Raw genomic sequence first — 141,909 nt, 5'->3', positions numbered from 1 at the left:
GCTGGGAATTGAAACCATGAAGGATCTTCTGGGCAATGCTTGCGGAAACGGAAATAACATCCCCGCATAGCGGGAACGTCGAGAACTACGTTGTTTGAAGCTCCAGGATGGAATTGGTGGTTTTAACATAATTGATCACTATGTTCAAAACTACCAAAACCTCAGGGAGAATCCACACAAGTGGGACTCAACGCTCCTGACTTGCGAGGAGGTTACAGACCTACCCGCATCATACCCAAAGACCAAGCAGGAAACTCGGGAATTTCTGCAAGTGACAAGGACTTCCGCGGGAAGAATCCCCATGGAAAACCTTAAAAAACCCTTTTCAAAACCCTTTGCTTAAGTTCAAAAGTTCACCTCACTTTATTAAACACGCATGAGAAGAACATTGGACTGGGGGGACTTGAAGAGGTAGGTCCCAGCAGAGCCCAGTTGGACCCGCAAGACTCACCTTAAACAGGGACGTCTGCGCAGAAACCAACTGGATCCGCAGGACCAACCATGCTCAGAGACGTGACGTCCTTGCGCGCAGTACGCAAGCTGTTCCCGCAGGAAATGCCTCCCAATGGGGAAGGACTCCGCCTGTCCCCGCAGCCTCGGATACAAGCCATCAGGGAAGGCCACCCGCGCAGCAAGGCTACACGCACAAGGCACTTAGCTCTCAATCACTCAGTGTCACCTGAAGGAATGAGCGAAGCCGGGAACAATCCCGCACAAGGGCGGGAGGGGGAATACTCCCGCCCAAATAAGCCAGTCCGTACGATACGGGAAGATCTTCTGTACTGTACCTGACGAGGTATGGGAAAAAGATCTGACTAAAGATACGACAGCTTATTGACAACAGTATGGCGAGCAGCATGCTCCTGTACTGTATGTCACTATTAGCCGCTGCCTACTCACCAACTACTGCCATACCACGTGCATAGCCGGCAGTTGGTGGAAAAGGAATAGTACACAGCAGGCCTGGTCACTATCAGCCGCTGCCTACCCACCAACTACCAGCAGGGCACGTGCGTAGGCCACTGTTGGTGGAACAGGAACACTGTTGCTGCCGGCCACACCTCCTTGGAAACCTACCTTCGGCTATAAATACCACAAATGGTATGACCATCTCATCTTACCATATTATCATCATATTATACCTGATATCTGCTCTAGCAATCTCTTAATATACATTTATATTTAAAGAGCAATCTAGTCTGATTCTCACGCCGGAGGGTGGTCACAAGGAGGAACCCCCCCCCCCCTTCTCAGTGACAAGCTCACGGTGTCTGTTTTGCAGGTTATCAGAAGAACCATCTTCTCTGGGTCTAACCCCTCGTGGGAAACATCTATCTAACCCCCAGGTTACTCGTAATCTGTCCGGGGTCCGGTTAGTGTTTCTTCAACATTTATTCCACTCTAGATGCTTTCTTTCTTCATCAAAGAATAATAAATTATACTTTGATGAAAGTTATATATTAGAGAATTTTACTTTTACTTAAGATGACACGAATCTTATTTATTCTTGTTAATAATGATTGTGACACGTTCGACTTAGATATGTTATCCTTAAGTAATGTCGTGTATCATTTTAAAAATGTCATTTTGTGTGAATAATAATGATATAACATGACATGCTACGCTTAGAGCATCTACAACTTGGGGAAAATCCCCTTGTTTGAGGTGCTGTTTGTTTTTTAAGACAAAAATTGTCTGCAATCTGATTTCATCCGATTTAATGTCTGCAACTGAAGATGTGGTATGAAGGTCTGCAATCTGAAAATATAATACCGTTTGTTTTATAAACTGGATATCGTCTGCATAACCTGAAAATTAGTTACATATCATATATATTAAAGTAGATAAAAGTCATTTAACGTTTATAGACTGCCAAAATAATTGATAGTGGTGTATGAACTATGGAAGTGAGTGGTGGTAGGCGGTGAACGGTGGGTTGTGGTGATGGACGGTTGTGGTGGTGGGTGGTGGACCGTGATGGTGGCCGACAATGGGTGGTGGTGGTGGTGGTGGCGGCGGAAGGTGGGTGGTGGCGGTGGGGGGTGGTGGTGGATGGTGGTGGTGGTTGTGGCCGACGGGGCCGGTGGTGGTGGTGGCGGCGGCGGCCGGTGGTGGTGGCGGCGGACGGTGGATGGTGGTGGTGGTGGCGGATGGTGGGTGGTGGTGGTGTTGGACATTGGGTGTTGGTACTTGGTATGATGTTAAGAAGTGTGAATATGTGTGAAGATGGTGAAAAAAGCTTATTTTTTAAAACCATAAAAGCATTTTTCAGATCTTTTTTATTTTAAAAAACAAACAGTTTTCAAGAGTTTATGTCTGCGCGTCTGCAGACATAGACTACTTGCAGACCTTATAAGCAAAAACAAAAACAACCTGAATCTACATGGCACCACTGCAAACTAATAAAAAAGTAACTTTACCATTGTAGCAATTAAAGTTGTGAATGAAGTCCTATTCTGCAAACTTGTAAAGGACTCAAAAATGTGGCCCACTTTCTCTTTTTCTCTCACATACATATATACACACACTATATATATATATTAATATTATTTTAATTGGTTTGTAGAGGTTTGTTGTTGTGGGAAAATAATAAGGTTTTTGAGAAAATATTGAAATCCGATGTGGCGATGAGGTGTCGGTTTGTATGAGTTTGTTGTTGTGAACGCTCTTATGATAATTAAGTAGATAATAATTAAAAAGATGACACTACAAGTATATACGTCATCAATATATAATGGTTCAGTGCTTATTAACAAATCCATCTTGTTGGACCGCAAGACTCACCTTTAAGGTAGGTCCCCGCAAAGCCCAGTTGGACCCGCAAGACTCACCTTTAAGAGGTACGTCTGCGCAAAGACCAACTGGATCCGCAGGACCCACCATGCTCAGAGAGATGAAGACCTTACACGCAGTAAGCCAGCTGTTCCCGTAGGAAAGCAGTACCCTGCCTATCCCCGCAGCTGTGGGTACAAGCCAAGAAGGAAGGCTACCCGCACTAACAGTAAGGCTACACGCATAAGGCACTAACTCTTATACTTCAGCAATGTCACCTGAAGAAGGAATGAGCAGGGCGGGAATATTCCCGCCCAAAAGAGCCAGTCCGTACTCTTCCAGAAGATCTTTTGTACTATACCTACCAAGGTATGGACAAATAGACAAGATCTGACAAAAGCAGCCCATGAACCAATCACAGGGTGACAGTTCACTGACAATAGTACGAGGAGGAGCACGCTCCAGTACAAAATGTCACTATCAGCCGCTGCCTACCCACCAACTCCCATCGTGGCACGAACGTAGCCCGTAGTTGGTGGAAAAGGAATATTATACAGCTGGCCGTACCTGCTTGGAAACCTACCTTCGGCTATAAATACTCCAACACCTTGGAACGGTATCATTATCTTCTCTCTAGCTATTTCTCTCTATATACACTTATATTCAGAGCAACCTAGTCTGATTCTCACGCCGGAGGGTGGTCACAAGGAGGAACCTCCCCTTCTCAGTGACGAGCTTACGGTGTCTGTTTTGCAGGTTGAGAAGAATAACCATCTTTGCCGGACCTAACCCTCGTGGGAAACATCTACTTAACCCTAAGATTATCCTTAATCTGCTGGGGTCATTTAGTGTTTCTTCACGTCCACTCCTTGATATCCGATCAAGAGTTCTCTTCACTATCAGCTTATCTCCAAAATCGCCATGGATGGTGAGCTTTTCTTTTGATTTGATATTCTCTTGCTGATTGATCTTGAGATGTGGACTTGAAAATAGTATAATCACTCAAGAATTTGCATTGTATGTTGTTATGTTTGTATCGGGTGAGTTCAAGTACTAGAAAAATTGGTTCTATAAATAAACTTTAATAACAACAACAATTTGTCAGCCGTCATAATATCCCAACGTTGGTATTAGTCGTGTTAATCAATAACAAAGAAAGGACCAAAATATAGTATGAAACATAACTTTAGGGTTGTGAGTGTAATTACAAAATTTGGGGCAAGTATATCACTGACTAAGCTGGCTAGTTAGAAAGTTGATTTAGAAACATATGTATTTAGTTAAAAAGAGTGGTTGTGACTAAACACACATGTTTCTAAAGTCGATTATGAGCATGTGGTTGCAGATATGAATAACATGTTTCTATATTATGCTGACAAAGTGATGAAATGATCAGATAGACATTACAAACAAAAGATGAGATGGAATAAAAACGTGCGTAACCCAAACTACAAATATCTCAAATTTAAAGAGGTTGGCGGCCCAACCCGTATACTATATACAACCGAAAGTTAGCTCGTTATCTGGCTCTAATCGAAGCCACTCACTTATTAAATGAGTTAATAACCTAAAAACTAGTCATTTCCACATGATTTTGAAAAACTCAAATTAGAAGGATGTCAAATCAACCTGTCTACGGATAATACAACCAAAAGACGACTCGTTAGATAGGTCAAGTTGAATGCAACTCGTTTGTTAAATTGGTGTCTTACATAAAAAATGGTTGTTTTCATATCATGTTTTGGAATACAAAACACACCGCGTTTGATAGGAAAGTTAAAAATAATAAATGGATATAAAACCATAAGATAAGATAGATTAAGACCACACAACAAAATTCTAATCCTTGTACAATACATGTGCATAAAACATGACAGGTTTTACTTTATAAAATCAGACTGCATTAAAATCACACATCACCATGCCACTCTGCATTGCAAGTTCCAACACTTAATTTTCTTCTCATTGTTTCTGCAATAAAAAAATAAAGGACTTAAGTGAAAAAATGATTACAAAAATATTTATTATCAAGAAATAAAGCTGTTCATGTGAAGGTAACCTGCATGGGAAGGTAAAGTTTGAATTCTGGTGGCAATTCTTCCTCTGAATATAGGAGGTCTGAAAAGTAAATCCTTCTGAGACGACAATTAGCATGAACTTGAACACGGAGTGTCTCAGCATAATTTGTTCCATACGCACGTCTTGTAAGATCACTTAAATTCAGTTGAATTTGATTCCATCCTTCATCCAACCGCAGAGGCATCGTGCATATGAACGGTTTAACTCGAGTCATAGCCTTTCAAATATTTGAAAAAAAAAGTTACTTCAATGTTCAATCTTCTAAGTTCTAAGCATGAAAAGTTAGCTAACTCCAGTAAACAACCAGATTGCACTAACTGTACATGTACATGGTACAACTCTTTTATTTAGGGAAGACTTACACACTTGATAATTAGAAGCGCGGAAACGACGTCTGACGTTTTTGTCATCCAGAATCTGAATCTCGAGCGTGAAATATTTGTTCATGTTTTTCACAATCATTACTAAAAATGGCAGCTTTATACCGAGTGTAGCAGCAGGATCAGCTGGACATGTAATGTAGGTTGAGGGAATATTTGTTCCAACAATTTCAAGAACGTTTGACTGTATGTCTTCATCGTGTATGCGCTTGACCTGGCCATTAACAGCTAAAAGAAGCAAATAATAAAACATTAATAAACTTTTGGATATAAAAGAGGGGTGATAAGTAACCAACTGTGGTCCAATCTCGAATTTGGGTAACTAACTTCAACCCCTAAATCTTTCAAAAATTTCAATTCAAGGTAATCTTTGACCATGACAGCAAGTAACCAGTTTGTCAGCACCTCACCAAAAAGTCAACATGGTCAAAGCTTCTAGCACTTTATGAAAACCAAAAAAAGACTATACATAAACAAGAGGAACCAAGAAACCAGGTATTAAATAGCTTAACTGCTAAAGTGCTTAACATAGATACAATCCTACATTTAGTTCAAAGTAGATAGAATGTTATTTGCTTGCTTGAAAAGTACAAGATCAATCACCCCATCAATTTGGTACAAGACGTAATGTTACATTTTTGTGGTTAAAATTATTCCTATTTGGCTATTTGTAAGCAAACTCGGGTAAACGTGTACACATGCCCAATGGTAAAGACACCATCAAGGCTTGATTTTAAAAGTGTAAGGCAATCCGAGGAGCCGCTTAGGTCCCAAAAGCCGATTTATACAAAATTTACAATTTAATTCTAGATGGTATATACTAATTCTACATTGTTAATCTTTGAACACTGAATTTAGATGATTACAAAATTTATACAATTTATTATACTAAGAGCCTCTATGTACAATCATACAAGCCCTATGGCCAACTAAATTAGCTCAAGAAAACACGCGTACAATAAAAAAAAGCTTTATGTAAAACCCAAGAAGCTATATGCCTATATGTAGAGCCTAGAGAAACTAAAAAAACGGGGAAAAAATCAGAAGAGTGAATAAAGAAACAGTAATAAAAGAACTAACACAATGAAGTAATATAAGAAAGCATGGTGTACGATTAATAAGTACTGTGTATAACTAAACAAGCTTATCTTAATATAATTTTGTTTTAACTTCCATATATTTGTTAGCCTTTTAAGCTTGCGGAAAGATACAATCTACAATTACTTTTACTCTTTTACTCAATCTTTTCATATCATCTACTTAACGCATTCAAACCATCAATCTCTCTTTCTCCTATCTTTTTTTAATTTCTTTTTTCTCTTCATTTTAACACCACCTAATCCCAAATACACAGTCAGACTGACCAAGTTGAAATCTTAAAATTCAAAAGCAATAATGACTTATTTGACTAAGCAGATATAACCATGGTCTAAAGTAAAAGCACTTGAGCAAGCCTATTAACTCGTGGCATCTGAAAATCATTCACTTTTGAGTAGATGCTTGTACTGAAAATTAATAAATATTAAATAACACCCATTTCACATCCAAATATACCCATAAAGATGAGAAAATTTTCCCTTGTTTACTTAACAACTTACAAAGAGCATGTCCTGTATGTAAAGCAGCTAGCTGCAGGAGGCATTCATAAGACACAACATTTATTTGTAAATGCCCTCCAATAAAATGTGATAATGTTACCGGGATCTTACGAGTTAAAAAATCAGCTTTTGAAATTCACAATGCATCTCTCTATCTTATGAGTTCAAAATGCAAATTATGGATCCAATCCTTATCATTTGTAGGCTGTAGCCAACCAACTTACATACCAACAACTATAATAGTCATGTATATCATCTATAATATTTAGCTGCAATATGTCTAAGTAACTACAAGAATTTGTTAACCTTATCCATTAAGCCACTCAAACTGTTTGATATGTTAATCTATTTAACAATTCTATTAGGTCAGTCGCGTGCGTTAGCATTTTTTGCTACAAAGTATGAAGCTAATAGGATTGAGAATAACCTCTACTTAGGGCGGGCCAACAAAAAGTAATTGGGCAAAAGGTGATTCAAATACTCACTTTCTTTGTCCCATATCTGCAAAGGCTTGCTCCTACAATTACATACGTAAACAAATTAGAAGCTTCAATAGATATTCATATTCCAACAAAAGCACACACAAGACAAGAGAAAACAATTACATACCCTAGGCTGTATAGAATGGACAAGAAACCAGATTGGAAAGTGTTCTTGAACATATTATTTTATTATGCTTTCCTCACTGCATCAATTTATATTGATGAGTTAGAAGAAGATATGGCTAACAATATAAATATAATATAAAACATGAAAATTGGGGAAATTGATAAGCAAATAATTATATTTAATGAAGGTACCGGCAACGGTGTCTGAGAGAGATCTAGTCGTTCAAGTTTCGTCGGAAGTCGGAAGCCCGAAAGCGAGCGAGAACACCAGATGATAAACCCTCTAATTATATATTGCAATAACTAGTTTTGAATGATTTTATATTTTTCGTTTATAATGTTTCTAATATTTATATACTAGTTTGAGTCCCGTGTAATACACGGGAAATTGAAAAAAAAAATAAAAATGTTACACAATTAAGCAAAATACAGTAAACAACACAATAATTATCATATATTGTTAAAAGAATTACGATTTACCTTGGGCAAAATCATAAACGAAGAAATCATTATTAGATATGACATCAAGTATTGTTGCTTTATAACCAAATCTTCATGACTTATCGGTTGAAATATCACATGTATCTCCAATTATTATCACACTATAAAAAGTTCTAAAAATGTGTTACAACATCTTTAGTGATTAATCACCAACTAAGTACATTCAAATTAAAATGTTTGTCACGAAGCTGCCTCAATGTCGTGATCATGGTCATTTTCAAAATAAGGGCAATGCTCTCTACCTTCACTAAATCTGTGATTCTTTAATTGGGTTGATCGTTTAAAATGTCCATTTCGCCCTTGCCCGTAAATCCTTCCTCAGTGTACCTTTAACAACTCTTGAGTCCTCCCACACTTACTGGCAAATCATTTACTGAAAGCTTTGGCATTGGGCTGTCAGACAAGTGGCTACTTTGTATATGACAAAACTAATAGGCTTAGTTACCATCTGCGACAAAGTTTCAATCTATAATCGTTCTTTCATTGCTGGTTGAATTCCTGACTGAATCAGTGTATGAATTCTATGGTTGATAAGTCGTTCTGCTTTTAAATTTAATTGCAGCCTTTCAGCAATTGAAAGTTAATACCAACAAAAAACACAGTAAACATTCAACTACCTCATGGCAAGATAAAATTCGGAGGTCAAACATACAAGTTTTAGACAATCTTAACAATTAATTAAGCCTAAAATTTCAATAAGCAGGTTAAAGGACCTGAATGAGGACTTTTACTCCCTAATTCTTCATGAGCTCATGTAACAACCCATCAATGTTCTCTTTTTGCTGAGTTTATGGAGTGGCTCATCAAATATAGAATATCTTCTTTGCAACTTATTCAACAAATAGCTAATAGTTATTAATTTGAATTTATTTTTTTTAGCACATGGACCATTAGAAGCATTTGCTGACATATCCTCTAAACCTCCACTAGCACTTTCTTTATGCAAATGTACAACATTTTTCATTTCTTTAATATGAGAAATATGTAATTCGATGAATATAAATCAGTAATGTCCTATACCACAAATCAAGCAGGACCTTATCATTTTGTCCATTTTGCTGAGATACAAATGCAAAGTGGGTTGGACACTAATTCAGATTCATTTTGAACCAATAGACTTAGGTGAAGGCTATCTAATGTTGAGTCTAATCTCTATAAAAATTTATGATATGATTCAGCCAAAAAAAAAAAAAAAACTAAAAACATATAGTCATACATCAACAAAATACTGATTCGTGTTCATTTTTTATAGTTGAATATTTGAATTTACTAAATTAACAACAAAATCCGTGTTACAAAGCAAATAATTGAACAATTAAAAAAACCCTAATTTTGAAAGCGTGTATCAACACATTACATATCGCCACGTTATAAACATCCTAAAAGAAACAATTAAGTTGAATTATATTATTAAGTGAATACAATCAACAATCTCATGTACTAAAAACAATTTGTTTATCATACACTAAGAACCAAAACAACAAAAAATTCAACCTTATAGCATATATAAAGGAAAATAGTGAATTATTCTAAAAGTGAAGGGCCAACCCTCTTCTAATCAGCTTCAACTTTATGTTGAATTTGTTCTACATTTGCATTTAACCTAAGCAAAAAACACTTCTTTGACATCATCAGAAAAGAAAGTCGGGTATAGCTGTTAAAGATGACAATTCAGATATAAGATTTGAGTAATAAAGAGACCCACCCGTATCATGTATGTACAATGCTATGGTAAAAAAAAAACTAAAAATACAATTTCTATTAAACACCAGTAATCTTCGTAAACATGAATCAAAGGAAAAAATAAATGTTTCGACATTGCACTTTTAAACCATATATATATTAACATGGAACAAAAAATGATTTGATTTTCACTTTTGGCTAAACCTTATGATCTCGTCTATTCGTAAAACAATAAATTATATCAATTATTACCTTAATGCGTGAATGTTGAACACAAAATCACCGGTCGTGAGGTCTATTGGTTGTCCATGTTCATCTGTTCATTATCCATTCTCATCATTTGCAATTCGACAGAAGAGGGGTCCTATGGTTTGTCATTGGGGAAGGGTTAGATTGCATGTGTTGAATGAAAGCAAACCGGGTTTTACACTATATAGATCCGAAAGTCCATTATTGAGTACTTGAATCTGGTAAGGACCCAAGCCACATTTTGAAAATGGGTCTAAAAAGGTGAGGAGTGTTTTGAGATTGACAAGTAACAAAAATAGGTATTCTTTTATTAAAGTAGATAATTTAAAAAAGGATTAAGAACAATAACTTAAAATTAATAATAAATACACAATCATATTATCATTCATCTTATCATTACCTCAACAAAATGTAAAACCACTAAATACACATGCAATGGCTACCAGTGGGTGCATCTTTTCCTTCAAAATAGTCATCAGCCACAAATCAAAAAAGTCCTACCCCTCAAAGAACAACGGACGAAAAAGTCCTTTGGTATGTATCAGGTAAAACTACAAAAAACATCACTCATATAAACTTCTTCAACAACAAAATCATTACCAGTGACCAATTCACACCATACTTAACATTCGTAACAAACAAAGCCATAAGTTCAAAAATCACATCAGTAACACAACTAATAATAATAAATACAAAATCATATTATCCATCATCATATCATTACCTGGTGTAATGAAATACAAAAGATCGAAATCAATAAGTTTCATATCAGAATCGTCACTTTTGGACACGAAAAGGAACATGAGCTCACAATCTATAATCGATATCTAGAGGATGTGGTGGTGGTGGCCGTGGAGAGGGGGATAGTAGTGATGGTGGTGGCCGTGGAGAGGGACTATTTTGTTGCCGGTGGTGGAGGCCATGGAGAGGGGCGATGGTAGTGATGGAGTTGGAAGAATTTTGGATTTAAGGGTTTGATTGGAATAAAAGATTATTCTAATATTTTTTTTTCAAAAATCTCAGCTTCACAGGCCGCTAAATTGCGCGTATAGGTAACAAACTCCTGCTTCGGTCATCTTTGAGTTCGGTTCGTTATAACCAGCTGCCGAGTCACAAAATCCTTTTTCGGCTCACCGTTGCATCTCACCACCCACGCCATCTTTCTCGGAATCCTTCAATCTATATACCCTGTAAATTTCGGGCCCAACTGACGTCGGACGCGCCGCCACTTGCCGACGGAGATATCCAGATCTGCTCCTTTTTCCGGCAAGTGAAGACTCACCCCGGAACCGTTGTGATAGCCATCCTGCTCCAGCCACGGGGATACCTACCTATCCTGTCCTTGTCGTCGTCTTCGTCGTCTTTCACCTCCAGCCCCTGCCGGAAACCGTCTCCGGCCACTAGCTGCACCTGTTTCTTATTCCAACAGTTTCCAGTCACCTTTTTGACCCGTTGTTTCGCTGTATCTGCCTTCATCATCTTCACGTTATACTCGTTCCTTTCTCACTATTATTATTATTATTATCATTAGAACATACGTGATCCGGATCTTTGGAGTTTATTTTCATTTTAAGATCTCTTGACTATTATTGTTATTGCTACACACTATTATTATTATTATTATTAGTTTTTGTTACTATTATTATTATTATTATTGATTTGGTGCTCTATTGCTTGTGTTTGTGTGATTAGTTGCAACCATAGAGCGTAGGAACCATGACTATTACTTGAGACCATGTCCTGAAACGAGGGGTGTAGGAAAGAGTAAAGATAGGGAGCGTATTTTGCGTTTGGCTTCTTGGAATGTAGGAACATTAAATGGTAAGTTGCTAGAATTGGTAGATGTGCTTAAAAGACGTAGGGTTCAGATAGCATGCCTCCAGGAGACTAAGTGGAAAGGACATAGAGGGGCTGAGTGTAATGGGTATAAGTTGTGGTACTCGGGGTCTGATGGAGCTAGGAATGGAGTGGGGTTTCTAGTGGCTAAGGAAATACACACTAGTGTGGTGGAGGTGATAAGACATAATGACAGGATTATGGTGTTGAAATTAGTACTAGGAGAGGAAGTTGTGGCAGTAGTCTCCGCCGACGCGCCTCATGTAGGCCTAGGGGATCAGGAAAAGAGAGAATTTTGGGATTGCCTAGACGCAGTGGTAGGGGGCATACCTAGGGAGGAGAGGATTTGCATAGGAGGTGATTTTAATGGACACATTGGTAAGGCTAACTATGGTTTTCAAGCCGTACATGGGGGTTTCGGTTTTGGTGATAGGAATGAGACCGGAACAGATCTTCTAGAGTTCGCGGTGGCACATGACCTAGGTATTATAAATTCTTATTTTAGGAAACAAGATTCTCATTTAATCACTTTTAGCAGTGGCGGACGCGACACGCAAATTGACTACCTTTTGATGAGGCAAGGAGACCGACAATGGTGGAAGGACTGCAAAGTCATACCTGAGGAGGCAGTTGTGACTCAACATCGACTACTAGTGACAGATATAGCCTTCAGAAATAAGCTGACTGTTCGACAGAAGAAAGGTACACCGAGAATTCGATGGGGGAAATTTGAAGGACGAAAATCTCCTACTATTTAAGGATAAACTCATACTGCATACGCGGGCTCGACTAAATGGGGACTCAACTCATATATGGGAAGCTATGGAGACAAAGATCATCCAAGTAGCAAAGGAGACTCTCGGGGTCACAACAGGAAAGAAAGTGGGCATAAGGAGTCTTGGTGGTGGAATGACGCAGTGCAAGACAAGATAAGGGACAAACAAGGATGTTTTAGGGAGCTAATGAGGTGCACGAATGAGGAGGAGCGAGTGGATTTGAGGGACAACTACAAAACGGCCAAGATAGAGGCGAAGAAGGCAGTGGCGGAAGCAAAGAAGGCGGCCTTTAAACGGATGTATAAAAGTCTAGAAACAAAAGAGGGGGAACATGCTATGTTTAAGATTGCCAAAGCCAGGGAGCGTAGAAGGCAAGATCTAGGACCGGTGAAGTTCATAAAGGATACAGATGGGCATGTACTGGTCAAGGAGCAGGACATCAAGCTAAGATGGCAAACCTACTTCCACAATCTTTTTAACAATGGGAGAGCTTACCAAGAAGAACATGACAACACAAACTTTCAACGACAACAATCGAATAACTGCTACTGCCGACGGATCACACGAGAAGAGGTGAAGGATGCACTTAGGAGGATGGGAAGGTTTAAGGAGGTTGGCCCAGACAACATACCCATCGAGGTGTGGAAGTGTCTGGGGGAGGAAGGAGTCATGTGGTTAACTACTCTGTTCAATAGTATTCTCAAATCAGGTAAGATGCCAGACCAGTGGAGGAGCAGCGTTGTAGTTCCTATCTATAAGAACAAAGGAGACGCCCAATGTTGTGGTAACTACCGAGGAATCAAACTACTAAGTCATACTATGAAGCTATGGGAAAGAGTGATTGAGGTTAGACTTAGACGAGAAACTCAGGTTACGGTCAACCAATTTGGCTTCATGCCGGGGCGTTCCACCACAGAGGCAACACACCTTATAAGAAGATTAATGGAAAAGTATAGGGAGAAGAAGCGTGATCTACATATGGTGTTTATTGACATAGAAAAGGCCTACGACAGTGTGCCACGACAGGTGCTCTGGGAGTGCTTGGAGGGTAGAAGAGTGCACAGGAAATACATAGAGATAATTATGGATATGTATACCAGGAGTGAAACAAGTGTCCGTGCGCCAGTGGGGGATACTGATTTCTTTCCTGTAGAGGTAGGTCTTCACCAGGGGTCAGCGTTGAGCCTGTTCTTTTTGTAGTAGTCTTGGATGAGTTGTCAAAGTCGATTCAGGGGACTCTCCCGTGGTGCATGATGTTCGCAGACGATATTGTGCTACTTGCTGAGAAAAAACAAGATCTAAACATGAGGCTTGAGGAGTGGCGAACAACCTTAGAGACAAAAGGTTTAAAGATTAACCGATCTAAGACGGAGTACCTCCACTGTGATTTTGGTGGGATAAACGACAATGAAGACACACAGATCACAATTGAAGGGCAGGTGGTCCCGCAGGTAACGAAGTTCAAGTATTTAGGATCATTTGTACAGAGCGATGGGGAATTAGACAGTGATGTGACCCACCGAGTTCAGGTAGGATGGTGTAGATGGAAAGCAGCCACAGGTATATTGTGCGACAAGAGTTTCCTGACTAAACTAAAGGGAAAATTCTATAGGGTGGCAGTTAGACCTGCAATGCTATATGGAACAGATTGTTGGGCCATCAAGAAGGCACAAGTGCGGAAGATGGAGGTAGCAGAAATGAGAATGCTACGTTGGATGTGTGGGCACACAAGGCTAGACCGAATAAGAAACGTTGTGTTTCGAGAGAGATTAGGGGTGGCGAACATAGCAGACAAGATAAGAGAGTGGAGATTGAGATGGTTTGGACATGTAAAGAGAAGACAGACGACGAATCCTGTTAGATCCGTAGAAAACATTACTATAGAGGGGATGAGGGGTAGAGGACGACCGAAATTGACTTGGGATGAGAGGATTAGGCATGATTTGATAGACATAAACCTCTCCGAGGACATGGTTGAGGATATGAATTCGTGGAGAAGTAGAATTAAAGTTAAGGATTTTTAGAGAGATTTGAATACCTTAGGGCTTAGACTTAACTTATTTAGGTCACATACCATAATGGTATTTCTCTTACATATATTATTATTATTATTATTATTATTATAATTATTATTAGCTTATATGGCTGTTAAACTGTGATCTTATTATTAATATTATTATAATTAGTAGTAGTTTTTATATAACTGTTAAACTTTGATTTCCTTTATTTTGCTTCATACACATGTACTTAGAGCCGAGGGTCTCTCCGGAAGCCACCTCTTTATTCCTTTGGATAGAGGTACGGTGTGCCTACATCCCACCCTCCCCAGACCCTACTTATAGCTTTGCTGTCGGTGGAATTTTACTGGGCATGATTGATTGATTTGATTGATAGAGGTTTGAATAATAATAAATTGGGTGGGTAATGACCCATGTAGGATCCATATTTTAGAAAATGGGTTAAAAAGTATGAAAATGGATGAGAGTGTGACAAGTGGCATGTAGTAGTAGTTATTTATTATAATAATAAGATATTTTTTTAATTTTAATTTTAATTTTATTTATTATAAGAAGGCTAATAATATATTTAGGGTTTGATAATGAAAAGTTTTTACAAATAAATGAAATATTATAACTCGTTTAAAAGTTATGGGTTTGATAAGACTCATGACCTGCTTATTTTTTTTACTATAAGATTGTTTCTTAATATAAAGAATATATTTTTCTTAAAAAAATTGGATATTCGTTTTTAGTAGATCTCTATTTTATAAGATTTTTATATCAAATATTTGGTGAGATTAAATTTTAATTTAATGAGATGTTATAACCCGTTTAATGTTATATGGGTTTTGTGAGACCTATACCCGTGAATTCGGATCAAATGCATGAGAAGTCTACATTCACAAATAACACAATCTGTTTGCTTGAGAGAATGTAAGACGCAACCAAAGAACTTTTAAATATTTCGTTTATATATATTTTTAAAATTAAGATTCTTAGTTCTATAGTTTTTCTTTATTTTTTTCCTTTTTTTTGCGTGCAACATGTATTGTAATTTATTTACATCCTCGTATGTTGTTTTACATTATTCGTTTACAATATTTATATATTTTTTTGGATTTTTATTTTATCTATTGTAAAGAAGTATCTTGGTTTGGTATCTATACCCATGAATTCGGGTCAAATGCATGAGAAATTTTCATTTAAGAATAAAACAATCTGGTGGCTTGAGAGAATTAAGTAAGCTTTCGTTTATATATATTTAAGATAAGATAATAATAATAAAAATTATAAAAACATGAGATTATATATTTTTAAATATTTATCGGTTTAGTGTTTAGCAAGGATTTGAAAACAAACATGACCAATTGAACTGTGAACCGACCTAGCATTGGTGGTCTGATTCACCTTTTTGAACCGTTTATGAAAAAACCGACCACTTGCCAATGCTCGGCGGTTGAATTGTCGGACGTGTACAATGGTTGAACCATTGGGTATTGAATCAAGGTCTTAACTGGAGGAAGCATCATGTAGAGTGAAGTAAAAGAAAAAAAATTGGTCGGCTTGAAGCTTGTTATCTGAATCAATTGAAACGCATACCCATTATTGTATATACATGATTTAGGACTTTTACATTTACAAACTGTAAAACCTACAGTCTTTCAAGGAAATAAACATACCTATTATTGTCTTTATAAGTTATCTGATTAAGTTTTCAAGAGTACTATCGAAATACTTTAACCTGATAGTGATCATACACGATTTAAAAACGTTTAGGACCTTTACATTTTATAAAACTTACAGTCTCATCATCGCACCGACCTGTTTACTATCTATCACACCCTTTATTGCAACTCGTTAATTATACTTTAACAAATTCACTACAACCCATTTACAATCTGCCAACATGATTGATTCCTTTAAACGAATACGTTATACAAGCATATTCAAATTACACAGTTTCCAATGTGTCCGAATTAGAGCTGACAAATTTGACACTAATTAAATACAAATGTCTTGTTCAGCTCATCAATTCAAACCATCAACTCAACGAGACACCTTTTCCCACACTTGATAACCTTAGATGCTGTTCTAATTCCCTAACTTATTCCATAAATTGCTAGTTGCTAGTACATTTGAGCTTGTAACCTAATGTAATTGCCAATTTTCTAAAACCAGTAAGTTTTAACATGTTTATATCGTGTCATGTGTCACCTAATTTGTACCAAGAATGAGCAATTAACACACACTTTTCTTAAACTTAATATGTAAAATGGTGAAAAATAAACGGACGAAATCTGTAGTTTCCCATAATAATATTTTATAATTCATGGAGTTTTGATTGATCGAAGACATCACTACTAATTGCATTGCATGAATTCTTCTACCTTCAAATTCGTTTGTGCGATAATTTATTTATTACAGGTGGTTTTCGATTGATAAGTAGATCTGATGTACTTTCTCGTTGATCTCAACTATTCGATCGATCATGAATTCGATCCAAAACATCAATCAAGGTTTCATTATTACTCCTCACCTAGGGTTTTTTTTATTATTATTAATTGATTCTAAGTGCATTATTGATACTGTAATTGAAAGATCCAGAATCTCTACTGTATTTGTTGCTTCGATTGATTATACATACACTTACACAATAACACAACACAGTAGTAATAATTAGGGCTTTTCAGGTGATGGATTCACAATGTTTGTTTTGAGCGTACTTGAATTAGTTTTGTAGGTAGTTTGGAGTAGATATTATTATTATTATTATTATTATTATTATTATTATTATTATTATTATATTAAAGACGTACTACACTGCACCATTGATCAACAGACTGAATTAAAGTTAGACGTTGGAGGCTCGAAACAAAATGTAAAGATAACTAAAAATTATTAATTAACTAATAATATTGTGTACAAGGTGTCTGCTATATGCTAAGTATGTGTAAAATTATGTAAATATGCTGGCATTCAGTTAACATAAACTGTTTTATAATAAATGCCACTAAAATATGTACTAGGTCCGACACGTTCGAACACAATAGTACTTGAATTTTAAAATAGCGTATAATTTGTATATCAATAACTCACAATGCAGAAAACATCTATGCGCTTTCCTTCCTAGAATCTAGAATTGATTTTCACAATAGGTTTACGGTTGGAATTTTACTTCTTTAGAGCAGAGTTTCACTTATGGGTTGCGCATCTTACATAAAATGCTTTATGCCATTTTGACTTATGTAATTCTGATTTCAAAACGAGGTATAAAAAATAATATATGAAAACGATTTATATTTCTCTGGTAATAATATGAAGGAAGAAACAAAAAAGTTAAGAGGATCTGATGTACACATTGAAGAAAAGAAAGGGCAATGAAGAAATGGAGTCACATTGCTTTAATCTAATTGATTTCATTAAACAGTCAACGCGCTATCTGCTTTGATTTTTTCCTGTATAACATTTCGAAATACACCGATTCACTCTCTCATTTGGCTAATATGAATCTATCAATCATTGCTAATGCTAATCATAACAAAGTAAGCAGAATGAAACAAATGGTAGGAATTTTTTTTATGAATCACATAGTTGAACTACAAGAATGATGTGAATTACGTATAGTTTTGGAGTTTGAGTGCTGTTGCATCTTGATATGGCAATTGATGATCACATTTCTTGTTTTTGTTTTTTTTTTATTTTTCATTTTAGTTTCTGATTATCTGATATAGATTTCTATAATTGCAGAAACTATGCAAACGAACTGTGAGGCTCCGGCATCAAGCCTCCTGAGCAATGGACATCCACAGTATAATGAGAGTCCTATGGAAGGGTTTATAGAACACAAAAATGATACAAACTTTATAGAACTAGACCAGACTGAATTTCTAGAGTCTTCAATCGAACCCAACAAAAAACCAGCCTACCTGGGTTCATGGTCTTTGCATCCCGACATTAAAAAGGCACAACTTTGCCAGTTGAATAACATTGAAGGCCAGTTTTACCCTTTCTTGGTGAATAGCAGGGTTCGATATGCTCCATTTCCCATGTTCCCTCAATGTTACCCCTATGGTTTTCAGCATCAAGAGTTTCACTATTTTGTGGTCATTGATTTTGAGGCTACATGCGATAAGGAAAGGAATCCTCATCCCCAAGAGATAATTGAGTTCCCTTCAGTTATAGTCAGTAGTTTGACTGGTCAACTGGAAGCTTGTTTCCAAACATATGTTCGTCCAACCTGCAATCAGCTTTTAAGTGATTTTTGCAAGGATTTAACTGGTATTCAGCAAATTCAGGTATGTACAGACACTAACTCTGTTCATTTCATGAATTGTTATCATACATGCTATATCTAGTCAACATTTGAACACAATTGACCCACCCTGGTGTTGTTTTCTAGAGGTGGCAAATTACTTTTGCTCCAAAATTTAACTTCTATAGAAATAATCAATTTAGGCATATGAACAAAATTATTTGGACAACATGGATGTGTTGGGTCAAAATCAGTTGTATGGGTTGAAACGGGTCATTTTTTTAAGCTTTTTTCAATTAACTACTCATTAGATATAAATCATAACCCAAATCAACTAGTTTATAACCAGATGGGCTGAAATCGACATCTCTAATTTTAACCATTAATGTAGGGAATGAGTTAATAAAGATCTACACCAGAAAATTGTGATTTAATGGTTTAAAGATTGCTTTTAAGTAGCAAGTGAGAAACTGAAGCCTCAAATATGGATATTTAAGCATGTGCTTTTACTCAAATGATTGCAGAAAGGAATGCACAAACATTATTAATAATTAGTATTGTGATGCATGTTGTTGGTTGCTTTGTATGTCATGCATTTATTAATTATTACATAGAAAACAGGATGGAAGATTAAAATTGTGGATGTTGTTAATTTGAGGTGGACGAAGGAGTTACTCTTAGTGAAGCGCTTCTAAGACATGACAAATGGCTGGAGAGGAAAGGGATAAAAAATGCCAACTTTGCTGTGGTGACATGGTCAAATTGGGACTGTAGAGTCATGTTGGAATCAGAATGCAGATTCAAGAAAATCCGTAAGCCTCCTTATTTTAACCGGTAAGTTTTGTACTTGCCATCATTTGTTTTTAAAAACGTACAACTGTACACAAGGGCTTGTCCTGTGTAACTTACCATTAGGGGGGTAAACAAGCTGAGCTGAGCCAAGCCCGTGCTCTTTAACTTACGAGAGCTCAAGCTTGTACTCGGCTTGTTTCAAGATCTATTTCTAATGCTTGAGCTCGGCTCGTGCGTGGTTTTTCAAGTTTGTGTTCGGTTTGTTTATTACTTATCTGTTATTTTATTGATTGATTTATACACATTTATAGTTATCTTTGACATATGTTTATAATTATAATTTCTATATATAATATAAGATTTTTTTTTATTTAGTTATATTTAATTATGTATCAAAATTTTATATAAAGTAATTATCACCGAATAGATATATATTTGAAACATTAAATAAAACCATATAAACATTGGGCTTGTTTAGGCTCACGAGCCCACTCGATCTTGAGAAGTGAAATCGGGTCACAAACTTATTTTTAGGCTTGGGCTCATTTAAACTCGGGCCAATTCGAGTTTTTAGCGAGCCAATCTCAAGTAGCTCAAGAGTGGCTTGGCTTGGTTACACCAAAAGCTTAGCTTTGTTTACAAAAATGTACACATGTCAGTTTTAACCCGTGATATGGGTTGTATTAATCTCCAACGAGTCAAGTCAAAAGAAGTTTACCAAAAAGGGTAACAGTTCATCAAATGAGTGGAAGTTGTTTAAAGTATGCTGATTATAATCAAAGATTTAGATAACTAGTGCATCAGTTATGTGTTAAAGAAAAGACAAATAAGTGTTTACGGATCAACTCAATCTGACTCGGCCCATACAAAAAAGCCACCTATTTCAACTTGAACCAATCGTTTTTATGCTTACGCTTGGCACAGACTTATTTGTGGCTTTTATACAGATGGATCAACTTAAAAGTTCCATTCTGTGAGGTTTATGGCGGTGCAAAATGCAATCTGAAGGAGGCGGTCCAGATGGCAGGGCTATCATGGCAGGGTCGACCTCACTGTGGTTTAGATGACGCCAAGAACACCGCCCGTCTACTTGCTCTGATGATGCACAAGGGCTCCAAGTTCTCAATCACCAATTCCTTGATCACTGACCACCATGCTTTCACTTGGAAACCGCCACTTATACACATCCCTTTTCCACCATACCACCACCTGCCACCTCACAAACCAAAGGACCTGCATTTTGTTCCAATATTTCATCCTTGCTGCTTCTGTGGGGTGAAAAGCAGTAAAGGGATGGTTCAGAAACCGGGTCCCAAACAAGGCAGCTGCTTCTTTGGGTGTGGGAACTGGACGTATGCTAGAGGCGCTCGTTGCCAGTATTTTGAATGGGCTTGAAAAGGTTGAATAAGTTACATGACTTTTCTACCCACGTTTCATGGTCTCGGTTTAAGCTATGTGTGGTTTTTTTGTAAAAGAAAAGGAGAAAAGCGGAAAAAGAGCCGTGATGGAGTCGGGTGGTGTCGTAACGTATGGAAGGTTTCTGGTTTGTTTTGGAAAAAGTAAATATTCTATGGTTGCGGTAAGTAGGGTGCCGAAGGAGTTATCAAGTGGAGTGAGTGAAGATGTGAGAGGATTTGTTGGTGTTAATTCATGCTTGCTGCTTATGCAGCATGACTGGTTATCTAAAATAATCCATGTGCTTGGTTATGTTTTTAATGAAGCCAATTTCTGTGCCTAAACTATGCTATTGTTTCCTTCCTTTAGCCTTGAGGTATACTCTAACTCATACATAGGTTAAAGTGACATGGCACTTTAAAGATGGATTAAACCACTCCCCACTTGTGTTAAGTGTGTTAAAATGGCCCATGGGTTATGCTTTTAACGGGCTAAAAGGAACAATATGCATTAATTATGTATTAATAACTAATTGATTTGTTATATTAATTATGTGTTAAATGGGGGTTAAACCATTTCCTTTGTGACATAGAGTGAAAGAGAAAAAAATGAGTGATGTGAAGCTTATGTAGAATTAAGATGGGTTAGAGTATACCTCATGGCCTTATGTTAGTTTCTCAACACAGTTTAGTTTAATGATACATGTTGTTTTAGTTTAATGTTAGTCTTGTCACAGGTTGTTTCCCACATGAATTTAAAATAGAGAGAAAATTGATCCGTCTGTTATCAGTAAGTCAACTATTCCAATTTTGACTTCCATTACATTTTTTATCATGTTAATCATACATAAGTGTTTTGTCTTATATATAGCATATGATGATTTTAATGTGAAAAATCAACCATAGGTCCATAACACTGTTGGACCCGAGCTATGGGTCGGGAAGGTGGGGCCAGTTCGAGCTAATGAATCGATTTCATTAATTAATAATTACAATTTAAAATAATTATCTATTTCATTTGTTAGATAGAATAACGGTTTTTATTTAATAGGTAAATAGAAGTTTGTGTTCGTTTTTAATTGTAATCGGTTTTTTGTATAACCCCAAAAAAAATCATTTTAGGGTTATGAGTGATTGATCTAATTTTTAAGTTATTTTTCCTAAATCACTAATATTGGAGACTTCATTCCAAAAAGTTGAGTTTTGTGTCCTTGTGTTCAACATTTGATTATCAGTTCATAACGTGAAACACTATGACAATGGTGTTTTGTATTTATAACATAATCATAATGTTTTCGTTTGATGTATTGAGAAGTGACACTAATTACCTTTATTGTAGCACCGCTTATATGAAAGGTATGGGGAAAGTTAACGTGCAAATAAAATTAACGTGCTAATTGTGAGATTTAAGCAAAGTAATTATATATACAAGTAGAGTATTTATGTAATTACTTTATGATGTAATTATTTATGCTTGTTTTTAAAACAAAATAATATTATGTAGGGAAAAAACATACAGTTTTGTCACATTACTTATTTTAAGCAATTACAATAATTGAAAACGTCCTCAACTATGGAAAGTTCAACTTATTACTCATGTGGATTTTGTTTGATGTGGATGGATGTTGAAAATGTCATGTTAGATAAAGATGTTTAGATATTAAAAGGATTTTGATGGATTTTGAACAAACACATATTTTAGTTTCAATATGTCATTGTGTTTATATAGTTTTATGTTCTTTGTTTTAATTCTACTAAAAAAATTTCAAATTCGATCAAAACAGAGCATCTTATGCTCCTTTATGAATTAAGAATTGAGAATTTAAAATAGTTATGTTCATTGTTTTAGTTGTACTACAATTCTACAAATCAAAACTCAACCAAAACAAATTTGAATTACCACGTGTTATGATGTTATCATCTGAATCAAATTCTAACAATTTATAAAATATATAAAATCAAAGTAAACAATTTAAATTCCTTACTATACTCAAACAATAACATGATAAACATAAATATTCAAATAACCAATCCCAATTTAAACACAATACTTATTCACCATCACTTATAAATACATCCTATTTTATTATTTTCACCATCATTCATCATTCATCATATTCATCTCCCTCCAACAAAACAATTTACAAATATGAAAACCATCGACCGGAATATCTTCTTACCACTACTACTCCTCCACCTCTTCATCACCGGAATATTCCCAATGACTTCCATGCACCACCATACTCACCATTGCACCACCATCACCACCACCACCCCACTCCACCGTTGTCTGCCACCGTTCCCGCCACTACCACCAAACCACCCACAACAAGAAGAAATCGATCCAAGATACAGCGTTGCGAAACGATTAGTCCCAACCGGACCAAACCCAATTCATCATTGAACCGATGATCAAATCTACGATATCGGTTTTTGTTAAAACTTGAAATCTTGGATGCCCGTATCGTTTATTCGATCAAACTCATTTGGATTCCGTCAATTCGTTTCAAGTTCAAGATCATCTGTTTCTTTCTTTTTGCAATTAGTAGCAAAAACAATAATGGAAATAGTGAAGAAAAATAGTAGTACTTTTTGTTTTTTTTTTCTTTTATTAATATGTTTATAGAAGTATAGGTTTATAATTTGAAAATAGGATTGGTGATTCTGTTCTTATTTTTTTTTTTTTTTCAAAATAACAGTATATGCATTTATATTATTCGTTAACAAGCTTTAACTTAACGGTGTTCAACGAATCAATTTTAGAGTTAGTCGAGTAGAGTTATTAATCTAACAAAAAGTGCTATTAATCTTATGAATACACTTAATACAAAAATTAACACCAATAAAAAAAGAACCTGATATATTCTACTCTACTCTCCCACACATAAAAACAATAGTCACTCAACTTCATTTTCTTTCTTTCACAAGGAGTTGTCAATAATATCCCACATCATTTGAAGTGGGATGAGCCCCTCGGTCATGATTGCGTCTTTGCTTGGATCAGGACTAATAAAATACAATGTCGGTAGGCCCCTTACCTGTAAATCATGTAACAACCATATTCGTAATCATACTACAAGAATAGAAATACATATGTTCCGTTCTTAAACGAAGGAGCGCGTTCTAAACGTAATTATAATAGTCTGAAATAATCACAAACTGAAACAACCCGTCATTTAAAACTAATAAAAAAGGGTATTTTAATTCTGTTGTTTATTCTTATTGATTTCTCCTTCATGTAGGCCTGTAAACGAACCGAAAATTGTTCGTGAAACGTTCGGCAGGAAGTTCGTTAATGTTTTTTTATTAAATAAGCGAACGGACATGTTTTAAAATTTTGTGTTCATTTAATTAAATGAACGAACATGAACTTCGTTCGCTTATTTATGTTAGTGAATGTTTGTTTATATAGAAAACAATTAAATATTATTTGTATTTTAAAACTTATATGGCCCTAATATGTTTTATTTGTTCGTTTACGTATGTTCATAGATGTTCACTTATGTTTGTTTATCTTAGTTCAATTATGATAGTTTATGTTCGTGAATTGTTCGTTAAGATTTTAAATGAACGAACATAAACGAACACGAGCATGTTCATTTTTTAAACGAACAAACACGAACATAAATATTTGTCCAATTAAGTGTTTGTGTTCGTTCGATTCATTTACAAGCCTACCTTCACGAGTTCACGGGTCTTAATTTGTAATGAAAAACAAAGTAACTTATAATAAGCAAAAGGCGAATGAAAGATAATGTAGATAACTAAGTAAGTAAAGATGAGGAAGTTGCCTGCATGTCACGTGCAAATTCATACTCATCATCCGTGTTCACCTTCACTATCATGGCATTACTTTCATACTCAACCGCAAGCTGTGGAAAAAAGAATAAATTCATGGAAACTATTAGTGTAGTTAATATAACCACAAACCTCAATGTACAGTTCTTGAACCAGTGTATTACAACGAAAATAAAAAAATATATGATGTTATGCAATTACAACACATTTATGTCTTTGCAACCTATATGAAAACGAAATTACATATATGTAGATTTACGCAACTCATAAGCATTATACCATTTCAAGCTCTTGAGCCATCAATATACAAGCCCACACCATGTTGCATAGAAATCTATTATCAATGGCACATTTCTTTCGCCTTTTATCAAATCTTGAATCTCTTTAGCATAATACTTTATCTGCAACACAAAACCATCAAACCAACAAAATAACCTCAAAAAAAAATCAAGATAAACTACCAACATAGTTAAAAAAAGTATCAGTTTCCAAATTATTTTCTCCTTTGTGTGCCAAGAAAATGGATTTAAATGAAACAAAAGAACACCCAGAAATTGAAATGCACCAATTATCAAAATTTGTTAGAAAAGATAGAAAATTTCTTAAGCGGAACCCCTACATCACACGGGTACTTGGAGTTAAATGCCTAAGCTTGAACGAGCAACACTTCTATGCTATGTCGCGTATTTGGACTTAAACCATCGGAACTACAGACAGTGGTCTGCCACCTTTTATGTTACCATTTAGACCGTTGGGGCTCTTGATATGAAGGTTTACTGGGATTTTTAACTTAGCAATGAAATGCTACCATCTTCATGCATTATTGTAACTACCCTTTCATTTTATTTCAAAGTTAGGGTATACTCACATTTGAGTAATGTGATAGTGTTATTATCATTCTTGCATAAGTTGCAAGTCTTATTATGCATGAAAGTGTGGCACGTATTATATCCTCTTTTATCTATCTCTCACCTTTCTTTTGTTATGTCCGTGCTTCTCTCTCTAACACGTCTCTATCTTCACTCCTTTTCAGGCGAGTCTACCTCTGCCGTGGATATATGATGTTTGTAACGAGAGAAACAAAGACAGAGAGGTAGCAACGTTGATTTAAGAGAGAGAGAGAAACATATTGCCATTGGCCTGAAGACTATAGTAGACATATAAAGTTATAATAATATAGTGCTAATAGGGTCTTTATAAACCGCTAAAGAAGATCAAAGGTGTAAGCTAAAGTAAATTGGGTGGCTTAGAAGGTTTAGATATAAGGATCCGGTTCACGTTTTGAATAGTCGAAGTTAATGATTGATGTATGGGATGTATGGTGTATAATTTGAAAAATAGGATTGGTGATTTGGTTCTTAGAACTTGAAACCGGCCGTCAACCATTACTTTCTTTCAAAATAACAGTTTATGTATTTATATTATTTGTTAACAAGCTTTAACTTAAGGAGTTAATGGTGTTCAGTGAATCTAATTTAGAGTTAATCGAGTAGAGTTATTCGAATAGTAAAATTTTGAATTGAATCCGAATTCAATTTGGAAAAACATATTTGAATTATGTTCAAGTTTAGGCTAATTTGAATTATGTTCAAAACTAGAACTTGTACGAGTAATAATTAAATGACCAAACTCTATACATAGATGGTTCTTATGGTTTGAACAAAGTAAAATGTTTGTGTACTAAATAATAAGATAACAAGTTTGGGTTTTGTGATTTCAATTTAACGACATATATACAGGTTCAAATTTATAACACTATGAACAACCCTTCTCAAATGTTGACGTTGTCTTTCTCTCTTCCACGTCAACTTTTTCCTCTTGGGTTTTTGATCACATCGCTACAGGGATGTGTGCAGTCTAATGGGTTTAGATTATTTAAACAACTATATAATTAAGAAAAATTGGATTTTAATAATCTCAACTTAATGCAATTGGTTGATAATAATTCCAACTTTGAAAGTAGCTGTCACTGGTCATAACTTTCAAACTATTTATTTTCATTGGACCTCCGTTAAAAAAAACTTAACGACGTTATGTTTTTTTCCAAATTCCAAACTGATATTTTAGGGCTTTTGATCGGAATGCGAATACGAGTCGATTGATGTAAAACTTACTTCCAAACGGTGGTCCAAACGACTAAAGGAAGCTTCAATTTCGGTGTTTAAACTTTTAATTAACAAAAATCAAGCTGTTTGAAGTGTCGTTTCGAGTTGAGTTTTACATCAATCGACTCGTATTCTCATTCCGATCAAAAGCCCTAAAATATCAGTTTGAAATTTGGAAAAAAACATAACGTCGTTAAGTTTTTTTTTAACGGAGGTCCAATGAAAATAAATAGTGTGAAAGTTGGGATCAGTGACAGCTACTTTCAAAGTTGGGATTATTATCAGCCAACTGCATTAAGTTGGGATTATTAAAATACAATTTTCCTATAATTAAAGACCATTCATTTATTTATTTTTTTCATCATTTTCTAAATCAATTAAGTATATATTTGTATATATTTCAATTCATATTCCATATAGACTCGATAAGTAGGGCCGTCTTCGAGAATTTAAATACCTCGGCCAATCAAAAATAAAAAGGTACGTATGTCTTAACGAAAATTTATATTCGCTAGCGTACATGGATAAAACTTTTATCGACTGGTTTATTATAAGCAGAAACCATTATGAGCATGTACTTATCTCATTAATCATTGCAAATAACCTTATTATTAACACCAAAAAATATGTATATGTAATATGTATAAAAAAAGTTTGTGCCCCCGCCGATGGTGCGGCTCGCACACCCTCCGAGCCTCCCCTGTCAATAAGTAAATAAAGTAATATCAAATTAACAGTTGTACCCTGAATTTTAAGTATGATGTATCCTATATCCTTGACAGCTGTTGGATCACGTATTCTGGAGGAGAGGTTATTCGATATTGGATCCTTAATGAAGTGACAATGTCAATTATAATCCATCGAAGTTGATTGGTTCTACCACGTTCATTCGCGTAGCTGACCTGGTGGCCTGGAGAATCGTGAATATAGTTGGTCTTCAGCTGTAACGATTGGATGAGTGGAGATAGTGGTTCTGATTTATAAGGCTATTAGTTAGTTTTTATTTGACTTAGTTGATTTTTCCTAGTTAATATATAGAAAGCTTGACAGATAGAAAAACACATTGTAACATTCACTCACGAGCACTATAGCAAAATACTTGTAATCTGCTCAAGCTTCCCACCATTTGTAATCAATTTTCTTCACTAATATAACCGGTGATAGGCGATTGTCATCACCCGAGGTTTTTATGCCGGCGATCCTCTAAAGATAAAGGGCTTTTCCTCGTATAAATCTCTGTGTTAATCTATATATTACGTATACAATTACAAACACCAAGTCCCACAATTACTACTTTGGTTACTTGATCATTTAGACGATTTTTGACCAAAACATTAACGATGTCTTTATCAAATTCGGACAAAGTATTTTGAGAAATTGAATTTATATTTGTCAAAAAGTTAATATTTGAATGAATCTTAGTTTAGGTGATGTTTTTGGAAGACTATTAAAGTTATGAAAGACAAATTCAAATAATGTAACTAAAGTTAATAGAGTCGTACACCATAAAACAAAATGTTACTCAAATAGTAGCTTAAGTAGCCATAGCACTGCATTATAATATTATATAGTTGATATCAGAAATGTTGATGACATGGCCGTTGGTAAACCTATTTTATTAATACAACCATCAACTTATTATTATTAAAAACAAGAAAAAAAAGTATGTATGCTTGTGTGTAAAACAAAATAATATTATGTAGGGGAAAGACATACGATTTTGTCACATTACTTATTTTAAGCAATTATAATAATTGAAAAAGTCACATGGTCTCTTCAACTAAGGAAAGTTATGTGGATTTTGTTTGATGATGGATGTTGAAAATGTCATGTTAAATAAAGATGATTAAATATTAAAAGGATTTTGAACAATACGTATTTTAGTTTCAGTATGTCAATGGGTGTTATATAGATATGTTCTTTGTTTTAGTTGTACTAAAAAAATCCAAATTCAACTAAAAGAGAGTATCTTATTATATTGTTTATATATACTCCGTATAATGAATTAAGAAGTTAAGATAGCTATGTTCTGTTTTAGTTGTACTACAATTCTACAAATCAAAACTCAGCCAAAACAAATTTTAATTACCAATTTAAATTCCTTACTATACTCAAACAATAACATGATAAACATAAATATTCAAATAACCAATCCCAATTTAAACCCAATACATATTCACCATCACTTATAAATACCTCCTATTTTATTATTTTCACCATCATTCATCATATTCATCTCCCTCCAACAAAACAACTTACAAATATGAAAACCATCAACCGGAATATCCTCTTACCACTACTCCTCCTCCACCTCTTCATCACCGGAATACTCCCATGACTTCCATCCACCACCATACTCACCATTGCACCACCATCACCACCACCACCCCACTCCACCGTTGCCTGCCACCGTTCCCGCCACTACCACCAAACCACCCACCACCAAAAGAAGAAATCGATTCAAGATATGGCGTTGCGAAGCGATTAGTCCCAACCGGACCAAACCCAATTCATCATTGAGCCAATGATCAAATCTACGATATGGGTTTTTGTTCAAACTTGAAATCTTGGATGCCCATATCGTTTATTCGATCAAACTCATTTGAATTCCGTCAATTCGTTTCAGTTTCAAGATCCTCTGTTTCTTTCTTTTTACAAGTAGTAGCAAAAACAAGAATGGAGATAGTGAAGAATAATAGTAGTACTTTTTATTTTTTTTTCTTTTATTAATATGTTTATAGAAGTACAGGTTTATAATTTGAAAATAGGATTGGTGATTCTGTTCTTGTTTTTTTTTTTCAAAATAGCAGTATATGCGTTTAATTATTCGTTCACAAGCTTTAACTTAAGGGTGCTCAACGAATCGATTTTAGAGTTATTTGAATATTAAAATTTTGAATTGAATCCGAATTCAATTTGGAAAACACATATTTGAATTATGTTCAAGTTCAGGTTGATTCGGTTCCATCCTAAATCAGTCAAGGAAACAATTTAATTCATTATATGATTTAACAACTAACCAGTCAAATAAAATAGCTCCCACTACTAGATGAAACCATTATCACAAAACCACTGGGCCACTTGAAACCCAACTCAATCTAACAAAAAGTGCTATTAATCTTATCAATACACTTAATACAACATTCGTATGATTTAACACCAATAAAAAAAGAACCTGATATATTCTACTCTACTTTCCCACACATAAAACCAATAATCACTCACCTTAATTTTCTTACTTTCTTTCACAAGGAGTTGTCAATAATATCCCGCATCATTTGAAGCGGAATGAGCCCTTCAGTCCTGATTGCGTCTTTGCTTGGATCAGGGCTAATAAAAATACAATGTCGGTAGACCCCTTACCTGTCAATCATGTAACAACCATATCCGTAATCATACTACAAAAATAGATATACATATGTTCCGTTCTTAAACAAAGGAGGCCTGTAAACGAACCGAAAACTGTTTGTATTCATTCAATTAAACGAACGAACATGAACTTCGTTCGTTTATTTATGTCCGTGAATGTTTGTTTATATAGAAAACTATTAAATATTATTTGTATTTTAAAACTTATATGACCCTAATATGTTTTATATTTGTTGGTTTACGTATATATGTTCACCTATGTTTGTTTATCTTAGTTCAATTATGATAGTTTATGTTCATGAATTGTTCGTTTAGATTTTTAAATGAAATAACATTAGCGAACACGAGCATGTTCATTTTTTAAACGAACAAGCATGAACATAAATATTTGTCCGATTAAGTGCTTGTGTTCGTTCGATTCGCTTACAAGCCTACCTTCATGAGTCATAATTTGTAATGAAAAATAAAGTAACTTATAATAAGCAAAAGGCGAATGAAAGGTAATGTAGACAACTAAATAAGTAAAGATGAGGAAGTTGCCTGCATGTCACGTGCAAATTCATACTCATCATCCGTGTCCACCTTCACTATCATGGCATTACTTTCATACTCAACCGCAAGCTACGGGAAAAAAAACGAGACCATGGAAACAATTAGTGTAGTTTAATATAACTATATCATTGTATAGTTCTTGAAACAATGAGTTACAAAATAATATATATGTAACATATTTAGTATGTGATGCAATTATAACACATTTACGCCATTGCAACCTATACAAAACCGAAATTACATATATGTAGTTTTAAGCAACTCATAAGCATTATACCATTTCAAGCTCTTGAGCCATCAGTATACAAGGGCCACACCATGTTGCATAGAAATCTATTATCAACGGCACATTTCTTTCGCCTTTTATCAAATCTTGAATCTCTTTAGCAGAATACTTTTTCTGCAACACAAATTCAAAAACACAAAACCATCAAACAAATCAAGATAAAACTACCAACATAGTTAAAAAAATCTCAATTTTGCATCAATTTCCAAATTATTTTCTCCTTAGTGTGCCAAGAAAATGGTTTTTTAAAGAAACAAAAGAACACCCAGAAATTGAAATGCACCAATTATCAAAATTTCTTAAAAAAGATACTAGAAAATTTGACTTTAAAAGTCAAAATTGCCACAATATCCATACGAATTTAGAGTAACTAGAGATGGGTTTTTGCCCTGTTGTTTATCAATTATCATATCTCAAATTTAAAATCAAACCCATAAAAAAGATAGCAACTTTATGCACAAATATGCAGTAAAAAGAGAATTTTGAAGTGGGTATAGAGTATAACATACAACAAGATAATCTTCTCTGAGAAATTTGCCGGGAGGCGGTGTAGCGAGCAACCTTCTTGGTGGCGATTGAAGCGGGGTAATTGGGGATTTGGTGGGTGGTGGAGAATATGATAGCAACATCTGTTCGTTTGAAGGGATTTGCAGGTGAAATAAGGAGCTGCTGCTTTGGTGGAGCACAGAAGGAAGAAAAGGGTGTGGATGCGAGTAACATTTTGATACAACTCGGTTGCTAATGTTGAAGATGGAGGTGAGGTTTTGGGACAGGGTTTTGCTTGCACTCTTGCAAGATGATAATGTTTTTGCCAAATTCTCATGTTTGTAAAAAAATAATAAAATAATGAAAAATTGGATTTTAATAATCCCTATTAAAGTGTATTAGCCGATAATAATCTCTATTCAATTTATTCCCGGTGACGTTCCCAAATTTAATAAGTTTGGTCCTCAATGGTCCGTCGTTAAAAAACTTAACGGGGTTAGTTTTATGCTGACGTGTAACCTGACTAGGACATGATGTGGATTTTAATTTCTTTTTTACATTTCTTTTAACATGTTTAATTGATTACCTGGATATTACCACAATAAAACCCCCTCTTTTATTACTTCATCTTTCAACATCGATTGAAACCCTAACACTTTAGATTGAGAGCCAACAAAAAATCCCCTGTTTACTTCACCTTTACCAATTGGAACCCTAACTCCATAGATTGAGAGCCCACATGAGTTCTTCATCATCATCATCTACCCTCATTAAATACCATACACCCAAAATCTTTAGACTTGGGACCGATGGCAATGTTTATTGTAATCATGACATGGTTGCAGGCACGAGAGTTGCTGGAAATCAAAGTACACGACAAGGACAAGAGTTTTACGGTTGCCCTCTTTGGCCTGTAAGTGAATTTGTTCATTTGTATGTAGTAGTTGGACTTTGGAAAGTTATATTCTGTGTACTGAAAATTAATCTCTTGATGTGTAAATGTGTTAGAGGTCGGATTGTAAGTTTTTCATGTGGAAACAAGAAGTTGATGCTACTGGATGCAGTTGTAACCTACTTGAAATGAAAAACAAGGCACTAAAGATGAAGAATTTGAAGCTGGAAGCAGAGAATATGAGGCTTGAATAAGAGAACAAAAGTTTGAAAAATAAGATGACTTTTTGGGATTTAATGCCAAAGAAAGCATATGTTTTTACAGTTGTAAGCCTATTATGTGCAATATTTTTGGAATTGTATTTGGTATTAAAACGATTTTTGTTCCTTTTAATAACAATTCTACCAATTCTTTATGTGATAACTCTTTTTCCTTTATGGCAGCAACAGATGCTCTCCACTCTTCATCATCAATGTCTGAACCAGAACCATTCAAATCAGATACTTTCCACTCTTCATCATCACTATCTGCTTCATCAGATGACTCATATCTAGAACCCTTATTAGCAACTTCTTTGTGGGGTAAAGGTATTAATTTGGTTTGTTTAGGAAGTCTCCTGGCAGTACACTTAGTAAATCTATATATGGGTAGTTCTTTGGTGGGTGAGGATATTACTTTAGTAGGTGTAGGAAGTCTCCTAGCAGTAGTTCTGGTGAATTTAGTTTTCTGTTGAGGTGATTGTTTAAGGTTCAAAGGGGCTTCTGCTACATGGGCTTGAATGTTACTGGGTTGGGCTTTGTTTTGGTTCACTTAGGCTTCAACTACAGAAGACTTACCTTGTACATATAGATGAAGAATATGCTTTACATCATCACCTAACGCTGACATCATCTTGTTCACATCTTCATCATTCTTCAACTGAACAAGTCCTACTTCAAAGTTCATCCCAGGAATTAAGTAAAACATATCAAAATCTTTAGTTTTGTATGACTTACTATCCATCACAAAACCCATTAGCTCAAAGTAAGACATTTTTTCTACATCAACCTCAAACATGTAAGTATCACCCCCCTCATAGTGTAATTTAGGTTTGGGGTTAAGATTCCTACCATGCCAAACTTTTACACTAATCGTATCATCCATATCCCTGTATTATTACAAGTAAAATTGATTCACTAATATGTAACTTAGTAGGATTTAAGGGTGTTAAAATCGAAGTTTACTATCGTACCTGATGGATGATGATGGCTGAAGAATTTTGAGATGAAGAACTTTGTTGATGAAAACTTAGGGTTTTTTTTAATTGTAATCGGGTGTTGAAAGATGAAGTAAAAAAAGAGGGGTTTTTATTGTGGTAATATCCAGGTAATCAATTAAACATGTTAAAAGAAATGTAAAAAAGAAATTAAATTCCACATCATGTCCTAGTCAGGTTACACGTCAGCATAAAACTAACCCCGTTAAGTTTTTTTTACGATGGAACATTGAGGACCAAACTTATTAAATTTGGAACCGTCACCGGGAATAAATTGAATAGGGATTATTATCGGCCAATACACTTTAATAGGGACTAGTATGTGTGCCCGCGCGTTGCGGCGGTGACGCAATCGGTATTCGGTCGGTATGAGTTTGGTTTGCGGTGATGCAACGAGGATTCGATTTAGATTCATAAGAAGCGGTTATTACCATAACAGTTAACTAATTGTCTACGTTTTGTATCGATTAAATAAAAGCTAACCATTTTGTCTAAATACCAGCTGATGTTAGATTCACATTTGTTGTGTTTTACCCGTCAACACATTCCTGGTTTTAAACATGTTTTACTATCCATTCAAAAATAGCCATTGTAGTTTGTATGATGCGTATGAGTGTATGCCTAATACGTTAATTCCATCCATTGTTGAGGGTGTTAGCGATGCCATATTTGTTATATGGTATATCCATAGGAGTATAGGACCATGTGGATCAGTCAAGCCATATTAAAGAATTGGATAATTGACAAATGTTTATTTATCATTTAGTATACAAGTAAATATTGTTGACTTAGATAATACCATAAACTTTATTTATAGTAAAACTAATTGAAAGTATCACCCTCCACATGTTGCTACGGAGTACATAAAATGCATTACATGATCGGATATTTTTTCAAATACAAACCTAAAAGCACGAGCATTACTTTCCATGTCTTCTTCATATACGAAACTAATTACCATACAGCTAGCACAACTAATATGTAAAGAAGACCAACATCCGTTGCACCCAAAAACCTTGTCTTTAAATGTGCATCGCTCGTAGCGGGAGTTTGGTGGCATTGGTCTGGGTCGCTATAGTACTGTCTTTGCTCAGATAGCGAGTAACAGAAACCAGTGTTATAATGAATCCGAAGTAAGCTTACTGTCAAAATGAAGGAAAGCGTGAAGGAAACTTTAATAAAGTAGTTACGCACATTGCCAAGGTGGTAAAATTGGATGTTTGGTGTTTTATAGCAGCCTCTATAACATGTTGCATCAATCTCTGTTACCTGTGTACCCAAATGAAACAACCACAGTCGGTACATGGAAGGTCGTTCCATTTAAAAGATGGCAAAACTTTACCAACAACCTAAATAAACAAATTAAAACATTAGATCAAAGTAGGGTTGCAAAATTGAGTCCAAAAATATACAACAGGGTCCGTAATCGGCACTTTTTACATGGTTTTATTTACCTTAAGAGCTATGGTATTGTTGGGAATGATATTGAAAGAAGAAGCCCTTCCACATCTCCAGTCCGTCATTGATGAACCATCAACAATCTTTTGAGTCGCTGCAATGTTTATGAAGAGCTTAAATTTAATAATGTTTTATCACGCTTTAAATCAATAAAATAAGTAGTTTAGGATATGTGTCTCCTTAGCGTAAAATAAATAAAATAGAGTGAAAGCAATCTGTCAACTCGGCATGCGTACAATGAGCAGGTCTTAAATGTTTGTTTAATAAAGTTACAAACAAAGATATGTGTACGATTTGAATGTATGATTATTAACATTAATAAAAAAAGAGACGATGCATATATATCAAAAGACACACCTTTTGTATACTATTTTTCAGTGTTGTCTCATAGATAACTTTCGTGACTGTTGAATGTCTTAATCTTCTTCAATTGTTCCATCTGCAACCACAACATCCTCGTAAGTCAAAAATGGTGGAAAAAATAGTACCTCAGGTCATAGGTCAAACGGGTTAGGTAAAAAAACTTCTTTGGCAAAATCAAAGGATCGAAACAAAAAACATTTTGCACTAAAATTTTAATCCATTTAGGTGTCTTATGTAAATATGATGAAACAAATTCAAATTTTAAATAAATATCCTAACTTTTTAAATAAAGTGATACGAAATTATATGCGTTAAAAAATGCTCTCAACTCGTTTCCTTTTTAACTATATTGAGCTGTATGTTCTCTCCTGTAACTTCCTCACAATTTCATACATGTGCTTTGATTTCGTTAACCGCTATTTAAAATTTCAGTTCGAAAGCATTAAAGTATCAATAAAATTAAATTTATGTAATTACCAGGAAAAAAACACCTGCAAAGCCATCAGCCTTTTTGATTAGCAATCATCACATTCAGACCAAGTCGTCTAACTGTTTCAACTCGCCATGCCTTGACGAGTCAAACTGTGGTAGGAGACCAACAAACACCAAGTTCCGCGTATTATTGGTTATCTTCTGCATATCACTACAACAAAGATGATACAAATATTAACGAGAAAAACCTTAAATAACCTGTCTTAAATTCAAGATCGAAACTCTTCCAGAATCTGCTTCGCAGATGGTATGTAATTTTAAAACGAATTCTTAATGAGTCCTCACATGAAGTAGTGACAATTTAGGTTTATTGAAACAGGTTAAACCAAATTTACAACTTTGCTTTGAGCACATTCTAAATTCACAGTCGTTAGCTAAAGCTTAAGAAAATGTCACAAGCTATAAAATATTAAGAAAATGTCATAAGCAAACAGATCTCAAACAATCACTCTTTGCAACTTTACACGCGATCCATGCAATTGATGTAAGGTAGAGTTAAGATTAGTCTCGAGATTCTTTTGTTTTTTGCAATTTAAATCATTTTTTAAAGCATAGAAAACAGGATTGACAAGATTATGTGTGTGCAACTTTCCAGCACCATATCTGTCTTGTTCCTACATATAATAATACATTAAAATTACAAACTATATACATAAAAAAGATTGGACAAAAGGTTTTGACGTACCGACCTAACCTTACCAAAATATCATCAAGAAAAAAATATTACAAGATCCTTAAATATCATCAAAATATGCACATATGCAGATCCTTACAAAAGGTAGGAGTGTAGGACACATGCGTTTTGACCCAGTTGCAAAACTCAAGGATGAATATAAGCGTTTACGAACAATAATCAAGGCCAATAGGTTCAACAACACATTAGATGTCTTTTCCAACTAATTTATTTTCAACCAATTTTCATGTTAAATCTCTAACTTGTAGAAAGTGAGCCAAAAAAACATCTAACAGAAAGAAGAAACACACTAACCTCGTTATAAATAGTTCTTCCCTTGCTTTCCACCTTCTCATACACTATGAAAATCAAGGTCAAAATAAACATTAATCAAACACTAAAAGCAGAAACAATAAAAAAAAGTGTCACAAAGCATTTTCCTATTTTAGAAAAAAAAGAAAAACATAATGCAAAAAAAGAATTGTCACAGGCATTACATCAAACACCTAATGTGCATTCTACACTATCAGTTTTTTTCTTAGTATTAAGCAGTATTAGTCTAAGAACTAACAAATGAATAAGCTCTGCTACTGGGAAAGAAGCATGATAATCAACAGCACATTTATGTAATTGCATTCGAGGGGCTTACCCTGCCACGCAAAAAAGCATGTAGAGAATATGATTAAGGCCAAGAGACGAAATTACCTAGCTGGGTGGGAGAATTATTATTATTATTAGAAGAAGAATTAAAAAGTGATTGAAGCTAAGATTCAATTTGTGAAACTGATGATGGAAGTGACAGATTATTATATACAAACATACATCGTTTCAATCATCTGCATTCAATATATCAAGTCTCGTAAAGTAGTTGAAGCATCGTGTGTAATTAGCAGTTAGGGCACGGCGATTCCAAATCGTGTGTATGGATGAGCAGTTAACGCACAACGCGATATTATTATTGGTTTGCAACCGATTATAATTGAAACCGATCATATATTGAAAAATTGATTGGTTGTTGAATGAGAAATTGATGATTGATTGAAGTGGCCATCGGAGTTGGAAGGAGGATGAGGTTAGGGTAATTAATATTCAGGCGTTTATCTGTATCTGTATTATAATGTTTTAAAATCCAATTTTTCTAAAATAATATAGTAATGATTATAAAGAAAATTTAAGATGTTGTTTAAGATACTACTAAACTGGCAAATTATCTTGTAGTGTAGATAATATATATAGATTACATTTTTTTCGCATAAAGTACAAGTAACAATATTTGGTGTAACGTGTTTCCTCTTGCTTATGTTCATCTTTGTAGGCCACCATTGACAAATATGTTTCCTCTCTTTGCCTTTTTTCATATTTGTAGACCATTGTCGTCAGCATTGTTTTGTGTTACCTAAAGTTAGGTCATCGAATATTGAATCACTTTCATGCATCTTTAATTCAAAACCTACCGGTTTCACCATTTACATAGGTGCTATAAGTTATTACATTAACATAAGACTTCTCGAACTTTATTTTGATATTGATCTCAACCAACACACGATGCAACCATGTCCAATCGAAAGCCACTAATAAATTTTTTGGGATGGTGAGATGTATACAAATAATATTGTGCCACGTGTTTTAACCCGTAACAACCAAAATCGTAAAAGGTATAGCACACCTAACTCATTTTCTAAGACTCGCTCAACTTTTAGCCTTACTCCCCTCTGAGTACTACAACCCGGAAATGAAACTTGCATCCATTACTCTAATAATGCACGACAATGTGCTAACCTTATTTGTGAGCTTGGAGTCAGCTAAGACGATTAGAGTGCCCCACCCACCCTAAATGATGCAAACTAAACATAATAAATCCAATTATAAGTGGTAAATTTGTGTAAAATTACACTATGACTGGAATTTATTAAAAATAGAAGTAGCTGCCAGTAGAGGTGTCCAAACGGGTTTAAAACTCAAAATCGGTTTGGTCAACAAAAGTCAAAACATGTTTATGATCGGTTCTGATTCAGGTTGAAATTGGTTTCTTTACTAGGTTATGATCGGTTTTAGTCTGGTTAATCGGTCTTGGTGGAGACCGAAGAAAACTACAAACCGGTTCTAAACCTTCGATCCAAACCAGTTTCTATATTATCGATTTCAGTTCGATTTTCAGGTATTTCGGGGCAAATCTCATTTCCATATCCATTTCTATTTCCATCATTCTCAAACCTTAACAATAGAAGTAGCTGCCTGTAGAGGTGCCCAAACATGTTTTAAACTCAAAGCCGGGTTGGCCAACAAAAGTCAAAACAAGTTTATGACCGATTTCGATTCAGGTTGACACTAGTTCTTTTACCAGGTTACGATCAATTTTTGTTCGGGTCTGAACAAGTTTCAGTTCGGTTAACCGGTTTTAGTAGAGACCGGTGAAAACTACAAACCAGTTTTAAACCTTCGGTTTCAATCAGTTTCAAACCAGTTCCTATATAATCGATTCAAGTTTGATTTTCGGGTATTTCAGGGCAAATCTCATTTCCATTTCCATTTCCATTTCGATCATTCTCAAACCCTCACACTCACACTCAGTCACAGTCAACAATGGCGAATGCCGGAGTTGCCAAAGGCTCCACCGTAGAAGTAAGCAGCGAGGAGCCCGGCTTCCACGGCGCATGGTACGTAGCCACTCTACTCGACGACCAACTCACACGTTCCACCGGCAAAACCAAATCATCCTCCAATAAAAAAAACAAACACAAAGAAATCAAATACTTAGTCAGGTACGACACACTCCTCAAAGACGACTCATTAGACGAGCCGTTAACAGAGATCGTAAACCCTACCTGTGTACGCCCTCTGCCTCCTCGTAATCTTCGCCGGAACAATGTTAATTACGCGATGGTTGACGGTACCGGTGGTGATGAGTTTGAGGTGTATGATGTTGTGGATGCGTACCATAGGGAGGGGATAAGGTGGTTAATGTTGCTGGAAACAGGAAGTATGTTGTATCGTTTGAGAATCCGCCCGAGGAAGTTGAGTTTGGAAGGTCTCAGCTCCGGCTGCACGCCGATTGGGTTGACGGACGCTGGCAGTTCCCACCGAAGAAGGTGTGTGTTGATTTTGATTGAGGATGTGAGTAGTTGATTAGGGTTTTGATGTGTGTCTTAACAGGTTTAACTGGTTAAAAACGACGCGCTTAACAATAGTATCGAACATGAATACGACTTGTTTAACTACTCTATATGTCATGACTATATGACAGTTTTAAGTTTCATGTACCAATAAAGGAATACGATGGAGTCTAGCCTACTAATTTCAGTTATCTAAGAAAATGAAAAAAATCACATACCGCACTTTTTTGCTTAACAGTTCTTATCGTGTCTTAAACAGATACCCAATTGCCAGCCCTAGTTTTTGTGAATTAGGGTTTTTGTATTGTTTATGCAAATTAGGGTTTAAGGTTATATGTGTTTTTGAGATAATTGACTATTTGATTTAGGGGAAGTTACCGCCGAAGAAGGTGTGTGTTTATTTAAATCGCAGAAGTGAGTAATTGGTTAGGGTTCTGGTATGATTTCTGCAAATTATGGTTTATGTATGTTTTTGAGATGGCATTGTTTTGTTGATTCAGGGGAAGTAATGTATGTACTTTCCAGTGTGATACTTTTTGACTATAAAAGTCAACTATACTGTAATTATATATTTGTAAGTTTGAACATTATTTGTAGACACCAGAGGATAAGTTAGCTGAAAGAAACGCCAAACGTGCATCAGAGGCCGACAATGATGCTCATGCAGGCTTAACTACGCCATCTAAAGGTGCCCGAACAACGGATGGAGATAGTGCAAATGCGGGCTCGCAACCGTCTTCTGTAGTGAAGACTCGTTCAAGGAAAACTACTGTGAGTTGCTTTAGTGTATGTATACTCCTAAATGATTGTAGATTTTCTGATTTACCCTTGACGTATGCAGGAGAAGAGTTCTGAGATGGTGGTTGGTGCTGTGAAAGAGTCAGATTCTTCTAGAAGGAACAGGGGTAGCAAGGGAAATATGAAAGACAAGGCGTCTGTGATGGAAAAACGCGGATCTAATGATGTTCATGAAGATTCACCTGTCAACGAACCTGAAACGAATAAGACCACAACAGTAAGCAGATTTAGCACTTGAAAACGTGATTAATGAATTTACAACTTGGTTTAATAAAGAAAACTTATGTTTGTTTGTCATTCTGGGATAATCTAGTAAAGAAAGTGGGACCTTTAAAGGAGCCCACTTCTAAATCTTGAAAATTCTTTGGACTATTTTGCCCTGCCCATGATTACATAATGTCATATCGGATAACAAAGCAATTATTTATCCATTTTTTAGAGGAAGGTAAAATATACTATAATGCTCAATTTTGAAATATAATTCTTTTGGACAAATATAAATAACTTAGATATTTTCCAACAAAAGTTAGCTTAATTTTTGATTTCCCATTATATAAGAATCTACTTTTAGATGGCGCCTCATTCTTGCCTTTAGATTCTTAACTGAATTTGTTTTAACTACCTAGAAAAATGTGTGTGTGTTGAAGTAAAGTTATAAGGTTATGGGCTGTTTGACTGTAAAAGTCAACACAACTCTGTAATTATATGCTTAACATTATTTGATCCTTAATGTAATGCAGACACCTGATGTAGACATTCCAGCTGTCGCTCCTCAACGGTCTTCTGTAATTAAGAGTCGCTCAAGGAAAAATAGTGTGAGTTGCTTTAGTTCATGGATGCTTTTTAGTAATTTGAGATATTCTAATTTACCCCTAACACATGCAGGAAAGGAGTTCTCAGGCGGTTGTAAAAGCTTCAGATCCCTCACCAGGTGTGGAATAAAAATCATTTTGAGGTTTTAAGGTTTAAAGTTTTGCTTTGGGCTAATTTTTTCCGGATCTAGTTATCTCATTTTTGTTTATGCTAATGTATTTGATTTACATGTTTGACCTGTTAGATGAGCCGTAAGTAAACAGTTATAGTTTACTACTTCAGATCACATAATTGCAATTGCTTGTTTAACACCATTTTAGGTAGGAAATGGAAGAAACAAAATCTGATAATGTCATGTGGTTCGTGGTACAGGTAGCAAGGGAAGTACAAAAGCCAAGGAAAGCAAATCTGATGCCGTTCATCAAGATTCACCTCTCATGGAACATGAAGCGAATCAAACCACCACAGTAAGCTGTTTTAGCTCTCGAAAACGTTACTCATGATCCATGAATATAATGAAACACACGATCAGTTTGTTGTTACTAGTAAACCGTTATTCTTGCAAAGATTTGATCCTTACTATTGTGCTATTTTGAAAATATAGGGGCAAGTAAGATTGTTTTGTTTATTTCTACAAACTGGTACTTAGTTTTTATATCTATGCAAGAGCAATGGTTTGTTTGCATCAAAAACCAACTTGAATGGTTTAACAAAGAGAATGATGCTTGTTTGACATTCTGGGACAAACTAGTAAAGAAGGTGCGTCACTAAAACAAACCAGCTTAACTTTTCTAACCATTTTGTCCCGCTTGTGCGTATATAATGTCATACTGTATAACAAAACTATTATTTATCCAATTTTTGGAGGAAGGTGGAATCTAGTATAGTGTTCAATTTTTTAAAAGTTTTCCAGCAAAAGCAGCTTAGTGTTTTGAGTTCTCATTATACTTTTTTCATAACAGGGAACCTGTGAAGCAGAGAATAGCCAGAGCCCTCAGAAAAAAAGGAAAATAAATCCACCAAAGTTACTTGCTAAAGAACCAATTAGTTCACAGCAAGGTACTGAAACATAACTAAAAATATCTTTATTGAAACTTGAATTCAGATAGTATTAGGTTTATATATTTAAATAAGCGAGCATGTCTTTATAGGTGGACCTGAAATTACCGTTGATCTTGATGACCCAACTCTATCCCAACTGGCAGGTTTAAAGAGTAAGTTCAAATTTGTGTCACAAAAATCACATGATTTCTGATTTTATTATCTTTTTCCCTTAATTTTGTTTCTTGCTTGTTGTCTACTCAGGAAGTTCTTCTTCTCGTCCCAACCACAATGATGAACAAGCGAGTCAACCACTCTAACCAGTCCTGGTCCCAAGCCCGACCACCAAGATGAACCACCGAGTCAACCCACTGTCACCAATCCTGGTCCCGATCCTGACGACTATCAACAAAATTGGCCATTTACTAAGATGTCTCCTATGTGGGCCACCATTGCAGCTTTAGAATTTTACCAAAGACCTCAACAAAGACTGCATTTTGCACCGTTGAAGAAAATCAAAGCGGATCATCGAGAGGGTTTAGCCATTGCTCACGTGGTGACATTTGGAAACCTGGTTGAGACGCTTTCAACCTTACAGATGACTGACCCTGTTGATGTAATCAACAACAGTTTGGAGATTTTAGCCGACTTGGAAACTCATGGGTTCAATGTGGGTGCGTTTCGAAGTCATTTAAACAAGTTGCTTTCTTTGAAATCTAAAGCGAGTCAGCACATGATCAAGCTGAAAAAGATGGAAGAAGATCTTGAAAAGTGCATCGGTGAGAAGTGTGTTGTGGAGGCGGAGGTTAGGGAAGCTGAAATGAAGATTAAGGAGCTGCAGGAGAAGTTGGCGCAGAAGGTGACGATGAAGGTGAGAGATGAGGAAATGATGGGGTTGCAATCAAACATGAAATTTGCTTATGAACAAATCTCTGATTGCGAACTTGCTTTTAGCAAACTTACATCCACCCCTTTGTAAACTTTCTTTGGGGCCTAATTGTTATGTAACCGCCATAAACAGTATTAGCTGTGAAGTTTAAATGATATGAAGTGTTGTATATGTTTATCACTAAACATGTTATTAAAAGTTTGAGGTGGTTAATAAAGCTTTTATAATGTTTGAAGTTGAAGTGAAAATAGTTAAACCTTAGGCAATGGATGTAATATTATTTGGTGTTAAGCAAGGATATTGGCAATTAGATAGACTATAGTCGGCAAAGTTTTAAAAGTCGGTATCGATTTTTGTTGATTAAACCGAACCAGTTTCAACTCAAACCAATTTTAGATTTTAAACTGGATTCTGCACCTCTAGTGTTAAAGTTGATTTGAAGTTACTAAATTATATAAATAAAGAGAAAAACTAAGATATGAAAGTAAAATATAGTATAATTAATGATATTTTTAATAGTTTTACCACACACAAGTAGCTTTATCATTATCAATTATACTATATATTAAAGTACAAGTTTGGTGTCGCAAATCACCGATTGGTCTACATGGCAATAAACGATCTACATGGCAATAAACGATTGTGCCATATCATTGTCTTTTAATGTTGTTTTCATGACACTGACAAATTGTCGTAACGCTTGGAAATTTAGGTTTTACCAAAATCCGTGTTTTACCGACTCTATTGTTTTAGTTCCGGTATAGTATCATACGCAATCCAAACCGACCGAATTCGCATTGACTAATTTTTTGTTTTAGTTTCACTACCGTAATGGTCCAATGGACATAACGAAAACCGACCGGATCCCAAATTTGTTTTTGTTTTAGTTCCGATACCGTAATGAAGGTGACGAAAATCCGAATTCTCGCACTTTGTTTTAGTTCCAGTACCGTAATGAACGTAACAAAAACTTTCCTTATACCAATTTTTTAATTTAGTTTCGGTATTGTAAGAGCGTGATGGAGACCAGTCGAATTCGCGTAGACTCAAGCTTCAACGCTCAGGATCAACAACACTAAGGGGCTGTTTGGCAAGTGCTGAGCCATTAAGTGCTGAATTATTAAGATGTCTGAATGGTTAAGAGGCTCTGAGCCGATAAGTGCTAAACCAGTTAAGTCTGTTTGGTTGGATCTCTGAATAACTGTGTAAAATGACAAACTTACCCCTCTAAACTATTGCATGTTGAATGAAACTTGCCTATTTGTTTACGTAACAGAATGACAAATGATTATATAAAGAAACCACAAATCACCATAGAGAATCCAAATTACACATTATTCCTTTAAAATCCATAAAAATACACTATAATCCATATATACATTAATAGTTTGCGTACAATTTGAATTTTACCCGTGAAAACATACTATCCAAATGGAAAATAATATAAACTATCATAGCCTTTATCCACCATTCGAAGGGCCAATTACTCCTTTAGTAATTTACCAAAAGTTGTGCTTTCGCTGGTCGTCGCCACAATAATTTTTTAGACACATATTGGCTATTGTCTTCTAATCAATCACCAAAAGCGTTTGCATCCTTTTTTCAGTCGAAAGTCATCAATCGTTTCATTCTTGTGCTGCCATCGCATGCACCTGTATAAGTAAACTCGGTCTTTATTAGATGAATGTTATGGGTCACATATTTTCTTTCAAATTGGCAATAAGAACAATGGAGTGACAGAATTAAGAATCGCAAAGTAACTATTAGGTCATTCAAATAATATCACAAACAAAGCAAGCATCAAGCACACATGTCAAATAAATGGCCCAAATGATGACTGCTAGCACATTCACAAACCAACAGAGCAATCACGTTTACATTTTAACAAATAGCAATTACATGAAAACTAGTAAATTCCCGGCGCATTACGCCGTAGCTGTTTTGGTTTGATTCATAAACCAGACTTTTTATACTCCCCTACGAACGAGTCTATGCGGTTGGTGTTTCGTATATAGCTTAAAATACGCTATACTATGCATGGCAGATTGGCAGCACCCAAGGTAGGACTACAAATGTCCCTTCAAAATTCAAGTATGTGTTAAACTATATCTAACAAAATTTTATAGTTAAAAAAAGAACATGAAGGCTGCCTTAATAAACTAATATACAAACAAAACAAACATACACAAACAAAACAAACATGTTCAGGTTTATTAAAAACATAACTTAAGGCTCCACCACATATTAACTAAACTAAAATGGTTGCCTCGAACATTCAATTAACAACTCAATAATCACTGGAGCAAGCAGAGCAATCACGATTGAGACCAAAAGAACCCGGCAACAAAATAAGAGCAAAATATCAAAGGTAAAAGTGCGAAGAGAAGTTAAAATTAAAGCCCCAAATATTAAACAATTGTGATCACTAATTATGGCTTAATGTTGATAATTTCACTACTTGGGCTTGATTCTTGAAGTTGGGATTGTGTATTTGCAGAAACATATATGACATGACTAAACTTAATAAGAACTATTCATTAAATTACCTAGTTCTAGATATGACATCGCTAGCCTCGTGACCATAAGATTCCAGTTATCTATATCTGTTTCAAGCATTTCATCAAACACCTTCTAAGCAAGACCTTTTAGTACAAAGTACAAGCAATTGATAAAAGGTCAAAACTGAAGCCCAAATTCAGAGTGGATAAAGTAAAACACCAAGAAAAACCTAATTTGTGGACTCGTGTTCTAATGTAGGTGTTAAAGTTGGGACCGATTATCAGTCCAGGGTTCATCATATTTGTGTTCTTGTTCACTAAATGCAATTGAAGGTCCCTAAACTCATAAACAGTAATCAATCATATTATAATTGCAAATTCGACTGAACCTTTTTCGTGTTTATGTAGAAAACAAAAATGAAATTGATAACCCAATTGAAACCAATGTACGTAGTAACCTAAACCCCAAAATGGAAAATACTAAATGTTTAACAAATCGATTCTAAACTATAAAATCAAAACTGAAAGACATAGAAACTAAACCACGTAACCAAAATTACAATAAACTCACCTTAATCGTTGGGTCTTCAATCGACGATAGTTCAACGACGGACGGCGTTGGTGAGAGGATGAGGAAGTGGTGGTATCTGAAGTTTAGGGATGAGGAAGGCAACAGCAAGGGTAATTAGGTCTGAATGCATTCAGCGTCAATTCATGTCTTAGCGAATCAGAGGTTAAAATATTCATTCAGATGCATAGCCATACACTCTGAATGATCGTTACATCTGAGCGAATCAGATCTATAGCTGCCATTAAGTGGGAAACAAACAAACTAAGGTTTTAACAACGCCCGAGTTTTCCGATCGACGCACCCATTGGTCTACCTTAAAATTGAATTCGCCTGAATTCGCTTCATTTTACCACCTCATTAACTCTAGGACCAACAACACACGCAACAAAAACCGATTGAATTCGCTTCATTTTACCACCTCATTAACTCTAGGACCAACAACACTTGGTTTTTATCAACGCGCCATATAACACATTAGTTATTTGTAAAAATAGATATGGGTTAGTCTGGGGTGTGTTAAAAAGTATATGAATTGATTTGTATTTAATTTAATTAAACTTAAAAGTGTGGGTGAAACTCACAAGTCACAACGTCATGAAAGCGGGTCAACAATATTAATATTAAAGAAACGGGTAGGGTTATTCATCATCATCATCGTCGTGGTGGTGGATGAGTATGAAACTGAAATGAATTCCGATCAGCAGTCGTCATAACTCCAGGTTTGACCTCACAATCAAATTGCAACCAAATACTAGTTAGTTGTACATTCTGCACTATAACTTGTAACCAATTTCATACGCTATTATGCATTAAAGCTTGTACATTGTGCTGTCTAATTTGGTACTTTCTACTGATACATATTCATCAGAATTATTATTAGGGCTTTACTGAGCGGAATTTCTTGTTCGTGTTCGTTTATTAAGGAAATGAACAAACACAAGCAATGTTTTATTTGGTTTGACTAACCGGGATGACCAGTTCAATGGTTCGATTCAATTACCAAATTTGTGTTGGTGTTTCTTTTAACATTCATATGTTAACTTTACATATATATAATCACATAATACTCGTATATTATATTATTAAACGAACACATTATCGAATTTTCACGAATACAATTGTTCGAACCTAGCTTATGTTCATGTTCGTTCATTTATTAAACAAACGAACAGACATAACCGAGCTTTACGGCAAATGTTCGGTTTGTTTACTTGTACATTATGCATTAGCACCTATGTCTTGAACTTTTGCATTCTGATATATGGTATGCTTTTAACTTATTTGTTTATTATATTTTACATGCCTTTTGTTAGTTGGTCAAGACTCGAGGTAAATATGTCAAACAGCACTGGCTCTGAACAACATAGTATAGGTGAGGAACATGAGGATGGAGTAAGTTCGAGTAAACTAGCTTCTCGTGTTTGGGACTACTTTGGACCCTTTTCGGTTGGACCCGATGGGGCTAAGATAGTTAGTTGTAATGCGTGTCCACGGAAGTTTAAGACTCGATCAAAATGGGGAACGTCTAACATGATACGACATATCCATAAGTGTTTTGATCTTGATGGGCCCGTTCCACCAAAAGAACTCCCTCAGAAAAAGAACAGGGGAAGATCACCAAAATTACCAGCTGAAGAACCGATCACTTTACAACAAGGTAGTACTGAAACATGATTAAAAATGTCTTTATTGAGATTTAAATTCAGATAATATTAGGTTTATATATTTAAACAAGTGCGCATGTTTTTTTAGGTGGACCTGAAGTCATTGTTGATTCTGATGACCAAACTCTATCTCAACTGACAGGTTTAAAGAGTAAGTTGTTCTAATTTGTCTCAATATCATGTTTTTTGATTTCATATTCTTTTCGGTTAATTCTGCTTATTAATGATTGTACTTAGGAAGTGTCTCTTCTTGTCCCGACCACCATGATGAACCACCGAGTCAATCCACTGCCACTAGTCCTGGTCTTGACCACCATGATGAATCACCGAGTCAACTCACTGTCACTGGTCCTGGTCCCGCTCCCAATCAGCTTGATGAACCACAGAGTGAACCCACTGTCACTGGTCCTAGTCCCGCTCCTGGTCCTGACCACCATGATGAACCACCGAATCAACCCACTGGTCCTGGTCCCGCTCCCGACGATCATGATGAACTAGTTGGAACCACGATCGACTACCAACAAGATTGGCCTTTTATCAAGCGGTCACCTATTTGGGCCACCATTGAATCACTAGAAATATACCAAACATCACCACAAAGACCACACTTTTCACCATTGAAGAAAGTCAAAGCGGATCGTCGTGAGGGCTTAGCCATTGCCCACATGGTGACATTTATGAATATGGTTCAGATGCTTTCAACCTTACAGTTGACTGACCCTGTTGACCCAATCAACAACGGTTTGGAAATCTTAACCGACTTGGAGACTCATGGGTTTGATGTGGATGTGATTCGAGGTCGTTTCAACAAGATCCTGTCTTTAAAACCGAAAGCAAGTCAGCAGACGATTAAGCTGAAGGAGGTTGAAGAAGAGCTTGAAAAGTGCAATGCTGAGAAGTGTGTAGAGGAGAAGAAGATTAATGAACTTGAAATGAAGATTAAGGAGTTGCACGAGAGGATGGCGCAGAAGGTGGCATTGAATAAGGTGAGAGATGAGGAGATGATGGCGTTGCAATCGAACATGAAACTTGTTTCTAAACAAATTGCTGATTGTGAGCTTGCTTTTAAGGAACTTGCAGCCACCCCCTTCTAGGATCTTGAACCTTGTTTAATATTATCCACATGTGGTAAACTGCTTCATGTTTAATGCAGTTCTAATGTAACTAGTAGGAGTTAAGTTTAAGTCATATGAAGTTTTATATATGCTGATCCAGATGGAAATCTCTGATACACAAGGGGACTTGTGATTATTGAACGAAAAGTGTTTCACTACGGGAAATTGAGTATGAGAACGAAGCACAATGGGTAATGTGATTCGATTTGTGTACAAGAATGAGTATCTTGTGGCGAAAAGTGGTTCACTACTATAAGTATACAACACAAGATTTGTCAAACCAACATAAACTGCTACACCGAAACTACAACATGATTTCATATAAAACAACTCATATCTTTAGTAACCTCTAAAAACTACCTAGTCTACAACTCTAAGTTACAATCGCGATATCATTCTTGATTCGCTATACATTAAGCTCTTAACCTCAACAACACGAGTCGAATCATGTAATTTTTAGCTGTCATCAGTAAAAACTTTAAACATAAAATCTTTAAACCGTTTAGAATACAGTCTAGGGTCAACAGCCGAGATGGAAGTAGCATCATATTGGAATGATTTATATGCATGTTCAAGCTTCTTACTTATATCATAATCTTGCAATATATCTATTATACCAAAGAAGAGTATGACATCACTAAATTCTTGGGTTGGTTCTCCAACTAACTGAGTTTCATGACTTCTGACCGTCAATTCAACCCGAGCTGGCATGTTGATACCAAGCCGTACGGATGCCCGGCTGCAAAGCTATATTATATCAATAAAACTCTTATTTCTGGATGAAATGACTTAAGAAGTTATACGCATTAAACTTACCGTGCGGGATTAAGAACAGTATCTGTGTCAGTTATAATTCTAGTAGCTGTTCCTGGGCTATCAAGTTCAGCTCCCCCTGAAACGAGAAACCTAGAATAACTGTACCATCCATTTAATATGCGTGTGTGCGCGTGCGTGTATAGAGAGGGAGAAGGGGGGGGGGGTTCTGATACAAACACTTTTTAACGTGATAGGTGTCAGAAGCACTAGAGTTGAACAAGAGTAATAGTAATTATTCTAGTGTTAGCATAATTACTCTAATGCTTCTTACACTTCTCATGTTTTGTATTTGATTCTAACACTATATATATATATATATATATATAGAGAGAGAGAGAGAGAGAGAGATGTTTTTACCCACACCTGTTTCCTTACTGTTTTCTTGAAAGCTAATACCAACCAAGAGACTGTAATCCATGATTCTCTCTTGCTCAAGAAAGTCACAATCCTTGTTTACTTGACTGAAGTAACAATGTGAGTATATAAGTTTGTTAAAATCAAGTGATATTATAAGAAATAAATGGAATATTCACCTAATAGTAACCAAGTTTATTCAGTGTTCTACTAAAGTCACGCACACGCTTTTCAAACAACAAAAACCACTCAAGTTTTAATATTGATAGTTGTTACATAGATAAATGAAGCAGATATGAAACTTGGTTACATAGTCAAAGTGAAGAAAACAAAGATCACTATATAATAACCAAGTTTCATAATTGTTCTATTTATGTCCTTCATTTAATCAATTATGAAAAAATTACACAACAGCAGAACAATAATGAAAGTTTTTTTATAGTTAGAAAAAAAGTATGAGCGACTTTATAGAACAATATTGAAACCTGGTTATTATTTCGTGATAACCCTATAAGAAAACACAAAATTTACCTGCAGAATTCATCAAACCAATCTTTTCGCAACCGGAAGATAAATTTTAGATCAAGGTCCTTGAGAGTAGTGTTCGCATCGATTTCCGACTCCGGTTTATCTGTGATTCGCCCGTGTGAAGACCCTTTCAAATCATACCGTTTGTGAATAGGTACCTCGGTACACAATAAATTTCCCATGATAACAAACCGAACCTGCCACAATAGTCAAAAAAATATAACTGAATTGACCATTGACAATTGACCAGTTGAAGCAAAATCTGTAAATGCTTACCTTCTTTTGTATAGGTCCACTCAACTTCACGCAATGAAGACCAAAAAATTTTGTAACGAGTGTGTTTTCAAAGGATTTAACATGGTCATAATACGCTGGAAGCATTCTTTTTAGAACCTGAAGTAGTATTCATTATTCATAAACATAATGAAACTGAAATCAAGAACTTTGGATTGAAGTTGACTCACTTTGACTTCTGATTTCTTCATTGTTTTAATCATGTACTTATCGTCATGGGTCAAATAGAAGAAACTACCACTTTTTCCAGGTGAAGAGAGCTCCCGAAGAGCATCGTTTCCACATATAGATATCATGTAATCAGCTGGATCCACATTAAATAGTTTTCTAAGAGTCCTGAAATCATTAGAAATATGACTCCAAAAGTCAAAACATTTTCTTGAGGGTAAAGTTCTCTAGGCTTGTAAATGAACCGAACACTCAATGAACATTTCATGAACCGTTTGAAGGGAAGTTTGTTTATTTAATATATAAACGAAGATGGACAAAAAAAACTTTGTTCATTTAGTTAAACGAACGAACATGAACGCGTCTTGTTTGTTCATTTATGTTCGTTAGTTTACGTTTATCTATGTTCGAGTGTGAGTTGGTTAATATATTCATTTAAAACTTTTTAGTCTAGTTTTAGTAACTATTTAGACCGAATGCATTGTTCGTCACGTTACCTTTATCTGGTTTTAGCTTAGTTATATTCGCTCGTGAACTGTTCATTTATACTGTTAACGAACGAACACAACAAACACAAACAAGAAAACACAGTTCGTTTAAGTGTTCGCGCTCAATCGTTTGTTCAGTTAAAGTTAAGTTCAACGAAAGAACACAAACATGCTCCGTTCTTTAGATTTCATATAACAACATGCTAACCTGAAAACCAGCGGGCAGTAATCTTTCCATTTAAATTCACACGATTGGTGAGGTGGAGTATTCTTCGATCCTTCGGGAGGAAACTTTGTCCATAACTTTTGTCGCGTATCAAAAGCCGTCGGCTTCAGTCTAAGAGATTTATTTGGAGCGGGCCGTCCTACCGCATGTCTGGATTTGCACCAACAGTTAATAACAAACTCACACTTGCACACACACACACACATTTATATAGAAGCACCCTATGAAAACATTACCTTATACCAAGTTGTAGGTTAAGCATAAGTTCATAATTCTTATGCCCTTTGCATATCGTCACACCTTGTCGTTTTCCAGGATGCAACGGGGTCTTAAGTGACCTACCAAACAACACATTCCTAGTATTCACATCCTTAAGAGCATCACCGTTACTGATTCTTCCATCAACCGACACTCTAGTACTCGTACTCTTCCTAGGCGGCGCTTTTTCTTTACTACTACCCCATGAAAACACCTTATCCGAAAGGAACGTTTCAATACTCTCACCCTTAAAAATCACACACTCGGCCATGTCAACCGTAAACAACTGATTCGGGTCCCAGTCATCATGCGGATTGATAGAATTTGCAGGATAAAACTTCCCGCTTTGCTCCTTTTGATCACGACTCCATACACCCGCGTAGAAACTCCCGTCTTGCCAATGAAACGTGCCATTCCCTTTCGGTAACCCGTCTTCCCAACACCCGTCAAACCGATTCCCGTTAGCCCAAATCAATGTTCCATTCCCATTCATCTTCCCATTCTTCCATTCGCCGACATACTGATGCCCGTTATTCCAAAGATACTTCCCTTGCCCTTCATGAAACCCTCTTTTCCAATCCCCATCATACTTATCCCCGTTCGCATAACTCATGTTCCCCTTTCCTTGCTTCCGGTTCATAACCCAAGACCCACGATACGTATCCGTTAAAGGACACATATACGTTCCCTCACCGTTCATATACCCGTTCTTGAACTGACCCTCGTAACTCGCACCCGACGTCCAGCTGAATTTACCCTTCCCGTCAATCTTACCATCATTCCATTCCCCGAAATACATACAACCGTCTGACCATAAATACTTTCCATTCCCATGAGGGTTGTCGGTGGCCCACTGACCGATATATATGTCACCGTTGGAGAACACCTTCTCGGTGTGGCTACCGTCTCCGTTATCGTCATCCACGTGGGCGACAGACATTGTTCGTAAAATGCTGACTGCCCTCTTCTTTGCAAAGCTTGGAGATTTCCTAATATTAGCTTCAGCTGCCTTCAAAATGCCCACCAATGCTTTGCTCATTATCTCACAATCTAATCTAAATCACACAAATGGAAAGTCTTTATTATTATTAATATTATTAACCCAGATCAAGATCACCCTGTATCATCAATGTTACTCTCAGAGGCAATTCAACAAACATGTGGTGTGCAACCTGCAAACCCTAATTCAAATGAAGGTGTTGGATCGGACAAGACAATGTTTGCTGGTTTCCGGAATTAGTTCCTTAAATGACTATGAAATCCAACAGTTGTTGGGTGGATGAGAAGTCTAAGGTTACCTGCATTAACGGGCATTCATACCTGTTATGTTGTGTTGTCCAATAATATTATTGTTCACATACTCACTGTCATAACTGAAAATGACTTTTGACATTATATGTTTTGGTTTTGTATGCCTAATTTGAGCATAACGTGTTACATATCAATGTCACTATGTTTATTGTTTAAGGACTAGGCTACACACGTGTCCACGTCGCTGACATGTTATACGGGTTATGTAACGTTTTTCACGTAGCGTATACATCAAGTAAGGTTATTTGACACGTATGATATGCGGAAAAGGTTTATAAATTATACGAGCCTATATGAGAAACAACAAAAGCCATGACACAAGATTGTTGCACATATTTACCAATGCTAACGAATGTATTATTGAGCTATTGGGTCAGTGAATCTAATGTTAGCAACTTAGCATAGTTAGATGTTGAGGTATGAAGTGATTTGGTTAACAAATTTGTCACATTATCACTTGAGCAAAACTTGTAGACAATATAATTATCACTCTTTTACGAGTCATATTTTATTCATAGTTTGTCATTACTTTTCATGGTTAAGTGAAGTGACCGATACGTGCTTTGCAAAGCCTACAACTTGTTTATAAATGTTTTGATAACTATAGTTAAAAGTGTACAACTAGAAAACACAACATTAAACCATTAGTTAAAAATGTATAATCTTTACAAACTAATATTACTTGGAATGTCTTCTACTACTCGTATAATTTATCATATTTCATCAAACCATCCAACTTATAGACTTATAGAGTATTTTATCCTTTAAAACGATGTATCACTTTCTCATAATATTTTCATAAAATTTTCCTTTTCATAGTCACAAACTTACTTGCTTCGCTGCTAACTTTCAAACATTCATGTATGCTAACTTCTCAACTTTTGTCACAATACTTTAGCCTTGTAAGTTGTAATTATACCACAAAAATACACTTTTAAAACTTATAAACTCTCACAAAACTTTTACCATAACAAAACGATCCGATACCAATCGAGTTCGTATTGTAGCTTTCAAACATATAACACGTCCCGCCGCAACGCATAGTTAAAAATAAATAAAAAATTACATTTGTTTTTAAAAACTAATAAAATATCACCTAGACATCTTATCCTCGTCTCAGATATCTTCTCCTTCCACTCTCACTCACCACTGCCGGACTTTGAGTTGCAGTAACACCACCACCATCACCTCCGTCCTCCGCCACCTCCGATAATGGTGGTATGATTACCAACCACCAATTACCCACCATGAAACTAACTGAACTCCCATTCCGCAACACACGATTCATCTTTCCATTCCCATCATCAATTAAACCCTCATTCATCAAACACTTATCTTCAATTCACTCCACACCCAATAATAATAATAATAATAATAATAATAATAATAATAATAATAATAATAATAATAATAATAATAATAATAATAATAATAATACTTACACCACCACCACCACTACAACTACCAATCCTTCTTCTTCTTCATCTTCCCCGTGGCTCAACAATTGGTCTACCCTACCACCACCACCACCAAACCCTAATATCAAACCCGAACCCACCAAAAGATCCAAACTTTCCCACTCTTCCGACCCACCCGCCCCGACCCGGACCACCGCCATCGACAGAATCGTCCTCCGCCTGCGTAATTTGGGGTTAAATTCCGACGACGACGAAGAACAAGAAGACCAAGAAATTGGAATTGGAATTGAAATTGAAAACCCTAGTTCCCAAATTGGAGATGAGAAATTGGGCGATTTGTTAAAAAGAGACTGGGTTCGTCCCGATAAGCTGTTAACAGATGATGAAGATGAAGATACTGTTTTGCCATGGGAGAGATATCAGGAAGGTAATGTGGATGATAATAGGGAGTTAGAAGGGGTGAAGAAGAGGACTAAAGCTCCAACATTGGCGGAATTGACGCTAGAGGATTCGGAGTTGAGGCGGTTGAGGACTTTGGGTAATACGATAAGAGAAAGGATTAGTATCCCGAAAGCTGGGATTACTGCGTCTGTTCTTGAAAAGATTCATGATCAGTGGCGGAAGTCGGAACTCGTTCGGCTTAAGTTTCATGAGGTGTTGGCTAGAGATATGAAAACTGCTCATGAGATTGTCCAGGTTGGAAATACTGGTCTTTTGATAAATTAAAATAATTATATAAAAACATATTTGTGAGAAAAAAATTGAAGCTTTATATTAATTGGTTGTAAATGTCTTGATTTTGGTAAAAAAATTGAAGCTTTTTATGAATTGGAGCAAGAGTCTCAAAATGAGTTTAAAAATTGAAGCTTTATAAATTATATGAACTGGGAATAAAAATCTCAAATTAGGTTAAAAAATTGAAGCTTTTTATAAATTTGGAGTAAAAGTCTCAAATTAGGTTAAAAGATTGAAGCTTTATATAAATTTGGAGTAAAAGTATCAAATTAGGTTAAAAAATTGAAGCTTTTTTATGAATTGGGATTAACTGTCTCAAGTTAGGTTTAAAAAATTGTAACTTTTTTGTTGTAGCTATGAATTTAAAGAGATTGATTGTGTATCTTCCTAAATCCAGCGCCGAACAGGTGGATTAGTGATATGGCAATCTGGAAGTGTGATGATGCTATACAGAGGAGTTAATTATGCAGGCCCGTCTTCGAGACCTCAATCCACTAGTGACACTCTTTTCGTTCCAGACGTTTCGTCTACCAACAATATTAATAATAACAATAATAATAGTAATGATAAAGCGATAACAAGAACCGGTGATGCAAGAACACCACATGTTATCAAAAACATGACCGAAGAGGAAGTTGAATTTGATAGTATATTAGATGGGTTAGGTCCACGGTTTCAAGAATGGTGGGGCACCGGGATACTTCCAGTCGATGCTGATTTACTTCCTCAAACGGTTCCTGGGTTCAAAACCCCGTTTAGACTTCTACCTACCAGAATGAGGGGACACCTGACGAATGCAGAGATGACTAATTTGAGGAAACTTGCCAAATCACTACCCTGTCATTTTGCTCTTGGTACTACTTCATCAAATCAGTTATTTCATTCCTTAGAGGTGGTTAAATGGATCCTTTTTGGTACCGGTTGGGTTAAAATGACCCAACACTTTCTTGTCCAAATTTTAAATCGTTTTCTTAAATGTATATTGGTGTGTTGTTGTGACAACAAGATTAATCACAGAACACTAAATTAGTAAATTATTGTAAGAACGTGACGAACAAACCTAAATTGTTTAATTGTTTTTCAATGGTTCATTTTTATAACATTTACTTTTTTCATGCAAATGCCTACGTTATTTATATAAAAAAACTATTAAACTAATTTGTTCATATGTTTTTTTTTAGACGTTTACCTACAGTCCTACACATTTGTAAGTTCTGTATATAAACAAATTTTGTTTATATATTTTTTAGATTATTAGCATAGATAATAAGCATTGCATTCCAACCAATTTTTGATATTTAAACCTTTTCAAGATCGAAAAATGAATGATTTACTTTGTTCTTGCAATAAACTGTGTTTTGCCTGGAACCCTCCTCACAAGATTATATAATCTGAATAATGAGTCATTTGAATAAAATGATAAGAGGTGTGCATTCAGTTTAGATTACTTTCAACAAACATGTTTAAATTGACTCGTTTATTTTTAACTTGGTAAAATAGGGAGAAACAGGAATCATCAAGGATTGGCAGCTGCTATAATCAAACTTTGGGAGAAAAGTTTGGTTGCTAAAATCGCTGTTAAACGCGGTATTCAAAATACCAATAATTTGCTAATGGCGGATGAGTTAAAGGTACATTGAATATAGCTACGAACATTAATGTTATATTATCTTAAAACATTGTATTTAAGGTCGTTATTTAATTTCAGAAACTAACAGGAGGCATTCTACTACTTAGAAACAAATATTATATTGTAATTTATCGTGGGAAAGATTTTGTTCCTGCAAGTGTGGCTGACGCTTTAGCAGAAAGACAAGAACTTACAAAAGAGATACAAGATGCAGAAGAGAAGGTGAGGGGTGGAGTAGTAGAACTCGTGCCCGTGCCTGTACCCACACCTGGACCCACAAGTGTTGAAAATGGACAGGTGGCGGTTGCAGGAAGTCTAGCCGAGTTTTATGAAGCTCAAGCACAATGGGGACGAGAAAAAACAACCGAAGAACACGAGAACATGTTATTAGAAGCTTCCAAAACAAAGATCACTAGAGTTGTTAAGAAACTTGAGCATAAATTGTTTATTGTAAGCGTTCTTTTATATAAACATTTTTATGTTAATTGGAGCTTATTATTAAACTTTTGTTTATTTTTATGAAGGCCCAATCCAAAAGGAGTAAAGCCGATAAAGAATTAGCTAAGATACGGGAAACATGGCTGCCAGCAGGCCCTCCAGAAGACCAAGAAACAATAACGGATGAGGAACGTGCTATGTTTAGAAAAGTTGGATTAAGAATGAAACCTTACTTACCACTCGGTAAATCCCAGTGACTATTTTTTTCATTTTTTTTTGGGATGGAGACAATATTTTTTCTGAAAGTTTAATGTTTATGTTTGATTTACAGGTGTTCGTGGTGTTTTGATGGTGTTGTTGAGAACATGCATTTGCATTGGAAACATAGAGAACTTGTAAAACTTATATCGAAGCACAAAGACGCTGAGTTTGTTGAAGAAACAGCAAGGTTTTTGGAGTATGAAAGTGGTGGGATATTAATAGATATTGTAAGAGTGCCGAAAGGTTATGCAATTATTTATTATCGTGGGAAGAATTATCAGAGGCCCATTAGTATTAGGCCTAGAAGCCTTCCTTCAAAAGCTCGGGCTTTGAAACGTTGGAAGGCCTTACAGAGATACGAGGTCTGTTTACCTTTTTAATTACTATATGAATATATGATATGTAAATAGTTGTAAGTTGTAACTTATATTGGATTTTAATGTAAACTATGCAGGCTCTAACAGAACATGTGACTGAATTGGAAAAGACCATAAATCAAACGAAAGCACAAAATGTAAGCTTTCATACTATCTTCAGATTTTTATATTTTTTTAGAATTTCTAGATTAATAGTTAAAATACAACTCCTTGATGTGTGTAGGATGGTTTTGATGATATTAAGGATACAAGTACTCATAGTTCAGATGAAATGGAGCTGAATGATCTTTTTGTGGAATCTTGTCAGGTTTGTTTAATTATCTGCACATGTATCTTGATTATAGTCATAACAACCAGTTCTGAATGTTTGAATAAACAAATACATTCGTGTCTGTTATGCAATATGCAGGGCGAAGATGAAAGTTCATGGACAAATTCTGAAGATGATGACGACGACGACTTCGATGAAGACGAGGATCTTGAAGATGAAGATGAAAGATTCTAATTGTTAGTCATGAGATTGTCAACTTATTGTTCACATTTTAGAGGATGTTTTTAGTTGGTGAAGACAGACAAATTTTGTAATATGTTTATTCATATATAAATACCTTCAAATTGGATAAGAAATGTCTGATTATAAAGAAATTTATGTACAAAAATTTTCTACAGTTAAGTTCTGTAAGAGTAATAGATAATTATTCCTGAATCTTAAGTCTATTTTTGTGCTTGGATGAAAGTATGATATTGTCTTATAAAAGTATGATAAAATAACAACTAATATAAATCTTTTTGTCATATGCTTATAGTAATAATTCTGAAAGTTGGTCTTGAAACAGGTTTTGTTTCTAGTAAAGTGTCAAAAAGTTTTTTTTTTAATGGTTTTCATTATTGAGATCTTAATAACCATGCTTTTGCCATTGACAATCTATGTGAGTCTCAAATTAAGTTTTAACATTTAGCAATAACCAAATTTTAGAAACATGAGCCAATCTCGAGCTTAAAAAACTTGGGCTTACTCGAGCCAAAACACACATTTTGAACATAAGACCAAACAATGAATCACTACTAGTAATATTGAACAATCTTTGCAAACATCAACTTACCAGACTTTTGGTACAGAAAACAAGAAAGAACATGTTTTTAATATCCAACAACATTCAGAGAAGGATGTTATTCATACAGGCAAAGCAAGAACCCTGTCCAATAACATATTTATTGGCGAAACGGTAGGCGGGACCAACCAAAAACATTTCAGAAGTAGTTGCTTTTGTAGAAATTTTTAAGAAAGTTGGAGACATTCTCATCCTTGTTAGCAGCATCTTGAACAAGACCTTGATTACCGACCACATACTGCCCGATAATATGGTGTCGTTGCTTTGCATGCTCTGTTATGTTGCTCAGCTCTTCCATTGCCTTGAAGAGCAGCATATCAATCACCTGCAATGATTATTCAGATATTAAGAAATTATTTGAGGTCAAGTTAAAAAGAAGCCTATGACTTTTTAAAGTGAAAAACATCCCCTAAACTTTACAATAAAATGCCTTAAAGCTTAAGCTTCAAAACTACTGGTTTCTAGATACAAACTAGTAACATGACTCCAATTTGCTATAGTTTTTAGTTAACTAATAACAAATGACTGAAACCTCCAAATGTTTTCATCTAACTATTCATATCTTACATCTTAAACTCGTGCTCTGTAAATATGCCCAACAACCACTTCTTTGGGACTCAAGTGTACACATTATGATGATACTCACTGACCAAAAAACTCACTTATCTTTATCCTATCGATTTTTATTGTTGATTAGTTGCAATAAAGCCCAATAAGTGCTCTTAAGGTGCTAAGAAAAAGAAGGGAATTACTGATATGGTTTTTGTCAAATTTTCATTATTTAACTTCTCAACTTCAAAAGAATAAGAAAGATGGGTGATTTAATTTCTCAAAGTAGGTTGGGATGTATTTAAGACGTGTAAGATTATCAAAAAAAGAAGTTGGTAGATCAAAATACTAATCTCAAAATGGTTTTCATAGTCTGCAGCCCTAAAACATACATAAATGACAGGTAGCATATTATCAATTTCTTGTCTACATTCATATCCCAAAACACGAATGCCCATATCATTCATTATCTTAAGTTGATACAAACCTAATCGCAAATACCATCCACCAAATAGCAGCTGTCTATGTTTGAACACCTATCAAGAACAATCAGCTTCACAACAATATAAACGAATCCGCCCCTAAAAGTGCAGCCAAACCAATACACAACACGAAAAACGTGACATCTTACGTGTTAAGTTTTTGCGCGTGATGGCGTCACAAATTTATATTTCAACTAATTTATCTCAACATCTAAATCCCCAAAATCCATCAATCTACAATTCAATCAACAACAGTATATAAAATCAACAAACCCCCAAATTTAACAACCTAATTCTAAAAAAAAACAGAAATGAAATTAGGGTTACCTTAGGGTTAGTGATATGGGCATTCTTACGGATTTCAGCGGCGATGGTGGATCGAAGCTGAGATGGGTTAACAACATCGTAGAGATTGTAGATATCCATGATTGAAGGAATGGATCTGCAAGCTGCACGGAAGAAATCGAAGGTTCGATGTCTGGCTTCCTGCAAATTGGCTGAGTTCGGTGGTACCTTCACTCTCATTGCAAACGCCATTTCGTTGACTCTGTGTTTGACCGGCGATTCGTCACTCCGGCGACAGATAATAATATGTAGGCGGAAGAGGATTATGTGATGTGGCCGATTTGCTTCCGATTGATATTATGTATTTTACCTATACGACCCTTGTGGTCTCATTGTTTTACAGTTTTGCTTACCGGATTAAAAATTGATACAACTGGGTTATACCGGGAAGTTCAACCAGTTGAATAGTTTACCTTATAATTTTTTATAAATGTAACTTCAATCCAAAAATAACTCAAATCTAAATTATTCCTATAACAACAAATAATCCAAAAGTTAATCCATATTAAAAGAATAATGTAAAAGCACTCAATTTTAAAAAAAAAATAGTCTTAGAGTTTACACGTTTGAATGTTAATTGTTGGGTTAAAAGTAATTTTGAAAAAATATGGGCCGCAAATTTCAAAAATTTCTCAAACTTCAAACCAGTTTGCTGTTAAAAACCGGTATTTTAGACAAAAATCGCCGGTACGATGTTCCAGCAAACCGGCCAAAAATACAGGACTCAAAATATCGTCCTACTGTGCGAAAGCCGGTTTAACCGGTTCAACCGACCGGTATGAACTGGTTTTTAAAACACTGCTTTCAGGACATGATTAGGAATGATGTTTCGGTTATTGGTAGTTAATTCTATATTATTAGTATCCTTTTCATGTGTATATCATTTTTGTTGTTTAGATTTATGCTAGATGTGTGCGTTATATGTGTTTAGTATACTTGTCATTTTCACATACCATGTTTGGAGTCAGGGTTTTTTTCTTGAATTAACTTATTTATCCACTAGTAGAGGTGCACAAACCATGTATTTTGTAGGAATTGGAATCGGGTAGAACCGGTTTCGGGTATGGTTAACAAAAGTAAAAAACTGGCAGGGTAGAAACGGTTTCGGGTGTAGTCAGGTATTTGACCGGGTTTTTCCTAGGTAGAGTCGGACCTGGATTTGACTAGGTAAGTTGGAACCAGTCTCGTCGGGTTTGGTTCCTGGAACAGGTCCGGGGAGAAATCCAATTCGAGGTCGTACACGCGGGTCAGGTACGGATAGAAACCGGTTCCAGGTTAGGTATAACGAGTCATGTTCAGAACCTGGTATTTTGTGCACCTCTATCCACTAGGATAGAGGTATGGTAATCTTACATCTCATCCTCTCCAGACCCTACTAATAGTTTTGTTAAATGTTACATGTAAGATTTTACTAGGTATGGTGGTCGTTGCTGCATTAGTTACTGTTTAGATGTGATTTTAAAAAATATTTGTAACTCAATATCCTAATTAGTGGTGTTTTAGTGCAGTAAAGTTGATTTTGATGTATGATTTTTATCGTTGCGCACTTGTTAGTTGGTTCGTTGTATGTCTACATATCTCGCTGTACGCCGATGCTACTTCGAAGAGCCAATAACAAGAATCAACTTACCATACATCTTGAGTAACAACTATACCTTTAAAAATACCATGTGTGTCTAACAAGCTATTGTCATGTTTATGGTGAACCATTAAGAAAAAGTGGCGCCTTTGGTTTTAGGGTGTGGTGCCTGAAGTAGGTTACTAAAGATTGGTAGCCACTTCATGGATGGATAACATGCACATGTGTGTTGTACGCATTTGTGATAGATAGCGTATTGAACATGATGGTAAAAAAGACAGATAACACCAGTTTATCATCAACCATAAGTAAAAAAAGTGAAAGAAACATCAAAGGGATATTAGCAGTTAGCATCCCGTCCCGATCCCTAGCTTCAAACTGACAATGTTTTGATAATACCAATTACCGGAAGTCAATATCTCAAACCAAGAAACAAAGTAGCCAAGAGGATACAACACCCATAAGGCTCGTTAGCAATGTTGCATGACTATATGTTTTTTTAGGCTTTGCAAATCATGGATCGCGATTATATCAAACAGATAGATAACGTTAAATCTCCTTATCATATAGATGCAAACACAAGCGTGTTCATGATCACATCTCACCACATTCAGCAATAATGCAGGGCAGTTTAGGGCGGTTGTTCGGTCCAGTGGCCACATTCTCAATCTTCCTCACCACCAAAAGCCCATCACCAAGAACTCTCTGCATCAATACCAGTCACATTAGAATAAAACAAATCCATAATATTCAACTTTAAAAGAAATAAACTTCTGATATAAACGTACTCCAAATACCACGTGCTTATTATCAAGCCAATCACACTTGGCACAAGTGATAAAAAACTGCAACAAAAAACAAAACATATTATTTTATTTTACAAGAAACACGATAACATATTCTGTTATTAACGAGTAACAAAAATGCAAGTACCTGACACCCGTTGGTATTTTGTCCGCTGTTGGCCTGCAAAGATTAAAAACGTGTAAACCTCAAACCGGATAACTTAAACACTATTGTTAATATTATTATCAAGTGAAAGTTACAATATGCATACCATTGACAAAAGACCGGGTCCAGTATGCTTAGCAACGAAATTTTCATCCTCAAACTTACTTCCATATATGGATACACATCCACTACCATCTCCCTGTCAAGAAAAATATAGTGAGAGTTGATTAACAAAATGGAAAAAGCGTGATCGAATGAAAAGAAACACACCTTGAGAAAATCACCAGCTTGTATCATGAAATCCTTGATTATCCTATGGAACTGACATCCTTTGTATCCAACAGGTAGTCCAGCTTTTCTGCAGAAAATCAGATAAATAAACAAAATAAAAAATCAGCAGAACAGATAAGAGCTGTACCGTATACAATACACTAACTACAAATGCTATAAATTACATGTGTTATAACAATGAGACCTAATCCCTAACACAAAAGAAGTGAATAACATGAATTGAATTAACAAATTGAAACCCTAACATAACAGTTATAGGAACCTACCTGTACTCTCCGGTACAGAACTGACGGAAGTTCTCGGCGGTTTTGGGAGCGATGTCGGCGAAGAGCTCCATCTTAATACGGCCGGCGGGGATGGTGCCGATGGTGACGTCGAAGAAGACGATAGGGTTCTTAGGATTAGGAGGCCTCTGGTGCCACTCTACCATTCCACTTGCCATCTCTCGATCTCTAAACTGTAAACCCTATCGATGTCTATCCAAGGGTTTTTAGAGGGTGAGATTATTATATGTTTTTTTAATGATTTTTTTTATAGAAAAGGTCGGTTTAAACGTCGATAAGGAGGTCATGTGATACTTGTCAGTCTACCTTTGGTTATTGTGGTTTCTTGAGAGATGACTTATTATCTTGGTCAAATGTCTAGCCATATCTCGTTCCAGTGCCTCTACTATTTGGTGGGATAATGTAGGCACTGTCTACACGTCCACTAACACGATGCGGCATCGACGCACCAATATATTGAGATTAACATTCATTTTGTTCAAGTAGGTTAAGTTTTAAAATATCTAGTGTTGTGTGATGTAAGCCATGATATAATTTGCTAGTGTAATGTAAACAATGATGTCATGGACACCCTTCCTTAACCTATAAAAGCAGCTTTGTGTTTTTCATGTTCCATCACGTTCTCAATATACTAATTCACCAACAGGTTGCCGTCATCTATATTTATAGAGTTTCACACCAATTTGAATTTCCGCCTTCCTCTTGTTTCAAACTTCGAGGATGTATTAGATTGTACGTTATGGTTAAGCAAGCCCTTAACATTAAGGGTTAAGCCCTCTAGGACATTGTATAATGGTCTTCTTTATGTCTCCGTATACACATGTGCATTGTTCCTATAGAGACTAGGGATGGTATCGGTGATGGTATCGTACCAAACCAGTATCGTACCGCCTAGTACTGATATTGAGTTTCCCAATACCATACTGTATAAGCACATTCTATTTTGGTACTGGTTCGATTAGTAACGTATCTGAACTTTTACCTAAAATCAATAAACAAATGAGATTCATCAAATGAAACAACAAACTGATTGAGAACAAGTAATGCGCGAGGAAACTGACATCAAGTTCATCTTTATAGACAATCCCGACCCAGTTTTATAAACTAAATCAAAAGTAAGAACCAACGTCGATGCAAAAACAATCAAAATATTGCACCCTAACATACATATCATAATACCAAAACAAATACACAATAATATAAGAAAGCATCATGTACAACCAAACATAAGCATACAAAAAGTGAGACTAAACAAATAATGTCAACAAAAAAAAAAGGCAACTACTAAAACTGTGCATACAATGCTGAAAGCTAAAAACCTCCCTACAAACATCAGTCAATAATTATGCAGCAACATCCATATAAATATCCCAAACTAAACTTTATCTCTAAAATACCAAAAACAAAGCCTGTTTGCAAATGAAACTACTATTCAGACATTAGCATTTGACAGAAACACAAGAATTCTAAATTAAATCACGATTTGACACATGCCCCCCTTTTATTATCTTTGACAGTTGCAGCATACTCATGGATCGATTCACGTTATGCTGCTTCATTGAACTCCCTGAAAAAAAAAGTTTAGTTATTAATGGGTTGATTCACGTTATGCTGCTTCATTTCAAGCGGGTCAAATAACCAAAAATTTGTGCATAAAACTTGCTAAACCGTAATTTTAAGAGTTAATTACACAAGTCGGTGTGGTTTGGCAAAAGTTACACCTTTGACCCTTATCTTTAAAAAGTTGCATGCTTGTGTGGCATTCAATTTGTAACAGATTTGGGTTCCAACTTCCATTAAAAGTTTTTTGTTAAGTTTATATAAAATGACTAATTTACCCTTCTAGTTAACGCGTTTTAAAGTCTGCTACTGTTTAAGCTAAAGGGTAAAATAGTCATTTTTCATCAATTTAACAGAAGTTATGCGACTTTTTTTATAACTAGGCCAAGAGATGTAACTTTTGCCAAACCAAAACGACTGTTTATGCAATCAACTCTTTGTATGGTTAATAACTTAATAGACAAATCTTCATAAAAATAATTAAGTCAAAAATTAAAGAAAACACCTACTTGCAAGACCTTTTATTGTGACCAAGCCCTTTACACTTGCCACATTGGAGTTGTCTTTTGAGAAAGTCAGACGGTCCGATTCGACCGGCTGACACCTTCCTAATCTTGGTCCTACCAGGTGTGCGCATAGTGGGTGGCGGGGTCACAAGAACGGCACCGTCTTCCAGCTCACTATCCATTAAACGTTCAACATTCGGTATCGGGTGAATCGAGTCAGCATAGGTCAAATGGTACATCTCAACATGAAAGTACCTAGAACAATGGTCAAACGGGCTCCTCCCATATGATTCCAAAACCGCAATAGCGTGACAACAAGGCAGCCCCGTAAGCAACCACCCTTTGCAACTACAATCCCAATTCTCAATATCGACTATATCAATCATTTCACCGTATCTAACCTCGAATTTGCTCCCATGTGACCTCAGTATTTGAACCGATCGGGCTTTTAATATTTCGTTCTTCAGCTTTTCTTCCATGGAGGGTGTTAACCGAGTCATCCACTGACTCGACTCAACTCGCCTTGTGTATATCAATTGCATCATCTTTCCCCTCAACTCATCAATCATCTGGGTTATAGGCAACTCGTTTGCTTCCGAGACCCATGAGTAAAAAAGCTGACCGAAATTAGACGTCATATGGTTATACCTTGTAAAAGAAAAAGAAATAGGAATTAATATAGAAAACCCTAAATCCAAATATTAACCAGTAACTAATCTTAATAAGCATACCTCAACCCGCCAAAGAAAGCATTAGCCCAGTGTTCGGGCTCACTCCTGATAACCCAATTGTAAGCTTCGGGCGAGATGGCTTTAATGTCTTCAGTACACTTCTCGAATGCCTCGAGTTTTGGCGCGTTTGCAGCTGCATAAAGATCTTCAACCATGAGGCGTCTAGCATCGTGTGAAAACTGACCCTTCAAATCTTTATTAAGCTTTTCAGCTAAATACCCAAGGCAATACGCATGATAACACTCCCCACCAAATATTTCCCGTAACGACTCCCGTATACCCTTTTGAAAATCCGCCACAAACGTGATTTGACCAGGGGACCCTGGAGGAGAGACCATTGGTTTAAGTTGTGTCAGAAACCAATGCCAGTTATCATCATTCTCTTCATCAACAACTGCAAAAGCAACTGGAAACGCCCCGTCATCACCATCAGCCGCAGTTGCAGTCAGCAACATGCCTTGGTACCGCGAGTTTAATGGTGTACCGTCGAGAAACAGAAGTGGTCGACACCCATGTAAAAAACCAGATACCGAAGCGTGAAAACAGACGAACAAACGGTGAAAGCTCGAATCCTCTTTAGTATTAAAACTAGCAAGACTTCCGGGATTCGTTTCCATTATTTTTTCGCAAAAGAACGGTAATTCGCTATATGCATCTTTATACGAACCCAAAAGTTGCTCTCTTGCGTACTCTTTAGCCCGCCTCGCTTGTGAATAATTCAAATCAATTCCATAATCACGTTTAAGCTCGGTAGCAATGTCTTTAGGCTTAATCTTGGGAGATTCTTTAACTTTTTCTTTAATTAAGTTCCCAACCCAACTTCGTTTAGCTCGAAAGGGGGTTTTAGATGTAACTTCTTGGCAGTTATGAAGGGGCCTCATAGTTTTAATACAAACTAACTGAGTGGTGGAGAGCTTTGAAGCATGGATACGCCACGGACACCCTTCGGCTTTACACTTAACGGTTACGCGTTGATTCTCGTTTTTCTTGTACACGAAATTAAACGCGTGTGCAATTGAGTACTTCCTTAACGCCTCACGAAATTCAGCTAAAGAATGAAATCTTTGTCCCACGCCTGTAATAATATTCTCCCATTGTTTTGCAGCTAGGCGTTCGTCATTATCAGCTACAACCATCGGGAACGGGTTTGATGATATTGGAACCGGAGCAGGAGTGATCTCGTTTGTTGACTCGATGTCAACGTGCGGTTCGGCTAGAGCCATTGCATTAGTTAGAGTAGGTGCAGCTTGTACAACTGCAGCTGGCGTTTCCACAGTTGGTGTTGTCTTTTGGGGCCTGCACAATAGCAAACAATCTCCATATTATTTTTGAATACAGATATTAGTTTTCTAGTATTGCATAATTAGAGTTTGTCTATAGCACGCAGGTCTGAGTTTTTCTTTAGGGTTTGTTTCTGGTTTATTTCCTGTATCAATTGAGGGTAGGCCTTTAAATGAGCCGAATGCTAAGTGAACCGTTCGTTTATGTCTGTTTACTTAATAATAAACAAACATAAACACATGCCTCGTCTGTCCGTTTATGCTCATTTAAGATCGTTTGTTAATATTTTTTTAAAAAAATTTAGGCCCATTACAATTTAGTCTAGTTTTAAAAAAATTTAAGCCCAACACATTGTTAACTTGTTCACATTTACTTTTAATTGGTTTTAGCTCAATTATGTTAGTTCATTTACGTTCATGAACTGTTCGTTTATACTGTTAACGAACTGAACATAAAAAAAACACGAACACATTCAATTTCTTAACCAAACAACACGAACAAGAAAACCAAATCGTTTAATTGTTTGTGTTTGATAAAGTTATACGAATGAACACGAACATGCTAAGTTCAGTTTGTTTACAGGCCTGCTTGAGGTTCCCCCTCTAGTCTAATTACACGCAAATCAGTTAAAATGTAATTGCTTTCACAATTATCAACTTCAGAAGGCTATAATCTAATCACGTGACTAAATTTTACCTACGAGCAGGCTGCTTTTTCTTGGTGTTTTTACCAGGGGGGGCTTCTTTCATAATAAAGACCTCGAGCTGATCAGCTTCCTTATAATAATTCACCATTCGTTGAAAGTCCTTATCTTTAGACACAGTAATGAGATTCTTTTTGTTCCCAGGCAAGAAGTATTTGATAATCATCGCGTCTACAGTCAAATCAATAGTTTCAGCAATTTCTTGTTTGAATCCACTCAGCTGCATATTCTCGTCGAGATCAACAGCATACGCTTCACCACCACTATAGTTCAAAGACCCGTCATCATGGGTCTCAAAATCGCCACCGTGTTGGCAAATCGCTATCATCTTCTTTGATGAAACCATTGCCATCTCTGTAACACCATAAAAATCAAACCTTTATAGAAAAATACAAAAAAATTGTTAGATGGAACCATTCCCATCTCTGTAACAGCATAAAAATCAAACCTTTATAGAAAAACACAAGATTTATAAACCAGTTCCATAAGTATAATTCAACTTTCACAAATCTTTTTCTCGAAAGATTAAAACTAACCCTACAACAAATCTGTAATATGTGACTCATTTTCAGTCTTGAATTTGATGAATAAAAACAAAATGGTCAGAATCAACAGGTAAAGCTGCTGCTTTTATTATTATTATTATTATTATTATTATTATTATTATTATTATTATTATTATTATTATCAAATCCAAGCTGAACAAACCATCTGACCAAAATTAAAATTAACCACATCAATTGAAACGAATCAAATCTGAAAACCCTTTTACAGATAATCAATTACACGACAAAAAAAAGTCAAACCCTAGAAATCAACAACAACCCAGAAAAAACCCAAATCAGAAACATGGAAATTGAACGAATTGAACCGATCGAGGATGAAATTGAGCTCAAAGGGTGTCATAAAAACCAGGCAATTGGGTGTTTTGAGGGTTTTGATTTGAGGGTTAAAGATGATGATAATAATAAAAGATAGAAGAAGAGGAAGTAAAGAGACATACCTGGTAAAGATTAGGGTAGAAATAGGAAAGTGTAATTGCAGGGGTTGAGAAGAAGAAGCGATAAAGAATTGGGGGAGAGAGAGAAAAGGGTTAGAGAAAGAGGGAGGAAGGTGGGCTCATATGTTGAAGCTTAGGGGCTGCTGCAATACAATACATATATTATCATCTATTAGGTCACATGATTGTTTTATCTATCTCATTCTTTTTTAAATTTTAATATTTGTAAACTAAGAGTGTTTATCTGTTTGGCAGTGTTGTATAAATCTCGACTAGACATCGATTGATCGCTAGTTCTCACTTCACTGATTAATTTGGGACTAGTCGGCTAATTAATCGGTCAACAGTCAAATCCGGCTAAAATCGGTGGTTTCCGGCGAGATTCTAACTAAAATCAGCAATTTTCGGCGAGATTCTAGCAAAAACTATCGGTTCCAGCGAGATTCTAGCTATAGCTAATTTCCAACCGAAATATGTTTGTGTATGTATAAAACTGAAAGTTACATATAAAAATGGGTATGTGTATATATAGAACTGAAAAATATACATAAAAGTTCGATCCGATTAATCTCGATTAATCCCGAGTAATCGCTAGTCCTCATCGCCTGACTACCGATTAGCGATTTTTACAACATTGTTATTCGGCTTATTCGGGTTGAAATTATTTATTGAACTTTGTCGGGATGATTAAGATTAAGCCTAAATTGTAATTAGAATGAATTAGATTACAGCTTAGAATGATTCGGCTTTAAATGATTTGATTCGATTTTAAATGGTTTCGATCTAATTTTTAGTTTAGTTAGCTTGAATGGAATAATGAAGATTTGTATTCTAGAACATGTATTATTTGGAGCGCATAAGACGAGTATAAGTTTCCTACTAGCTAATAATTTCTCGTAACATATTTTAGTTGAGGGGTTGCGTCACATAAATATTCTATTTATATGTATTATGGCTATTTTTTTTACATTTTTTTAATTTAATACATTGTTAAATGAAAATAAAGATAAAACTACCATTTATGTTTACTTTATCGATGAAAAAGTTCAGATGATTCATCTATATTAACTTTTATATATTGGAACTAAAATTTAGCTGAAAAAGTTTATATGGCTAATTTGACTTGACGTATAACATTTTAACATTTAAAAAGTTTATAAGTACAATTAGAGGTTATTGTCACAACTTTCATAGTCCAACTAGTTGTACTTATAAATAGTAAGTATTTCTCTCTTGTTAAGGAGAAGTATTCACTCAATTTTAACACTTTAGCATAACTCCTATTTTTTATCGAGGCTAACTTTGATATTAAAACAACACATATTACTCATCCATCTTTGTTTTGTTATGTGGTTTTGCAAAAGAGACGTTCGTTGATTTCACTTAGGACTATATGGATATGTTCAAGGAAGATTAGCACGTCCCTATCAAGAGACAAAAACTACAGTAAAATACACTGCATCCTCTAAAGCTCAACTTTAATCAACAACGTCATAGTTTGCACTAGCGCTTGTGGTTCGTAATAAACCAAGAGATCAAAAACCAACATTAGTAAGTTCTATAAGCACTAATGAGAATGAGCAACAGGAAGAAATTATAGAAGGGATAGTTTAGAGTCTATGGCTAAGTTGGTGCTCTTTTGGTAAGAAAGTTAATATTGATAAAAGAGAAGGGCATGTTTAACAAAAGAACCAAATATCAAAAGCCATGGGCATAAAGATTTAAATCTTAGTCAACTTGAGCCGTCTACTTTTGAGTTTTGAGCACTATAATTGCAACAAGATTGGACATGTAACATGTAACATCCTAACTTGTGATGTAATATTATATTGACATGGTCATTGTCAATTGTGAATATACTGGATGAAATTCCTATTTAGTTTTTTTGGGTGGGCTTTTTTTCTTATAAACTCTTATGTTAACAAGTGATTGAAAAAGTCAACAAGTCAAATGATGCACGGGACTCAAGCACGATACGAGTAGCGGGCTTGGGACATGTAATCGTTTTCCTTTATTTTCCCTCTCTCTATAATTATATAACCAAACACGTCACTCCATCAAACACCATAATCACATTCAATAAAGAATTGTGTAGGAGGCGTATGTTGACTTCGGAATCATTCAAGTGGAAAACTTAAGCTAAATTCCGGAATTGATGAAAGGCAATTAATTTTAGGTTTAATTCCCAATTTCTTAGGGTTAGGAGTGATCATCGACTTCTCAATCTAATTATCCATGATACTTAGCGTCATACTTGAGTTTAAGTGGGTAATGTTGTTAAGACACTTAAAATCGATTCTTGAACCTATATATGGAATTCATTATATAAATCTCGTGTGTGATAAATAAGTTACTTGAAACTATTTTTAAATGAAAAGCTTATTCTACTATAAAATACATCTCCTATATAATGAAACGATTCTTACGCATAAACGGTATTTAATAGCTCATAAATGTAAATCAAACTAGGGATGAACAAATGGTACCAAGTACTGGTACCGAACCAGACACTTTCAGTACCAATTCAGTATCCACTTTCACAAGCTTCAGTATTGGTACAGTACGGTCATACCGGTAAATTGCCGATTTTTTGGGCCTTAGGTACCGGTACAACGGTACCCATTTTTAGCGATTTTCGGTATCGGTATTTTCATTATATCTATTATCATGAATGAAAGAGTTTTGAAAACTAATTCAGGGTTTTTTCAAACTTTCATCTTTGAAGGAACTATGCCCGGTGTTATAATAATGATCATCATGATAATGATATTTATACATATATAAGGGCTCATTTTTACTAGTCGCACGTGTCATTCATATTTACACGATCATATCTTGAGTGAATCTAACTTAAATAAATGACTTGATAACACTAAAATCAACAAGACGGACAACTTCCATGAGGAATATGTCCGTCGGTGCCATCTTGTTGTTCATGACTTCTCGCAGACAGCCCTCCATCCTAGATGTTCTTAAACTTGTAAAAGAAGTTTTGTTTACATAAATTTTACTAAACATTGAAATATCACACAAAATAAGTATAAAGCACCATATAAATGCTTTCATGATGAACATAATTATGAGATTATATTGTTTTCCATGTGATTGAAAGCAGCAGTAGCAAGTAGAAATCTAACAGTGTCATGATGTTTTTCTAGAGCTCAACAAGAGCGCAAAGCAAAAGAAATGACAAAACAAACGAATAACGAATAGAAGTCTTGAAGTTCAAACGATGAGTTTTACCAATATCTTTTATGAAAAGTTGTACAACCATGATTGTTCAAATATAACATATCCATCAACTTCATGTAACCATATCTTCTAACTTGAACATCTTATGATGGCAATGCTAGCAAGATTGATCCTTAGTAACCCTCTGTGCTTGTTCATCTTCAACCGAACGTGCTTCCACCTCATCACTAGCCTTATCATTACTATTATTATTATTATTGTTATCATTATTATTATCGTTGCCAGTATCATTATCATTGGACGCTGCATTGGAGTTGTCTTCTGAAACACATTCTTCCTCCTCAGTTGTCTTCCTCTCGTTCTTCGACAAATAAGGTTTCAGCTTGTCAACATCTGACAATCGAACCGGTTTGAGGAAAAACTCTTCAGCACCTTCTTCTAAGCATCTGACAAAAAACCAAGTTCGTTATGAGTGTCAAAATGACTAAAATACCCTTTCACAACGATATGAAAATAGTTTGTGTGTAGTCTTTATTCACCTATTTATCCTTGCTGGGATATTATCAGAAGACATGATCACAACTGGTATGTCTTTCAATGATTTTGATTCCTGCAAGTATTATAAACATTTATCCGTTAGTTCATGTTCAAAGGTTGACCAAAACCGGAGTCAGGTCAACCCTCCCAAAAACCGAGCCTTGGTGCATTTAGATCAGTCATGAAATGACAAGATTTACTCAAATGGAAACATGATCTACATCATCTACAAAAGATCTTTGAATTATACAAACTTTTTACACAAACAGTAACTACACAAGATAGAATCTCACCTTGATCTTCCTTAAAAGTTCAAAACCAGTCATCCCAGGCATACAATAATCTGTAATGACCAAGTTCACCTCCACTTCCTGGATTAATTCAAGAACATGAAAAAAATAATATAAGGCCCATGTAACAGATTCAAAACTGAAAAAATCAGAAAAAGAGTTCATTTTGACTTTTGAAGTCAACCCTAGACTTCAAATTCAAACATGATGCAGATCCTTTTTATGGTTTTTTTTTACCAAATTTCAATATCCCTAAATGAGATTAACAAGTTTTCCAAAACAAGAAACTAATTCTTAAAGGTTTTCCAGATCAATGAACCATAATCATTTGAACATTAAAATTAAAAGTCACATATTGACTCGATTAATTCTAGATTGAAGGTAAAGAGTCATATGACTCATGTACAAGAACATGAAACTATGATCATGAACTTCAACAAAAACAGGGAAAAAAAAAAAGATTTAAAATCAACAAAAAATCAGAAAAAATAATATAGTTTGACTTTTGGGAGACAACCCTAGGCTTCAAATTCAAACATAATAAACAGTTCTTTTAGCTTTCTTTTACCAAATTTTCATATTCCTAAGTAACTATCAATTTTCCAACACAAAAACTAAATCTTGCAGATTTTCAAGATCAATGAACTACAATAATTAAAACATTAAAAGCCACATGTTGACTTGACTTCTTCACTTATTCAAGATCAAAATTCAAGATTCAAACAATTCATACACAAGAACATGAAAAAAAGTTAAAAAGATGATATCATGTACAAGAACATGAAACTAAGACGATGAGCTTCAACAAAAACAGAAAAAAGAAGATAAAAATCAAGAAAAAATCAGAAAAAAATCATTTTGACTTTTGGAGTCAACCCTAGGCGTCAAATTCAAACATAATAAACAAATCTTTTAGTTTTCTTTTACCAAATTTTCATATTCCTAAGTAACTATCAATTTTCCAACACATATAAATCAAATCTTGCAGATTTTCAAGATCAATGAACTACAATAATTAAAAAACTAAAAGTCACATGTTGACTTGACTTAGTAACTTGTTCATGATCAAAATTCAAGATTCAAACAATTCATACACAAGAACATGAAAAAAACATAAAAAGATGATAACTTTCATCAAAAAACATAAACCAAAGACCAATCATACCGGATTTGGTGAAAAAGATGGAAGCTTTTCACAATCTTGCAGACCCAAAAACTCCAAAGCCTTAGTTCCAGAATCAACAGCAGTAACTGCACCAACAAAATCACAAAAATGAACAATCTTTAACAATACCCACATCATAAAGATAAGATCTCACCATTATAAGACAAGGTTTTGAGCAGACGCTCAATCAACTTCCTGTCAATATTGCTGTCATCAACAGCAAGAACATGAAGAGGGGTTTCTGAGATAGCAATCACACCCATGTTTGAAATTGAAATTGAGGATGAATATGAAGAATTGGGTGAATATAAAAAGGACCCATTTGATTTCTTGGAGGTGTGATTCGGAGATTTTGACAGTTTGGAAAAGAAGATCCGACCGGATATGATTTTCCGAATCCTTTAGGATCTTTTTTTATTTTTATTTTCTTATTTTATTACAGCATGGAGAACAGCAATCAACTTTCAATTGTTTTTATATTATTTCCTTCTGTTTTTAGTCAAATTTCATGTATCTGCATCAAATCAACTATTTTTTTTATAAAAAATTTTGAACATAATCTTCAAGTTTATTATAAACATGAAATATGAAAATATGAAATATTTATCGACTAAGAGAAAATCATGGTCGTTTACGGTCTGATTCGTCTGTTCGGATGAAAACTTTCATCAAGTTATTAAACATGGTGTGCCCGTTGAGACGGTTGGGTTGACAAGGGTTTCGTTTGACTAAAAATAGTAATGTTAATTTTTAAAATTTAAAATTTATACAGTTGGGTTGGTTTACGGTTGATTTAAGGATACAAATATTTAATCATATGATAAAACGAATGGTGTGAATATCATGATGAAAGAACTAGCCTAGGTATATTGGTTTGAATGATTTGATGAGTTTTAACTGAATTTGGAGGAAATCTTGATCCTTTTCTAGTTGATCCTTAAAAGAAGAATAAAATATCATGATCAATCAATAAAGATACATTTAGGATTTGTGAAATATCTTTTGTATTTTCTGTTATATTGTTTTGGAAGTATATAGTATGTACTCACCTTAAGTTATCCTACTTTTGCCTTTTGTATTAGTGTGCTAAATGTGTGATTTTATTGAGTTCCATTATTTATGTTTTTGAAATTACCTTCAAATTGGTGAGAGCATTCACAACCGGGCACCTCTTCTTTTCTTTATCGTGACAAAAAAACTTCGGAAATTACCAAAAATAAATCCCCCCCATGGTATCTCTTTCACATTGGCCGCCTTGTTCTCTACATTGACGTATGTGGGTATCGACAGACCCTTATTGCGGATGATCTAAAGTTATTGTTTGACAGATGAATGTCAAACCAACTAAAGCATGTCCCTCACTCGCTACGTTGCTTTAAAAGATGAATATGCAAACATAATAATTAGTGACATGTGACAATAGTAGTATAACATAAGATTTGTGAGTACAATGTCTATTACATGATATGCTTGCTCAATACGTGTGTTTGTTTTGTAAAATCAAACGTAGAAAGTCTAATTACTTTATCAATTCAATTAGTTATAATTATCAAAATAATTGATGTGATGGAACAAAAAAATTGAAGAATTCATACACTAAAATAGAAATATACTAAAAGTCTAAAATACACCATCAAAAGATTGATTTGTACAAATCAAAAAATCAACAGTAATTCAACCACCAATTAAATTGGTAAAACAACTAACAAGCTAAAAAGTCATGGATGCAAATCTTGTTTTTTTTATTTAAGACCAAAACATTTGAATATAATTCTTGTAATTTAATGTTCATGATATAGATGGATATAAGCAGTGTGGTTGACATGATCTTTCCAAGCATTTGAAAACTTTAATATAATTTCTAAAAAAAGGGTATTTGACCCAAAGTTGGGAAATTTGATTCTCTATTAAAATTAACACTTCCACTAAGATTTTAAAATGTTATAATATAATATACTTCCACAAGTATTTTTCAAACTATAATTTATTGTTGAAGGTAATATCATCTGGTGCTTTGGTGATAATCATTTTGTATATAAAAGACAATAATAATATTCAAATAAGCCACCATGAATCAAAAGAGTCATGTTGTATCTGTTTTTGAATGTGATAACTAGTTAATTACATGTTATAGTGTCACACTAACAAAATGTTTAGTCATCTTAGAGATTTTTGACTTGTACAATTGATGCTGTGACATTCTAACTTTGTCATTAAATGATTCACTTAATGTTTATTGATATTCAATAATTGGATGTGTGGGGTGGGAGGAAGGGGGTGTTTGGGTAACAAGATAAGGTACATGAGGAGTCCATTGCCAGATTTGTCACCCTGAAAATAGATTAAAAGGTCTCTTTATTGACTACCAAATCACATGAGAATGTCTTTTTGTTATTATTGCAGGGGCTCCATTGGACAGTGGGGAGAAATTGAGAAAAGAATGGTCATGATGATGATATATAACATCTTTTATATATAACATCTTTTCGAAACCGGGAGAGTCCGACGTCTCAAAGAGGGACGTCTGCGCAGTTGGACCCGCAAGACTCACCTTCAACAGGGACGTCTGTGCAAAGACCAAACTCGCAAGACTCACCTTGAAGAAGGACGTCTGCGCAAAGACCAACTGGATCCGCAGGACCCACCATGCTCAGAGACGCGACGTCCTTACGCGCGGTACGCAAGCTGTTCCCGCAGGAAAAGCCTCCCAATGGTGACGTACTCCGCCTGTTCCCGCAGCTACGGATACTAGCCATCAGGGAAGGCTACCCGCACAGCAAGGCTACACGCACAAGGCACTAACTCTCAAATAATTCAGTAATGTCACCTGAAGAAGGAATGAGCAAGCCGGGAATACTCCCGCCCAAAGCCGGGAAAACTCCCGCCCAAATGAGCCAGTCCGTACGCTACTGGAGGATCTTTTGTACTATACCTGCCAAGGTATGGACAAAAGATCAGACCAAAGCTGCGACAGCTCACTGACAACAGTACGACGAGCAGCACGCTCTAATACTTAATGTCACTATCAGCCGCTGCCTACTCACCAACCTTTGTCGTGGCACGTACATAGCCTGCAGTTGGTGGAAAAGGAATAGTACACAGCCGGCCATGTCACTATCAGCCGCTGCCTACCCACCAACCACTAGCACGGCACGTGCGTAGCCCACAGTTGGTAGAAAAGGAATATTATACAGCCGGCTGTACCTTCTTGGACACCTACCTTCGGCTATAAATACTCCAACACCTTGGAACGGTATCATCATCTTATATCCTATCATCACATCTTATATCTTCATATATTATCTGATATCTGCTCTAGTCATTTTTCTTAATATACACTTATATTCAAGAGCAATCTAGTCTGATTCTCACGTCGGAGGGTGGTCACAAGGAGGTACCCCCCCCCCCCTTCTCAGTGACAAGCTCACGGTGTCTGTTTTGCAGGTCATCAGAAGAACAACCATCTTTGCCGGACCTAACCCTCGTGGGAAACATCTATTTAACCCCCAGATTATCCGTAATCTGCCGGGGTCGATTAGTGTTTCTTCATTGGCGTCATCCGTGCATAAAAGCTAGAACTTATTCTTTTTCAGTTTTTTCAAAACTTCTGGAAAGATGGTTAACGTTACTCCGGTCCCAAGGCCAGCGAGTGACCAAGAAACCTCGGTAATCACAACCCCAGCTACTGGGAGGAACACCGGCGAGTACACAGATTTTACGAACACTACCCCAGTTACTCAAGCCGGGGCAAGTGCAGTAAATTTTACGAACACTACCACGGTTACCCAAGCCGGGGCAAGTGCAGTAAACAATCATCCCCTGGGATTCATTAATACCCAGGCGGAAAGACAACAGACGAGGCTCCCCCGCCAAACACTTGATCAAGTTAAAGCGTGGGCGGAAGCACGTTAGAAGGAATTCCAAGCTGAGTTGGACGAACGCTTACGTTCACTCCAACAGGCTGACGAATTCGGAAGCACTCGACAACGGCTCAACATGAGCAATGAGTGCGAGTCCTCGGACGATGATCGGGAGGAATCCGACAGTGACGAAACCCTCGCCGTAGGGCGAAAGGGAAACGTAACGAAACGGACTTCCAACCGAGGAATTTTGGAGAAACCTTCAAACAAAGGAACGCGGGGGGAAACCCACGTGACTTCTCCAAAACCTTTAGACCAACTGCTGCAAATGCGGGAACATCCAAGTTTGCAAGGGACATTGCGGAAGCAATCGCCCCGAAGAGTGCCAAGCAGATGCCCAACATCGGCACTTATGATGGTATATCCGACCCAGACGATCACTTGAACAGATTCATAGCGGGGGCAACCGTCAGCAACTGGACGGAACCCACGTGGTGTTATATGTTCCAGATGACGTTGGTTGGAGCGGCTAGAGCGTGGTTTGACCGTCTACCGGTCCACCACATCTACGATTGGGCAAACTTCCAACATAAGTTCAGCCAACACTTCAGTCAACAGAGGAAATATACTGAAGAGCAGTGGACGATCCTCAACTGCGTTAGAAAGGAGGATGAATCTTTACTAGACTTCATCACTCGCTTCAACTCGAAAAAGCTGAGTCTGGGCACTATAAGCGAAGATCTTGTTCGCGCCGCTTTCATCCAGGGCGCCGAATACCCAGAGCTTATCCGCACGTTGACGGGTAAATACGGTATGCCATCCACATGGGATGCCATCATGACGGCGGCCAAGCGCTTTGCCGAAACAGAGAAGCAACTGGGTGGGGATCTACCCCAGAGTACAAACCTCTACGCGCAGAGGATTAGAGAAAACAACGTCCGGACCGCCCGACAAAACAAAAAGAGGAAGCTAGGCATTTGGCAGTCAAGGGTAAACTTTGACACCTCATCCAGCTCTCGCTCTTTAGTAGGAGGAAGGGATAACACGCACCCATCAAGCCGATACCCCCGGTGGACGCCGCTCACCAAAAGCGTCACGGAGATATTTGCCACTGAGAAACTCCCATGGCCAAAAGCTCCAACGGTCCGGCACCGACCTGACGCGGATCAGAGCAAATCCTGTGACTTCCACGGGACAAAGGGTCACACCACTGAGAAGTGTATATCCTTGAGGGATATTGTTGAAACATTCGTCAAGGATGGAAAACTTACACACCTTGTGGCATCAATCAAGAATGGAGGGAAGAATGACAACCGATACAAAAGCAACGGACGAAAGCCCGTTGACATCAGCATCCACATGGTTCATAGTAACATCAGAGGAAGAAAAAGACGGACGACAGAACCATGCGCATTGAAGAAAGCTGAGGTGCGCTTCCCGCGAGTGCCAGGAGGACCCAGCAAAGAGGGCCCTATCGTCATCAAAAGCCAGCTGGGGCATTACATAACTTCCCGCACTCTTGTTGACAACGGCGCCTCGTCAACGGTTATGTACAGGCAGTTCTTCGACAAGCTAGACGACGAAGACAAGGAACGCCTGGAAACGGTCTACGCCTCGATAGAAGGGTTTGACGGCAGCACAAACACCCCCTGGGTATCCTATCCTTCCCCGTCATTCTCACAGACGGGAAACACTCCCGCACAGAAGACGTGGACTTTGTCGTAATGAGGAAGCCACACCACACATACGACATTCTCTTCGGGAGAGACGGGATGGCAAGATTCATCTTCAGTCCACGGCATGATGGGATGGCCGACAGCTGAGGGCGTAGCGATGGTCACCAGTATTCCCCAGGTATACATCGCATCTGTCTCAACACCCAAACCAAAGATGGCTAAACCAACCATCACCGAACCAGAAGAATGGGCCTTCAATGGCAAATACCCCGACCAGGCGGTTACCATTGGCCCAACAGTCACTGATCCTACGCGCACCTTACTCAAACGCTTACTACAGAAAAACGCGGATATCTTCGCGTGGACACCAGCTGACATGACTGGTGTACCTCGAAGTAAGGCAGAGCATAAGCTCAAGTGTGACCCGGCTTTCACGCCAGTCATACAAAAGCGCAGAGTAATGGGGGCGGAACAAGCTAACGCGTGTAGAACCCAAGTCAAGGAACTCCTTGACGCGGGCATCGTACGCGTTAGCAGATATCAAACATGGGTTGCAAATCCCGTCATGGTACCGAAGTCTAATAAGCAATGGCGCATGTGCATAGATTTCAAAGACTTAACAAAGCATGCCCCAAAGATTGTTACCCGTTACCCGAAATTGATCTTAAGGTAGATTCGTTAGCACCGTTTCGCCTTAAATGCTTCCTTGATGCGTATAAAGGGTACCATCAAATCCACATGGCCGTTGACGATCAGGACAAAACCGCATTTCGGACGCCCGATGGCACATTTTGTTATCTAATGATGCCATTCGGACTTAAGAATGCCGGGTCCACATACCAACGCCTGATGGACAAAGAGTTTCATACCCAAATTGGGAGGAACTTGGAAGTCTACATGGTTGACTTGGTCATCAAAAGCCTTGACCCAAAAACAATGTTGAAAGACATCGAAGAAACTTTCAACACGCTCAAAAAGATAAACATGAAGCTCAACCCGAGCAAGTGTTCCTTTGGGATGGAAGAAGGGAAGTTCTTAGGAGTCATTGTTACTAAAGATGGCTTCAGAGCGAACCCTGAAAAGGTCGAAGCCATTATCAAAATGGAATCACCTACTACCATCAAGCAAGCTCAGACACTGAATGGACGCCTAGTTGCACTTAACCGCTTCTTGGCAAACCATGCGGATAGGTCGTTCCCATTCGTGTCGACGCTAAGAAACTGTTTAAAGAAAACGCACTTCCGCTGGACACCAGAAGCGGAAGCAGCTTTTCAGGAAATTCGGTCACGCTTGATCGAACTCCCAACGCTCACAGCACCAGAAGCGGGGGAGGAATTAATCCTATACCTCTCCGCCACAGATAGAGCAACCGGGGCCGTCCTGCTAGTCGAGTGAAAAGGCATCCAGATGCCAATCTACTATGTTAGCCGTGTCCTAACAGACGTAGAAACCGTGTACTCTACCCTGGAAAAATTAGTCTTAGCACTTGTACAGGCTTCACGCAGGCTAAGACGATACTTCTAAGGTCACCCAATCACCATTCTCACCAACTTCAAACTCGCAAACGTTCTAGGCAAACCCGAATTGTCGGGACGCCTAGCCAAATGGGCAATAGAATTGGGAGAATACGCGATAAAGTACAAGCCGCGACCAGCCATAAAAGGCCAGATCTTGGCCGACTTTATTGTAGAAGTCCCCGCCTCGCGGGAGAAAGAGTGCCAGGAAGAGGCTCAACCCTCTCCAGCACAGGACATCGATGATGTCTGGCGACTCTACATTGATGGAGCAGCCAGCAACGAGGGCTCAGGCGCAGGATTGAAACTAATCAACCCAGCGGGCCAAGAATACACTTACGCTATTCGACTGGATTTTCCAAGCACAAATAACGAAGCAGAGTATGAAGCATTCTTGGCCGGGCTGAGAATTGCGCGTAAGATGGGAGTGAAGAACTTGGAAGCCCACGTGGATTCCATGTTAGTAGCCAACCAAATAAACGGGACGTACACGGCCGTGAACGACATAATGGCGCTGTACCTCGCACAAGCAAAAACCCTCATGTGCGATTTTAACGATTGTAAGGTCATACACGTCAAGCGTAGCGAAAACAAATCTGCGGATGCGTTAAGCAAGCTTGCGTCATTGGCCTTCACCTACTTGGGAAAGGATATCCGCATTGAACTCCTTGGCGCACCATCAGTCCCGCACAAGGAAATCTGTGTCATCCAAACCGGCACAGAAACATGGATGACACCAATAATAAATTACCTTGCGACGGGTATACTACCAGAGTCAAAAACACAGGCAAGAAAACTACGCTGTAAAGCACTGAACTATCAACTCATCGATAACATCCTTTACAGACGTAACTTTCTTGGCCCACTCCTCAGATGCGTTGACGACCAAGATGCCGACTACCTCCTAAGGGAAGTACACGAAGGCATCTGTGGGATACACGCAGGTCCACGCACAGTTGTAGCTAAGCTAAACAACGCGGGATACTTTTGGCCGGGGATGCATACGGATGCACTGGCATACATCAGAAAGTGTAGGTCTTGCCAACTCTACGCACCCAACACGCATCGCCCGAAGAATGAACTTGTTCCAGTCACCTCTTCATGGCCATTTCAGAAGTGGGCCATCGATGTGACAGGCCCATTTCCCACAGCAGCAGGGAACGTTCAGTATCTAGTGGTAGCCATCGACTACTTCACCAAGTGGATAGAAGCAAAACCCTTAGCCCAAACAACCGCAAAACATATCAAAAAATTTATTTGGGAATTTATTATTTGTCGTTTTGGACTTCCACAGAATTTGGTGAGCGATAACGGCACCAACTTTGCTGACAAGAAGCTACAACAGTGGCTGAAAGAACTTCAAATCACCCACACCTTTACCTCAGTGGCGCACCCGCAAGGTAATGGTGAGGTGGAAAGAGCAAATAAGAACATCGTCGACGGCATTAAGAAAAGACTCCTGGAACACAGATCTGGCTGGGTGGATGAAGTTCCACACGTCCTTTGGGCACACAGAACGATGAAAAAGGCAAGTACGGGAGAAACCCCGTTCAGCCTCACTTATGGCACTGAAGCCATGGTCCCGGTCGAAATTGGTCTACCCTCACCAAGGGTCTTGATTCAACCAGAGGACAATGATATGGAAAGACGGTTAGACCTTATGCTAACCGAGGAACGCAGAGACTTAGCCGCAGCGCGTGAAGAGAACTACAAGCGACAAATGCAAAAGTACTACAACACGCGGGTAAAACTCTGCAACTTCAATGTCGGAGACTACATACTGCGTAACAACGAGGCTTCGAACCAAGAACGCCCAGGAAAGCTGGCCCCGGTCTGGGAAGGGCCATACATTATCAAAGAAGTTTTGGGAAAGGGCGCATACCGGCTCGAAAGGCTCGATGGCACCCCCATCCCAAGAACATGGAATGGAGCTCAATTACGCAAATGTTACATGTAGATCAATTCCAAACTTATAAAGAAACGGCCTAGAGCCACTTCTAATGGAAATGATTCTCCTTTATCACATCGTGTTGATCGCTTTACATTTATACTTATGAACTTTCCGGACGGATATGCCGGTATTCACCGCATAAATATGGAAAGAAGTCGTTGCGTGTGGACGGCGGCAAAACCCGCATAAACACAAAAAACGGCAAAAGTTTCTAAGGAAAAGATGAGGAAAACCTTCACGCAGGTCAGTTATAGGTAAAGTTTGGTCATCCCACTAAATGAAAGTGACGGTCCTACCCTCACAACCATGATAGAGGAAACTGAACATTAACCTATTGACAACCGCGCGTCGAAAGGTTAACTTATTCAAAACACTTAGAAAATTGCTAAGTTAAACTAAAATATGCATGGGCAAGTCATATAACGTTTACAACGCAAGTCAAAAAGATTCAAAAGTAAGCGGGAATACACCCCCTTACCTTGGCAACCAAGTAACTATAAGACGGGTGCGGGTACAGTGTCAAGGCAAAACCCTTCACATACTTAGCACCCACAGGGAATTGAAGCCAAGAATACCTTGGGAAGTAAAGTAACTATAAGACGAGTGCGGGTACAGTGTCAAGGCAAAACCCTTCACATACTTAGCACACGCAGGGAATTGAAACCAAGAATGATCTTCTGGGCCATGCTTGCGGAAAGGGATATAACATCCCCGCATAGCGGGAACGATGAGAACTAGATTGTTTGAAGCTCCAAGATGGAATTGGTTGTTTAAACATAATTGATCACTATGTCTAAAACTACCAAAACCTCGTGGAGAATCTATACAAGTGAAACTCAATGCTCCTGACTTGCGAGGAGGTTACACACCTACCCGCATCATACCCAAAGATCAAGCAGAACAGTGGGAAATTCTGCACGTGACATTAGGAAACCCACGGGAAGAATCCCCGCGGAGAACCTTAAAACTAAACCCTTTTCAAAACCCCTTGCTTAAGTCCAAAAGTTCACCTCACTTATTAACAATTCATGAGAAGAACATTGGACTGGGGGGACTTGAAGAGGTAGGTCCCAGCAGAGCCCAGTTGGACCCGCAAGACTCACCTCAAAGAGGGACGTCTGCGCAGTTGGACCCGCAAGACTCACCTTCAAGAGGGACGTCTGCGCAAAGACCAAACTCGCAAGACTCACCTTGAAGAGGGACGTCTTCGCAAAGACCAACTGGATCCACAGGACCCACCATGCTCAGAGACGCGACGTCCTTACGCGCAGTACGCAAGCTGTTCCCGCATGAAAAGCCTCCCAATGGTGATGTACTCCGCCTGTTCCCCGCAGCTACGGATACTAGCCATCAGGGAAGGCTACCCGCACAGCAAGGCTACACACACACGGCACTAACTCTCAAATAATTCAGTAATGTCACCTGAAGAAGGAATGAGCAAGCCGGGAATACTCCCGCCCAAAGCCGGGAAAACTCCCGCCCAAATGAGCCAGTCCGTACGCTACTGGAGGATCTTTTGTACTATACCTACCAAGGTATGGACAAAAGATCTGACCAAAGCTGCGACAGCTCACTGACAACAGTACGACGAGCAGCACGCTCTAATACTTAATGTCACTATCAGCCGCTGCCTACTCACCAACCCTTGTCGTGGCACGTACATAGCCTGCAGTTGGTGGAAAAGGAATAGTACACAGCCGGCCATGTCACTATCAGCCGCTGCCTACCCACCAACCACCAGCACGGCACGTGCGTAGCCCACAGTTGGTAGAAAAGGAATATTATACAGCCGGCTGTACCTTCTTGGACACCTACCTTCGGCTATAAATACTCCAACACCTTGGAACGGTATCATCATCTTATATCTTATCATCACATCTTATATCTTCATATATTATCTGATATCTGCTCTAGTCATTTCTCTTAATATACACTTATATTCAAGAGCAATCTAGTCTGATTCTCACGCCGGAGGGTGGTCACAAGGAGGTACCCCCCCCCCCCTTCTCAGTGACGAGCTCACGGTGTCTGTTTTGCAGGTCATCAGAAGAACAACCATCTTTGCCGGACCTAACCCTCGTGGGAAACATCTATTTAACCCCCAGATTATTCGTAATCTGCCGGGGTTGATTAGTGTTTCTTCACATTGCCAGATTTGTCACCCTGAAAATAGATTAAAAGGTCACTTTATTGACTTCCAATGCTTCTCACATGAGAATGTCTTTTTGTTATTATTGCAGGGGCTCCATTGGACAGTGGGGAGAAATTGAGAAAAGAATGGTCATGATGATGATATATAACATCTTTTATACATCTTTTCGAAACCGGGAGAGTCCGACGTGAAATAAAACTCGTTTAGTTATCGAGTCCATTAGCCAGAGCTCGAGTCTCGTATAGGAAGCTGTTTTAGACTCGTCGAACCTTGTTCAAGTTTAAGTTTGAACTCTTTTGAACGTCTATATAATTTCACACTGCACAACCAAGCTTTGGCTTGTATAAAGGTACTACACAAGCTCTAGCCCAACTTATGCTCGCTGAAGGTCTTTCTACAAATATATAAAAATAATTAAATACGTATATAAAAGAGCTTGAAACAACCTGAGATCGAGCTCAAGCTCCCGTAAGTCTAAACTAGCCAAGCACGAGATCAGCATGGATCATTTACACCCCTATTCATGCTTTTATTTCTTATTAGACATGTAAAACTAAATAATAGCAACTCTGCAGGTATCAATTAATATCAAGAATGAACTAGTGAGAAAACAAAAGATACCACCAAAAAAGTGTAAAAGCTAACAACTAATAGACCAAGAGCCCTTGCAACATAAAAGCAAAATGGTGGAGATAACAAAAGCAGGTGATAATTATCATATAAAACAGCAGATCCATCGTGCAAGTGCTTTCAAAAATATATCAACATTGTCATCAACCAGAGTAGGGTAAGCCAATAGTGTCCCCATGACGAGTATTTCTACAATTAAGCCACTGAGTCACGGGTTATTTACAGTTATTCAACCTCCTGCAAAAAACAATTTTAAAGCCAAGTAAGAAACTTTTTCCAGGAAAATAGTTTTGGTTGAATTCAAATCCAAAACACGTCTTGTCAAATGAGAATCTAGTTGCTTGAATTCATGAAAATTTGTGTATCATAAAAAAATCATTTCAAAACACTAGTGTTTTTATTATGTAGGAAATAAATGAAATCAGAAAAACAAACAGTACCTTAACTTATACTACATTTTCGCACAAAACCAAGTTGAGCTAAATAATTGCTTTCAGCAAAATCATGCAATGTCCGTCTAGCTCGAGCACCCTCATGTGCATACTCTTCCTTCAGAAACTCTCCACATTCAGCAGTGTCCTGCAACCAATACACCATTTCTTTTAAAAAATGCACACTGCAAACCATAAGCAACACAAACTTTATTTAAATTTTAAACATCTGTACCTGCAAGAATTTCAACATCTGTTCTTCGATTGTACCATGCATAGCCAAGGTTTCAACATGAATAGGACGTGTAGCACCCATCCTGTGTGCCCGACTGATCACCTGCTCCTCCATACTGGCAAATTCCAAAATAATCATTTTAGATGACTTTCAACCCTGATGGTTTGTTAACTTCAGATAAAACACTACCTTTTATCCCAAATGGGCTCCATCAGAAAGACATGTGTCACGAAACTCAGATCAAGACCAAGTGCTGCACTTCCATCCATCAAAAGAGCCAAACAATCCTCGTCATGCTGGAATGTAGCCAGTGATTTCACCTATATAAGCACAACTCACTTAAACAATGTATTCGATAAATAACTAAATTATGGATGGATCAATTATGGACTTGGGTTGTGTTCACAAACAGCTCAAATATATAACTAGATTATTACCTTGTTAACAGAATGCATTGGACTGTACATTCCCACAAACTTGATGCCAGCAACCGTCAACTGGAGAACGACATATAAGTATCACATTGTTTACAAGAATTAGAATCAGAAAGTCTGTGCAGACTGTGCTTCAATGAAGTTAAGAATTACCTGCTGTTCAATGACATGTATGTGCTCAAGAAACTGAGAAAATATTAAAACTTTCTCTACAGACTCGTTGATAGATCTAGCAGAAGCCTTGTTTGTCTTAACGGGAGAATAAAGTTCATTGATCTCACTTGTATCATGACCCTCATTGATGCGGTTCTTAATTGCTTTATTAGCTTCCTGCAAGTCTTTTAACTTCTCCACTAGATATGATACTTTACTGCTCGATGTTGACTGCCAATCAGGATTCCAATCGTCCTAAACTTACAGTTAAACTTACAAAAATCAGAACAGACGGTAAAAACAACGGCAACAACGATAATAACAATAATGATAATGGAACTTGTGAATAATGGAAGCTTGCCTGTTTATATGAAGGCTGTAACTCAATCAGATCCTTTGGAACGGGCCACTTTGGATTAGGGTTCTCGGGCCGGGCTAACGTTTCAGGACTTTGCATCTCGTATAAAAAGTCACAGCCAGGGAGTGTACACTTTTCACTGTTTAAAGCCACACAATCCAGACACAATAGATGCCTACATGGCGTTATGACAGGTAGGCGACACCACTCGTTACATCTGTAAAGAACAGCCAATCAAGATAAATATAATCAGACTGAAACTTGATCAAAATTCAAAACATATAATGAAATTATCTTACCTCATACAATTTCCACCGAACAAAATGTTATATCTTATAAAAGAATATTCCTCAGAAGCGGGATCCAAACCGTTTTCCACCAAGATATCCATTGTTTCTTGAATATCTTGTCCAGCTTCAGTTACTTTTATATGTCCAGCAACACAACACGATAACCTCACGTTTCTGATTGTTGTGCTTCTAAACTTCCATTGTTTTGGATTCAACAAACTCTCAACATGAGACGGATCGTTCCAGTCAGCCATTAGAATATTCCTACGCACTGTCACCACTAACTCGTTATAACTCTTCGCGTGCTCTTCGTTAAAGTTAATAAAAGTAACCTTTTTAATGCAGGGAGGAATCATTTTTAAATCTTTTTTTCGAGCACTTATCATGCACCGACTGAGTAACCGTAGCAATCGAGCCTGGCCCTCTTCCATTTTCGCCTCAAACGGCCTTAAAATACCCGATTCCCATGAACTTTGATCCAACCCGTATGCCTCCTCGCGAAGAAACTTAAGCATGGGTTGAAGATTTGACAGTTGACTGTTTGGGGTGTTGGGAGTAGGTGTCCCGGTCAACAACCAACGATTCGAAGCGGTTAAAGAAACTGATAACTGTAATTTGTTGGTCAAATTCAAACTAGACCCGAGAGTGTGCCCTTCATCAAACATAACCCTAAGCCAGTGAACTTGCATCAAGACACTTCTCTTTTTCGGGCTCCACTCGACGCTCAAACGACTGAAAGTCGTGATGACAACATCATAATCCCATGCAATATTATGCACCAAAGGCTTCTTATGATCGGCCCATACATACACACGCAACTGACCAGGTTTCACGTGCCTTTGGATTTGATTCTTCCAATGATCAACAAGATTTGCAGGAACTACAATTAGGGTTGCCCGGGATAAATAGAATCTGACCGAATCAAGAGGCTCACAGAGAGCCGTTTTGAGGGCAGGTAAGTCAAGATCCAAGTTGACCAAATTTCTAGGGTAGTGCCACTTAATTGTTCCTTGGTCAACCTTTTTGACTAAACCGAAAGCCTTAAAGATTTTATGAAAGCCACGGACTTCTCCTGTGGCTAACACTCGGGTTCCGTTTAACGGTTGGACTAACCCAGCTGTTTCCATTTTCAAAAGTTTATCTTGTGTTAGATTAGCTAACCAAAGTAAAGCCTTTTTAGTTTCTGAATTAATCAATGCATAGTGCTCTTTAAGCACACTAGCAAAAAAGGAAACATTTTCTTCCTTCTCTTGTGGAGTACCTTTGGTGTAAAATCCAGGTAAGTATGTTACCTTGTGACGAGTGTCGAATGACTCTTCGGGTACCTTACAGCTTTGGTGATAAGGGTCACTATTCATGCTACAAAACCATGCAGCCGAAGAATCTGCAAATTGTGAATCCACAAGCTTCCGCCATTTTCGACACGCGTCACACTGGACCCACATTTCAGTAAGCTGAACATAACCTCCAGTGGACTTTTTACGCCTCTTTCGTGTGTTTCTTGATGGTACATGTGGTGAATCATCACCATCATCATCAGCATCGTCATCGTCATCGTCATCGTCATCATCATCAGCATCATCATCATCACTATCATCCTCCCTCCTTTCTTCATACTCATTCAAAAGATTTCTCTTAACTTTGGTCCAGCTTCGTGTGCACTGAACCGTACTAGCTTCAGGTGAATTGACCTTTGAGTCCTCCATACATCTAAGCCCTCTTCGACTAGAACGAATCCCGGAAGTCTTTTTAGTGGTGAGCACACTATTAGAAGTAATGCTATCACCATCAAGCTCATAATATCCACATTTCTGTTCATCTTTTTGTTTACACCAGATTATTTCCACCCCCTGTGGAGGGTCTGCAAGTGTTCCTAGGGTTTTCAAAATCAGTGACAAGGCAGTAATAGTCTTGCCTAACCCGGGTTCATCACAAAACATACCTCCACGAAAGTCTTGAATCATAGGTACCGCGCCCGTTAACACTTGTCCAGAAACGGTGTTTATATTAAAAGCATCCCCGTCTTTGGTTTCAAATTTCATGTACATCGGATTTGGGAAAACTTCCGGGTCCCGCTCTCGTTTCAACATCCACTCAACTGCAGACTGTTGATGGGGATAAAGTTTAAGCTTCATAGATGGCATTATCGATGACGCCAATAATCTTAAATGCCTGCAAGTCGAGGAAACCCTAAGAAGTTCAAGAGGATCAAGTATCGTTAAAACATTGATCAAAACATCATCTGGAAACAGCCAAAAACCAGTTGTGGAACCGTCATCTGCAGGGTTTACACTGGAACTGACGAAACTGCCCTGCATTGAAACGCTAGGTAAACTACTAAAGATTTCATGGAGCTCAAAAAGCTTTTTTCGGCTCGCATCAGGTGCGTTACAATGCTGGTTGCATCCAAGAACATGACAATCGGAAATGTTCCATATAGACTCAACATCAATATCAGATTTACCAGCATTCAGCATCTTATCCCTTGCTTGCCAATCACAACTGCACAAGTCAATCACTCTCAATTATTCAATTATTCATCAATTCTAATTCAATCATACAACAAAGACAAAACAAAACAACTAATAAGCAATGAATTCGACCTTAAATGTCGAAAAAGAGCTGCAGCCGTTGACTTCGACCTCGGAAACTGCCAGCCGGACCACACGGAAACCGGCAAATACACATCAACAAGCACGACAACCCTAGCCTCACATTCTTCGTCTCGCCGTTCAATTCTCACCACTCGAGACACAATCTTCAAACACTTATTGTTAACAAGCAATTGTAACTGATGCACTACACTGGCACTGCCCTGCACTAACCCTATCTTACTCAACTTCTTATTCGAACGTTTACTCGTACCTTCGCCATTGGTAGGGTTACCCGAACCCGAATTGATCACCGAGAGAACAAGATCCGGTTCGTCTATTGAAACATCACGGCCGGTTTTGAGATTTAGGGTTTTGGTAATTGAAGTATCGACGGTTTGATTTTGGGGATTGGAATTGGAAATTGAGAGAACGAGGCATAAGTAGCCGCATAGCTTGTGATCTGGAATAGAGTAATGGTTAATTGTGTCTTCTTCCATTAAATAATTGAATTGAATTGGGGGTTAATTGAAATTAGGGTTGAATGAATTGAGAGATTGAAGGCTAAAAGGATAAATCATGATCGGAGCATGGCGCGAAGGATTAAGCTCCGTGGGTTATTGTTATTATTATTGTTATCGGAAAGAAGAGAAATTTGGCAATTCGTAGGATTTATATATTGAAAAGATTGTTGCCGTAAATAAATGTACATAAAGGGTCCTTCTACTTTGATTTTCTTATCAATCTAGTCCGTCTCTTCGTTTTCGTCTATAATAGTACAATACTATGATACTAATATACTACAAAGAGTGGACTGCGGTTTTCGTTAATGTGTTTAGTCCAATAGTTTTAAATTTTTGATTTTCATTCTTGTGGTTTTATTTCATTTGCAATTAAATTTGACCTTATGAAACGCGTTAAGTATGGTCGTTAAACCCATCGACGTGCCCGTCACGTGACGGGCAGTTTTGTTCTTTTTTTCCCCAAATACAACCCAGCTCCACACATGAGGGGGCATGCTAATTACAACTTGGATTTATTTGGGGAGAAAAGGGGCGAAACTATGTTGATGGGTTTAACAATCAGGTTTAACAAGGTTAGTGGAGTCGGGTTTAATTGCAAGTAAAATGAAATCACAGTGACTAAAATTACAAATTTAAAACTGTTGGACCAAAATCACATATTTAAACAAAACATAAGAACGAAAACTTACTCTAAGATAAAACTATACTCTTTTATGAGTGAAACTTTTTATATACAATCTAGTATTTTGAGAAACTTCTTTAAACTTTGGTTTGATTCAAGCACGAATGGCTATTAATTAATTGTATTACACGTTTGTCATTGGTAAGATTTTCGTTTGGTGATTTTTCATTTATAACTAGGCTTTGTTACATAGTGTTCTATGTAGTTTTTTTTTAAACGACAAGTCACACACGTTTTAATAATATTTTAAAATTACATTTTTTTATGATAATCATGGGTCTCAAACCCACGCCCCTAATGAAGACGAAATAATATTTAACCCATTAGATACCTGTTAGGCAGCAACTCTCTTTGGTTAATGTAGCTTTTCTATACATAAATAGTATTATTTGTTTAAAGATAGATTATAAATGTTTCCATCATAAAATAACTTGTATAAAAATGATGAAAATCAAGTTGAGAACAAAAAGCATTTTCATAATTTATCAAAACTAATATAAAAATAAATAATCAAATAGTTGCAATATAAAATATTTAAGAACACTAAAATATACTAAAAATTTTATGGCCTGGTCCGGTTGTACACGGTTTGAAAAATTTGAAGCCGACTGACCAAAAGTGAATACAAAAAACCGACCGTTAAACCAGAACCAACGACCGGTTTAGATGGTTTCATGGTTTCATACCAAACCACAAACACCCCGAATATGAATAAACATATAAATTTAAAATAGTTGTTACTGTATTGAAATGCACGTAGACTCCTTGATTTGAGATATGATTTGAGATAATTTATCATTTTTAAGCGGATGATTTGCAAGGGCAATATGGGCATTTCAGAGTTCAAGTAACATATAATTTTAAAATTCTAACAACATATAATATAACTGTAGTGTTTAGATCAGAATTCGGGTCAATATTTAGTTATTTGGCTGCATCAGTTTACTGTATAAATTCAATCTGCAAAATTAGTGCGTATCAATGCATTACGGTTTAGTTGAAACTTCAAGTTTGACTAACTTTTAGTTAAGTAGTCAAAACTGGACTCTGCCTAATTTAATTTGTATTGTACCAGGGGTAGTTTTGGAAATATCAAACAACTTTTGGGGATTATACGATAGAATAAAATTGTTCAAGTAAACGGGTCGAAGCTGTCACACCCCAACCTACAGCGGAAATGTTGGGGCGTGAATTGTTTGCTCACAGCTCTCAAAGTACTATCATTCAATATTAAAAAATTTTTATATCAATTTGGTTCTAATATTTTATATAACACAAAGCGAGCTACATCTGGATAATGGGTAAGCGAGCAACAAGCTGCGCCGCTATCCCCTTTTGAATCGCAAAGCCTATCCTACTAAATATAAATCCTCGGTTCCTCGGGCTCTGCGAGTCACTGTGGACCACCTTCTGCACTCGCTCCAAGAAGCGAACCGCCTCGGGAGCTAGGATCCAAATGTGTCGAAGGCAAAGGGAATGAACACGTGTTGATTCTCCAAACACATTGCCTCATGCTTAGCAACCTTCCGAGATTCCGCTCTCAAAACCGCCTGTCCCGGTATGAAGCCACTGTCTCTCAGCCCCACCAACGGGGACACCCCAGTGAGATCAACACACGCATGCTTACCCCCTGCCCAGCCAAACACAAGAACGTCCGCAGTACGCAAAGTAGATCTTCCCTCTCGCGGATCAGACAGAAAGTTAACAGGTGTCTCTTTCTTGGCTGAGATCCCGGCACGCCTAAGCACATCCCATAAGACATCTCTAACTCAGTCATGACGATACTTGAATCCTGGCAATTCCTTACAGTGGAGGGCATGCTCACCAAATCTATCCAAACAAGCTTTTTTACAAATGGGGCATGATTCATCTGGAGGGAAAAGATAATATCTATTATTCCAATTCAAATAATCCAACAATTTCAAATAAACAAAGTACATAAATCCATAATTAAACAAGTAAAACAAAAATCCAAAATTTAATTCTTGTATCTTCTTCTATAGCATGCAACTCTCAGTTTCTTCAAACAAATCCTAATAATCATATCATACGGTGACATGCATATGCATTAAAAATACAATAATTTGTCAACATGAGGTTGAGTGAGTAAAACACCAGATAAATGAATATACAATAATTATAGAAAAGTGCAAACTGTATCAAGTGAGATAAGCAATTTAACCAAATGAGCAAGTGAACAAGTTGTCGGTAAGCATGATGTCAGATGAACTGGACGATGGCTACTACGACGGTCATATGATCATACTATTATGAGATTATGATGGACCTCTCCGAATGCGTATCAAGCAAAACATATAAGCATATAACAGGCATAAAACAAGCTGAAATACGAAGAAAAACGGAGATAAACAGTAAAAACTAACAAGACACGCCTCATAATGAATCAAGACATGAGTATGCCTAGAACATACGAAGAAAAGATAAAAATTACGAAATCAATACATGTAAGCTTGACACTTCGTACATGTAAGCACGTTTTTAAATATAAATCTAGTAAAAATATAAGAGTTAATATGATTTTCATCCAATTCTTTTTAACGGCTTTAATCACACAAACTTTATTTATTTTATTTATTTATTTTTATCATGCATGGTATTTTAACACTTACCATATGAAAAAGACAACACTTTGATATCAATATCAATTTGGTTTGACTAGATTCTCGTAGTTATATTTACGTGCAAGTTTATGTTTTCAAACTTACCAACTATTATTAAAAGCATTTTTTCGAGCGGATGAAGTGTTTTAAGACTTTTACCGGCCAATGTTTGTTCGATAGGATATATGGTAAAAACTGATTTTGAAATTCTCCACATGTTATTATTTCTAGTTCTCCTTTCTATTAATGTCAGTGTTCAAACCGGAGGCGAGTAAACCGAAACCAAACCCAAACTTTTAACCGGAATTAACCATAACTCACAAAGCCGATCGGTCATGGTTAAGTGAGCCTGCAAATGAAGCGATCATTCGGTTGTGTTACAATTGAAACTCGACCGGACCTTGTATGTTTATGAATTTTGAGGTTTTATACGTCCATCTTCAGCTTCGAACATTTGTGGGCCCACTTATAGAATACATTCATGTAAGGGTGTTCACGGTCTAATTTAACTAAAAATTTGGGTCGTATCGCTAACTTCACCTATGGAGAATGATAAACCAAATCATTAGATGGGTCTAAACGACTTCATATGTTTCGTAGTTTGTAAATGATAAAAGAGGAGATCGAAAATGGGTAAAGGTTTTTCTGATAGTTGAATATATATATATATAAACTTTTTTACGTTGTAAATACCAATTAAAAAGTCATTTTCAATGTGGTGTTATGGTAGGAAACCTGGGTGTCTCATGGAGACCCGTGTTTAATCCGCACAGACAACATTTTAGGAGGGACATGGGTGGCTCAATAAAGAAAGACTAAGATCTTTAGTTCGATCCTGAGGCGGGGTGTACGGGTTGTATCATTAGCGGGCCTTCGTGCGGGTAGGTTTTCCCCCGAACTGGAGGTGCTTTAAGTCTTCGTACACCTGGGTTGAGCCAGCTGACAATGACTTTTTTATATTCCGTTACGGAGTATCTATACGCAATTTGTTAAACAAAAAAAGGGATACCAATTAAAAAAGATTCCTTGGACGTACAACACGGGAAATGTAAAATAACACGTGTCAGGCCGTAATTTGTTCAGTGCGTGTTCTCACCATCACCTTCATGAGCAGCAAACTGCAGGTATGGAAACACAACTTCCTTCTCACGTATATACATCTAACGGCGTAAGTAGTTAACGACATCATCTAACCGGTTCATCAACGACAACGCAACGACTTCCTCTTTCGCAAGCTACCGTAACCCAACCAGACCTCATTTAATAACCATGGTTAAGCCACACTATATATATATATATATATATATATATATAGCCTCAACGCCTTCTGTCTTTCATTTTTTTCCTCACTCACACACCTTCAAACTCTTACTGAAAATGAAAATGGTAAGCTTACACGCATCTTCGTCTGTCTCTAACATTTTGCAGTAGCCGATAACTTATCTTAATTATAATTAGGGTTCGATTTGCAGGTTGTTGTGCAGAAACAGAAGAAACCGGAGATCACTGAGCAAGATTCGCGTCATCTGGAAATGTATTTGCTTCGTATTTTACTTGTAGTCATTACGTTTCCATTGAATCAACAATGTTAGCTGATACATCTCGTGATTTATGCTGCTCGTATTGCATTATTCTGCTCGTTCGTGCATATTTTGTTTAATGAAGTTCATATACTCATCATGAAGCGATGGTGTTGAATCGGTAGTTGTTTTGTTCTCAAATTCGTTGATTAGGTCTTTCTGGCGGTTTTAGTTATAATACTTAATGATTTTGTTTCCATCTAATCAAAGTTTCTGATACGTCCCGTGATGATTTATGCTATTAAATGAGAGTTGAGTTGTTTTGTTTTGAGTTAGACAGGCTTCAATTACCATAATCATATTGCATTGATCTTTTCTCGCTCGTTTATATTTCATTTATTCAAGTTCTGATATTAAATATGTAGTCGTTTTTGTTGATTATGTGATTTCCGGTTGTTGTAGCTGTAATGTTGCTAGATCTGATATCCGTAAACTAAACGACGACTTAACCTGTAAATAGATAGTGAAATAGACTCACTACAAGTATATTTGATGTGCGATTAGTTAAGGATGATTTAGTTCTACTTTCAGCTCAGCTTAAAGTTACGAACCACCTGAGATTTAAGTATATAGTAATTGTATCCTTGTGTTACTTGCTTTCATGAGCTGGTTTGAAAATTTTGGTACGTAGGTGTTGGGTTTCAACGGTGGTCAGTCAACAGTTTAACAATTTAAACCCGATTTTAAGATTTGTTTCAAAGTTATTAATCATATTAATAAGTAAACAAAACGTAGCGGAAAACAAAACGAGTAACCATCAAAATGGAACCGAGCAGGATACAGTTACAATAATACGAGCACGAGTCAAACATCCAAACAAAGATAAACATTAAATGACGGCATTTAAGTTTACTGTAACACCCCGACCAAAGGCGGATTATACATCGGGGCGCCACATATTGTTTCATTACTCGTGACACTATTGGGTGTCAATATTTAATAAATACATTCATTCGCGCACGCGCAAAGTATAAATAAGATAACATAAATCATCATAAATTATAAATCATAATATTCGAACAGCAATAACTTGTCTTGATACATTTTAATCTAGGTCCAAAATAAAGAAAACTTCCTACGTGTCCACAAGCTCCAAAACAGCTACTGCAAACCTGAACATGTGTTAAAATAAACGTCAAACACTTGCGTGTTGGTGAGAAATCAAGTTTAATACAATACATAGATAACAATAAATCTGCGCGCAACATGTGTATGTCTGGGTTTCAACAAGGGTGTAATCAGATCGGGACCAACTCTAAGAGACAAGACTGCCAGTGCTCACAATTGAGCTCACAAACAAGACTAACTTGTGCAAGTGTAACAAAAGAGAAAATCATAAACGATAGTTCTCCCGTGTTCATCTAATGGTACCATGAAAACTGCGGAATAGACCGACAAGACGGTTAATGATCCACACATACAAATAACAGCCAAGTCTACGTCCTCAACACATGGGATACTGCGCGACTAAAGTTCATAAACAAGTTTAAGACTCTAAGTTTGTATGAACACATGAACATCCCAAAACATTAAAAGCAAAAAGGGATTAGGTACGAGATTACTCACTTGATAAACGATGCGGTGTAAGATAAAGCAAGAACCAACTTTAAACAAGCACAAGTTAACCTATAAATAAGATTATTGTTTTAACGATCGGTTTTAAGTCTTGATTATAAGTTAGCATAATTAATAAGTAAATTATTATATATATATATTACCGGAAAAGCAGGGCAGAACAGGGAGGAAGACGGAGGCAAGAGAGGAGGGAGGCGGCTGAAGAACAACGGCAGAGAGCAAAAAGGGAGGAAGAGAATAAGTGTAGTGTGTGAAGTGTTAAGAAAATAGTACTATATATAGGCAAACCCTAGGGGACACAAACCCTAGAAAAGATCTCCAAAAGTAAAAGAAAAGATATCAACAGTAAAAAGTTCTGAAAAGTAAAGATATCAAAAGATATGGTAGCAGGGAAAAAGAGAAAGGCTGACAGGATTCAGAAAAAGGCATGGGAGAGGACAGATAAAGTTACTGGTTAAAACATGGCAAAAGCAGATCTCAAAAGATAATGTCAGTCACTTTTTCTACCAACCAATGGGGTTGGTACGCATGCTGCGCCGAAAGTAACTATTCAGACATTAGATAGGTTAGGTCAACAGCTCAGAAGAAAAGACATTTACAAAAGCAAACGGCTAGAATAAACAGAAGGTACAAGGGTTAAGCGCGGGAAGGCTGAGTGCGCGAGCGCGAAGGCTGGCACAACAATCCTTAGCGCACTGCGGGAAGAATCACAAATCCTTAGCGTGCTGCGTGAAGAACTAGAATTCTAAGCGCATCGCGGGAAGAACATGCATTCTTAGCGCATTGCGGGAAGAACATGCATTCTTAGCGCGCTGCGAGAAGAGTTCTCTTCACGCATCGCAGGAACAAGATGTCTTCACGCAGGCTTCCATGAAAGGAGTCTGGCGCGTGGAGCTGCAGACATCCTTAGGCGGGAAGAACCAAAGGACAAGCAAAGAAGAAAAAGAGGGAAACAAGGCGTAAGGGCGGGACGGCGACAAGAAAGAGAGAGAAAGAGGCGGGAAGGAAATATATATTATTATTATTAAAAATAAAATATAAGTATAAATATTAAATAATAAAAGAAAGAGATCGGGTCAGAGAAACGGGTACCTAGGTCGGGTCGGATCGGGCAGATGTCACAGTCTCCCCTACTTTAAGAAATTTCGTCCCGAAATTTATCTCGAAGTAGGTTGCGCAGAGAACAGGTGCGGGTACTTGATCTTCATTTGATCTTCCCTTTCCCATGTAAACTCGGCTCCGCGCTTGGACTCCCAGCGAACTTTCACGATAGGGATACGACTGCGCTTGGTTTGCTTAACCTCGCGATCCATAATCTCAACAGGCTTCTCAACGAAATGCATAGATTCATCAATTTGAACTTCATCAAGTGGAATGTGAAGGTTCTCGTCAGCTAAACACTTCTTGAGATTGGATACATGGAACGTTGGATGCACATTACTGAGCGCGGGCGGCAGGTCAAGTCTGTAGGCAACTTTTCCCACACGCGCGAGAATCTTGAATGGACCAACATAACGAGGAGCAAGCTTACCTTTCTTCCCAAAACGGACAACACCTTTCCAAGGCGACACTTTGAGGAGAACAAGATCACCAACTTGAAATTCGAGAGGCTTTCGCCTACGATCTGCGTAACTCTTCTGTCGGCTTCTGGCAGTCAGCAGATGATCACGGATCTTGGCGATTTTATCGGTTGTCTCTTGAACAAGTTCGGGTCCTGTGATTTGAGCTTCACCCACTTCGCTCCAACAAATCGGGGAGCGGCACTTACGACCGTAAAGTGCTTCAAATGGGGCCATACCAATACTGGAATGATAGCTGTTATTATAAGAGAACTCGATCAAAGGCAGGTGCGAATCCCAATTACCTCCAAAATCAAGAACACAAGATCGGAGCATATCCTCAAGAGTTTGAATAGTTCGCTCAGACTGACCGTCAGTCTGGGGATGATATGCCGTACTCATGTCCAAGCGAGTTCCTAGCGCAGATTGGAGAGATTTCCAAAAGCGAGATATAAAACGGCCATCACGATCGGATATGATGCTCAAAGGAGTACCATGGCGGCAGACAATTTCCTTGACATAAAGCTGCGCGAGATGCTCAACACGGTAGTTTTCACGAATGGGCAGAAAGTGAGCAGACTTAGTCAATCGATCCACTATCACCCAAATGCTATCATGTTTGCTTGCTGTCAAAGGTAACTTGGTAATAAAGTCCATCGCTACACATTCCCATTTCCACGTAGGAATTTCTGGTTGTTCGAGCAAACCAGATGGGCGTTGGTGTTCAGCTTTTACTTTAGAACAAGTCAGGCATTTAGCTACGAACACAGCAATATCCTTTTTCATACCGGGCCACCAATAAGTTATGCGCAAATCCTTGTACATCTTATCAGCGCCAGGATGAATAGAATACCGAGATTTGTGCGCTTCACTCAGGATATCAGCGCGAAGATTCTCATCAAAGGGAATCCAGATGCGATTGAGATAGCAGAGAATTCCACTCAGATTAGGGACAAAGAGTGCTTCCGCGCCACACGCTAACTCGGCGCGAAGGTTACCATTACTGATGGATGCGCGCTGCGCGTCGCGAATGCGTGATTCAAGATTGCTCTGAATCGGCGCAAAGTGAAGCTGCGTGCGCGGCAAAATACAGTTAAGCTGGCAGGGTTTTCGGCTGAGCGCATCGGCTACCACATTAGCCTTACCAGGATGATACCGGATCTCACATTCGTAATCGCTGATGAGTTCGTTCCATCGGCGTTGCCTCATGTTAAGTTCCTTTTGATCAAAGATATGCTGAAGGCTTTTATGGTCAGTGTAGAGGATACACTTAGTACCATAAAGGTAGTGTCTCCAGATCTTCAAGGCAAAAACAACTGCACCAAGTTCGAGGTCGTGAGTTGTATAATTCTTTTCATGAACCTTAAGTTGCCTTGATGCGTAAGCGATAACCTTGCCTCGTTGCATAAGAACACAACCGAGACCTTGGTTGGATGCATCGCAATACACGACAAAATCATCATTACCCTCAGGTAGCGCAAGAACAGGAGCTTCACACAACAAACGCTTGAGCGTTAGAAAGGCTTCTTCTTGCTTCGAGCCCCAAATATATGGTTTACCTTTGTGCGTTAGAGCTGTTAAAGGCAAAGCGATCTTCGAGAAGTTCGAAATGAATCGCCGGTAGTAACCAGCTAAGCCCAGAAAGGAACGGATCTCAGAATGAGAGGATGGCGTAATCCAGTTCTTGATTGCTTCAATCTTGGATGGGTCGACATGAATACCCATCTTGTTGACAACATGGCCAAGAAACTGTACTTCATCCGACCAGAATTCACACTTGGAAAGCTTAGCATAGAGCTGCTCGGTTCGAAGCTTTTGCAACACCAACCGAAGATGTTGCTCATGCTCGGCCTTGGTCTTAGAATACACCAGAACATCATCGATAAACACAATCACGAATTTATCCAAGAAAGGCCTACACACCCGATTCATTAGATCCATGAAAACGGCGGGTGCATTGGTTAGACCGAAGGACATGACCAAGAATTCAAAATGGCCATAACGAGTTCGAAAAGCAGTCTTCGGAACATCTTCATCGCGGATGCGCAACTGGTGATAACCAGAGCGGAGATCAATCTTCGAGAAACAAGAGGCACCTTGGAGTTGATCAAAGAGGTCGTCAATACGCGGTAAGGGATACCGGTTTTTAATGGTGAGTTTGTTCAACTCGCGGTAATCAATACACATGCGAAACGATCCATCTTTCTTTTTAACGAACAACACCGGAGCACCCCAGGGCGAAGAGCTAGGGCGAATGAATCCTTTAGCAGTCAACTCTTGAAGTTGGCTTGCCAATTCTTGCATCTCAGCGGGCGCAAGACGGTAAGGAGATTTAGCCACGGGGGAAGCACCAGGGACAAGATCAATACGAAACTCGACTTCACGAGCGGGAGGGATACCAGGAAGATCATCAGGAAAAACTTCAGGGAAATCACGCACAACAGGGATATCGCGAAGCTTCTTTTCTTCAGCAGGTTTAACCACATGGGCTAGAAATGCAACACACTTCTTCCGCATGAGTCTTCGGGCTTCGGCGCAAGACATAAGCTTAAGACCGCGGGAGGGTTTCTCGCCGTAGATGTGAAGATCACCATTTTCTCGAGGAATGCGAATCAACTTCTTGGCGCAAATAACTTCGGCGCGATTATGCGAAAGCCAGTCCATACCAATGATAACATCAAAGCTTCCAAGAGGCATAGGGATGAGGTCAATCAGAAAATCGTTTTCGTTAAGGTTAAGCGTGCAATCTTTAATCACTGAGTTTATTAAAACAGTTTCACCGTTAGCCAATTCAACTGAAAAATCTTCTTTTAAATCGTTGCGCGGTCGCGCAAGCTTCTGCTCGAAGGCGCGAGAGATAAAACTTCGATCGGCGCCAGTATCAAAAAGTACAGAAGCATAAAATCCGTTAAGTAAAAATGTACCATTAACTACGTCATTATTCGCTTGCGCTTGGTGCGCGGTTATGTTAAAAGCTCGTCCACGCGTTACTTGGTTTGAAATCTGGTTCACCGGATTCGCTTGTGTGATTTGCACTTGCAGTCTCGGGCACGCGTTCCGGAAATGACTGGGATCACCGCAGTTAAAGCACGATCTGGGTCGTGGGTTTTGGTAGGTTGGTTGTGGGTTCTGCGGGTAGACTGGTGGTGTTGGCGCAATTGGATTGGCGGGAAGGACTCTACAGTTCTCAGCAGTGTGACCAGTACGGCCACATCGGTTACAAAGTCGACACGGGGTTTGGGTTGGGTGGTGAAATCTACAGGTTGGGCAAAAGGGGTGGTTTCCTGTGTAAGGTTTCTTAGTTGGCGGGGCAGGGAGTGCTGGATTGGTTAAGGCATAGTTGTGGACTATAGGGGGAGTTGGGTAGGCTGACAGAGGGTTAGGCGCGTAAACTGGGGGTTGGTATGCGGGTTGCTGGACAATGGGCGGGTTGGTAAGCGCATAGGCTTTGCGCCTGCGCTTAAGGTTGTTACGGTTTGAGGGTTCTGGTTTGGTTTCTGTTGGTTCAGGGACAGTCTTGGTGAGTGTGGTCTTTTCTGTTCCCCGCAGGAACAGGGTTCCTGCTCTGACATGGTTGTCGCTGAGCACAGCGGCCAACTCGATGGCGTCAGAGAGGGTAACTGGGTTTCTGGCCCATACAGAATCTTGAATTTCCATGGGGAGACCCCCAAGAAATTTCTCTATGGCTCGGCGGGAAGGGGTAACAAGGTGAGGGACAAGCAGGCTTAGTTCATGGAAGCGCGTCGCGTACTCGCGCGCTTCTCCGCTGTATTGCTTCAAGTTCCAGAATTCTTCCTCCAGGCGCTTAACTTCGTTGGGAGGGCAGAATTCTCGCGTAAGAATTTCCTTGAATTCCTCCCATGTCATGCTAGAAGCAGCCTCTGCGCCACGCGCATGAGCTACTCCATTCCACCATGTAAGCGCTCTGGATTCCAGGACACTGGAAGCATATAGGGTTCGTCTGTCTGAGGGGCATTGGGTATGGAGGAAAGTGTTTTCAATCTTTTCGAGCCATTGGAGCATCACGGTGGCTCCTTCAAGACCTGTGAACTTTGGAGGGTTACCCGCGTTAAAGGACTTAATGTTGTAACTGGAGGTATTGTTTTGGCTCAAGGCTTGGGCTATCACGGCGGCCATTTCCTGGGAACGTTGCTGTCTACGCATGCGCGAGGCTCCTCTTCTCTGAAATCGGCGAGATAGCGGAGGCATTCTATAAAAGTTTTAATTTTAGTTAATATCTTGGTTTTATCGCAAAGTATAACTTTATAAAGCTTGGTTTCGCAGAGTTAGATACTATCAAAAGTTAAAGTAAAATAAATGACCCTAAATGCAGACTTAATAAAGGTAACAAATTCGAATCAAGAATCGACAATTCATGTATCACCATGACTTTCCGAATTCCCAATTTAAAATATACGAGCAAACGAGTATTGGAGATTGACGATTCATGTATCACCATGACTTTTCAATCTTCAATATAAAATACACAAGAAAATGAGTATTGGAGGTTGACAATTCATGTATCACCATGACTTTTCAAGTCTCCAACCTCAGAACATAATCGTAAATGGAAATTGAAAATCAACTATTCATGTATCACCATGACTTTTCGGATTTTCAAACCCAACAAACGAATATGTAAGAAAAATCAATAAAAATCGAAATTCACAAAAATCGAAATATCGCGGAATAAAACATAAAATCATATACTGCGCAAGCGCGAGCATATTCATAAATAACGAGTAATTAACAATAAGCGCGCAAACATGAGATTTCTCTCATGCGCGAGAAGGGACTCTTAGGTATTCTAGGCCGTTACGTCTAACCACCTATCCTAAAGTCAACGAGCTCTGATACCAATCTGTAACACCCCGACCAAAGGCGGATTATACATCGGGGCGCCACATATTGTTTCATTACTCGTGACACTATTGGGTGTCAATATTTAATAAATACATTCATTCGCGCACGCGCAAAGTATAAATAAGATAACATAAATCATCATAAATTATAAATCATAATATTCGAACAGCAATAACTTGTCTTGATACATTTTAATCTAGGTCCAAAATAAAGAAAACTTCCTACGTGTCCACAAGCTCCAAAACAGCTACTGCAAACCTGAACATGTGTTAAAATAAACGTCAAACACTTGCGTGTTGGTGAGAAATCAAGTTTAATACAATACATAGATAACAATAAATCTGCGCGCAACATGTGTATGTCTGGGTTTCAACAAGGGTGAAATCAGATCGGGACCAACTCTAAGAGACAAGACTGCCAGTGCTCACAATTGAGCTCACAAACAAGACTAACTTGTGCAAGTGTAACAAAAGAGAAAATCATAAACGATAGTTCTCCCGTGTTCATCTAATGGTACCATGAAAACTGCGGAATAGACCGACAAGACGGTTAATGATCCACACATACAAATAACAGCCAAGTCTACGTCCTCAACACATGGGATACTGCGCGACTAAAGTTCATAAACAAGTTTAAGACTCTAAGTTTGTATGAACACATGAACATCCCAAAACATTAAAAGCAAAAAGGGATTAGGTACGAGATTACTCACTTGATAAACGATGCGGTGTAAGATAAAGCAAGAACCAACTTTAAACAAGCACAAGTTAACCTATAAATAAGATTATTGTTTTAACGATCGGTTTTAAGTCTTGATTATAAGTTAGCATAATTAATAAGTAAATTATTATATATATATATATTACCGGAAAAGCAGGGCAGAACAGGGAGGAAGACGGAGGCAAGAGAGGAGGGAGGCAGCTGAAGAACAACGGCAGAGAGCAAAAAGGGAGGAAGAGAATAAGTGTAGTGTGTGAAGTGTTAAGAAAATAGTACTATATATAGGCAAACCCTAGGGGACACAAACCCTTGAAAAGATCTCCAAAAGTAAAAGAAAAGATATCAACAGTAAAAAGTTCTGAAAAGTAAAGATATCAAAAGATATGGTAGCAGGGAAAAAGAGAAAGGCTGACAGGATTCAGAAAAAGGCATGGGAGAGGACAGATAAAGTTACTGGTTAAAACATGGCAAAAGCAGATCTCAAAAGATAATGTCAGTCACTTTTTCTACCAACCAATGGGGTTGGTACGCATGCTGCGCCGAAAGTAACTATTCAGACATTAGATAGGTTAGGTCAACAGCTCAGAAGAAAAGACATTTACAAAAGCAAACGGCTAGAATAAACAGAAGGTACAAGGGTTAAGCGCGGGAAGGCTGAGTGCGCGAGCGCGAAGGCTGGCACAACAATCCTTAGCGCACTGCGGGAAGAATCACAAATCCTTAGCGTGCTGCGTGAAGAACTAGAATTCTAAGCGCATCGCGGGAAGAACATGCATTCTTAGCGCATTGCGGGAAGAACATGCATTCTTAGCGCGCTGCGAGAAGAGTTCTCTTCACGCATCGCAGGAACAAGATGTCTTCACGCAGGCTTCCATGAAAGGAGTCTGGCGCGTGGAGCTGCAGACATCCTTAGGCGGGAAGAACCAAAGGACAAGCAAAGAAGAAAAAGAGGGAAACAAGGCGTAAGGGCGGGACGGCGACAAGAAAGAGAGAGAAAGAGGCGGGAAGGAAATATATATTATTATTATTAAAAATAAAATATAAGTATAAATATTAAATAATAAAAGAAAGAGATCGGGTCAGAGAAACGGGTACCTAGGTCGGGTCGGATCGGGCAGATGTCACATTTACCTCGGTTAATAAATAACCGGTTGAGACACGTTGTACACAAGCTAGGTACAACGTTTGTGGTTTAAGACCCAAGTATAAAACATTTAGTTTAGATAAGTTGAAATGTCACCCCCAAAATAAAAAATAGAAAACGGGTTATGAGGTTACTCACTTTCAAGTAATAAACTTGAAAGATTGATTATTTGGAGATTTGCCGGAACGACGAGTTTAACGTATGAAGCCTAAATAAAAGAAAGTCTTGGATTTAGAAAGGTTGTCTTGAAGATCTATAAATAAAATAATTGTTGCAAAAACTAATCAATTAAAGTTCAAGGTTTAAAATGTAACTATTTAAGAATTTATAACAATAACCCTTTTAAGAATTTATAACATAGCTTGTCGGTCCAAGCTATGTTATGAAATCAAGTTGGATCCAACTATTCCAAGTACTTAAGAAAAATAATATATATTTTATATATTTTAAATGACAAGATCCAATATTTTATATATTTGAAATGTTCGGGTTACAAACGGGTCGGGTTTCATAATAAAAGTGACCCGAAATTGACGAATGTCACAGTATTCCCTACTTTAGGAAATTTCGTCCCGAAATTAAGATGAAGACGACGATGCAAACAAATGTGGATACTTCTCCTTCATTGCGTCTTCTCGCTCCCAAGTAAACTCCGCGCCACACCGTGATTCCCAACGAACTTTTACTAACCGAATACGACTACGTTTGGTTTTCTTCTCGTTGCGATCCATAATCTCAACGGGTCGTTCAACCATAATCATAGACTCATCAACATGAACTTCATCGAGGGGTATATGAAGATTACCCTCGGCTAGGCACTTTTTGAAATTCGAAACATGAAATGTCGGATGAACACCGGCAAGTTCTTGCTGTAGTTCAAGTTGATACGCTACTTTCCCAACACGCTCAAGAATTTTAAAAGGACCAACGAAACGAGGAGCTAGTTTACCCTTCTTTCCAAAACGGACTACCCCCTTCCAAGGAGATACTTTTAGAAGGACAAGATCGTCAACATTAAATTCGATCGGTTTTCGTCGTTTGTCGGCGTAACTCTTTTGACGATTTCTAGCGGTTAGGAGATTTTTACGGATTTGATCAATGACGTCGGTGGCTTCTTGGACCATTTCGGGTCCCGTGATTTGAGCTTCACTGATTTCGTTCCAACAAATCGGGGAACGACATTTACGACCGTAAAGAGCTTGAAAAGGAGCCACATCAATGCTAGAGTGGTAGCTATTGTTGTAGGAGAATTCGATGAACGGAAGATGAGAATCCCAATTCCCACCGAAATCAAGAACACATGCTCGTAGCATATCCTCGAGTGTTTGGATTGTACGTTCGGATTGACCGTCCGTTTGAGGATGATAAGCGGTGCTAAGATCGAGACGTGTTCCCAAAGCTTCTTGAAGTGAACGCCAAAAATGAGAGGTAAAACGGGCATCGCGGTCGTAGATGATAGACAACGGCAAACCGTGTCGGCACACGATTTCCCGAACATAGATTTGAGCAAGCTGCTCGACAGAATACTTCTCGCGGATCGGAATGAAATGAGCAGATTTGGTTAATCGATCGATGATCACCCAAATGCTATCGTTGCCTTTTTGGGTTTTGGGTAATTTGGTGATAAAGTCCATAGCAATGTCTTCCCATTTCCAAACGGGAATCGGTGGTTGCTCGAGTAGACCAAAAGGTCTTTGATGTTCGGCTTTGACTTTCGAGCAAGTAAGACATTTAGATACAAACAACGCTACGTCCTTTTTCATACCCGGCCACCAAAAGGTAGCACGAAGATCGAAGTACATCTTATTCGCACCGGGATGAACGGAATAGTGCGAATTATGAGCTTCGTCGAGAATACAAGTACGAAGGTCATCGCGATTGGGAACCCACAAACGATTGAGAAAATACAAAAGACCATCGGGTTTGGTTTCGAGTTGAAGTTCGGCTCCACATGACATTTCGTCATACATGTTACCTTCCTCAACGGAGGTGCGTTGAGCTTGTAGGATACGAATTTGAAGATCGGTTTGAACAATACCGCTTAGAAGCAGAACGGATTTAACATTAACCTTTCGACTTAAGGCGTCGGCGACAACATTCGCTTTACCGGGGTGGTAGCGAATCTCGCAGTCGTAATCACTAAGTAATTCTGCCCATCGTCGTTGTCTTATGTTGAGATCTTTTTGGTCAAAAATGTGTTGAAGGCTTTTATGATCGGTAAAAACCACACATTTTGTTCCATAAAGGTAATGTCTCCATATTTTGAGAGCGAAAACGACGGCACCAAGTTCGAGATCGTGAGTTGTATAGTTCTTCTCGTTGACCTTAAGTTGCCTTGATGCGTATGCGATGACTTGACCTCGTTGCATGAGAACACAACCAAGTCCTTGATGGGATGCATCACAAAATACAACAAAATCGTCATTTCCATCGGGAAGAGTTAGAATAGGAGCATTGCAAAGCATGTCCTTGAGAGTACAAAAGGCTTCCTCTTGCTTCGAACCCCAATCGAAGGGTTGTCCCTTATGGGTGAGAGAGGTAAGAGGCAAAGAGATCTTGGAAAAATTCCGAATGAAACGCCGATAATATCCGGCCAAACCGAGGAAGGATCGAATTTCCGTGGGAGTCGTTGGAGTTTTCCAATCCTTAACAGCCTCAATTTTAGCAGGATCAACATGAACACCTTTGTCGTTTACGATATGTCTCAAAAATTGAACTTCCTCGAGCCAAAATTCACATTTGGAGAATTTGGCATAGAGTTGTTCGTTTCTAAGGAGCTCGAGAATGGAACGCAAATGATGTTCATGTTCGGCTTTGGATTTAGAGAAGATAAGGATGTCATCAATAAAGACAATAACGAATTTATCAAGGAATGGTTTACAAACGCGGTTCATGAGGTCTATAAACACCGTGGGTGCATTTGTTAACCCGGAGGGCATAACCAAAAATTCGAAATGTCCATATCGAGTACGGAAAGCGGTTTTTGGAATGTCTTCTTCGCGAACACGCAATTGATGATAACCCGATCGAAGATCAATTTTGGAGAAACAAGTTGCGCCTTGAAGTTGGTCGAATAAGTCGTCGATACGTGACAATGGATAACGATTTTTAATAGTAAGTTTGTTGAGTTCTCGATAATCGATGCACATACGAAACGAACCATCCTTCTTTTTCACGAAGAGAACAGGAGCGCCCCAAGGAGAAGAGCTTGGACGAATGAAGCCTTTATCGGAAAGTTCTTCGAGTTGGTTTGATAGTTCTTGCATTTCCGACGGGGCTAGACGATAAGGAGCCTTGGCCACGGGCATCGCGCCGGGCACAAGATCGATTTGGAATTCAATCGGACGAACGGGAGGAAGACCGGTAACATCATCGGGAAAGACATGAAGGAAATCACGAACAATAGGAATATCTTGGATCTTCCTTTCCTTTTTGTCTTTTGTCACCGAGAGAGCTAAAAACGGAACGTACTTTTGGCGTAAGTACTTTTGCGATTGAGAACACGACATGAGATTTAGCCTTCGAGACGTTGTGTTTCCAAAGACCTTAAGAACCTTGCCGTTGACAAGCGTAATGCGAATGAATTTATCAAAACAAACGACTTCGGCACGGTGCAAAGACAACCAATCCATGCCTACTATGACATCGAAGCTACCCATTTGCATTGGGATGAGATCGATGGAGAATTTATGCTTAGAAAGAATAAGAGAGCAATCGCGGACGACGGAATTGATGGTAATAGAATTGCCATTGGCGACTTCAACAGAGAACGGTCGGGAAAGCTTAGTTCGAGGCATCGCAAGTTTCGACTCAAATTTCAAAGAAATAAAACTTCTATCGGCACCGGTATCAAATAAAATAGAAGCCAAATGATAGTTCACCAAAAACATACCGTTCACAACATCGTTTGCCACTTGAGCTTGATTTGCATTCATCATAAACGCCCGCCCTTGATTACCATGGTTGACTTGATGTGCTTGTTGTGGAGGTGGAGGTGGTGCTTGGATTGTTTGGATGGGTTGGATGAGTGGTGCATTGAGTTGGGGAATTTGGGGTTGGTAAGTTTGAACTTGGTAAGCTTGTGTTTGGTAGTATGGTACGGTTACGGTTTGAGCTTGGTTGGCAAAAGCTAAACGTGGGCAATTTTGGCGGAAATGGTTGGAATCACCACAATTAGAGCAAGCTCGGGGTTGTTGGGGTTGGTTTGATGGGTATGGTGCATAGCGGTTTTGGGCATTTTAGGGAAAGTTTCTTGGTTGGGTTGGTGGGTTACGTTGGTTGGGTTGGTTTCGTTGGGTGGATCGGCATGTGTTGGAGAAGTGACCAAATCGGTTACAAATTGTATAATGGCGACCCGGCGAGTTCGTTGGGTGGTGAAGTTGGCAAGTGTTACATAGTGGGGAGTTACCAATATAAGGTTTTCGGCTTTGGGGAAAAGTTTGGGCTTGTTGTGGTGGTTGAGGTTGGGTGACGGCAAAGTTTCGGTAATTAGTCTTGGGTTTCTTCTTGTTGTTGTTGTTGTGTCGGGAGGAGTTGGAGTAGTTTATAGCTTGTGGTGCGGGTTCAATCTTGGCTTGGGGAGCGGGCTCGGTTTTGGCTTTCTCGATTGTTTTCTTGAGGGTTAGGGTACCCTCCTTCACGTGATTTTCCGATAGCCAACCGGCTAACGTGATGGCTTCCTCAAGGTTCGCAGGTTTGCTACTCATGACTGAGTCCCGGATTTTCGTCGGTAAACCCCCAATATATTTGTCAATTTCACGTTCGGTTGGGGTGACCAAGTGAGGTACAAGAACGATTAGCTCGTGGAAACGGATCGAGTAAGCGGCGTTATCACCACCTTCTTGTTTTAGGTCCCAAAATTCTACCTCAAGCTTTTGGAGCTCGTGTTTAGGACATAATTTCTTCTTCATCAGCGCCTTGAGCTCGGCTCATGGAAGAGCCATGGCCACATCCGTACCTTGGAGGTGCATGACACTACCCCACCATGTTAGGGCGGTTCCCCTAAACATGCTTGAAGCGAAGTTTGTCTTTTTCGCTTCGGGGCATTCGCTGTGTAAAAACACATTCTCCACAGATTCGAACCACTGCAACAACGTAGTCGCACAGTTGGTTCCATAGAATTCGGACGGGTTGGCACTAGTAAATTGTTTAAGCAGGTAGGATGCGGGTTTGGGCTCAATAGGTGCAACAACGGGTGCGGGTTGGTTTGCTTGTATTTGGGTTATTAGTTCGGGAATCACAGCGGCCATTTGCTTGGCGATGATGGCGGCCATACGTCGAGTGGAGTTCTTGCGCGGTTGGCGTCTTAGCGGAGGCATGCTAAAAAATTATAAAGAAAATGGGATAAGTTTTTGGGTAAAAAGGAAATGAATATAAAGGTGTATAAAATAAAATAAGATTTCGATTTTTGATTTGTGAATCCTAGAGTTAGTATGGAGAAGATGTTAGTGTTAGATAAAATATAAAACTTTGTTTATAAATAACAAAACCGAAAACAATAGTAAATGGTTTTTTTTTTTTGAGAATTTAAAGCTTAAAAATTTGAGATTTTGAGATTTATAGAGTTGGAAAAATCGTGCATGAACCACCATGACTTGATATTCTAACACTAAAAAGTTTTATAAAACAACATATTGGAGTCTAAACATGTGTACGAACCACCGAAACTTTTTCATGTTTTCGACTCAAATAACGATAATAACAAAATAAATTGAGATACAACGTCATGTCAAAACACTAGTCCACGAAATCACCGTAGTTCTATTGTTTTAACACCGAAAATTAGGATGGCGACCGGAACGCTCGCATTCGACTACTTAAAGCATTGACATTTATAACACGATTTATGGCCTAGAAAACGAGGATTATAACTCAACCATCCCAGGTAAGTAAATCACCTTTGATTCTTGGAATCTTTTTGTCAAATGGTCATTTTATAATTTCTCGTTTCCTATGATGGCTACAAACCCGAAATAAACGCAACCTTTAAGGGATTTGAAACAACGGGATCCAAGTTAATCTTGTAATCCATAAAACACAACGAAAATCTACTTTTTGCGTTTTAAGGTAAGGATACCTTGGAAATACTATGAAAGTGTGTGTATGTGATCATTTAGGATATTGGTGAATTTTAAACAAGTTAATAAATAAACATGCGATATGAACAATTAGATAGAGTAAACACGTATGAACACACGTATATGACCCTAAGCATAACAATTCTAGGTCGTTACGTCTAACCACCTATCTTAATTGTCATGGCTCTGATACCAATCTGTCACACCCCGACCAAAGGCGACGGAACATGCCGGGGTGCAACGATTGCTCATAAGCGCATGACACTATTTAAAGCGACAATATTTAACAAACTCATTTCATTTCACATCATCGAAAATGTCACATAACCAAATATTCATAACAAAAATACAACAAAATATAGCAAATCAAATATTGTTCAGTTTTGCTAATATCCTAACGGTATTTGTGACGTTTTCTTCACCGAACTCCATAATCAACCTAGATGCAAACCTGTAACATTTCATAAAATAAAGTTTATCAACACAAAGGTTGGTGAGCAATTCATAAGTTTGAACAATAGATATATAGTATGAAAAGCCACAAAACTAGTGTACAAAACCATAAATAATAGCTATAAACTTGGATAAATAGTTATCGCTAACAAGTTAGCGACACCCAACTATAAGGGGTTGCCAAATAGTTTAGGATTTTATAGTTATCGTTAATTGCATTACGTTAACGACACCTTGCCATGAGGGGTTGCCAAATGGTCTAGGATTTATAGTTCCACCATCCAAAAGCGATAAACACATAGTCAAATAAGCATAGAACACCAAATCGAGCAATTATTCAAGTAAGGTATACAACAACGTTTGTGGTTTAAGACCCAAGTATAAAACATTTGGTTTAGATAAGTTGAAATGTCACCCCCAAAATAAAAGATAGAAAACGGGGTATGAAGTTACTCACGTTCAAGTAATAAACTTGAAAGATTGATTATTTAGAGATTTGCCGGAACGACGAGTTTAACGTATGAAGCCTAAATAAAAGAAAGTATTGGATTTAGAAAGGTTGTCTTGAAGATCTTTAAATAAAATAATTGTTGCAAAAACTAATCAATTAAAGTTCAAGGTTTAAAATGTAACTATTTAAGAATTTATAATAATAACCCTTTTAAAAAATGTAAGTTTGCTCAAAACCGGGTTAAAGTATCTAACCTTAATATTTACCTAACCAATGTTAAGTTATAAGGTGGGGAAAATGCTAAAATGCAAGTTCCATTAGGCTAAAGATACTAAAACAGGTTTTTAACGAGTGTTCGGGTTGTCGGTTCGGGTCTTGACAAATGGTCAAACCCAAAGTCAACTTTCCAAAATATTAATTGTTATGCGATAACTCATTAAAACATACTAACACTTAACCAAGTATGTAGATCTATTGTTTAGAACTAACAACGCACGTTAAGCGAGTGTTCGGTTTTGTAGGTCCAAGCTATGTTATGAGATCAAGTTGGATCCAACTATTCCAAGTACTTAAGAAAATAATTAAAATCAGTTTGTAAACTATTTTTTTAAAGAAATATACAAGTCTTGATAACTAAAAACACACTTGTGTGTCTTAAGCGAGTAAAAGTCGGTATAGTTCGGTCTCCATCTCACAAATAGTTCATAGATGGTTTCTACATGCCCAAATATCATAGAACTTGTATATTGGTTTATAAATGAAGAAAACTTAAATTTTACAACAAAAAAAGTTAACTACAAGTCTTTTAAGCAAAAGTTTCGGTTTAGTTCGGTTTCCATCTCCCAACGAGTTCATAGATGGATTCCATATGCTTAATATCAAAGAACTTGTAAAAATGATTTTTGAAACTCAAATCTAGCAATAAACATGTTTAAACAACTATTTTAACAAAACTAGTAAACAAAAGTTCGGTTTCCGGTTTGGACTAGTTTCGGTTAAACCGAGGTTAGTCTTATACGAACCCACACCATGGAACTTGTAAATAAGATGAACAAACTAAAGGGTTAGAAGTTAGTCATAAGTGATATGTATAAAAAGTTATGTGTGTGTAAATATATATCAAGAACACGAAGTCCTCCATGAAGCCTTGCCTTATGACATTCGAAACTTAACCAACCAAAGTCGGTGAAGTAACAAATAAAGGAAACAAGGGGTATGTATTATATATATGTTGTACCACCATATTCAAGAGTTAGTAATGTTAGATGAACAAGTTAGAATGAAAGACTATAGTTAGTTTGACTTGAGATGTAACATCCTAAAAATTTTAATGATGAATAAAGGAAGTTATGTTTAGTGATTTCGCGTAATTAATTAGTATCGGGTAGGGAGCGGGTCTTGGACGTGGATTAATTGAGATGGGTTAAATAAGAATGGGATTTCAGGGATATAAATACCCCCAAAATCCCAAAAATATCTTCATTTACATCTATTTCTTCACACACTCAAAACACACACATTCTAACCGATCAAGATTCGAAGCCGAGACCCGAGATTTTGTTGATAGTTCTGAGTTGGTAAGGTAAGAACAAATCCAACAAAGCTAATATTACTGAAAATGGTTAGGATTGGATGGGTTAACCGGACCCGAAACCCAAACTGCCCAAATCGGACCCCTAAAACGTCGATTTTAGGCCGATTTGTTGGTTGGGATTTGTAGGCGCCGATCATACGATTCCGTGGGTACCAAAATCGAGTTATTTGGCTAAGAAACGAAGGATTTATGGGCAAACAGATCTGCAGCGCGATAACTTCGCCTGCAAGATTAAGTTCGCCTGATGAACTTCGCCTTCAAGCGTAACTTCGCCTTCAAGCGTAACTTCGCCTAAGGATAACTTCGCCTACGGCCAAGTTCGCCTAAGGATAACTTCGCCTGAAGCCAAGTTCGCCTAAGGATAACTTCGCCTGAAGCCAAGTTCGCCTGAGGATAACTTCGCCTGAAGCCAAGTTCGCCTAAGGTTTAACTTCGCCTGAAGCCAAGTTCGCCTAAGGATAACTTCGCCTGAAGCCAAGTTCGCCCGAGGTTTAACTTCGCCTGAAGTGAAGTTCGTTTAGAAAATAAATTAAAAACCTAATGGAAAATGTGTTAAGGCAGTTATCGAAAATAAAATTTTTCCAAGCTGACCTGGCAGCTTAACCCCAGCCAGGGGCTCCGCCCCTTGGACCCTGCTAGGGGCTGCCGCCCCTAGACCCCGCTGCCAGGGGCGCTGCCCCCGGACCCCCGTTCGTTGTGGGTAGTAATTAAGACTAGAAAGATGTTATAAGTAGTGATAGTTAAATTGATATGTATACTTGTTATACAGTCAGCCGTGCACAACTGAAGAAAGGGATTACGATCAACGGAGAACGTAACCGTGTTCAGGTGAGTTTCTAGCCCCATTTATGTGTTATGTTTTCGGGGCTGTGTGCATACTCAACATGTTTGTTAATACACTTATCCTAAGAGATAAGTGTATGCCTTATGTGGATAATGTGAAATGTATGAATGATTGCTTGATGGTACGTGAACGATCTTCGGATATTGCACGTACTGTCAGGTTGTAACGCTATGTATAAGGTAAGTATGTTATGTATGTTTATGTGTATGAACATGATAGAGATAATAGAAGAAAGAAATGATAATGTATGGTTGTATGGTTACGAAAAGGGTACCGAGCCCTAATAATACTCGAGGTATGATGTATGGTTGTATGGTAACGAAGAGGGAATCGAACGTTACTAATATTCAAGAACTAGGGAACCGAACCCTACTAATATTCGAGGAAAGAGGGTACCGAGCCCTAATAATACTCGAGGAAAGAGGGTACCGAGCCCTAATAATACTCGAGGAAAGAGGGTACCGAGCCCTAATAATACTCGAGGAAAGAGGGTACCGAGCCCTAATAATACTCGAGGAAAGAGGGTACCGAGCCCTAATAATACTCGAGGAATGTAGGGCGTAATGCTCTTTATAACATAAGATATGAAAGTAAGTTAATACAAAAGAAAGTAAGAAAGTATGAAAGTAAGAAAGTATGAATGTAAGAAAGTATGAAATTATGAAAGTATAAAAGTATGAATGAAAGAATATAATGTTATGTGAATGGTATGATTATGTGATTATCTAGAACTCACTCAGCGTAGCTGACTTTTAGTATGCACGCAGGTGAGTAGGTTGAGGCAGCTCGCTTGAGGAGACAAGTGGCACTGAACAAGAATCTGGCATCTGAAGACTTATGATGTTTTAATTTAATGCTTTAATGTTGAAAGACAAAGGATGTTTTGAGACAAGTTATGAATTATGTAAAGTTTTATGAAAGTTTTATGTTCAGCGTATATGTTTTAATTAACTCTGATATTTAGAACTGTGTTTATGAGTAAATCCAACACGAAAGTAGGGTTACCGGTAACGGGGCCTTACATGAGAAGTCAAAACTTCAAGAATACATAAGAAATAACAACCTTGAATCTATGGAGTTTGAGAGAGTTTTTGGAGATGTAGCAAGAGTAAAATGAAGAAGATGGGTGTGTATATATAGGGAAGGAGTGAAGGGTTGGGTATAAAGATTCTTTTATGGTTTGCATAAAAATGGGTATGTTTAAATGGTCAAACAATGTATAATATAAAAAAAATATATTTTATATATTTTAAATGACAAGATCCAATATTTTATATATTTGAAATGTTCGGGTTACAAACGGGTCGGGTTCACATAACAAAAGTGACCCGAAATTGACGAATGTCACAGATTGGACGGTGACAGTGGCTGACTTGACGATGGTGGTGCTGGACCTGTGGTGCCATGGTGGCGCTGAACCTGTGATGGCTGACGAGTGGCGACGGTGGACCTGTGGTGCCATGGTGATGCTGTGATGGCTGGCGAGTGGCGATGGTGAACCGGTGGTGCTGGAACTGTGGTGCCATGGTGGTGTTAAGACCTGTGATGGCTGGCAAGTAGCGACGGTGGACTGGTGGTGCTGGACCCGCTGGTGCCGCCGTGAATCTTCTTGTGATATGACGGCCGCCGGCGAGGGTTAGTGTGGTGTGAGAGACGAAGCGCTTTGCTTGTTGCCTTATTGTATGAGTTATGTTAAATGTGATCTAGGGTTGGTTTTGTTATTATATATAATATAAAAATAAAATTAAAAATATTAAAATTAAAACACCGGATGTCACACCCCGACCAAAGGAGGCGGAACATGCCGGGGTGCAATGATTGCTCATAAGCGCATGACACTATTTAAAGCGACAATATTTAACAAACTCATTTCATTTCACAACATCGAAAATGTCACATAACCAAATATTCATAACTCAAATACAACAAAATATTACAAAATATAGCAAATCAAATATTGTTAATTTTTTCTAATATCCTAACGGTATTTGTGACGTTTTCTTCACCGAACTCCATAATCAACCTAGATGCAAACCTGTAACATTTCATAAAATAAAGTTTATCAACACAAAGGTTGGTGAGCAATTCATAAGTTTGAACAATATATATATAGCATGAAAAGCCACAAAACTAGTATACAAAACCATAAATAATAGCTATAAACTTGGATAAATAGTTATCGCTAACAAGTTAGCGACACCCAACTATAAGGGGTTGCCAAATAGTTTAGGATTTTATAGTTATCGTTAATTGCATTACGTTAACGACACCTTGCCATGAGGGGTTGCCAAATGGTCTAGGATTTATAGTTCCACCATCCAAAAGCGATAAACACATAGTCAAATAAGCATAGAACACCAAATCGAGCAATTATTCAAGTAAGGTATACAACAACGTTTGTGGTTTAAGACCCAAGTATAAAACATTTGGTTTAGATAAGTTGAAATGTCACCCCCAAAATAAAAGATAGAAAACGGGGTATGAAGTTACTCACGTTCAAGTAATAAACTTGAAAGATTGATTATTTAGAGATTTGCCGGAACGACGAGTTTAACGTATGAAGCCTAAATAAAAGAAAGTCTTGGATTTAGAAAGGTTGTCTTGAAGATCTTTAAATAAAATAATTGTTGCAAAAACTAATCAATTAAAGTTCAAGGTTTAAAATTTAACTATTTAAGAATTTATAATAATAACCCTTTTAAAAAATGTAAGTTTGCTCAAAACCGGGTTAAAGTATCTAACCTTAATATTTACTTAACCAATGTTAAGTAATAAGGTGGGGAAAATGCTAAAATGCAAGTTCCATTAGGCTAAAGATACTAAAACGGGTTTTTAACGAGTGTTCGGGTTGTCGGTTCTGGTCTTGACAAATGGTCAAACCCAAAGTTAACTTTCCAAAATATTAATTGTTTTGAGATAACTCATTAAAACATACTAACACTTAACCAAGTATGTAGATCTATTGTTTAGAACTAACAACGCACCTTAAGCGAGTGTTCTGTTTTGTCGGTCCAAACTATGTTATGAGATCAAGTTGGATCCAACTATTCCAAGTACTTAAGAAAATAATTAAAACCAGTTTGTAAACTATTTTTTAAAGAAATATACAAGTCTTGATAGCTAAAAACACACTTGTGTGTCTTAAGCGAGTAAAAGTCGGTATAGTTCGGTTTGGTTCGGTCTCCATCTCACAAATAGTTCATAGATGGTTTCTACATGCACAAATATCATAGAACTTGTATATTGGTTTATAAATGAAGAAAACTTAAATTTTACAACAAAAAAAGTTAACTACAAGTCTTTTAAGAAAAAGTTTCGGTTTAGTTCGGTTTCCATCTCCCAACGAGTTCATAGATGGATTCCATATGCTTAATATCAAAGAACTTGTAAAAATGATTTTTGAAACTCAAATTTAGCAATAAACATGTTTAAACAACTATTTTAACAAAACTAGTAAACAAAAGTTCGGTTTCCGGTTTGGACTAGTTTCGGTTAAACCGAGGTTAGTCTTATACAAACCCACACCATGGAACTTGTAAATAAGATGAACAAACTAAAGGGTTAGAAGTTAGTCATAAGTGATATGTATAATAAGTTATGTGTGTGTAAATATATATCAAGAACACGAAGTCTTTCATGAAGCCTTGCCTTATGACATTCGAAACTTAACCAACCAAAGTCGGTGAAGTAACAAATAAAGGAAACAAGGGGTGTATATTATATATATGTTGTACCACCATATTTAAGAGTTAGTAATGTTAGATGAACAAGTTAGAATGAAAGACTATAGTTAGTTTGACTTGAGAAGTCAAAACTTCAAGAATGCATAAGAAATAACAACCTTGAATCTATGGAGTTTTGAGAGAGTTTTTGAAGATGTAGCAAGAGTAAAATGAAGAAGATGTGTGTGTATATATAGGGAAGGAGTGAAGGGTTGGGTATAAAGATTCTTTTATGGTTTGCATAAAAATGGGTATGTTTAAATGGTCAAAAAATGCATAATATAAAAAAAACAATATTTTATATATTTTAAATGACAAGATCCAATATTTTATATATTTGAAATGTTCGGGTTACAAACGGGTCGGGTTTACATAACAAAAGTGACCCGAAATTGACGAATGTCACACCGGATAATTTGGATAATTCGGATATCCGAAAAATCTGAAAACTGCTATCCGAATCCGAATTTTCGAATATCCGAAAATTCGGATAGTTCGGATACGGATTGTCGGATAATTCGGATACGGATTCGGATTCGAATAGTTTTGAACACCCCTATATGCTGATCATGTTTGTCCTGAGTCATCGGCTTAGTGAAAGGGTATGCAAGGTTTTGATCTGTGTCTACTTTGCATATTATAATGTCACCTCGTTCCAATATTTCTCGAATAAGGTGGAACTTCCTTAGGATGTGCTTAGCTTTGTGGTGAGACCTGGGCTCTTTGGCCTGAGCAATAGCACCTGTGTTATCACAGAACACCTCGATTGGTTTGTTGATACTCGGGATCACATCAAGGTCGGTGATGAACTTCTTCATCCAAGCAGCCTCCTTAGCAGCATCTGATGCAGCTATATATTCGGATTCGGTGGTTGAATCCGCCACTACACTCTGTTTGGAACTCTTCCAATAAATAACTCCTCCATTGAGAGTGAAAACGAATCCTGATTGTGAGCGAGAATCATCGTGATTGTAACACCTTACAGTGAGCTCCTTTTTCACTCCTCCAAACACCAAGAACATATCCTTCGTCCTATTCAAGTACCTCTAAATGTTCTTTACTGCAGTCCAATGGGCAATGCCAGGACTTTGCTGAAAACGACTGGTTTAGTACATAACATAGCAAACATGATCATGCTCAAGGCATACGAGACGTCTGGTCTAGTACATAACATAGCAAACATGATGGAACCAACCGCAGAAGCATATGGAATTGCTTGCATATGCTTAGCTTCAATGTCCGTTGTCGGAGATTGCGATTTCTTCAACACGGTTCCTTTAGTCATTGGAACAGCTCATTTCTTGGAGTTTTCCATTGAGAACGGTGCCATTACTTTGTCTATTAGGCCTATTAGGCCACTTGGCGGCACCGTATTGGTCGTTGAATTTTGTTTTTTTTTGTTTCTTGTTTTAGTTCCGGTACAGTGACAAATATAACAGAAACAATACAAATTCGCATAGAGTCACTGCATTTTGTTTTAATTTTTGTAACGTAACCAAGGTGTTGGAAATCAACCGAATTTGCATAGACTTGCCACCTCAACTTCTGGAATCGGTAATGCTCGGATCTTCTGAATGCTCGAGTATTTCCGACTGTCGCCACTCAATTGATCCACCTCAAATTTTATATGTTTTTTGTTTTATTTTTGGTTTATAGTTCCGGTATCATAGCGCACCTAACCGAAACCAACAGAATATGCGTCGACCTAAAGCCTCAACGCCCGGGATCGACAACGTTTGGGTTTATCATCGCCTGAGTTTTACCAACCTGTCCGGCGCAACGCGCTGGATATAACACTAGTTTAATATAAATGAGAAATAAAATAAAGAATCTGTTCAACCATTTCCTTCTTGATTTCTTTCCTTTTTCATGAACAACCAAACCACTGTATGATTTCGAGATCCTTTCCAAATCATAAAGCTTTGTCAATTGTCATATGTAAAAACACCTCTACCTTCACACAATCTTGGTTTATAAAGTTGTGTTCCACTCACAAATATTTATGACTTCGTATATGATTTGATGTTTAATAGAATGGAAACGGAATATGGGGTTATTAAGCATGTATATGGGAAACAATCCAAATTAATTTGTAGATTTGAGATAAATTTTTATATCTGTATTAGTATTCATATTCGTATTAACTTTTTTAGATTGCATTGTTTTTATATTTGTATTAGTTTTTATAGTTGTACTAATCTTTTTTTACTTGTATTCAGTTATAGATTTTTAATAATTGTCTAGGAAATATAATTAAATTTTTAATTATATTCTATTGGAAGTAGTTTACCAACGTCATTATTAATGTTGACTGTGTATGCTACACGCGGAAGAGTGTCCATTGGATACAACATGATCAACAATAACTCAATAAGAGTTTTTAAGACGTCGTATTGAGTTATGAACCATTTGAGAGTCTATAGACTTGTCTTAAATTTCTATTGGGGCCTAAGTTGTTCCTATACTATTGTTTGCCATCACCTTAGACATGTGCATTTGCTCGAGTAGCCTCGTCTAGTCGAGTAGAGGACGACTAGAGGTGTAGTTTATAACTTTTCATGTTTGCTCGAGTAGCCTCGTCCAGTCGAAGTAGAGGACTAGAGGCCATCGTTCTTTTTCTCATTTCAGCATATACCTTAGCCGTAGTTTACAACTTTTATAAGTTATCAAATACATAGTTGCCTCTTCTGATTAATTGTTATGTATTTTTTAAAAACTTTATTTTAAGTAATCTTATATGGTTGCCTCTGATTATTTGTTATGCTAAAAAAAATAAAAAAAAGGTTTTCCCAGCGGAAGGGGGGGGGGGGGGGGTCTCAGAGGGAGAGACCTCTATGCTCTTGAATAGCGTTTGCCCTATCACCCCCCATGCCCTACAAATAACTACTGTTATAAGTGAAATTATACTAAGTACGTATGTTATTGTATTTACTTTACATCAATAACTACTGAGGTCTCAGAGGGAGAGACCTCTATCCTCTAGAATAGCGTTTGCCCCATCACTCCCCAGACCCTACAAACAACTACCGTTATGAGTGAAATTATACCGAGTACGTATGTTATTGTATTAACATTACATCAATAGTAACCAGTGAACAGCCGATGGATGATGCTGCCAAATGAATGCTGCATTGCCGTCTATCAAAGATGCAAAAACTAAGAGTGTGTTTACTTTTTTTTTTTTTTTTTTTTAAAAAAAAGTTAATTGAAATTCTATAAATTGATGACCTTACAGTGTGTTTACTTTATAACTAAAAATTCTCAACAGAGATTCAAACACAAAACCTGGGCAAAGAATATAGAAAGCTTAACCACCATTCCTACTAGGAGGCATATTACTTTTATATCTGAAAGTGTAAATGTTATTATACCACAGCTCAATAATATTCATAACAAATTTAACCATCACCAACTACAAAGATTCAAGATCAAACTCGAACATATTATTGCGTTCACTAAATGAAACAAACAAAAGAACAAATACACTAACTTTTCAAACTTAATAGATACATTACACACACTAACAATAATAACATTAACTTGATTGAAACGTGCATCATTTCATTAAAATAATTAGCCTTAATCCATAAGACCAACACAATACATCTCTCCTATGTGAAGAGTGCACCTACATACCAGTGCAACATATTACAAACACGCGTTATCCAACTATACATTATAACAAGAACCTATATGGTTATATACACATCATGTAGCAGGGCATTATTTCAACCTTGTTCATAAAGAAAAATGAACACAACAAACCAAGACTCTATCCAAGAACACAGAGCACCAATCCCCGGTTCCAACTCGCAAACATTAACAATCATAACATAACATAATTAATTAACAAGAACAATTAGGGCACCGAACCAAACCGTTCTCATTGCAATCAGGGCAACGTATCAACAAATCCTCATCTTCATCAAACACCTTCTTGCTACCACTACAATTCGCACACGGCACAAACCTAACGTCCCCACACGCGTCGCACACCTGCCACGCGTTACTCAACCGAACCGAAACCCCTTTCAGCGCCTTCGCAAGCTGACCCGTCTCATGAAGCTGCTTGATGACATCAGCACCACCAACATACTTCCCTTTAATAAACACCTGAGGCAAACTAACATGTTTCTGACCCAATACTGTTACCAGCTCATTTCAATAAGCCGAGTCCATCGAGATATCGCGTTCGTCGATAAAAACCCGAAAGAATTTCAAAATCGTTCTGACGGAGTAGCAATCCTCGTATGTTCTACAGATTCCACGTAAGCTGGTGAAGTAGATGACGACCCGGTCCTCTGTACCGGGTAATTGAATTAGGGTTTTTTCGAATTTGTCTGATTTGAGCTTGGATTGGAAGTGGGTTTCGTCTGATGAGGGTTTTGGTTTAGGGTTTCTGCGAGATTCGAATATGCTGCAAAGATGCTTGACTTTGCCTTTGATTGAATCGGAGGGTTTCTTGACGGATTCGGAGCGGTTAAGGGTGGAATTGGATGAGGGTTTAAGTGGGTAATCGATGGCTGAGGTTGAATTGATGGTGTAATGAAGAGGTAGGTCCCAGCAGAGCCCAGTTGGACCCGCAAGACTCACCTAAAATAGGGACGTCTGCGCAGAGACCAACTGGATCCGCAGGACCAACCATGCTCAGAGACGTGACGTCCTTACGCGCAGTACGCAAGCTGGTCCCGCAGGAAATGCCTCCCAATGGTGAAGGACTCCGCCTGTCCCCGCAGCCTCGGATACAAGCCATTAGGGAAGGCCACCCGCGCAGCATGGCTACACGCACAAGGCACTTAGCTCTCGATCATTCAGTGTCACCTGAAGGAATGAGCCAAGCCGGGAGCAATCCCGCACAGAGGCGGGAGGGGGAATACTCCCGCCCAAATAAGCCAGTCTGTATACTGAAGGACCTTTTACTGTACCTGACGAGGTATGGGCGAAAGATCTGATCAGAGATACGACAGCTCACTGATACAGTATGGCGAACAACATGCTCCTGTACTGTATCACTATTGGCCGCTGCCTACTCACCAACTACTGTCATACCACGTGCGTAGCCGGCAGTTGGTAGAAAGGGAATAGTATACAGCAGGCCTGGTCACTAGCAGCCGCTGCCTACCCACCAACTACCAGCAGGGCACGTACGTAGGCTACTGTTGATGAACAGGAACACTGTTGCAGCCGGCCATACCTCCTTGGAAACCTACCTTCGGCTATAAATACCCCAAATGGTATGATCATCTAAACACATTACATTATCATACCTTACTACATTATCATCATATTATACCTGATATCTGCTCTAGCAATCTCTTAATATACTTTTATATTTAAAGAGCAATCTAGTCTGATTCTCACGCCGGAGGGTGGTCATAAGGAGGAACCCCCCCCCCCCTTCTCAGTGACGAGCTCACGGTGTCTGTTTTGCAGGTTATCAGAAGAACCATCTTCCAAGGGTCTAACCCCTCGTGGGAAACATCTCTCCAACCCCCAGGTTACCAGTAATCTGTCCGGGGTCCGGTTAGTGTTTCTTCATTGGCGCCATCCGTGTATAAAGCTAGAACTTTATTTTTCTCCAGTTTTTTCAAACTTCTACAAAGATGGTTAGAGAAATTCCGGTAACCATAACCCCTGCTACTAGGGGGAATACCGGCAACACAGTTTTTACGAACACTACCCCGGTTACCGAAGCCGGGGCAAGTGAAGTAAATTTTACGAACACTACCCCACTTACCAAAGCTGGGGCAAGTGCAGTAAATGATCGCCTACTGGGATCCACCGATACCCAGTTTGAGAAACGAAGACTCCCCCGCCAGACTCTCGATGAAGTTAAGGCATGGGCGGAGGCACGACAAAAGGAATTCCAGGCTGAGTTGGACGAACGCTTGCGTTCCGTACAACAGGCCGACGAATTCGAATACTGGGAGGATGACTCGGAGGAATCCGACTCCGACGCGAACCCTCGCCATAGGGCAAAAGGGAAGCGTAAGGAAACGGAATCCCAACCGAAAAGGCATTTTGGACAAGCCTTCAAACCAAAAAGCACAGGTGGAAGTCCACGAGACTTCTCTAAAACGTTCAGACCAAACGTTGCAAATGCAGGAACGTCCAAATTTGCAAGGGACATTGCTGAAGCAATCGCCCCAAAGAGTGCCAAACAAATGCCCAACATAGGCACATATGACGGTATATCTGATCCAGACGATCATTTGAACAGGTTCATAGCAGGGGCAACCGTCAGCAATTGGACGGAACCCACGTGGTGTTACATGTTCCAAATGACGCTGGTTGGGGCTGCTAGAGCATGGTTCGATCGTCTACCGGTCAACCACATCTACGACTGGGCAGACTTCCAACAGAAGTTTAGCCAACACTTCAGCCAGCAACGGAAGTATACCGAGGAGCAATGGACAATCCTCAAATGCATACGAGAGGAAGACGAATCTCTGCCAAACTTCATCACTCGCTTCAACTCAAAGAAGCTAAGTTTGGGCAATATCAGCGAAGATCTTGTTCGCGCTGCCTTCATCCAGGGCGCACATGACCCAGAGCTCATCCGCACCCTAACGGGTAAAGATGGCATGCCATCCACATGGGATGGCATCATGACAGCAGCAAAACGCTACGCGGAAACAGAGAAGCAACTGGGTAGAGATCTCCCACAGAGCACAAACCTCTACACCCAGAGGACGAGAGAAGACAACGTCCTCACCGCCCGACTAAATAAAAAACGAAAGCTAGGCATTTGGCAGTCAAGGGTAAACTTTGACACCTCATCCGGCTTGCAACATCGGTTGGGCGGAAGGGATAATGTACAGTCGCACCGGAACTCCAGATGGACGCCACTCACCAAAAGCGTCACTGAGATATTCGCCACTGAAGAGCTCCCATGGCCAAAGCCTCCAATAATCCGACATCGTCACGATGCTGATCGGAGCAAGTACTGTGACTTTCACAAGACAAAGGGCCACAACACTGAAGAATGCATAGATGTAAAAGATATGGTCGAAACATTTGTCAGAGATGGGACGCTCGCGCACCTCGTGGCGCAATAAAGGCTGAGCAGGCGGGTGCGTATAGAACCCCAGCTGGGGAAAACACGAATCAATTCCAGCTTCAAAATCGAGACTACATGCTGCGTAAAGAACGAGATCCCGAACCAGGTGCGTATCGGCTCGATGGCACTCCCATCCCAACAAGGAAGGGAGCTCATTTACACAGTTTGCATGTAAATCAATTCCAATTTGTAAAGAAAAAGCCAAGAGCCACTTCTAATGGAAATGATTCTCTTTAAGAATATCGAAGCTGATGATTTTACATTTATACTTTTCTGAACACTAATATGCCGGTTTTCACCGCATAATTACGTGAAGTCATTGCATGGGAAGGCGGTCCTACCCGCACGAACCCAATAACGTGACAAACCTTCACGCAGGTCAGTTGAAGGGGAAAAAGTTCAGCACCCAAAAATGAAAGTGCCGGTCTATCCGCATGAATCATTAAGGAAACTGAATAATAACCTATCAACAACCGCGCGTCGAACGGTTAAAACTATCCAACACTGGTGACGGCATTCACATTACGTGAAGTCGTTGCGTGGGAAGGCGGTCTTACCCGCACGAACCCAATAACGTGGCAAACCTTCACGCAGGTCAGTTGAAGGAGAAGAGTTCAATTATCCCATTAAATGAAAGTGCCGGTCTATCCGCATGAATCATGAAAGGAAAATGAACACTAACCTATCGACAACCGTGCGTCGAACGGTTCAAAACAAAATTCTTAAAAAGGTAAGAAAAACCTACACGCAGGTCAGATAAGGGTAAAGTTTTGCCATCCTACTAAGTGCAAGTGACGGTTCTACCCGCACAATCACGAAAGAGGAAGCAAAACTTCACCTATTATCAACCACGTTCAAAGGTTAACTTATCCTCAAAAGGTAAGAAAAACCTACACGCAGGTCAGATAAGGGTAAAGTTTTGCCATCCTACTAAGTGCAAGTGACGGTTCTACCCGCACAATCACGAAAGAGGAAGCAAAACTTCACCTATTATCAACCACGTTCAAAGGTTAACTTATCCTCAAAGGATGAGGAAAACCTACACGCAGGTCAGATAAGGGTAAAGTTTTGCCATCCTACTAAGTGCAAGTGACGGTTCAACCCGCACAATCACGAAAGAGGAAGCAAAACTTCCTGTTAACCACGTTCAAAGGTTAACTTATCCTCAAAAGGTGAGGAAAACCTACACGCAGGTCAGATATAGGTTTAAAGTTAAAGCCATCCTACTAAGTGCAAGTGACGGTTCTACCCGCACAATCACGAAAGAGGAAGCGAAAACTTTAGTCCATTATCAACCACGTTCAAAGGTTTAACTTATCTTAATGCCTTAGAAATTTCGAAAAGGAAAACCTACACGCAGGTCAGATGAAGGTTAAAAGTTTAGCCATCCTACCAAGTGTAAGTGACGGTTCTACCCGCACAATCACGAAGGAGGAAGCGAAACTTTAACCCATCATCAACCACGTTCAAAGGTTCTTATTCTAAACACTTTGGAAAATTGCTAATTTAAACTAAGTAAGCAAGTCATAAGTTTATAAAGCAAGGAACCCAAAGAAGGAAATAACCATCTTATACGCAAAAAGATTAATATTTCAAGAATATATTACAAGAATGGCCGGGTAACTACCCGCCTAAAAGAATAAAACTATACAAGTCTATCTTAGAAATGGGAAGGGATCTTCAGGATCAAGCTTCAGGGCCGCTTCCACTTGGACCCGCTCCGTCAGAAGAACGGGGTGGTTCAAGGAACGCTTTGAGGACAGCTAACCCATCATCAGCAGCAGCTACTTCGTCCACCTTCTCCACCACTGGATGCGGGAAGGCGGCGTATTGGTTCAATGCTTGGTCATAAATGGCTTCGGTATCCACATTGAACAAAGGGAAGTTGGAAGGCGGGACGCCTTTCTCAACAAACCCTAGACCAAGCAAGAAGCCGGCCTTTTCCCCATCCTCATGAGAAGCGTTGAGGGCTGCGGTCATAGCATCATCGTAAGAGGTCTCTGAAAAGACCCGACGCACAACCTACAAAGAAAACACAAGTATTAGAACCTTTTCTTACAAAAGAAAAGCGTGAGGATAAATCTAAACATACCTGAGGCAACGCTTCTCGAAGAAGCCATTGGAGGGCAGCTTAAGCTTCGTTATGGGCGCGTTCGGCTTCGCTCTTGTTAAGGTTGGCAAGTAAAACTTCCTTTGCGGCAGCCTCTTCGACGCCCTTAAGCTTCCGCTGGGTCTGGTCAAGCACCCCCCTCTGGTCCAGGATTTCCTGGAGTTTCTTGGCATCTTCCATTGCCAAGGCATCATGAGTGCGTTGGAGAGCCTCTAATTTGGCCTTGAGCTCCTCATTCTCCACACGCAAAGGCTCAGCAACGGCTTCAGCCTTGGCAGCCCTCTCGGTTGCGTTTCGCGCAGTCTCCCTGGCCAGCCGAAGCTGTTCATTCACAGCTTGGGCAGCCTTGGAGCGGGCCTCGAGTCGCGCCTGAACTTCAACCTCGAGGGCCTTGAAGGCCTTCTCCTTGTCGGCGGCAGCTGCCGCCAGCTGTTGGTTCTCCTCCCGAAGAGCACGCGCCTCAAATATGTCCTTGGCGTGAGCTGCTTTCAACTTGTCGTTTTCACGACAAAGCAGCTCGACGCGCGGCTGCATCCGGGCCTGGAGAACCCGAAGCTCATTAGTTAGCCTACCCTCCTGGTAGCTAACCATGGCTTCCCCCAACGCACCCGGAGGAGCAGCGTGGCGAGCCCAGTCCACGCACTCCACAGGTGTGCGAAGGGTTGTTCCTCGGCGTATGTTCCATCGAGGAACATACACTTCATTGGAATCCGACACTGCAAAAGAAACAGTTAGAAAATTAACTAATATCAGCAAAAAAGACAAGACATACCATAAGGAATAGAGTTCAAACCGTATTCAAGAAGGATGGGAAACCGGGACGCGTCCTTCCATACCCGGCTCATCCCCAGCAGCACCATCCCGGACTCCGCAAACCGGTAAACCGGAGATTGGACCCGGGATATCTTCGCGAACCATTCCGCCTCCTGGTAACTGGAAGCATGAAGGCTCGGAAGCGCTTGACCCTTCTTGAACTTCATAGCAATGGGGATGGCGCGGGCAGAGATGTAGAAGAACTCCCGCTTCCACGATCGGAGACTGCGCTCGGTCACGCAGATCTTCAAACCCTTAATACGGGTTGTCAGGGTGTACCACCCCTGGACGCACCTCCAAGTATAGAAGGTCATCAGGCGGTCCACGTAGGGCTCAATACCCAGAATCCGGCACACCCACTCGAAGTGCCGGACCTTGGCAATCGCCATCGGATGCACCTCGGTCAGGTGCACACCGTGCCTCTCCAGGACACGGTACATAAACTTTGTCAATGGAAACCTAAGGTTCCCATAAACAAAGAATGCAGCATATACCCCGATCTTGCCACTGGGGGCATCGTACACAGTCTGGTGGGATTCAGGAAACTCAGGCTCGAGAGACTCGAGCATGAACTTCCTGACGATGTACTGTTACTGATCGACAGGTAGAGCACACTGGCACTCGCCAGCAGTACTCCTATTGTCGGCTACAGCTTCAGCATCATGAGAAGACATTTTTGCAGAAAGAAGAGTGATTTCGGGAAAATGCTTGCCTGAAAAAGGGGAGTATTTGCCGGAAATCACTAAGAAGAAGAAGAGAGGTGAAAGTGTGGATTACAAAGAGACCTCTCCCCCTTTATATACTAATCGCAATTAATGCGGTGAATTTAATGCGGAGGAGAGAGAAATTGACGGTGCAATGAAACTATGACACGTGGCAAAAAGCAGGCTGGCAACAGCTGTTGACAGGACGTGTGCCAGTAATTTCGCGGCCACGCGCCCGAAAAATCGTGCCCACGCGCCAGGAAAAGCGTCTGGAATGACCATGTTCTGTCACGTCACCATAACTTCCTGCACGTCCTGACACAGTCAGAAGAAACCGTCGCACGACGTTTCAGAGGTTTGGACTGTTCTTATCTTTTCACCAACTCTTCGAATTTCAAAATTCAAAAAAATTTGAAAATATTAAAAAGTAAGCGGGAAAATACCCCTTACCCCTTGGCAAACAAGTAACCGTAAGACGGATGCGGGTACAGTGTAAAGGCAAAACCCTTCACATACCTAGCACCCGCAGGGAATTGAAGCCAAATAAACCTTGGCAAACAAGTAACCGTAAGACGGATGCGGGTACAGTGTAAAGGCAAAACCCTTCACATACCTAGCACCCGCAGGGAATTGACGCCAGGAATACCTTGGAAGTAAAGTAACCGTAAGACGAGCGCAGGTACAGTGTTAAGGCAAAACCCTTCACATACCTAGCGCTCCGCTGGGAATTGAAACCAAGAAGGATCTTCTGGGCAATGCTTGCGGAAACGGAAATAACATCCCCGCAGAGCGGGAACGTCGAGAACTACGTTGTTTGAAGCTCCAGGATGGAATTGGTGGTCTTAACATAATTGATCACTATGTTCAAAACTACCAAAACCTCATGGAAAATCCATACAACTAGGACTCAATGCTCCTGACTTGCGAGGAGGTTACAGACCTACCCGCATCATACCCAAAGACCAAGCAGGAAACTCGGGCATTTCTGCAAGTGACAAGGACTTCCGCGGAAAGAATCCCCATGGAAAACCTTACAAAACCCTTTTCAAAACCCTTTGCTCAAGTCCAAAAGTTCACCTCACTTTATTAAACACTCATGAGAAGAACATTGGACTGGGGGGACTTGAAGAGGTAGGTCCCAGCAGAGCCCAGTTGGACCCGCAAGACTCACCTAAAATAGGGACGTCTGCGCAGAGACCAACTGGATCCGCAGGACCAACCATGCTCAGAGACGTGACGTCCTTACGCGCAGTACGCAAGCTGGTCCCGCAGGAAATGCCTCCCAATGGTGAAGGACTCCGCCTGTCCCCGCAGCCTCGGATACAAGCCATTAGGGAAGGCCACCCGCGCAGCATGGCTACACGCACAAGGCACTTAGCTCTCGATCATTCAGTGTCACCTGAAGGAATGAGCCAAGCCGGGAGCAATCCCGCACAGAGGCGGGAGGGGGAATACTCCCGCCCAAATAAGCCAGTCTGTATACTGAATGACCTTTTACTGTACCTGACGAGGTATGGGCGAAAGATCTGATCAGAGATACGACAGCTCACTGATACAGTATGGCGAGCAACATGCTCCTGTACTGTATCACTATTGGCCGCTGCCTACTCACCAACTACTGTCATACCACGTGCGTAGCCGGCAGTTGGTAGAAAGGGAATAGTATACAGCAGGCCTGGTCACTAGCAGCCGCTGCCTACCCACCAACTACCAGCAGGGCACGTACGTAGGCTACTGTTGATGAACAGGAACACTGTTGCAGCCGGCCATACCTCCTTGGAAACCTACCTTCGGCTATAAATACCCCAAATGGTATGATCATCTAAACACATTACATTATCATACCTTACTACATTATCATCATATTATACCTGATATCTGCTCTAGCAATCTCTTAATATACTTTTATATTTAAAGAGCAATCTAGTCTGATTCTCACGCCGGAGGGTGGTCATAAGGAGGAACCCCCCCCCCCCTTCTCAGTGACGAGCTCACGGTGTCTGTTTTGCAGGTTATCAGAAGAACCATCTTCCAAGGGTCTAACCCCTCGTGGGAAACATCTCTCCAACCCCCAGGTTACCAGTAATCTGTCCGGGGTCCGGTTAGTGTTTCTTCATGTAAGATCGGTTGTAAATTGAGGGTTGTTGTTGTTGTTTCTGGTGATCGGAACCGATCATTTTTAGGGTTTTGGATTGAATTGATGATGAAGATGATGATGGTTTGATTTTGTGGCAGAGATTGAAGGTGTTAACGTGTATTCAAAGGTAGTGTAGAGAGAGAGAGAGAAAGAGAAAGAAGAGAGAGATGGTGTGTAGCTTGCTTTTCGAAAAGTTGAAGTTGGAATGTATGTATCTATTTTGGGATTATTTTACATGTGGGTTTGGTTAGGAGTCAATTTTGAGTGGCTATATGCGTTTTTATGTTTTTTTTCTATTAGTTTTTTTATTTTTGAAACGTTAAAATATACCATTTCCGTTCTATTTTAAATGTCAATTTTTTTTTTATTTTTGGTTGTTTCAATTTAAATATCATTTCTATACATATAAATTCAATTTTCAATTGTGTCCTTACTATTACATATAATAGAGCCAAAAAGTAGTGGATTTTTTAACCAAGGAAGAAAAATGATTTTTAGCCATAATAACTTATTATTGTAATTTTACAGCTCATAAAATAAAATGATTAAACATTTCTTAATTTGTATGTTTTGAGTCCCATGATATTTAAAATGAGACGGAAGGAGTAATAAATTAACGTATTTGTTATGATAGTGGACTGTGGCGAATTTGGTCGGTGTCGACGATACTATCGTTAAACCTTCAAAATAATTAGTAACCATAAAAATAAACCTATATTTTCATAAAATAATATAACAAACACATATATATAATAACATATTTAAAATAAAAATGAAAATAAAATATGCTCGTGTAACATCATCACAACCTTCCGGTCTGTTACGTAGCCTAATTAAACATGGATGGTTCTTTTATAAAACAGACCATGCATTATGATTTTATATGTAGTTATTCAATTTTGAAACATAATCACGAGAGTTTGACTATTTTCTCATGCTTTATCAAAAGATTTTTTTTCTTCTAATTTTCGCCTTTTTCGTGGTTAATTAGCATAAAGTATATAACTCTAACCACCACATGATTATGATGGATGGGTTGATGAGTAAAAGTTATTTTCTTAATCATGTATGATAACTTTATCTTCTTACCTAATTGAAGCGAGTTACTAGTTTCTTTCTTCAATGGGTTCATTAGAAGAGCGGCCCTCAAGATCCGAAAAATGCAACTATTTCTAGGAGACACGCCCTAAATAAATTGTTGAGACACTCACTAAAGGTAACTAAAATTTTTATTGATTTGACGCGATCTTCACACGCTTGACATGTTACATTCTCATACCATCAAAACAACATGCACATCTTCGTTTATAGTTGTTCATCCACGACAGCACCCCAAATAAATATTTCAGTTTGGCATTGTTCATCAAAACAACATTCACGTCCTCGTGTATCGTCCTCAAGAACCCATTGAAATTTTAATTCTTAATAGAGATTTTATAGAAAAGATTATAGAGATTATGTAAAAAAAGGTTTATAGTGAATTCATTATGGGACATGGGTAATAACCATAACCATACAATTGGGTCAGGAGCAATAATGGGTGAAAGATTGGTTAACTACATCCAATGGGGTCTGGATCTCAACCCGGTTGGAAGATCAGCCCATGTTCATGTGGTCACTCATGAAAAACCCACGTCTAGACTACACATGCAATTGTTTTAACTTTTTATTTTGTTTCATTTTGCCATCTAAATTCTAGTTAAGTTAATTTTTATTTAACTGTTTTAGTAGTTTATTTTTCCTAAAAGTAGTACGAGGATTATGTTTCGGTGTCTTTTCATTCTATGTAATCAATTCGATAAATGAGAATACACGAGTGATTTTTGTGATAAAAGATTGATTGTCTATATATGCTAGCTCAAAAAGTGGTGGTCTTAGGCCCGATCCTCTAACCTTATTGGTGTATTTGTATATTCGGCTAAAAACTTAAAATCACATCCCTACCATTTGTTTGTGTGGTGCATCCGTATCACGAACAACCCGTGGAACTATTTGTATATACCCTTTTCTACTATTTCAAGTATTTATTTCTCGTTTGAAACTCTGATTTACAACAATGGGTTTTTCCTTAAAGAAATTCTTTATATACATAGGTGATATTTGAAGAGAAGCTTTTTATTTTAATTATTCATTTGCTTTTAAAAGTTATTTTTTTCATTGAGGCAACCAAACATCTACTTAAATAAACTTGCTACATTTTTACTCTCAATTCTTGCAAAGGTAACAATAACGAATTTGATATGGTTTTAACTTACTTATATCGACCTTAAATAATATGCTAGAGACCATTCATGTTTACTTTTAATTTTTTATTTATTTATTGTATCTTAATTTTGTTATGCGATGAACATTATCCGACCCAAACTGTCTGGAAATTTTATGTCCGGTCCATGAAAGTAAAGTATCATGTAATTGTTAGTAGCGGTGATGAATTTTGTAAGCTAACCCTAAACATGTAAGTCTAAAAAGCTTATAAAAGAAACAGTTTAAACAGGTAACCCGTTTCTAAAGTACAATTCAATATCTAAAAAAAAACATTTATTTTTAGGTTTCTAAAACAATGTGTGACCCAAATTACAGGAGGTTATTTAAATCACTATACAAACTTTCTAAAACAATTAATTAGTTTCTATAGTGATTACCCAAATTGTAGCATGCTCAATAATAGCAAACAGTTTCTAAAATACAATTCAATATTTCTTTTAAGCAAAAACGTTTATTCTAAGGTTTCTAAGACAATTAATTAATTAATAATTTCTCGATGTTATTTCATTAACGATTTAAACTTTCAAAAACATTTCATTAGTTTCTATAATTATAACCCAAATTTTAGGAGGCTCAAAAACAACAAATTAACAAAAAAATAATAATAACAATCAGCTTCTAAAACATTTTATATTTTTTTAAAAAAATGTATTTTTTAAATACGCTTTATATGTTTAACAAAAAGTATTTTGATTTTTTATATGTTTTAATATGAAGTATGCACCAACTTCAAAACCTTAATAACAAATCTTGTGAATATGTGTTTATAATAGAAAATTTGATACGATTTATTTTAAAAAGGTTAAAATCGTTCCTGCAAATAGTAACATAAATAGAAAAAGTTGATATGATTTGTTATAAAAAAGGCTAAAATCCTTCATGCAAATAAACATATAAAAATAGAAAATTTGATACGATTTATTTTAAAAGTTTATAATCTTTCATGCAAATAAATCAACATGATCCCTATATATAAGAACATCCTCAACACTTATTTTCTTCATCACCATCTCCACAAACAATACATTCACAACTCACAAGTCTTCAATTATGACAATCAACAAGCAAACTATTTTGATGTTCCCATGGTTAGGCCATGGTCACATTTCACCTTTCCTAGAACTAGCCAAAAAGCTAGACAACACAAACCTCTTCAACATCTACTTATGTTCCACTTCAGCCAACCTAGATTCCGTCAAGAAAACCTTAAACACGCCTTCGATTAGCCTCATCGAACTCCACCTTCCGACATTACCCGACCTCCCACCACACCTTCACACCACCAATGGCCTCCCACTTCATCTCATGCCAACTCTGAAACAGGCTTTCGACATGTCGAGTCCTCGGTTCACAAGAATCTTGAAAACCCTTAAACCTGATTTGCTTATATACGATATGATTCAATCGTGGGCCCCGCTGTCGGCTTCTGCCCTCGGTATCCCTTCGGTTGTGTTTGTCACCACTAGTGCCATTATGGCTGCCACCATGTTCCATCTTTACTTGAACTACTCTAAAGGCATTGCTTTCCCGTTTAATTCTATTTACTTTCGTACGTATGAATACAAGCATGTGCGTGAGATACTCGAGAGCTCGGTGAATGGTAGGAAAGATAAGGAGCGTGTAATGGAATGTGTTGGGAAGTCGTCAAGTGTTGTTCTTGTCAAGTCTTTTAAGAAAGTTGAAGGGAAGTATGCTGATTATCTTTCTATGCTGACTGGGAAAAAGATTGTGTCAGTGGGTCCACTTGTTGTAGACACGTGTCATGCTGACTTGAAACAAGACAGTGTGATGAAGTGGCTTGACACGAAGGAAACTTGGTCCACTGTTTTTGTTTCTTTTGGGTGTGAGTATTTTCTTTCTAATGATGATTTGGAAGAAATAGCCTATGGTTTGGAAATGAGTAATGTGAACTTCATTGGGGTTTTAAGGTTTCCAAAAAGTGAAACCAAGGTTGAACTTTCACAACGTTTGCCACTAGGGTTTCTTGAAAGGGTTAAAGATAGGGGTTTATTGGTTGAAGGGTGGGCCCCACAAACACAAATATTGAAGCATAAAAACATAAGTGGATTTGTGAGTCATTGTAGTTGGAGTTCTGTAATGGAAGCAATGAAATTTGGTGTTCCAATCAATGCAATGCCAATGCAACTTGACCAGCCGGTCAATGCTCGGTTGGTGGTTGAGGTTGGGGTTGCGGTGGAGGTTGTTAGAGATGGAAATGGACGGCTCATGTGGGAGAATGTGACTTCGGTTGTGAAACATGTGATGTCTAGTGAGTTAGGGGGGATTGTTAGAGAAAAAGCGAAGAAAATGAGTGTTTGTTTGAGGGAAAAAGGGGAGGAGGAGATTGATTCGGTGGTGATGGAGCTTTTGAAACTTTGTCAAACCGGTCGTAATCGTCGTGGTGATGGTGACAAGAATGGGCTTCTGAAGACGAAAAGCAAGGCGTTTGTTCTTGACTTGTATTCTGCGGTGAGAACCGAAGTTTAAGTGGAAGGCATTGATCTCCCTTTACATCAACATGATAACTTAACCAAGTATGATACCGAAGGGTTAGTTTAAGACTGCTTGAGTATTGTTAGCTAAGTTGTTTTTGAAAATGTTTTTATTATTGTTTTCATAAAAGCAACTTAATTTCTAGTTTTTTGTTTTTATGTTTATGTTGAATGTAGTGAAGGGAGATGTGCAAATGTAAAGGCTACCCCTTTTTTTTTGTAGCCTAAATAAATATATAACTATTATTATGAAATTATTGAGTGCATGTTTTGTATTTTTAGTTATTTATCATGTCATGAAGGGACTGTATAATCTAAACAAGTTAGTAAAGGTAAAGCCTTCTTCTTGATGTAAGTTTAAAAGGGTTCTGGACTAAGTTTTATTGGGTCAGAGCCCAACAAATAAAATGTTGAGAACAACATGGTGCCTAGCCCAAAGAACATGGTGTGTTTGGGTTTGTTTGTAAGTGGGCTAATGGAAAAGAATGAAGTCGTGGGCTTCATACATTGGTCCACCATTGAGTAGGGTTGTTCATGAGCCGAGCCGAACCGAGCGAAGGCTTGCTCGTTGCTTGGCTTGTTTACAACTGAACCGAACGGCTGAAATTCGAACCGAGCGAAAACGAAAACGAGCCAAAATCGAATCGAGCATTTCTCGATCGAACATCGAACGATTTCGAGCATTATTTATTTCTTTTTCGATTTAAAACTTTCAATAATAAACAAATTTGAAGGTTGTAAATAATATATTTATAAATAATTTATTAGTTTTTAGACAAACGTATAATACATTGTAATTTTTATTATGAAATATCTCATAAAATAGTAACCAACTTTCAAAAGTGTTTCATTAGGTCACTCATGCATATTTTTCTCAAATTGGGTCACTAAATCTTTAAATCGAGTCTCACCGATTTTTGTGTGCGTCAAGAAAGAAATGGAGAATAAGATGTGGGGGTCGGAATTTGCAATATATTGTAGTTATAATTAAAAAATGTTAATTATTTTAAAATTCAAAAATAAAAAATAAAATTCACGTCGCCACTCAACGTCAACATAAAAAATAATAATAATAATTTCCTATGTAAACAAAAAAGAAAAACGCTATAAAAACATGTTAAAACCTTTAATTTAACAAAATATGAAAATTGAGTGACTTAATTGGAACACTTTTTAAAGTTGAATGCTATAAAATTGACGAAATAGGTAAAATTTAAAGGGGTTAAAAAATTGTAAGATTATACTTATGTGTTTTGTCAATATATTTATATATTTGTTTATATATAATTATATATAGAATAAATTAGAAATATTCGATTCGAACCGAACCGAGCAGACCTTTGTTCGTTGCTTAGCTCGTTTGAAAACCGAACCAAGCAGAGCGGTTCGTTTACATTCGAGCGAAAAAACGAGCGAGCATTTTCCGAACAGTTTCCAAACAAGCGGCAAGCGAGTTCGAGCGATATGTACGTCCCTACATATAATGATTAATGAATATGCTTTAGCTTTAGGCTATTTATGAATTAAATAAGCATATGCCAGTATGCGCCACTATGCCAGGCGATTTGTTTGTCCATCGTAAATGTGAGCTAGGTAGAACGTGGGCCGGTATCATATATTTTCCGTGATGTCAATTAATATCAAGAATGTCACGTCACGTCACGTCATTGACAAAGTCTCCTGACAAACTGACGTATAATTGAGTCTTATTTTACATACACTGAATAACACATCTGGTGTTTCAGACTTCAATCTCATGGTTAAACACACCTGTCTGTCTGTGCATACATATCTCAAATTAACTCACATTTTATAGTATTATAAAATTTGATCAACAAAAACAAACATGCTTACAAATGTTTAAAAGCTTTTCCATCCTAGAAGCACATGAATTGTTTGTTTACATACAGTACACATACACTGGATTACTTAGTCACATTGTAAAACAAGCTAACAAACAAATAATCATCACAAATAAAAAAAGGTGATCTACATCAAAGATATGGTACAAAGGAGATTAAATAAGTAAACCGCTATAACTGATGAACAACATCAAACCAGAATAATATAGAACTCGGTGCATATATGACACGCACTTGTTGCAAAGCAAGTGTCCCACTTGTCAAAACTGCTTTTGCACCACCTTTGATCCGAGTTTGAGAAACAGACACGCTGTCACCATTCCTCTGGGTGGCGGACGGCAGTGCCGCCTCACGGCCGCCAGCGGTGGTGATGATAGCATAAGAGAGATAGTCTAAGGGGTTGGGATCACACTGCAGATTGCAGTTCTCAATGATGAGCCTACCACTCCTATGAAGCAAGCAGCAGCCTAACTCCGCCTTTACTGTTAGGTTGGCCAATTTGCAAGTCGACAAAAACTCCAATGCACTGTAAATTACAGGAAATGACGCCTATATTTTCTAGCAAATTATAGGCCTCACATGCCTGCCTATATTTCTTTTTGGTTATAACATGAAAAAACAATATACTTTCTGATTTTCACAAAAAAGTAACTCAACCTAGTTTTGGTGTATTAAAGTCTCTCAACTTGAAAAGGCCGCAGAACCAATTTTTGTATATCAAAGTCTCTTAACTAGTCTAAAATGCATACACTTTGATAAAAATCAATAATAACGACTTGTTGTCTCTTAAACTGGTCAATATAAGATGGTATTCTGCAAAAATTGGAAAGTCAATTTATCAAATTTTGGCTAATTCAAGAGTTAATAAGTTATTACTTTCAAATAAATAGACAAAAATGTTATGACACTTTAACATACAAAAATTAGTTTAGTGACGTTTTCGGGTGTATTTTGAGGGACTAAAATACACCAAAGTTAGGTTGCGGAGAGTTTTTCGTGAAAAAGAAGAAAGTATATTGGTTTTTTATGGTGTATTCCTTTCAAAGATTAATTTTGTCCTTCTAACCTTTTTTCTCTTTCTTAAGATTCAATAAGACTTGCAAAACTATTACTCGGTTAACAAAAAACAAAAAGATATGAGCATATGCGAACCTGTCTGAGCCTCGGGAGCATACAAGTGTTGTATCATCAGGAACATCACCTCCTCCAATCTAAACAATTGAATTATAGGAAAGTAGTAATACTCTATGGCGGCAATCAACTTAAGTGAAATCTAGCTAAAGTTCTTCCACAACATTCATAGGTGCATTGTCTATACGTACGTATATATACCCCACCAATATAACATGAACAATAGTATAGTTTTATATAAACAAAACAATGAAAATTGAATAATAATACATAATCGTCACTGATTTACGTTTTCTTTAGCCTTAATTCTGCTCACAACGATGATTATGAACCAAATGTGGAAGCATAGAAGCGAAAATCAGGTGGATATCAAATATAAATAAAATGTAAATTTACGATTATTATGCTCTACTAGAATTGCCCTTGGCAATGAAAGTGAAAGTTAAGACTGCAAGTGGTTAAATTGATAGTATGGATTATTATCGGCCAATGAGTCATATTTAGATTATTCAAATCCAATTTTTCATAAAACAAAGCATAATGTTCTAGAAGACGGATGTAGATATTTATCAACCGATAAATGAAAGTGTGATAAAGTAAATAGCATACCAAGCACAACGGTTTGTTGATTTGAATATTCGAAGCAAAATGAAACCCCCCTGCTCCAATCAATATGGTATCCCCTGGTCTGAGTGGTCGTGTAAACTCCAAATTAATAACATTCTTTTCGTTATAATAATAATCAACACACGTCAAAGCAAAGTACACACCTTGCAGCAGAAACCGCTTCTTCAATACTTGGAAAGACCCCGGGTTCTGGTACGCCTTTGACAGCTCGGTCCACTCTCAACCATAAGCGAGGATGACACGCCAAGAAGAGCCATCTGTGGCAAACGAGGGCTGTGTTATAGCGATCTGCAAACTCAACAGTAATATGTGACATCATATGAAACAAAAAGAGTTCTACTTGGTTACCCTTTAGTTTTCTAAGTTAAAGAGAGTTAATTTGGATCGGTTTATTTCGGGTGTCGGTTTTAAAGAACACCCCTGATATTAATATTAAGTACGAGTATATATGAATAAAACCTAACAAAGCCTCAAAATTGCAATTAAAAGTTGAAACATAGTGGCATAATCTTCTAACAAATTTATACAAGTAATTGAAATCAATTCATCCTAAATTGCAAATTAACAAGCAGCATATTGAATTGGTGGATATAGAAGATGAAAAATTAAAACTTTAACCGTAAGGATCGAAGATGAAAGGAAATTAGGGTAAATGTTGAACCTGGGATTGGGGATAAGAAGCTGAAGATGTGCATCAAACAACCGTCGTCGAGAGTGTTGACATGAGTAGACCGCCGGGACCTGCGCGTGTTCTCGTCCATATGACCGGCGGCGGTAATTGGGGGTTTCGTATCGGAAAGATGAAGAAGATTCAACCACTGGCTTTCACATGTGTTGTCAAAACTAGGATGATGCATACGTCATCTTGAGATCAGTTTGCGACATCTTTAACATCGGTTATTATTATTGATTTTAATTTCATGTTTTATACGATCACGGTGATTATTATTTGGGAAAATTCCCAAAATGATTGAAATGAAGAAAGACAAAAAAAAAAAAATTCTATTTATTCA

At 37.9% G+C, this 141,909-nt stretch overlaps 10 protein-coding genes, 1 long non-coding RNA gene and 6 pseudogenes across 17 annotated transcripts; 6 read left to right on the top strand and 11 right to left on the bottom strand.

Moving 5' to 3' along the window:
- Positions 1 to 4,568: 4,568 nt before the first annotated feature.
- On the bottom strand, positions 4,569 to 7,701 carry LOC143552965 (uncharacterized). Its single transcript, XM_077043055.1, has 6 exons — positions 7,630 to 7,701; positions 7,439 to 7,514; positions 7,315 to 7,346; positions 5,218 to 5,459; positions 4,832 to 5,068; positions 4,569 to 4,743 (listed from the first exon to the last, which is right to left on the bottom strand). The coding sequence occupies exons 2-6, from the start codon at positions 7,489 to 7,491 to the stop codon at positions 4,735 to 4,737; spliced, it is 573 nt and encodes a 190-aa protein (XP_076899170.1). The 5' UTR covers positions 7,492 to 7,514; positions 7,630 to 7,701; the 3' UTR covers positions 4,569 to 4,734.
- A 9,213-nt stretch (positions 7,702 to 16,914) lies between these two features.
- On the top strand, positions 16,915 to 21,256 carry LOC143552996 (uncharacterized). The gene is made up of 4 exons (XM_077043080.1): positions 16,915 to 16,998; positions 18,230 to 18,777; positions 19,393 to 19,568; positions 20,474 to 21,256. The coding sequence occupies exons 1-4, from the start codon at positions 16,971 to 16,973 to the stop codon at positions 20,919 to 20,921; spliced, it is 1,200 nt and encodes a 399-aa protein (XP_076899195.1). The 5' UTR covers positions 16,915 to 16,970; the 3' UTR covers positions 20,922 to 21,256.
- A 1,530-nt stretch (positions 21,257 to 22,786) lies between these two features.
- On the bottom strand, positions 22,787 to 26,252 carry LOC143552995 (thioredoxin-like protein CITRX, chloroplastic; annotated as a pseudogene). The gene is made up of 3 exons (XR_013138750.1): positions 24,998 to 26,252; positions 24,712 to 24,792; positions 22,787 to 23,958 (listed from the first exon to the last, which is right to left on the bottom strand). The product of XR_013138750.1 is annotated as a thioredoxin-like protein CITRX, chloroplastic (transcript).
- A 3,671-nt stretch (positions 26,253 to 29,923) lies between these two features.
- On the bottom strand, positions 29,924 to 31,846 carry LOC143552994 (thioredoxin-like protein CITRX, chloroplastic; annotated as a pseudogene). The gene is made up of 4 exons (XR_013138749.1): positions 31,540 to 31,846; positions 31,022 to 31,144; positions 30,733 to 30,813; positions 29,924 to 30,186 (listed from the first exon to the last, which is right to left on the bottom strand). The product of XR_013138749.1 is annotated as a thioredoxin-like protein CITRX, chloroplastic (transcript).
- A 7,350-nt stretch (positions 31,847 to 39,196) lies between these two features.
- LOC143552992 (uncharacterized) lies at positions 39,197 to 43,480 on the top strand (annotated as a pseudogene). The gene is made up of 9 exons (XR_013138748.1): positions 39,197 to 39,738; positions 40,360 to 40,533; positions 40,604 to 40,777; positions 41,301 to 41,375; positions 41,446 to 41,491; positions 41,746 to 41,840; positions 42,336 to 42,432; positions 42,525 to 42,591; positions 42,739 to 43,480. The product of XR_013138748.1 is annotated as an uncharacterized LOC143552992 (transcript).
- A 4,227-nt stretch (positions 43,481 to 47,707) lies between these two features.
- LOC143553019 (uncharacterized) lies at positions 47,708 to 49,269 on the top strand. The gene is made up of 3 exons (XM_077043098.1): positions 47,708 to 48,029; positions 48,125 to 48,187; positions 48,274 to 49,269. The coding sequence occupies exons 1-3, from the start codon at positions 47,708 to 47,710 to the stop codon at positions 49,128 to 49,130; spliced, it is 1,242 nt and encodes a 413-aa protein (XP_076899213.1). The 3' UTR covers positions 49,131 to 49,269.
- A 99-nt stretch (positions 49,270 to 49,368) lies between these two features.
- LOC143552991 (phosphatidylinositol 4-phosphate 5-kinase 6-like) lies at positions 49,369 to 53,628 on the bottom strand. 2 transcript variants are annotated; one of them, XM_077043078.1, is made up of 8 exons: positions 52,262 to 53,628; positions 52,008 to 52,175; positions 51,314 to 51,479; positions 51,126 to 51,242; positions 50,853 to 51,046; positions 50,325 to 50,428; positions 49,968 to 50,043; positions 49,369 to 49,890 (listed from the first exon to the last, which is right to left on the bottom strand). In XM_077043078.1, exons 1-8 carry the CDS (start codon positions 53,320 to 53,322, stop codon positions 49,608 to 49,610), a joined length of 2,169 nt encoding a protein of 722 aa, XP_076899193.1. In that variant the 5' UTR covers positions 53,323 to 53,628; the 3' UTR covers positions 49,369 to 49,607. The 2 variants fall into 2 exon arrangements, with proteins under 2 accessions (XP_076899193.1, XP_076899194.1); XM_077043079.1 differs by having other exon boundaries at positions 50,331 to 50,428.
- An 859-nt stretch (positions 53,629 to 54,487) lies between these two features.
- LOC143552989 (CRM-domain containing factor CFM3, chloroplastic/mitochondrial-like) lies at positions 54,488 to 59,138 on the top strand (annotated as a pseudogene). Its single transcript, XR_013138747.1, has 9 exons — positions 54,488 to 55,708; positions 56,145 to 56,601; positions 57,248 to 57,378; positions 57,456 to 57,827; positions 57,902 to 58,058; positions 58,147 to 58,438; positions 58,531 to 58,590; positions 58,677 to 58,760; positions 58,863 to 59,138. The product of XR_013138747.1 is annotated as a CRM-domain containing factor CFM3, chloroplastic/mitochondrial-like (transcript).
- Positions 59,139 to 59,507: 369 nt separating this feature from the next.
- On the bottom strand, positions 59,508 to 61,206 carry LOC143552990 (NADH dehydrogenase [ubiquinone] 1 alpha subcomplex subunit 6). The gene is made up of 2 exons (XM_077043077.1): positions 60,924 to 61,206; positions 59,508 to 59,890 (listed from the first exon to the last, which is right to left on the bottom strand). The coding sequence occupies exons 1-2, from the start codon at positions 61,131 to 61,133 to the stop codon at positions 59,705 to 59,707; spliced, it is 396 nt and encodes a 131-aa protein (XP_076899192.1). The 5' UTR covers positions 61,134 to 61,206; the 3' UTR covers positions 59,508 to 59,704.
- Positions 61,207 to 62,907: 1,701 nt separating this feature from the next.
- Positions 62,908 to 64,208, bottom strand: LOC143552988 (peptidyl-prolyl cis-trans isomerase CYP22). Its single transcript, XM_077043076.1, has 6 exons — positions 64,029 to 64,208; positions 63,742 to 63,829; positions 63,578 to 63,670; positions 63,454 to 63,486; positions 63,309 to 63,365; positions 62,908 to 63,225 (listed from the first exon to the last, which is right to left on the bottom strand). Exons 1-6 carry the CDS (start codon positions 64,202 to 64,204, stop codon positions 63,115 to 63,117), a joined length of 558 nt encoding a protein of 185 aa, XP_076899191.1. The 5' UTR covers positions 64,205 to 64,208; the 3' UTR covers positions 62,908 to 63,114.
- Positions 64,209 to 65,121: 913 nt separating this feature from the next.
- On the bottom strand, positions 65,122 to 70,027 carry LOC143552986 (uncharacterized). 2 transcript variants are annotated; one of them, XM_077043072.1, is made up of 5 exons: positions 69,831 to 70,024; positions 68,821 to 69,181; positions 66,844 to 68,139; positions 66,116 to 66,760; positions 65,122 to 65,613 (listed from the first exon to the last, which is right to left on the bottom strand). In XM_077043072.1, the coding sequence occupies exons 2-5, from the start codon at positions 69,177 to 69,179 to the stop codon at positions 65,592 to 65,594; spliced, it is 2,322 nt and encodes a 773-aa protein (XP_076899187.1). In that variant the 5' UTR covers positions 69,180 to 69,181; positions 69,831 to 70,024; the 3' UTR covers positions 65,122 to 65,591. The 2 variants fall into 2 exon arrangements, with proteins under 2 accessions (XP_076899187.1, XP_076899189.1); XM_077043074.1 differs by lacking the exon at positions 65,122 to 65,613 and having other exon boundaries at positions 66,112 to 66,760; positions 69,831 to 70,027.
- A 3,018-nt stretch (positions 70,028 to 73,045) lies between these two features.
- LOC143552987 (two-component response regulator ORR3-like) lies at positions 73,046 to 75,442 on the bottom strand. The gene is made up of 5 exons (XM_077043075.1): positions 75,166 to 75,442; positions 75,012 to 75,097; positions 73,850 to 73,927; positions 73,559 to 73,629; positions 73,046 to 73,465 (listed from the first exon to the last, which is right to left on the bottom strand). Exons 1-5 carry the CDS (start codon positions 75,272 to 75,274, stop codon positions 73,177 to 73,179), a joined length of 633 nt encoding a protein of 210 aa, XP_076899190.1. The 5' UTR covers positions 75,275 to 75,442; the 3' UTR covers positions 73,046 to 73,176.
- Positions 75,443 to 77,001: 1,559 nt separating this feature from the next.
- On the top strand, positions 77,002 to 86,232 carry LOC143552964 (uncharacterized). Its single transcript, XR_013138742.1, has 3 exons — positions 77,002 to 77,098; positions 77,146 to 77,360; positions 86,194 to 86,232. It is a non-coding gene; the product is annotated as an uncharacterized LOC143552964 (long non-coding RNA).
- A 482-nt stretch (positions 86,233 to 86,714) lies between these two features.
- LOC143552985 (F-box protein At3g54460-like) lies at positions 86,715 to 91,907 on the bottom strand. Its single transcript, XM_077043071.1, has 9 exons — positions 91,299 to 91,907; positions 88,705 to 91,197; positions 88,409 to 88,622; positions 88,048 to 88,302; positions 87,898 to 87,957; positions 87,650 to 87,780; positions 87,461 to 87,575; positions 87,235 to 87,373; positions 86,715 to 87,031 (listed from the first exon to the last, which is right to left on the bottom strand). Exons 1-8 carry the CDS (start codon positions 91,784 to 91,786, stop codon positions 87,236 to 87,238), a joined length of 3,894 nt encoding a protein of 1,297 aa, XP_076899186.1. The 5' UTR covers positions 91,787 to 91,907; the 3' UTR covers positions 86,715 to 87,031; position 87,235.
- A 31,299-nt stretch (positions 91,908 to 123,206) lies between these two features.
- On the bottom strand, positions 123,207 to 134,610 carry LOC143552982 (uncharacterized protein At5g39865-like; annotated as a pseudogene).
- A 1,219-nt stretch (positions 134,611 to 135,829) lies between these two features.
- On the top strand, positions 135,830 to 137,331 carry LOC143552963 (UDP-glucosyltransferase 29 pseudogene; annotated as a pseudogene).
- Positions 137,332 to 139,128: 1,797 nt separating this feature from the next.
- LOC143552984 (F-box protein SKIP5-like) lies at positions 139,129 to 141,756 on the bottom strand. Its single transcript, XM_077043070.1, has 5 exons — positions 141,558 to 141,756; positions 141,040 to 141,184; positions 140,879 to 140,957; positions 140,291 to 140,349; positions 139,129 to 139,664 (listed from the first exon to the last, which is right to left on the bottom strand). Exons 1-5 carry the CDS (start codon positions 141,751 to 141,753, stop codon positions 139,310 to 139,312), a joined length of 834 nt encoding a protein of 277 aa, XP_076899185.1. The 5' UTR covers positions 141,754 to 141,756; the 3' UTR covers positions 139,129 to 139,309.
- Between the last annotated feature and the right edge of the window lie 153 nt (positions 141,757 to 141,909).

This window comes from Bidens hawaiensis, unplaced genomic scaffold, assembly GCF_021521415.1.
Source record: "Bidens hawaiensis isolate Kalapana, Puna unplaced genomic scaffold, B.hawaiensis_p1.1 tig00017066_1, whole genome shotgun sequence".
Taxonomy (NCBI): Eukaryota; Viridiplantae; Streptophyta; class Magnoliopsida; order Asterales; family Asteraceae; genus Bidens; species Bidens hawaiensis.
Note: the sequence above shows the minus strand (reverse complement) of the source record. Positions and strands in the feature narration are given on the sequence as shown.

What these genes read in the sequence shown, in the direction of transcription:
- LOC143552965 (XM_077043055.1), bottom strand. Translation starts at nt 7,491, where the DNA reads ATGTTCAAGAACACTTTCCAATCTGGTTTCTTGTCCATTCTATACAGC. An exon ending in TCCATTCTATACAGCCTAGG is followed by an intron (nt 7,347 to 7,438) that starts GTATGTAATTGT and finishes ATGTAATTGTAG; the next exon opens with GAGCAAGCCTTTGCAGATAT. An exon ending in TCCGCGCTTCTAATTATCAA is followed by an intron (nt 5,069 to 5,217) that starts GTGTGTAAGTCT and finishes AATATTTGAAAG; the next exon opens with GCTATGACTCGAGTTAAACC.
- LOC143552996 (XM_077043080.1), top strand. Translation starts at nt 16,971, where the DNA reads ATGAATTCGATCCAAAACATCAATCAAG. An exon ending in CTGGTATTCAGCAAATTCAG is followed by an intron (nt 18,778 to 19,392) that starts GTATGTACAGAC and finishes TGTTAATTTGAG; the next exon opens with GTGGACGAAGGAGTTACTCT. An exon ending in AAGCCTCCTTATTTTAACCG is followed by an intron (nt 19,569 to 20,473) that starts GTAAGTTTTGTA and finishes GCTTTTATACAG; the next exon opens with ATGGATCAACTTAAAAGTTC.
- LOC143553019 (XM_077043098.1), top strand. Translation starts at nt 47,708, where the DNA reads ATGTCAAACAGCACTGGCTCTGAACAACATAGTATAGGTGAGGAACAT. An exon ending in ACCGATCACTTTACAACAAG is followed by an intron (nt 48,030 to 48,124) that starts GTAGTACTGAAA and finishes ATGTTTTTTTAG; the next exon opens with GTGGACCTGAAGTCATTGTT. An exon ending in TCAACTGACAGGTTTAAAGA is followed by an intron (nt 48,188 to 48,273) that starts GTAAGTTGTTCT and finishes GATTGTACTTAG; the next exon opens with GAAGTGTCTCTTCTTGTCCC.
- LOC143552991 (XM_077043078.1), bottom strand. Translation starts at nt 53,322, where the DNA reads ATGAGCAAAGCATTGGTGGGCATTTTGAAGGCAGCTGAAGCTAATATT. An exon ending in TGAAGAAATCAGAAGTCAAA is followed by an intron (nt 51,243 to 51,313) that starts GTGAGTCAACTT and finishes ATACTACTTCAG; the next exon opens with GTTCTAAAAAGAATGCTTCC. An exon ending in CAGTAAGGAAACAGGTGTGG is followed by an intron (nt 50,044 to 50,324) that starts GTAAAAACATCT and finishes TTCTCGTTTCAG; the next exon opens with GGGGAGCTGAACTTGATAGC.
- LOC143552990 (XM_077043077.1), bottom strand. Translation starts at nt 61,133, where the DNA reads ATGGCGTTTGCAATGAGAGTGAAGGTACCACCGAACTCAGCCAATTTG. An exon ending in CCCATATCACTAACCCTAAG is followed by an intron (nt 59,891 to 60,923) that starts GTAACCCTAATT and finishes TAATCATTGCAG; the next exon opens with GTGATTGATATGCTGCTCTT.
- LOC143552988 (XM_077043076.1), bottom strand. Translation starts at nt 64,204, where the DNA reads ATGGCAAGTGGAATGGTAGAGTGGCACCAGAGGCCTCCTAATCCTAAG. An exon ending in TTCTGTACCGGAGAGTACAG is followed by an intron (nt 63,830 to 64,028) that starts GTAGGTTCCTAT and finishes GATTTTCTGCAG; the next exon opens with AAAAGCTGGACTACCTGTTG. An exon ending in GACCCGGTCTTTTGTCAATG is followed by an intron (nt 63,487 to 63,577) that starts GTATGCATATTG and finishes TAATCTTTGCAG; the next exon opens with GCCAACAGCGGACAAAATAC.
- LOC143552986 (XM_077043072.1), bottom strand. Translation starts at nt 69,179, where the DNA reads ATGGCAATGGTTTCATCAAAGAAGATGATAGCGATTTGCCAACACGGT. An exon ending in AAAAAGCAGCCTGCTCGTAG is followed by an intron (nt 68,140 to 68,820) that starts GTAAAATTTAGT and finishes GCTATTGTGCAG; the next exon opens with GCCCCAAAAGACAACACCAA. An exon ending in CACAATAAAAGGTCTTGCAA is followed by an intron (nt 65,614 to 66,115) that starts GTAGGTGTTTTC and finishes TTTTTTTTTCAG; the next exon opens with GGAGTTCAATGAAGCAGCAT.
- LOC143552987 (XM_077043075.1), bottom strand. Translation starts at nt 75,274, where the DNA reads ATGGGTGTGATTGCTATCTCAGAAACCCCTCTTCATGTTCTTGCTGTT. An exon ending in CATCTTTTTCACCAAATCCG is followed by an intron (nt 73,928 to 75,011) that starts GTATGATTGGTC and finishes GAATTAATCCAG; the next exon opens with GAAGTGGAGGTGAACTTGGT. An exon ending in ATCCCAGCAAGGATAAATAG is followed by an intron (nt 73,466 to 73,558) that starts GTGAATAAAGAC and finishes GTTTTTTGTCAG; the next exon opens with ATGCTTAGAAGAAGGTGCTG.
- LOC143552985 (XM_077043071.1), bottom strand. Translation starts at nt 91,786, where the DNA reads ATGGAAGAAGACACAATTAACCATTACTCTATTCCAGATCACAAGCTA. An exon ending in TACAGCCTTCATATAAACAG is followed by an intron (nt 88,303 to 88,408) that starts GCAAGCTTCCAT and finishes CTGTAAGTTTAG; the next exon opens with GACGATTGGAATCCTGATTG. An exon ending in CAATGCATTCTGTTAACAAG is followed by an intron (nt 87,781 to 87,897) that starts GTAATAATCTAG and finishes GTGCTTATATAG; the next exon opens with GTGAAATCACTGGCTACATT.
- LOC143552984 (XM_077043070.1), bottom strand. Translation starts at nt 141,753, where the DNA reads ATGCATCATCCTAGTTTTGACAACACATGTGAAAGCCAGTGGTTGAAT. An exon ending in CTTCTTATCCCCAATCCCAG is followed by an intron (nt 141,185 to 141,557) that starts GTTCAACATTTA and finishes TTGAGTTTGCAG; the next exon opens with ATCGCTATAACACAGCCCTC. An exon ending in TCAACAAACCGTTGTGCTTG is followed by an intron (nt 140,350 to 140,878) that starts GTATGCTATTTA and finishes TCAATTGTTTAG; the next exon opens with ATTGGAGGAGGTGATGTTCC.